We start from the raw sequence: 144,179 nt of genomic DNA, 5'->3' as shown, positions 1-144,179 counted from the left end.
CTAATCAATCCAGAGAATAAGAAAAAAAATCAAATGTGGGGTATGTAGATCAAGTCTACTAGAACAATTTTGTATCAGCCTAAAATTGTTAAAGCTCAATTGTGAAAATCACAAAAGTTCAAATTATAATCGTTAGTTAATTAATATTTACCCCTGTATACTAAAGAATTTCAACATATGTAGGTGACCGTTAAATGTCATGGTTACGGATAGTGTAATATCTGTTGTGTTCGTTTTGTTGATTTTTTTATTACATCATTTTAGGAGATTAAATCTCAGTTTTCAGGATATGGAACGATATATTTGTTGCTTTTGGTTGAGCTGAATAATAATTGCGTTAAATAAAGACTGTATTTATTGAATTTTACCTATTATATCACAAAGATCATTCATAAGGGCAAAATTCAGAACTCCTGTGCATGAAGTTATTGCTTTTCGTTATGATTTGAAAACCTTGCAGGAACTACAGCAGATTGTATGTTTACACACCAGGTAAGCGATATGCGATATTTTGAGACTCCCTTTGAAAATAATTGTAACAAGAACAGATAATAACACAAATCATGCAAATTGTACGGAGACATTCAGGAAGGGTACTTACCTTTAGATGTATATTTGAGTGCAGTCTCTTGATAAGGTTAATGATTCACAGTCAAATTATAATAGCATGATGTTGATAGATAACATCAATCTATACGTGCCTGAAATTAAGAGAAAAAACAACTCAATATACAAAATGAAAAAAATTAAACTATAAAATATTTTGTCAGAAAAAAGTCTTCTTCAATTAATGTAATGTAAAAAACAAATAATTACATAAGACCAATATATCTAATCCATTCTTACATTACATTATATGAATCATATTCCACTCAAACTGTGCTATTAGCAGAAGTATTATACCAGTTGGAATGTATAACAGTTGTTAAAGTTTCACTTTTGAGATAACTTTACATGAAATTTATTAGCTATAATAACATTCAATCACATTTGATCACTAATATTTCAACGGGGTTTTTTAATTAAAATTTTACTAAGGAAAAGAATCTTTCCGTATGATATTTTCCCTCAGACGAGGTTTGTCTTATGCATTCGAAAACATTGTTGTTTAGATATGATAGTATTACATGGAAAGGCAATAAGAAGGAAGTGATAATATGGCTATTTTCAAAAATTGTATTAATTAAAACATCTATATTGTTTTTGTTATGTGAAATAGATATAGTAATTTCCTAATGTCACTTGACCCTTTTGGCGTTAGAAAACAAGTTTAAGTGTTAAATGACTAATATGTGTAAATAATAATTTGAAAACAGCTAAATCGTTCAGTGAACTTTCGGTTATTTTACTTTCAAAATAAGTATTCAAAGTAAAAAGATTGTAACTACTGCAAATTATCCTTATTCTTCCTCTGCTTTAAAATGCTAGACACCAATATAACATATTAATCCACAGACAGTTATCGTTTATGAACAATCTTTTTGGAAAGTTCTTATAGTCACTCAAGTGAAATGAAATCAAGGCAATCACAGTAAGATATACTAGTATTTATTTTTTGGCATATTTCAAAACTTTTCTCCTTTGATAAAAATGTTTTGACACTTTTGTAAAACTCTGGTAGACAATAAATCCCTGTAAGCTGTTTTTGACCTTACTTAGCATGATGAATTCGTACATAAGTCAGTATCCTGCATATATCTGGTTAAACAAAACATGTTCATATATCAAAGACAAAAGGATCGAAAGAAATGAAATTCACACACTTAGAAGAACGCACTATCTAATCTTTGTTGACATTACATTTGTAAAAATTAACATTGTTAAAGCCACGATTTACAGTCAAATCGAACTTACAGTGTTCCTAACATTAAGGGATAACAAATACAAAGACGTTTTACTCTGCACCTTAAATAATGCTGGAACTGATATGGTGAATACATCAAAGTCTAAAATATCAATATTTATCAAAACTATGTTGCTTCTGATTTGAAAGATGAGCTGTTGGGAGTAATTTTCCGAATTGAATGCACAGGAATGTTCAATCTGCCGTTTACATGCACTGGAAGTTTAACATGCTGTTAGACAGGATCTATTACCATTGTTCGTTGAAAAATAATGTTTTATATGTCAAATTTGCGCTAAGCACGTGACAATCAGCTCATCGGGAACGTTGTCATAGGAGAATACAGTGTTTTATTAAGAAATAGCACGTTGCGGAGATGGATGTTTCTTATATTTTTATGTAATTTTGATGAAAATAATCATAACATTTAGCGCCCGATGTCTGACTATTTTATGTTCAATATATAGATAATAGAAACTGAAAAAAATTGATGAGGCTAGGTTGCTTAAAGTTTTGATGACCAACACAAAACACGTTCACGGTTTAATGAAAACGAAACTTTGAATAAATACAAGTCAAAAGTCATCAGTTTTAATAATCCCAGCGAGATCAATAAGCATTGAGAGTTTTTCAAAAACAATGGCATCTTCAGTCTCTCAGTAGTGAACAGATTCCATATACATTTTTGGTTACTCTAGCTTGTGCAAAAAGGTTTAAAATGTTCAGTGTACGAATTGGAGATCTATCATATTACTTTTGCCGAAAAAATACCAGCACAAATTAAAGGGGATTTGTGAATGCTTATGTACAGAAGAAAACACAATGGTTGTAATAATATCTATCAAAATGTTTACACAATGTAAGCACCGAAATCATAAAACGTGAATTTTTAATTACACAGTGTGCTAGTGACATAATGAATATAAGTTGTCAGAGAAGTACACCTTTGTCGAGAACGATCAAGGCACTATTGAAATAACTGTCCCGTATATATTGCATCAGGTCACTAATGTCACGAATTTATTTTACCGAAAATATTTATTTTGGGAGTTTAAACATAATTGTATAAAAAATGATTAAATTGTGTCAGTTTTTATAGTGATCAATACAAATAATTATAGTAAGACTATTCAGTGATCAAGTTGTATTATTCAGAACCTTCATGACCTAAACAATAAAGCCAAAGAAAATATTTGAAATTCATAAAAGAACTTTTAATAATTTACAGTTGGGAATGTCTGCATATCTAAAATATGATGGTAAAATGAAACACACCCTATTGTGCTGACTGTGTAGTTAAAATATAACATGTTAACTTTATAAATATGCACGTTTTTTCATGTTTGCTTTCTACAATGATATTACTGAGTAGTTAACATAATACAGTGTATTTGTCCTTCTCAATTTCTGTTAGTGGTCGCTGTTTAAAGTGGAACTAGCTGTCAAAATCATGTTCATTGATTTGACTCAAATTGTCATATTAGTTTTATTACAATGTAAAACATTCATCCAAATTAGTAAAAGTCTAAATTTAACAATTTACAGGGCATAGGCTCAATTATATATAGGTTCGTTTCGTGTATATTTTAATTTTGACGCCATTTAATTAAATGATGAGCTGATCTCCCGAAAAAGACTGATGCCTATAAAGCGATATAAACATAAATATAGATATAAATAGATATCCAAACTCGTGTAATTGGATTCCTCTAGGTCTATTTATTTCCATTTATAGATAAAAAAAAATATATGTTCATCATCATTTTTACATATATAAGAATGATTTATTTGAGGATTGAATCAGCCAATAAAATGGTTTACCTTTGTTTTACTGTCGATGTTGACATTCCTTTCCTTTAAACAAACAAAACACTGTCAAATTCATGCGTTATCCATCTGTAGCTAAGGGTTGAATTGAAGTTCACATGAATACAGCTGATTAAGGGAGGTCGAATTATTCGCATGCAAGTGTATAACTCATCATCAATGTTTCTTGGCTCATTTTGGCAAAATTGGATCCTGCTGGTTGCTAAAAGCGAATTATTATTTCACTGTTTGAATTTCATTCATGGTTGAACAAAACAAAATCCTACTTTATACTTTTTTATTGATCTCATAGCTAGTTTCCTCTGTTAGTTAAAATACCGTATATGTTAAGGTTTTGGCTGAGTAAAAATAAGTTTAATTATCATTCAGTTAAAGCTTTATTGTCATTATAAAGATAACTCCTTTAATAGGGAAACAATTTTCGTAACAAATTTATATTGAAGTTTGATTTTATGTATAACCAAAAAGAATACGTAATACTAGAAAAGCATGTCCTTCATTTAAATTATAACATCCAAAAAGATGATTCTTCAACAACTAACACCTTAGAACCGACTAATAAACATATTGCGAGGATCACCAAGTTATACACAAAGTGATTCCAAATACTTCTACGACAATGTATGCCGAGAAAAGAAAAATCATACTATTTCAAATACCTCAACATTCGAATATGTTCTACCAACTCATTCGGAGATTGAATATACCAACATCGGAGAATGACACTTGGTTTCCTTCCGTTCTGTTTCAGAATATGGCAGAGTGTCTTGTTTTGTCGCATTATTTATACGAAACATCTACAAGCAGTAAGTACATAGATCTATACGTTAAACAAATTCAAAAGATGAAGAATAGATGTAATAACATTGCAGTTAAAAACTCGCTGGTTCTAGATGTTTAACTCAAATGAATTACTTTTGACTATTGTATACAAAAAGTAATCTGATCAGAATAGATTTTAACAGGTATAGTTACTGTAAAAGAGGGACGAAAGATACCAGAGGGACAGTCAAACTCATAAATCGAAAATAAACAGACAACGCCATGGCTAAAAAAGAAAAAAGACAAACAGACAAACAATAGTACATGACACAACATAGAAAACTAAAGAATAAGCAACACGAACCCCAAAAAACACTAGGGGTGATCTCAGGTGCTCCGGAAGGGTAAGCAGATCCTGCTCCACATGATTGAGTTCACCACACACGTTATTAAAACAACGATTTTTGTTATTCTGGTTTCTACATAGGGCGACTCTTCACATCTCACCGCAACTGTTAAATGTTTTTGTTTCTGACAGAATAAAATTAACGGTACCAATTTTCTTGCACCAGATGCGCATTTCGACAATACATGTCTCTTCAGTGATGCTCGTGGACAAAATATTTGAAATCCAAAGCTTATATAAAAGATGAAGAGCTATAATCCAAAAGGTCCAAAAAGTATAGCCAAATCCGTGAAAGGAATCAGAGCTTTGCATGAGGGAGATACATTCCTTAATTTATAATAATTTTTATCATTTTGTAACAGCAAATTTTAATAACACAAACAATCCGTATTTTCATGCCAGTACCGAAATACTGGCTACTGGGCTGGTGATACCCTCGGGGACTTATAGTCCATCAGCAGAGGCATCGACCCAATGGTAGTAATAAAATTACCGGTACCCATTTTCTTGCACCAGATGCGCATTTCGACAATACATGTCTCTTCAGTGATATTCGTGGCCAAAATATTTGAAATCCAAAGGTTATATAAAAGATGAAGAGCTATAATCCAAAAGGTCCAAAAAGTATAGCCGAATCCGTGAAAGGAATCAGAGCTTTGCATGAGGAAGATACATGATATCTGAATATATTAATATTCATTGATCAATGTTGATGTTTAGACTTTTTCTGCCAATTAAAACGATATAGAAAGATAATTTATTGAATGTCAAATTGTTTTGATTGGTCTATTAAAAACCAAAAGGAGAGTAAAATAATTAACACGTTGTAATTGGTAAAGAACATAACAAGATTCTGCTTAAATCAGAGGCAATGTCGATTGTTCTACCTTCAATCACCCACTTGAATGAACGGGAAGCTGTGAAATGTATTCAACTTGGACAATCAGCAATAATGAACACAGATATTGATAGATGCATGATACACAGTAACGATATGGCAGGACAGTTTGCAGGTGGTAATGATCTTCTATATTCTACCACTGTTGCTGAAACATTTGCGTTCTGAATGAAAGTGTTTTAAATAGTTCCAGAAATGAACATGGAAACTACCATTAACATTTTTACTAGTACATTTTAATCTGGAAGGCAACAAAGTGGACGTACTTTCTGTACTTACTTTGCCATTGAAAAGAATCTGCGAAAATATCAGTATAACATGTCATGGAAAGAAAAATGCATAGAAAACGTGAAAGTGAGAACGAAAAGAGCTAGTTCGTTCTATGCATGACACCACAATTTCTTAAGACAGGGGATAACACTGAAACATTTATTTTTTCATGAAAAAAACATTGCATCTATTTTTTGAGTTATGAGTAACTGTTGTAAATAGTAATATTACACAGTTTAACTGAACTAATGATTTTTTTCTATTTATGTTGAATTTCGACGGCATGATACTACCACTGTATTTGTTACCTTATACTTAATTGTTTTACTTTATTGCTATACGTCTGCTGTCAAAATCTTGTTAAAGAAAAAGGGAGAAGGTTTGGTACCATTAAAATGTTTAATCCCGCTGCAAATGTTTGCAACTGTCCTAAGTCAGGAATCTGATGTACAGTAGTTTTCGTTTGTTTATGTAATTTATACGTGTTTCTCGTTTCTCGTTTTTATATAGATTAGACCGTTGCTTTCCCCGTTTAAATGGTTTTACACGAGTAATTTTGGGGCCAATCTTGTTGTTCAGTGTGAGCTAAGGCTCTGTGTTGAAGGCCGTACATTACATTGACCTATAATGGTTTACTTTTATAAATTGTTATTTGGATTGAGAGTTGTCTCATTGGCACTTATACCAGAATTTTCCTATATCTACTGACATTTTAGGTAAAAAAAAATGTCAAAAATAAGGGTACATCAGTCACTGATCTATATTCTTAATCACTATAAAAACAAACAGATATGTTAACAAAGAAAAACAAAATGGCATATAGGTAAATAGTTATCAAAGGTACCAAGATTATAATTTAGTACGCCAGACGCGCGTTCCGTCTACACAAGACTCATCAGTGACGCTCATATCAAAATATTTATAAAGCCAAACAAGTACAAAGTTGAAGAGCATTTATCGACATTTCCAAAGATTTATGCCAAATACGGCTAAGGTAATCTATGCCTGGGATAAGAAAATCCTTAGTTTTTCGAAAAATTCAAAGTTTAGTAAACAGAAAATTTATAAAAATGACCAAATTATTTATTAAACACATTAGCAAAAAAAAAAAATACAAGCATACAAAAATTTACCATAGCACTATAACACAATGATTGGAAGTACAGAGGAACGTCAAATAAATATTATCGAAAATACACTAAACAGTAAAACCAATAATTTAAAAGACAAAGAAAAGAATATCATAACAAGTTAGTAATATGATAAACAAGGTCAGTATATAAAATTTAAACTCCAAGATCATCATGTATTATTTGTAAAGTTGATACGGATTATTTATCAACAAGGTCTTGGTATCTTCCGGTGAACTTTTCTAGAAAAAAAAACGAGACGCTTTTTTTGGCAGACCCCTGGTTAATCTACTTTCTGCTCAGATACTGGCGACGTTTTAAAAAGTTTGAATAGGTGCTGCAAGCTCTTGGATACAAAATATATTGGGAAATGTAAATTCCATATGCAAGTGAAGATGTTATATTGCTAATAAGAGGAGGGTGGGAATTGATATTTTCAAAATCAAAATCGTCTCTTTCGTCATAGATTTTGGTACTGAGTTGACTGGGTAGGTCAAATTCGAGATAAAAATCTAAAATGAGGCGGATGCAGCCGTGTCTTTTGTTTCTTTAATCTAGTTCTGGAGGATATTTAAATGGAACCCGATCTAAAAATGTCGACTTGTTAATGGAAAGAACATCATCAATATATCTGAATGTGAAATTTAAAAACCTGGCTTCTTTGATCTACTTTTTTGATAAATGTCTAAATGAACTCCAATTCATATGAAAATAAGAACAGGTCGGCAAGAGGTAGGTGTCACTCTCGGAAAGGAAACTTTCAACCACTGTGTGCCTTTTCAGTTTTAAGTGTGGATATTTATAATCAAATTTGCAGTAAAACAAAATGATTCATCTTTCTGTTTTGTATACAAAAAGGAATATGAGCAGACTAGATTATACTTATAGGTGTTCATTTAGTCCATTCTAGTGGCCATTATATAGTCTCTAATTTGTAAGTATTTTGATAATAATTAGTTTATATGACTCTGTTACCTGAACTGACACTTGGTTTGAATATACTCATAATACCGTTGCAACGAATATACATTTATCAGTTTCTCCCTCCACCTTCTTTTTAATGCACGTTTCCTCAAAATAATTGAAAGGCAATAGGAAAATATTTACTTTTGAACGTAACAGTTTAATTTGAGTTCAGAGACTGATCTTGATAATTAAATGTGGTCATTTGTGTATTGTTTTATGGCTATATTTTTATTGGAGAAAAATGTCGATGATTTCTCAAATAAAGAATAACATTTAGAATTAGAACACCTTTTATTGTTCACAATAAATTCATATAAATGTCAAGTTTTTTTAGCATACCTAAAGTCAGTATGATATAAGTGAGAAACAAACAAGTATTGTGGGTCTTCATGCAAATGTTAAAGGTTCACTAATAAATTAATTGTATATGGCACTACACTCGATATTTACAACAATACGTGTGTTGACTCTCTTTTTTTTCTAGATCATAAAAAGTAATTTTTTGAAAACAGATATTTCGTAAAAATAAAACTGAGAAATATTTCTGTCTACGATAAATGTTCAATTTGGTATCATAACTTTCATGTATGTGAATATGTTATAGTGTATAGTCAATGTACTTTTTGTTTAATAATGCATTAATCAATTAATTATCTTATGGTGGACAATCGAAATATTCATGAGTCAAAAGTTTGAACCTTTAGAAGTAAATGTGATAGTGTCGGTAAAATTGAATCGTGTTCGTTTAAATTTATTTGAATTATACATTTTGTATCAAATGGGCAATTTAGTATCACTCTTTGTTTGTTGGTGACATTATACGTCTACTATATCTTTCTTCTCACAGAAGATTACTCTTTTTAATACCCGAGGAACAGTTTAACCATAAATCGATAGCCAAATTCATGGTAACCAAAGGTGATAGTTGTTCACATATGGTATTATGTGGTACATCGATTTAAGATGAGACAAATCAAGGAAATAAACAAAAACCCGCAAACATCGCATTCACGCAACGAGGATTCAGACCTGGATGCATTGAGAAGGTAAGCTTCTATGAACATATCACCCGCTATGTGAATATATACGTAATCAAAACGTCATCATATTCTAAAAATGAACACAATTTGTAGACATATTTTACCAGTAGGAGTGCAGTTTTGTTAATTATAACAGTTGATGCGGCTTCTCCTTTTTGAGACTACTTTATTATTTTGTGCTGTTATAAATGCACAGAAAAAGTTTTCTAATTTCGTGTGTCCGCAGTGATTTTCTAGAATTTCCTGTAAATTATTTAGCACATAAATGTTACGATAGCTTCAGTTCAGTAGGACAAGAGAAGCGTCTGAGTATGGATTCAGTGATACGGTTCACTAGACGACAGTGTCAACATTATGGTGGCCAATGTATGTCGTTGGTATTGGCATTCCACGGTGTAAAGTTGCAATTGTGACACATCTTCTTTTTTGATATGACCTTGTGCAATGCCAATATACAGGAATCGACAGATTATAGATCCATGAATATGCATATGTATATTACAATACTATTTATTTTGCTTTTAATTTACTGATAATCAAAATCAATGACAGTACCAATAAAACAATATTTAAAGATCTATATTATAGTGTTGAATTGGTAACCTTTTAGAATAAGTTTATTCAAAGGATCGCTAAGTTTACCAGGATCGTTTCTAAATTTCTGAGCATGGTAAAAAGTAAAATCACAAAACTACTCAAAGAAAATTCAAAACGGAAAGTCCCTTATCGAATGGCAGAATCAAAAGCTCAAACACATCAAATGAATGGATAACAACTACCATATTCCTGTATTATAGTACACAATATTTCCCTAAATGTGAAGATGTGTTATTCTGTTTGAAATAAGTTTTACAACCAAACTTGAAAACAAAATCTTTATATTTATTGAAGAATTTAGTAAAGGTTTTAAATAATTTGTGTTAACTTAATCCCTGACCTGACTTAATTGGCTACCAGTAACACACAGTTTTAGTTCATATCAATCTAAAACGTCACAACAGACAAGGGCATAGCGATTGAGTTGTGATATTTATTCACCGTAAAGGCTCATTTCAGATATTCAGCTAATGTTTTTCAATCAAGTGAGATCTCTAGAAAGGATTTAAACGGACAAAATAAAGTGTAAAAACATATTTTTCATTATTTCCTTTTCTTTATTGAATCTTCTATTGACACTCAATACTGGTGAATTAGATTCGGATTTTGGTCACTGGTATCCACCCTTGTCTCCAAATATATAATACCCACACGTTGTCAACATCCATTTTTGAAATTGTTTAAAGTATTCTTCACAATATCTCTGAAAAATGTTGACGCTATTAATTGGTGCTCATATAATAGAACATTTTAAACCTCGAATAGTAAACACCGACCAAAATTAATCAAATTTGATTACACAGGTTGCCACGTTCACACACATATTTTGTTGTTATTTTTAACATTGACATAAAAGCACGAGGTTTGGCTAGGTATAAAACCTGGTTCAACCAACCATTGTTTTTCTTTTTTTTATACTGCACGTGCAAGGGCTGTATAGCCAGTCAAGGTCGTTAAAAACTTCCATTGGTTGTTGTATATTTTGCTAAAAATGTCCTGTACCAAGTATAAAGTATCTCTGCAATACACTAGTTATCATTCACGTTGTGTTTTAATCAGACACATAACAAGCTCATTACTAAAGCAAAACAATATCAATTGTTTTACCTCCAATCTTAGACTTGGGTGAACGGGAGGCCGCGACATTTTTTCAACATGATAGATCACGAAGTATGAATAGAGTCGTCGATACATGTTTGAGTCAGTATCAAGAACGACAGGTTGCAGGAGGGTATGATATTTCATTTGCTGAGACTTCTGCATTTGGATTGAAAGTACTTCTTTTGAAGACTGAAAGATGTCTTCTATTTTATCTTATATTTAGATCTCGGCCTCTCTATTTGGCACCTTGTTTCTAGCTAGCATGAATCTATGACAATGGTTCTCATTGCATCAAAAAAAATATTAAGTTATATAAGTATGCTATATTCGCTTTTGAAACGGAATATATTTATTTTTAATATGAAGCTACTGTAAAACGAAGAAGTGGGTAATATTTCTTATAGATATCGTTGCGTCTATAATGAATCTTTTGATATTTTATACAAACATATACATAATTGCAAAAGGTTCGAAAAAAGATGAAATAACACGTTATAAATTGCATGCGTCCGAAGCGCTTTTCTGGATAAACCGTCATTAGGAACACTCAAAGCCGTATATATGAAAGCTAAAATGTATAAGAACCGAAACAGTTAAAAAGCATGTAACAAAAGGAACCTTATAAAATAGCCAAATAAATATAAGGCCGGACGGGGACCTTTAGACTGGAAAAAAACTATATATTATATATAAACGCGAAAATAATTCTACGAATATCAGTTGGCTTTGAGCACTATTAGGTCAAAAGATCCATAATTTGTCCGTTCCCCTTTTTATATTTCAATGCGAAATAATTTATAAGCCAACTTGCTCAACATACTAAGGTTTTCATAACATAACATTAATCATGGTGAAAATATTATACACAATTTGAAGATGTATTGCTTATGTTGTACCAGCATAAACGCTGCATTTTAAATTACAGTTATACATTTTTTTCTTTTAATACACTAAAAACATAATATGTTTACAGTTCTTTTTCATTCGTTCATTTACTTAGTTGATATAGGTTGGGCGCCCGCAAACATGTCTAGCTGGGCCACATTCTGTATGTGCTTGTCTAAGTCAAGGGCCTGCATGTCTATGGATGTCGTATGTTGATGTATATAATATTTATTTTTCGTTCATTGCTCTGTACATGAATCAGGCCATACGTTTTTTCGTTTAATGTTTTTACATTTGTCATTTCGGATGTTTATAGCTGACTATGCGGTATTAGTTTGGCTAATTGCTGATGGCTGTATGGGAACCTTTTGGTGTTAACCTCTACGTCATATAGTTTCAGTTGGAGAGTTGTGTCCCAAATATACCACATCTTACGTGAATTTTAGAAATGCAGTCAAGAAATGTAAGATTTATGTCCTCAGGTCTGATGACTGTTTCGTAAAATATCTGATTAATTTCACATGCAATATACCACAAAATTTGTCAGTTTTTAAGAACTTTCCTTCTTTTGATTTACGATGGAGTTCGTATTTGTTTTACTTTTATGGTGCTGTATGTAATGTATCCCATAATGGTAGTCGCCTATCATTACGTTTATTTTCCTTACACACGTTTTGTCGAAAATAAACCTGAGGAGGTCAAAACATCTTTGTTCGGATATGCCATCACTGCATGGAAATGTCATTTAAAGAAATGATATGGTTTTTGTTAAAATGTTTGTTTAATCAAACTGCAACTTTCTGCAGTTAGATGAGATATTACAGACATTTTGAAATGCCACTATTCAGTTTCAGCTTTTTAAAAACAGGAATAGATGTTTATCGACCTTTTCGTAAACATTTCATTTCGTAATAAAAAAAAAAGAATTAAGTCATTTATCAAAATTGCAAAAAAGCTTAAGATTTCTTATCATTTTTATATCTTGTCTAAAGGTGCAATACCACCATTGTTTTCTCCTATTAGTCTTTAATCAATTGTTTTTTCAAAAACATTGTGTACAACTTATCCTTGTTACAAATAAAAAAGAACATGGCATGAGTAAAGTGTTATCCTGTCTAATACTACAGATAATATGTCCTTGCATATAAGTAAAGGCAACAGTAGTATACCGCTGTTCGAAATTCATAAATCGATTGAGAAAAAAGCAAATACGGGTTACAAACTAAAACTGAGGGGAACGCATCAAATATAAGAGGAGAACTACGACACAACAGAAACACAACATTAAAATGTAACACACACATAAATGAACTATAATATAACAATGACCATTTTTTTGACTTGGTACAGGACATTTAAAGAAAGCATTTAAGATGATAACAATCACTGAATGTTTAGCAGTCAATTTTTCATCCTTTTCCCCCGGTTTTCAAACTTAAGTTACCACGAAACCTCAAGTTTACTTAACAATTTATAGAAACCTAAAATAAAAAAGAATGGTGCACTGAAACACTCAAGACATGTTTATGGTTCAGACATATTTTTTCTTGCAAGTAGATTTATTGCCTACAACTGCCAAATCAAGGCAATTTTTTGTTATATCAATATTCGTATTTAACCGGTTGTGACATACTATTATATGATTTGGTAGTATTACACTACAAAGTTAAATCACAAAAACACCGAAATCTAAGGAAACTTAAAAAAGGAAAGTCCCTAATCAAATGACAAAATGAAAAGTGCAAACACATCAAACGATTGGATAACAATTTTCATATTCCAGACTTGGTACAGACATTATGTTATGTAGAATATGTTGGATTAAACCTGGTTTAACAAATGATATCTGATAGAAATTAATATTTTTAAGAATTTGTTTAATTTAAACTTCCATTTTTAATACGTTTCGTTATTTACATTAGATATAAGAAAAATTGTCAAAGGCCACTTAACACTTTCCTCTTTTAAAAACAGGTACAAGTGTTTGGCGAAAATAGCAATAACATTACTGAAATCAAAGATACCAGGCTTATATTTTGATATTTTGATATAAAATACTTTTTAAACTGCTAAAATATTCATTGTATAGGTCCTTTGTCTGGTATAAAAAGGAGAATGATAGATATTCATATAATATGCAAACCATTTACTGGGTAGTTATTGTGTATAATCGGTGACTCTGGTTCTTTATTTGTTCCATCAAATATTTTGTAATAAAATTTCCTCTTATCATATCTTAGGGTTTGATTTTTTGATTTTTTTTTTTCTAGTTTTCAAGTTCGGTCTAATATTAAATATGAAGATGCTGTAACAATGGAAATACATATTTGAATTAGGATTTTGTGCAAGAGGTAAGATAAACAAACATTCAACATTATTTTGACACAACTTAGAAGCTCAGCTTCTTTTTTGAATTATGATCTTCACAGAGTCAACATTATTTCAGATCCGTCTTGTAGTTGTGGTGCTTAGTGCGAAGATTCACGCCCTTTCTTTTTTCATTGTCCTAATTATGTGAATATAAGAACCTAATTATCTAATAATCTACATTGGTTACCAGATAACTCTCTACTAAATTTGAACATCTTAATCTCCGGCGATACGTCTTTAACTAATATTGAAAATGACAAAATTGTTAAGAATGTATATGAAATTATTAAAGAATCTAAGAGGTTTCTAATTGTGTAATATAGCACATTATAAAGTGCAAATACATGCATATTGTGTATAACCATTCACATCATCACACACCAACTCTTCACAGTTCCAACATTTTTTTTATATATATAATGTATTGTTTGTATGCATGTTTTGTAAATATTTTATTGTTATAATTTACTTGTCTCATCACTTTTGCACATTTAAGCAAATAAAATATGTTTAAACTAAAACGATTACTGATAAAAAAAAATGTAGAATTAGTCTTTCTATCTTCGCCTAAAAGTAAGCTTCAATATTCTTTAACATCAAAAAGTATCTGTAGTCTAAGATTTAGCAGTCTGGTTTAAAAGAAGGACGAAAGATACCAGAGGGACAGTCAAACTCATAAATCGAAAATAAACTGACAACACCTGGCTAAAAATTAAAGAAAACAAACAGACAAACAATAAAACACATGACACAACATAGAAAACTTAAGAATAAGCAACACGAACCCCACCAAAACTTAGGGTGATCTCAGGTGCTCCGGAAGGGTAAGCATATCCTGCTCCACATGTGGCACCCGTCGTGTTGCTTATGTTATAACAAATCCGGTAAATAGTCTAATTCGGTAGGTCACATTCATGAAAGGGGAGGGGATTGTAGTTACGACGTAAGGAACAATTTAAACTATGTGATAATTAATCTATCATGTATGGTAGTGTTTCAAATTTAACAGCAACGCCTGAAAGAAACTCAGAGAAGCTAGGGGAACTATAAAGTGAACAATCAATATTCTGATACTAGTGATTACGAACCCCTTGTTTGACAATATATCAACGTGAATTCTCTGGACATTAAAAAAGAGGTGAAAGATACAAAATAGACATTCATTTTTCGACAACAAACTGACAACGCCATGTTAAATACGAAAAACAACAAAACGACAAACAACAGTATGCAAAACACAACACAGAATACTGACTGATTAGCACAAATCCCATCAAGGACCGTGGCAACAATCATGAAACAATATTAATGTGTACTTAAAGTCATTCTGCAAAACACATGAATGAATGAATACTTTATTCTCTTAAAACAATTGTTACAGAGAACATATACATATTAACAATATACAAACTTAACATGATAACTTAACGATCTTTATGCTAAAATATTTCAATTAATAAAACATAATGTCAACAAAACAATTTATATCGAATCTATGCAAAGCAATATATATTCAGATGGCATTTCTTTTATAAACAATCTAGATTCAATAATGCGTATTGTTATGCGTATTGTAATGCGTTTAATTTTCTGCATTGGCTAGAGTTATAGGGGGAGGGTTGAGCTATCATAAATATGTCTGTGCCTGTCCCTCAGTAGCCTCTGCCTTTGTTAGTCTTGTTAATTTTAGTTTATTGTGTACAATTTGGAGTTTAGTATGACGTTCATTATCACTAGTATATATATATTTGTTTAGGGTCCAGCTGAAGGACGCCTCCGTTTGCGGGAATTTCTCGCTGCATTGAAGACCTGCTGGTGACGTTCTGTTGTTGTCTGCTCTATGGTCGGGTTGTTGTCTCTTTGACACATTCCCCATTTCCATTCTCAATTTAAGATAATTTAGACTTGACTTTATGTTTCTTTTGAAATTTCTTCCTCGTCAACATTAAGCATTTTGTTCTGACAAATTACCCCTCTCGATCCCTTCTTATTTTGATATCTTCATATGGTACAAAAAAAGAAAGACCTCTGTAGTAAAAAAATGCAATGATAATTGTAACAATTTACCCCCTCAATCCCTCCCTATTTTAATATCTTCACATTGAACAGAAAATAGAAAGACCTCTGTAGTAAAAAAATCAATAATAATTGTAACAATTCCCCCCCCCCCTCGATCCTTCCTAATTTTAATATCTTCATATTGAACAGAAAATAGAAAGACCTCTGCAGTAAAAATCAATAATAATTTCCATCGAAATTCAATCAAAATAGAAATAATATAACTTTGACAGTTCTAAAAATGTTTTCAACATTTGCACTTTTGTCAAAGTATATTATTCAAGTAAAGTCACTTAACACTGTAAGCTGTTTCCAAAGTGACATTTCATTATATTAGTTATATAAATTTAAAAAGTCGATCTCAGTTGTTAATTGCAGTTTGAAATGACATTTCTGTAAATAATCATGCTATCGTTTCTTTTAAATGGAATTTTCATGCAATGATGTCATTCCCAAACAAATATACTTTCGACTGCATGAAGCTTGCTTCGCTGCAAAACTTTTGCTATCTTTGCAACATTTATATAACTTTTTGTACTGACATGAATTGTCATTGATATGGTTATATTTATAAATTAATGTTTACAAAATATTGAATTTTTGAAATACTAAGGCTTTTCTACCTCAGGCATAGATTACCTTAGCTGAATTTGGCAAAACTTTTAGGAATTTTGGTCCTCAATGCTCTTCAACTTCGTACTTTATTTGGCCTTTTTTTTTTTTTAACTTTTTTGGACTTGAGCGTCACCGATGAGTCTTTTGTAGACGAAACGCGCGTCTGGTGTATATAGAAAATTTAGTCCTGGTATATATGATGATATAGTTTAATTATGACATCAATAATCCATAAAAAAAAAACGCTACGGACATACGAAATTAATTTAAGGATAGTTTCACTATCATATTAACACAAATATACAATTGATTAAAAATAACTCAATGATAGAATATTTAATGAAATAACGTAATGCCATTCCAAAAAGTGAAAACGGTAACATGTACACATACCGATGATGTGTTGCTTCTTGGAATATATTTCTGTAAATAGCGTAAATTATTCAGAATATGATTATTGTATTAATGTACGAATAATCTAAATATGTTGTTAATGGAATATTGCATTTTTTTTTGCATGTTAAAGTTTTTTCCCCTCTAAATGTCATATTTGAAACTAAATTAATGTTTACATCATGTTATTCAGGTTACTCATGTGTTATCCACCATTTTCTACAGAACGGAATGTCTGTACTAAGGCAGGAACCTCCATATAAAGTGTACCTAATACAAATATCAAGCTTGAGATTGTAACCCCGCGTAAATCCATACAAAAATATTAATTTACTGTACTTATTGCAGTTATATAAATTACAGTCTAAAAAAGTCGGCATTCTAACCTGTTTGCAATGCATTCTTTCATTTGAACCTACCAACAGAAAATGATATAATGTACTTGCCTGATCTTAGCTATAACGTTAATAGTGTAACTTCATCTCAAGGAGAAAATATAAGGATGTGTTTATTTTCTAGAAATAAATAACCATAGCTTTATTGGGCAACAGCTTTCAAACGTTTTGTTCTTTAATGCTCTTCAATTCTGTACTTTATCTGATTCTGTTTTACTATTATTTGTTATGGCGTCATTTACGAGTCTTTGAAAGACGAAACGTGCGTCTAGCGTACACATATGCAATCCTGTTATAAAAGATGTATATATTTACAAAATGTCTTTAATGCTGGTACAAAACGTTTACTAATTATAGTCTCTTCAAATTTATTAATGTATTGTTATGATCACCTTAATATGTTGTACATTTTGCATTATACTCTCTTTTGCATTACAACAAGTGGTCACCAATGGTATAGACCCTGATGGTATTGTAGACCAACTTATTATCGTTTTATCATTTTTGCGTATATAATTTGATTTAGCTAGCTTAGTTTGCAGTTATGTTTGATAGTGTGTCATATCATTGGAGATTCATTTTATACGATAGATAGATATCTCTGAAAATCAACATAAATATACGAAATCAATTTGCTGGTTAAATATTTTATTATTATCATTTACATCAATTATTCATAACTCATTATACACATCATGCTGTTGTTTTTCATGTAAACGTTCTAGTTGTATTATATTTCTAACGTTAGTGCTCATACATCCTAGCAAAACGATTGCTTTGTTTCCGTCCTTTCCTTTCCGTTCACAATGCATTTCTACTTTCCTTTACTAAAGTCATCCAATATTACTTATATTTATCCACTTTCTTATCAATCGAAAAGTCGACTAGTTTTAAACAGTACGTCCAATACTTTGTTTTTTAGATAAATGTTCAAGAGAATAACAATATTTTGCTGTTTCCTGGTAAATTTTCAGAAAAATTCAAAATGCATTCGATCCGAGAGAAAATATCTCCGCAAATAGGATATCAGAGCCACCAGCAAAATGTCCATCCATACACTGACTGTGTGCCACACATATATATATGTGTATTCCTTTTGATTGGTCATATGCAATACATTTCTCAGACTCACGTTCACTCAAGTCGAGGAATGAAGGTAGAACAATCGACATTGCTTCTGCTTTAATAATAAGCTTGTAATGTTCTTGACTCAAAAACAATGTGTTTGATAACTTGTCTACCACAGAGATCTTTTGTACGAAAATCCAAGAAGTGTTAATTATGTGTCTGTCCTTTCTGTTCACAATGAACCAATCGAAACAATTGAAAATAAAGCAAATTTGGTTTCTTCATTGTTTCAATCTTATTGGCCAGAACAGTTATAACAGGAATCCTCTTGAACTTGCATTTAAATGTGATAATTTACTCTCTTTTGAAGGTCAAATTAACTGATATCAATTTACGACATTCGCTGTTTCCAAGATTCTTTGTCATGAAATCGCGTTTTTATTGCAATAATCATGCATGTCATAACCTAGCCTACTCAGATCCTTTTCTATACATAAAAATAAGATATGCATTCTACTTGGGACAGGCGCAAAAATGCGTCGGATTTTTTTTAGATCTCAACTCTCCTCTTCTCAAGTCTTGTACCTCTTGCAGAAACTGTAGAAAAAACAAACACACAATACGCACAGTAAAAGTCAATTCAAAAGAAGTTCGAGTCCGATGTCAGAATAGGTAACAAAGGAAACTAAACAAAATGACAATGATGCATAAACTAACCAAGGACTACTAGCAGTTACTGACAAGCATCCAAGAAATCAAATAAATTGATTGAAAAATTATGTCCTCATCATAGGAATATCAAGTACAATCTCTCCCATTAGAGGTTTTGTATTATACCATCATAAAATATATAGTTTATAGCTACCAATAGAAAAAAGGACTGCTATTGGACGTGTCTTTTTGCACCTACTTGGGAATAAAAACTGATGTTTTGAAATGTAAATCAAATTTCTTTAACGAAAATTCTAACCTCCAACGTAAATTCAAAAGCGAGAGCTCTATAAAATCCGACAAAATCAAACGTTCTACTATATCAATTAACGGAACTAATGAAAACAGCTGTCATATTCCAAACATTGTTATATGAATTTGACGAGCAAAACATTATGAGAAGTCATTTAAACGGTCCTTTCCTGTAAATTAACTGTTGATTTATGTTTTGAGCTATTCGAAAAACTAACATGTTTCAACTCCTGGTATATTGCCTTGGCTGTATTTGGCATAACGTTTTGAAATTTTGATAGAAGTGTTCATTGATCTTTATACCTATTTGGCTTTATAACAGTTTTGATTCGAGTCCTACAGATCAGTGGTACTGATCCGTCTTTGTGTTGACGAAACGCCCAAATACTTGCTTTACCTCAAATGATGATTTTCGTCGGTATTAAGTAAATGGTTATTGATGAATTAAGTTACTTTTAATTGTGTAATTGCTATGAGGCACTTTATGTTCTTGTTTTTGTTATCTGGTCAATCTAGCCAAGTAATTTTTAGTAACTATTGAGTATGTGCTAATGCTTTGTGTTGAAGACCGTACATTGAAAAATATTTTTTTTAATTTTTTATGCATTGTGACTTGGAGAGTTGTCTCATTGTTGCTCATTAAACATCGTCTTATTCCCAATTAGAATGTGTACACTTCTAGATGGTTATTATGACAAAACATTGTTCCACTAGATATTAAAAGAGATACGAAAGATACTAAAGTGACATTAAAACTTAAAAGTCGAAAACAATTTGACAACGTTATGACGACAACAAACGAAAAACATCTTTAACATGATTAAGAAGAACAACAGTTTAGAAACTTTACCATATAACTTTGGCAGTTATAACAACGGTTACAATATTTGCACTTTTAATACCTGTCAAAGTATATTAATTAAGTAATATTAACGAAGAGGACACTTAACACTTTTATCTGTTTTCAAAATGACATTTCAAAATATTAGCTATATAAAGTTAAACTGGCAATATCGGTTTTTGTAATTGCATTTTGAAATAAAAGTTCTACAAATAACCATATTTTCATTTCTTTTAAATGCCATTTTAATGCAATGATGTCATAGCCAACCAAAAAACGTCCTTGGACTGCATGAAACTTATTTCCCTAATAAACTAATCTAGGAAAATATTAATCAACAACAGGTACATCTGAAAAGCGCTTCTGAAGCACAATTATTGATAAAGGGTTATTTTCATCAACAAAATCACCAGACTATAGGTGACCAAATACAATCAAATATTAAACAAAATCCTGTAAATGCATTTCAAAAATAAACTTTACACAACTGTCAATCATAACACTGATACGTTTCTTTATCGAAAATATTTCTTCAAACTGTGTACTTTATTCAGAATATGATTTATGTATTTTAAATGAACTATAATAACCTGAATATGTTCTTCTGATGGATTTTTGTGTTCTTTCGCATAAAAATAATTGATAACCAATTTGATTAACGCAAATAAAAAAGTTTTTTTTTCTTGTCAATATTTATTGCTTCAATTTTTCAATTGATATTTTTCTACAAAATTCAGCAGCCTTCTGAACGGCACTTTATACAAATATAAAGCGTTATGTTGTAACCTCATCTGAATGTTTGCATACAACTTATTTATTTAACTGTCCTTGTTACAGTTATTTCAAACTAGAGGCTAAATAAACGATATATCGGAAACCTGTTTGCTATGCATTCTGTCGATTGAATATGTAGTACTATTTTAAACCATACCAAAAAAAAAGAAATTGCCCAAGAGAAATTAGCTTTGGTTCAATTTAGTTTTATAGATAAAGTGTTTTAACTTAAAAGTACATTATTTTGATTTTGAAAAATTGTAATGATTTTATTCAGCCCCAGAATTAAATGACCTTAGCTGTATTTTGAAACATCTTTCAGAATTTTGTATTCTCCTCATCTTCGTACATTATATTACCTTTTTACTTTTTTGTATGAGCGTAACTGATGAGTCGTTGAAAGACAAAATGCGTGTCTAAGGTACAAAACTAAAACCTGGTATCAATGATGCATTCATTTTAATAATATCCCTATTACAGGTGATGGTCTTTAACATATGAGCTGCGTCGGATAGAAATTGAATGTACGAATGCATAAGACTCTGGTTGATTTTGGAACATTCATCTACAAAATATTTTGAAATAAAAGATTAAGTTTGGTCTGTTTAAGAGCATTTGATAAATAATTCAACTAAAGCACAAAGCCCTATACGTCCTGCTGATTGTTTTTCAAAACCAAATAGGTTAACAATGCATTGTGTTGATTTGCATAAGGTCGATTTATATCCGACGCAGCTCATATATTGAGAATGTAATAAGATTATAGGGGGCATTGCGATGTGGATATTAAGCAAATAAGGATGTCTATAAAAAAAAACCAAGTCAGCTGGAAAACTACAGGAAAATCATAAGACAATTGAGAATAGTAATGGGGAATGTGTCAAAGAGAAAACAACCCGACCATAGAGCAGACGACAGCTGATGTCCGCTAATGGGTCTTTGCTAGCTTATAATTTCAGACGATTTAAAAAAATAGATATCCAATAAATCTGATTCTATTAAAATATATGATAAACAGAATAATACATGGCAAAATTCGTATCGCATGTTGTATCAACACTCGACCAATATCAGCCCTCGGGACCTTCGGTCCTCGGGACTGATATCGGTTTTTCGTGGTGATACAGCATGCGATACGGATTTTGCCATGTATTATTCTATATATATCCAAATCTCTGTGTAACCCGCTAGTTGATCAAATTGAATACATTTCTCAGTTTCTCGTTCACTCAAGTGGAGGGTTGAAGGTAGATCAATCAACATTGTTTTCCTTTAGTTATAAGCTTGTAATGATCTTGACTCCAATACAACATGTATGATAACTGTTGTACTACAGAGATCAGAGAAGTAACGCCAATAAGTTTTACTTTTGTTGCTGATTTTTCTTTCCGTATGAACCAATTAAAACAATTGAAAATACATTTTTTTAAATTAACAAAATATTCCAGTGCAATTTTTGATTTTTCTACTCCTGAATGCATTGCATTACGACTGAACAATACTCATGGAGGCTACTCAACTGTTATGTACACAATCAATAGTATGATGTCATCACTGTCAGTGCGTAGACCTCTTGTTGGATATTTTACAATTATATGCTCCTCTTGACATTAAACGAGAAGATAAAGATACCAAAGAGACATTCAAACTAATAAGTCGGGAAGAAAACGGATAACCATGATAACGTCATGAAAAACGAAAACGAAAAACAACGAAAAGACAAACAACAATTTTCGAAACACAAGATAGAAATTTAAAACTGATCAAAAGAGGGGCGAAAGATACCAGAGGGACAGTCAAACTCATTGGTCGAAAATAAACTAACAACATCATGGCTAAAAATGAAAAAGACAAACAGACAGACAAAACACAACTTAGAAAACCAAAGGACTAAGCAACACGAACCCCACCAAAAACTGGGAGTGATCTCAGGTGCTCCGGAAGGGTAAGCAGATCCTGCTCCACATGTGGCACCCGTTGTGTTGCTCTTGTTATAACAAATCCGGTAAATAGTCTAATTCGGTAGGTCAAGCAGAATAGACACGAAATGTTTAAATGAAACAGCATCACTGAAAGAGCAACCATTTAACTTATGAAGGGGGTATGGTATTTGTCTGAGTTAAAAAAAAGATTTCATTCGAAACGCATATTTTTTTTTAGTTTTTCGACACTTTCAATTAAAATAACTATACTAAGAAATAACACTATTAAGTACTAACAAAAATCTTGGATTCAAAATATATGTTTTGCCTGTCGTTCCCTTAGATTTGACAACCGTAGTTTGCTAGCCTTGTATTTGGTAGATCTTTTAACTTCTGTTTAGGTCAAATAAAAAAAAGTTGATGTGTTTTTAATCTAATTTCAAATATGCCAATTTTTCATTAGCACGCATTAGCACATGCATAAGTATGGGTTCAGAAAATATCGTGTTCAACTTAGCTGAGAATGATAAGTTGGGAAGTACACTTAGGGACCAGTCATGTTAATTCCGATAAGTTTGCGGCATAATTCCGAACACTGTACTACACATTTAAAAAGGCAAAATCCTTTCCGGGATTTGAGTTTTTTTTTACTTTCTTTATCCCTCCCTTTCTTCATTAAGCATGAAACCTTCATTCACAACCCTATGATCCTGCCTCTCGGGGGTCAACTCCCTATATACAAGGTGATCGGACGTACTGCTGGTTTATCACCTTTTCAAGCTTGAGAATATGTGAAAAGGTATACATCTTCAAAAGCTAAATTATATGAAAAGGGTGGGGTAACGGAAATCCAGCGACCACCTATCAATTCAGTATTGTAGTGGGCCCCCGAGTCGCCTTCCAATCCATGTTGTATTTGAAACGTCACAATATTTAAACGTCATGGTAAACCATCGCACCTCAGCGTAGGGACCATCGTACTTCGGCGTGGACCATCGCACTTCGGCGTGACCATCGCACTTTAGCGTCCCCATCGCACCTCCGAGTCTTACATATATATCAGGGGCGGGTCAAGCTATTTTGAAAAACAGGATAAAGGGGGATCCAATCATAGGTCATCATTCAAATGCATTGACATTCCAAAAAAGGAGTTCTAACCCCCGGAACACCCCCCCCCCCCCCCCCTTTTCCCCTGGATCTGCCACTATCTATACTCGGTATAACATGAATCCCGAGAAAAACGGTATTACAATCATTAATCGATGTAAATGTGTGTAGATAATCTTTCTGCATACCGACGTATGAAATTCTAAGATCCCTACATTGAAATATTTCAAGCAGAAAGCACAAAATTAACAGAGAGTCAACAACAAAGGTAGATATAATCTCATAAAGCTTCATATCTTTAGATGCCTTGTTTTTTTATTAACACTAAATGAACATTAGTGTAACTATGATTAGTAAGTGAAATATTGTTTTCATTCGAAATAGCTTCTTCATTTAAAAGTGGACTTGTTTTTATTTTGTGGTCAGCAAAACTTGTACAGTTCTTTTCCACATCGACCCCTCCCAATTTTATTATCTTCAAATTAAACAGAAAATAGAAAGCCCTCTGCCGTAAAAAATAATAATAATTTACACTTAAATAGAAGCAATATTATATAACTTTGGCATTTAAATTTGTTAACAATTGTATTTTTAATACCTGTACGTCTGCGTTTATTACACACATAATCTTACCAAAAAAGACACTTAACACTTTCATCCCTTTTCAAACTGACATTTCAACATATAAGTTACATAAAGTTATAAAGGCGAAATCTCTTTATAATTGCAGTTTTAAATGATATTTCTACATATAACCATATTATCATTTCTTCTAAATGGCATTTCCATGCAATAGAAGGCATAGCCAAACTAAAATGCTTTCGATTGCACGTAGAATATTTTTTTTTACTAAACTTATTTGGGAAACATTACCAATAAACGTAGAACTACTGTGTTTTTGAAAATGTAATGCAAGTAATTATTTACAGGTACAGGAACATCCTAAGATGATGAGAGCTCTACGGATGCAAAAAAAATATTAAAGCGTAATTTACATCAACAACACCAAAATAGTAGTTATAAAATATAATTAAATTTAATAATAGTAAATGATGTGGATTCATTTATTTTCGTAGGTAGAATTTTCGTTGATTGCGGAAAACATGCGTCTGCCAAATATTTCTAGCTTCAGTTGTTCAATTGAAATGTTGAATTTTTTCATCCAAGTTTCAGGCATTGTCAGGCACAAATCGATCATGTAAATTTAATTAGACTATGAATCTTTAAAATTAGCCTTTTTATACACCTATTGACTGGGTGTGAGGGCAATAGCAAGTTTGTTTTCCCTGAGATGCTAACTATTGCTCGAGGTGAAGCAAAAAAAAAATAGAAAATAGCAAAATGCATACATATTTAATAATTTACATTTGCTTTTTATTGCTTTAAAAAAAATTTCCTATTTTCTATTATTTTTTCATTTTTTTTTTTTGCCAAAAAAAAAGAAGTAGAGAATAACAAAATCAATAAAAAACAAATGTAAATTAGTATGCATGATAGAGACAGAAGAATTCGGTCTTCTCAACCTGCCACTAAATTACTACTTTTGGTATTTTGGATGCATAAGGCCGCAACTTGTCGAGGCCGAAACCTCTTAGTTCTACTTTAGAGTTACCGTTCTTGTTTCTACTACTGGTTCCTCGTCCTCGTTGACAATGAACATGATCGTTGATGATGTTCATAACATAATCATTGCAAAATTATTTTCTAAATACTACACAAGAGAGAAAGAACATGTTTGTGTCAAATTATAAAAGAATATACAACGAATTGGTAATTTTTTTTTTCAAATAATTTATTTCTTATAATATGTGACCTGTGCGTATGGCATCAATGATTTATATTTAACAGTTTAAACGTTATAATAGTAAATGATGTGAATTCATTGATTTTCGGAGGTAGCAATTTTTGTGGATTGCTGAAAACTTGTATTTCGTGGATATTTGATTTGATGGTTTTGCTTATCACTGTATACAACACAGGCACTTGTTTCTATCCATTGGAAGACCCACTATCAAGTTCAGCGTATATTTACGAGTAAATATACGTTGATAGTGGGTCTTCCAACGGATAGAAACAAGTGCCTGTGGTATACAAGTACAAAGCCTATTAAAATTATATTATTTGTGGAAGATTTGAATTTGTGGTTCAACTCTAGTATCTACGCATGAAACCCATGAAAATTTGTATCCAACGAATGATAATGAATCCACAATAGTGTAGAGTCATTTCGAAACTTCAATACCTGTCATACATAACACTGATGCGTTCCTCTATGTGGGTCTCATTGGGGTCTAAGCGTGACGCGGGATTGCCGATTTTTTGTAAGCATGATACGTGAAAGTCAAATTATTGTGTTGTGAAAACGGGAAAAGAGGTCTTGCGGGACCCGGGAAATGACAAAGAATGAGAATTGCTTACGTATATAGTGTAAGTGGGATACGGGAATCTGACAAAACAGTAAGCGGGATCCGAGATCGGAACCCCCCAATGAGACCCCCTCTATGGAAAATGTTGCTGCAAATTGTGTTCATTGTTTTGAATATGATTATTGTATTAATGTACCAATAATCTAAATATGTCGCTCTAATGCCTTATAGAATCTTGCATTCTTTAGCATTAACTTATTTGGTCCCTAATTTGATAAATGGGAAAAAATGAGTCTGCCAAATATTTCTAGCTTCAGTTGTTCAATTGAAATGATGATTTTTTTCATCCAAGTTTCAGACACAAATCATGTAAATTAAATTTGACTATGAATCTTTCTCCTTAATATACACCTATTGACTGGGTGTGAGAGTATAGCATGTTGTTTTCCCTGAGAGACTAACTATTGCTCGAGGCGAATCAAAAAAAAAAAAAAAATAGAAAATAGCAAAATGCATATATTTGCTAATTTACATTTGCTTTTTATGCTTTTGCTATTTTCTATTATTTTTTTATTTTTTTTGCCAAAAAAAAAAAAAAAAGAAGTAGAAAATAGCAAAATCAATAAAAAAACAAATGTAAATTAGTAAATATATGCATTATAGAGACAGAAGAATTCGGTCTTCTCAACCTGCCACTGAATAACTACTTTCAGTATTTTGGATGCATAAGGCCGAAACTTGTCGAGGCTGAAACCTCTTAGTTCTTCTTTAGAGTTACCGTTCTTGTTTCTACTACTGGTTCCTCATTCAGACAATAAGATCATGATTATTGATGATGTTCATAACATAATTACAGCAAAATTATTTTCCTAAATACTACACAAGAGAGAAAAAATATGATTGTGTCAAATTATAAAAGAATATACAACGAATTGGTAATTTATTTTTTTTCAAATAATTTATTTCTTATAATATGTAACCTGTGCGTATGGCATCAAGGATTTATATTTACTATACAAAATATTATCCTGGGCTGTACTCAGTCACAGGCACTTGTTATTTATCCATGGCTAAATCTACTATCCCTATATATGACAGGGATAGTAGATATTGCCATGGACAATGATGGATAGAAAACAAGTGCCTGTGGCATCAGTGTATGGACACGATGGAGGTTACATGATACATGTACAATGTAATATAAAAAATTGTTATTTTCATACATGAAAATGTCAGTCTTTGATGTGTCTCCTTTGACTTTAGAAGTACCTATATGGTTACACTAAGTTTTGGATAATGGGTAACAGGTCCATTCCCTTCCTAAACAAACACTTTAACAGTAGACATAGTATTTACCGGCTGACTCGAAAATCCCGAATTATTGACGTCATGTAACAATTTCTTTTTCCATTGTGGTGTCAGTTATTTTGTATTATGAATTCAAAATTTTTCAGGAACATTTGTGATGTCCAGTAATGAAGGACAAATAGCGATAAGGTGTAGAAGTACAACTATGAAGAATCTTGATGTCTTGAAAAGCCATTTTTTTTATTTTTTGCTTTGACGCCCTACTGTAACACATCCTCCAAAGCAAAAATATTAACTTTCAAGACAGCATTTTTATCATGGTTATAAGGACTTGTTTGCACAATATTTTATTTTATACAGAAAAATTGTAAAAAAGTAATTGAAAGACCAACATGACCAAAGAGCTATCGTTCCACAGCTACATATTTTAATTCAAATACAGGTTCATTTTCTTTTCACAGGACTTTGAAAACTTAGCAATAATGGTCTATATAAATGTTTAAATCAACTATCACAATATAGGACAATAGAGCTCAGACTTGGGGTCAATTACATTGGAATGTAATTAATTGAATTACACATTACATTGCAAAAATGGTGAATTACACTAATTACACATTACACAGTTTTTGAAATGTAATTAATTAAATTACAATTACTTTACTAAAGTTATTAATCAAATTACACATTACCATGATATTTTTTAACAATATTTTACAAGTTTATATAATGCATGTGTAAAATATTCATGTAAGCATAGTTTAAGCGTTGCATAAGGTAATCATTTAATATAGTTATTTTAATGTTTTGTCAATTAGTCTGAATCTTCTGGTCTGAAAACAGCATTTGTTAATAGTCTTTCGACAGGAGCTAATGTTGTGCAAGATATTGCTTGATCAGGACATGGAAGTTTTATGATTAGAAGATCATTATATTGATAGGAGAGGGAATTTGTTCCTATTAACATGATTAACTTGCCAATACATCAAAGGGTATTTTGACATCTCAGAAATGAACTCATTTGAATTAAACATAATATGAATAAAGAAATTATAAATGAATTTAAAATATTTTTTTTATTTTACTTTAAATATTTAAAAGTGTGCTTGTCACAATATTGATACGGTCTGGAACATATACAAACAATGTATATGTTCCAGACCGTATGAGTATTTGGACCGTACGCGTACGGTCTGGACCGTATGCGTATATTTTCAAAATACGTATACGGTCGGACCGTACGCGTACGGTCTGACTAATATTAAGAAGTTGGTCACGTTTATCAGATACAAATGTATATAACAGATCATCATAGCTTACATCTCAAATTAATGTAAAAGTTCAATAGTAATTGAAATAAAACAAAATAATATTATAACTATTTTAAAAAATCACGTTTATTTAATCTGTTAATCTCCTATATTTAGCATGTCAGTAATTCATATATTGAAGCCAAGTATGCTAATTAAAATTGAAGTTATCGGAAGTAAACTTAGAGTGGGAGGACAATCGTTTTAGAATATTAAGGAACTTTACAAAAAAAATGCAAAGCAACGTGCATGAACAAATTATGTTACTGTAAAAAAAATATGACATTCTTTGTGGAAGTCAGTGTCACCTTGAGTACCAAAATAGGAATCACGGATATAAAAATAAACACATATTTAATTTCAATTGTTCGCTTAATCATTTCATCCATATACATGTAATAAAATCAATTTGTATAACTAAAAATAATGATTTTGATAAATATTTGTTTAAATTTAACCAATATGATCCCAAAACATCAGCAGGACCGTACGCGTATACTCATACGGTCCGACCGTACGCGTATGGTCGGACCGTACGAGTATACGTATACGGTCCGGACCGTACACGTACGGTCCAAATACTCATATGGTCTGGAACATATATAATGTCTTGTGTATATAATGTATATAACATATTTTGCTAATTAGATAAAATATCTGTAATAGTGGCATTGCCCTTGGACATTTTAATCTGATTAATTGCTGTTTGTTTTTACAGCTGTTAATTTTTATTTCTATAATACTTTTGTGTATACTAATTTGACAAAATGATTGTATGCAGTGATTTTAAATTCTAAATGAACTGTCTCAGAAAGATGTTTCACAGTGACACAATTTATTGTTTTTGTTTAACAAGGTGTTTATTACTTATCAATCTATTTAGTTAAAGCAGAGACATATATACACATATGTATATATGTCTCTGGTTAAAGATCTTTCTTAAAAACTGAACAACCCTTATGCATGTATATGATTATCACATTTTTTAAATTATAAGACTATTAAAAAAAATCTATAGGTCAAAAAAATGATATAAAAACTTCAAAATAAATTGCAGACTTCATATATTAAAAAAGCATTGATATTTGAAAAATATATATAATTTTACAATTTATATTATTAAACACAAATCCTTAACTGTAACACCATAAAAGTACATGTAATTGAAATGTAATTCAAAAGTTGTTGAGCATTACATGCTTTTTTCAATGTAATTAATTAAATTACCATTACATGTAATTAAAAAAATGCCCAATTACACATTACATTCAATTACATGGAAAAGTGTAATGCATTACACTTAATTACCATTACATTTTTAATTACCCCATCCCTGATAGAGCTTCCCTTAAATTTTTATAGACTATTATTTCGTAAATGTATATCAGATTTTAAAGTCTTGACAACTGTTATTTTAGGTGAGATATATATTGGAACATTTATATTTTATTCTTTAAAAAATTTCGATGTTTTCTCAATATTTTTTTGTCACATGTATATAAACATATAGATAATTTTTCATTCTGCAGATTTGGCCCTAGTTGGATTCGATAATGTTTATGTTAATAATGTACTTTTTGGTCATGTTTAGATGACATGTACATACATAAACTCTGCCTTGAAAGTTTTGGTATGATCTTGATGAACATATGATGTCATATGATGAAGGTAAATTTAGAAAAACTTTGGAAGGACTAAAGTTATACAGTGCTATTTTCATTGTATACATTTATAAATACCTTTTTGATATTCTATCAGAATCAAAGATAAATTCAGGATCCATATGACCTATTTAGATAAAGATATATATGTACATGTGCAAATTATAAAATATAAAAACTGATTAAATTTGGCTGTTTTGAATATTTTAAAACATCAATAGACATCTGAGAGACAGAATAAATTAAATGAATTTTATTAAAATAGGCCTAGGCCGAGAATAAAAGATAATCTTTAGCATTTGTTGGATTGGAGACATTATCAATGAAGTTAATAATCAGGACAATTTTCATATTTGAAAAAGAATATATTAACTAAAATTACAAATTGAACATGAACATCACACCTTTATTCACAGTTTATTTTTATCTTAAAATTACAATCAGTATTCTCTATTTGGGACATTAAGTTATAAAATATTCCATCTCTTCAATTTTAACAAATTATACCAGGATTACACGTAATATTTTACCTATAAACATGATAACATTCAGAATATAAGATTAGCCAGAATAAACCGGTTTATTTCTTCAATGCCTACATGCATGACATATACATGTACATTATGTATTGTTATGGAAAATCAGGTTTACAAACATGCTAGGTTTTATGGAATAGTGTATGTCTAAATAAAATTCAGTGTTTTTAAAAAGAAACCAGTAATTTGACTTTTGCAGGTAAGTGGAGGCTTCTAACTCTCCCAAATATTAAGATAATATCATGGGAAAACTATTTTTCTCATAATACATAATGTATTTTTTTCAAGTAATAACTCTGAAGGATGCAAATTATCATGTAATTATAAAAGAATATAGACATAGTTAAAAAAAACAAAAAAAAGAAACACCAAAAACACACAAAAAAACTTACAATGATATATATATAAATGTGTTGGTTTTGTCTTTGTTTACTTGCTAATTTAAGTCCATAACTAAGATGATGAGATGAAGGAGAGATATAAGTGCTATACTACATGTATTAGTAAACTCAATCAGGTTTACCTACATTTATCCTGCAATTGGGTATCCTACTATACAGATACAGCCCTACAGATATCGCTATGCTGTATCTGTATACTATACAGATATCGCTTAAAAACTCCGCCCACTGCCAGACTGATTATTGTTTGAACCTGTGTGACCTCAGAATGTGTATTCCAGTTGCATTCCAATGACGATGACAATTGTCAATTTCAAAACTTGAATGTGTATGATTGTGTTACAAAATCAGCCATGTCAATTTCAGCATGCATGTTTAGTGAATGTCAAGTCTGAAGCGTAGGACAACTCGTACACTTCTGTTTCAAATTTGACGATGTTTTGTTATTTGTGTTAACTGTTGAAATTAGTTGTTATGTTAAAATAGATAATTATCAACCTTGAGCGATGTATTATTGTTGACCATTCAAGATTCTTTTTTGCGAACCCGTCTTCAGCGTAATGTTTGATTTTGATATTACTATGCGGGCCTCAAGGGATTACAAATAGAAAATAAATTCTTAATATGTTAGTTTTTGTGTCTTTCAAAACACAAACAATATACAGAATTAATGACTGTTTAGTGTCTTTAAATATCAGCTGTATTTGTGCTCAGCTCGAAACAGGTGTAGTAGCTCGCTAAAAGCTCGCATTCACCTTGTTTCCTAGCCTCGGACAAATACAGCTGATATTTAAAGACACTAAACAGTTATTGTCTATGTGTATGATGTAGCTATATATTGTAAAACCCATTATTTATATTACATTGTAAGAATTAAAAGTACAAATTACACCATGTACATGTAGTCACAACATTAAGAAAGGTATAAGTGTGTTATCCTGTTATATCATTTACATTATAATTACTTAATCATGTTAATTATGTCCTGTTTTTTTTATTTTCTTTTTTAGATACATTTACAATATGCAATTGTTTCTGTTCTGGTATGGATTTAGATAACAGACGCTTATACTAGGAAAGATTCATAAACCTACATGCTTTTATTTGAAATCAACTACCTTACAAAGTCAACATGCAGATGTCTGTAACTTTTAAGGTGACATTTTGTGTGCGAGCTGACACACATCCAGGAGAAACAGTATGTATCATAGGAGATTGTGACATGCTAGGAAATTGGAATCCACACCGGGCTGTAAAACTAACTAGAGTTTCAAGTCCTAGACCATCTAGGAAAGCTGATAGCAACGATAAAAGTAACACAAATGGAATGTAAATATATGAGAGGAGATTTAGCTGTAAAAATGTACATGTACATGCAATGTATGGCTGGAAATCTTCTAGTTTTTAGTGTATTTCAACTATATTGTATGTAGATTTACATAAATGTACTACAATTTCTTTCTTATGTACTGATTCACTTCCTGTTGAGGCATTTCCACTGGCTGTATTGATAAGTGAGCAAAATCATCCATGATATCATAAAGCGTGAAAGAATTCAAACAAGAAAACCGAAGGCCTGATTTAATATGTATATATATTTATTCACTTCCTGTTTAAAAGCCGTTTCCAGTCTCAATGTGGATATGTGAGCAAAATAATTTCTTATATATCATGAACATGATGAAGTGTTAAAAAATATAAACAAGAAAACCAACAGGACCAAAGGCCTGATTTGATATGTATATATCATAATAATTACATTAGATGTATGTTTCATTATAATACGTTATTCTGATTGGCTACACTGCAATCTCACGCTATTCCTTAAACAATTGCAGTACACATTCATTCAAGGTGAAACGAGGTCCAACAATAAAGTGCATAGGTAAATTAAATAAAAACTGGATAAAAATCATGTTTTCATGATCCTAAATAAAAAAAATGTAATTACAAGTATTGAATGTTTCTTTTTGTAACTTCATCATGTTCATAGGGTAGTAAAAGCGTTGACCGTACGCACATTTTTAGAATGAAGCACTTCAATGCTTTATACAAAATGTACTTCGGTCAACGCTTTTACACCCCAATACAGTTACAAAAAGAAGCATTCAATTCTTAAATAACCTTGTTTGAAACTTAGACAAACAATGTTAGATCTCCAAATTTGCACCAGCAAATGTTTGTCCTTCTCTCAGCTGGATTTCAATCTCTGCTTCTGTGACTCTGTCATGCTTGTGGCAGAGATCTACACTAATAGGCGATCATAAATTGATTGCTGCATAAATACATGTACCATGCATATTCATAACTGTTATCATGTTTATCTAGGCCCCTAGGGTAGCATATACATGATATATAAATACATGTAAGCCCTAAGCAGTAAATTTTGCTGGTTTCTGGCTTTTATTTGAAAACTTTTGCCATCTGACGTTTATCTTATTTTATAAATATGCATTTTTATGTGTACAATTGCAGGAATATATGGAAAAGAAAAATTAGATTGACAAATGGGATGCATGATTATAAATACCGTTACTTTATTGCAAGAATTGTTGAGATAGTGAGGACTGTGAAACAACAGTAGAAACTAATATAAGACAAAGAGTTTTCTCTCCAAGAGGTGCATACTATATAGTATATGTTTATGCTGTGTTGTGTAATAATGTACATGTCATTATATTACCATGTCTATTTAAAAACATTTTAAATGTTGAGGGGAAAAAATGAAATTTTTATCATCTTAAGGTGGTACCTAACACTAAAGGGAGATAACTCTGTAAAATCAGCAGAACGTTTTAATGACGTTGTGTTCTTAAGGGAATATTAAGCTTCTCAATGATCAAAATGAGTGTTTGTCAAACTGCTATATAACCAGTGTATTTTTTCTGATTAAACGGTTGGTTCAATTTTTTTGATTTTTTTTTATATTTTTGTCAAAGGGTCAAAGTAAATACTTTGTCAAAATTTTAAGAAAATTAAACGAGCCAAATTAATTATAGTTCAGGTGTTAGGTACCACCTTAAGCATTTTCTGGATGAACCTTTATCAGAAACACATGTACAGAAAGCCATATTTTGAAAGACAAGGATGTAAAAATAGTAGAAGAGGGGAAAGGTGTAAGACCAAAAGGGACATGAAAATAAGTTTGTAGCAGTAAAAATATATTTGACCACTCAACTAATTAAAAGTAAAAAAGAAAAGTAAACATCTGGTTTCTGTCACCTACCATTATAAAATATGGTTGGTTAGTTGATCAGGATTTTATTCTAATTTTGCATATGAACGAAACTGAAAAAAATACATGTTTTCTCATGTGTGATCCCATTTTACACTTTTGCACAACATAATTTTTGCAAGTGTGTGGATAGGCTAACAATATTATGAGTTTTGACAGGTTCTATATTTGATATGCATGGATCTTATCTCAAATTTGAGTAAATAATAAATTGTCCTGTCAATGGCAAATAATGTTTTAGTTCTTGCACCCTCAAAGATTTCTACTATGTACACTTTGTAACATTCATTTGGTATCTGCATGTCAATCATATGACTACAGACTCAGGGACTGACCACACTTAATAATGTTATAAAATGTCTTCCTATTTATGTCTCTGATAAATTTTATTACTATTGTACATTTTAGTTGACACAAAATGCTGACTTTGATTTCTTTATATTTCAGCATATATGGATGAACCTGTAAAGTATGAAAATACAATTGATACCTTTGGAGAATACGGTATTTATAATTGAAATATTATAAAGAACATGTGTAGCTTTAAGGGACAACGTAAATCAATCATATGTGTTAAGAAAAGTCTTTCCTTCTTTTGCATCTCTGTCCAACAACTTTGTTCTGATCTGCAACTTGAAAACTTTGTTTAAGAAAGCTAAACTGACTGACACATTTTCGGTAACATTATTCATCATCATAGGCCTCATTTAGAGTCAGTACCTGATGCTTGACCATTCTAAGCTACTAATGTGTATCAAGGAAATAAAATATATTCAATTAGGTTATATACAATGTATAGAACAACATACATATTTCATAGAAAATTGGGAAATTAACAAATAAAAAAAGAAACCCCTGGTAAAATTGGAATCTGCCAAAGAGACAACAACTCGACCAAAGAGAAGAAAACTGCCGATAGTTCATTTTAGTTGCATTAGAAGGCAACCATTGTCTCCGTGTGTTTTATCTTATTTTATTTTTACTTGTAGGACAGAACAAGTATGTGACAAATGGCTGGCTGATTGACAAGACAGAAATACACATACGACTTCACAGCAACCCAATATATATGTGGAAAGCTCGTCACAGAACACAGACCTACAGTATCAAATGTACTCCTTTAGATCATCGATTTAGTGATGTATGTTAAACTAAAATGAAAAGTGTTGTGATGTTTATATTTTATATTTTGTCTCTACAAAGGGGGTAGGTCCGGTAAGGGCAGATTTTGGCCTCAAATTTCAGGTTCATCTAACGAAAGATTTTGGACATTTTTTAAACACCTAAGTGTCTATTTCAATTGATTCAATTAGTTTATGTAAAAGATTTTAACTGATTTAGTCATTAAAAACGCTCCGATTCAAGCTTAAATATAAAAAATCTATCAAATATGCCAAAAAATGTTACTTTTCAGATGTTTTTTGTCAAAATTGAAAGTGGCCGCATCCATGTTCATCCTAAACCTTTATATATGTTATGTAATATCATCAAATACAACTTACATTTCAATATTATGAATGAACACGAATGCAAAACTACTATATTTTGGGGCCAAAAAGGGGTCTTACTGAACCTACTCCTTCATATGATTTTTGCAAAGTTTCATAACCATGATTACCAGAATACATTTTTCCAGTAAAGTTGTGTACACTTTTAATGATTCTGATGACCAGGAGTCAGTTTCACAAAAAAAAGTTGACTAAGATTGATCGAAAGTAATGGAAAATTCAGTATACTTCATGTACTTACGATCAAATTTAGTCATAAGCTTTTTTGTGAAATCGACTCCAGGCATTCAGGAATTGAAATATAAAGATGATCTATAGGGTGCCAATTTTATTTGTAGACAATAGATGAAGACGAAGAAGATGATTACCAGCCGCACACTATGCCTCCACAGACTTTTACTAAAGTGTTGGTTTCTGTAAGTATGCAGGCATATGAGTTCACTATATTTCAGGGATTTATTAATCATATATTTACAGTATTTACCATTATGTACAAAAACCCACTCAAATACATTTATTTTCTATAAAAAAGCTACATCAATGTACATACTAAAGCAGCTTTTATTTGTGTGCCTACAAGAAACAAGCCGCCTTTATGTGTACAAAAAAAACAGGCTACTAATAAACAAGCTACATTGATTATCATACAAAAACAGGCTACATTCATTTGCATACAAAAACAGGCTACATTCATATGCATACAAAAACAGGCTACATTCATGTGCATACAAAAGCAAGCTACATTGGCATGCATACAAAAACATGCTCCTAGGTGTCAAATCAACTTCAGAAGTTACATCTCATTACAGCACATCACCTAATTGGATTGATCAGGCTCTTCCTTCCTTGAATTCATGTTTAGGGAGAGTGTGACCTTAATGATAAATAATATGTATACTAACAAAATTCTAAATATATACCTGAAGATACCCTGGTATTAAGGTACTAATATACAACGATCTTTACTGACATAGATAAGTAAGTAAGTAAAAAAATCAGTGAACAGCATTTGGCAAAATTGTTGATATATAAAAAAAAAAACTACACAGTAGAGTGATACAAACATGTTTTTGGATTTTTATGATTAAATAGGATACTTTTAGACTTAAAGGTGCACATCCTGCTAGCTGTTGCTTGAGCATGAATATCTAATGCAAGATGACTTAATTGCTTTCCTAATGAAAGAAATAAACAAGCTATTCAAGTATAGTGTATATTATTTTTTTTATCATAGATATAGGAAGATGTGGTGTGAGTTCCAATGAGACAACTCTCCAGCCAAATAACAATTTATAAAAGTAATCCATTATAGGTCAATGTACTGCCATCAACACGGAGCCTTGGCTCACACCGAACAATACTCATACTAATTTTGGGTTTTTTCATTGTTTATTTTTTAGACTTTGAAAAATGAAAAGGAAAAACCTCGTGCACAAGAGTCTCATGGAGAAATATACTGTCACAGTGACTTCATGATATTTTCAGCCAGAACAATAGACCCAGAATACTTGGTATGTTATATCTTGGGTTAGAACAAGGTTTATTAATAATTCATATTTAAAATACTTAAGGAACATTATACAACATTAGTTATACTTGTTAAGAAAATTAAAGAACTTTTGAAAGGTGTAGGAATCTGTTCTAAAAATATCAATATATACTAGAACACACCCGCGAAATCGTGGGCATACAGCTTCTGAACTGTTGTAGGATGATTTTTTGTAAAAGATATTATGTTTAAAAGGTACCAAAAGCCCTCTCCCTTTTTCCAAAGTCCGGTATTTGTTTCCTTTCTGTTAAATTCATTTCATTTTCGTGTTTCTGGCCTCATACCACAATTGTTCTTCTCCTTTGCTACAATGCTTTGTTAAATCAAATTAAAATTTGCACCGTTTCAAACATGTAATAAATGTAACTGCTTATATATAGACCATTGTGAGTCTAACAAAATATGCTTCTAGGACAACCCATCAGTGCTTTTTCTTTTAAGAGCCTTATTAACATGCCATTGGTAGGATATGAATCATGTATAAATGACTAAGACTGACTAAGGCTAATTTGAGGGGTGGTGGGAGGGGTCCTGATTCAAAATCCCGGGCATATAACCATAAAATCCTGAGATGCAGAATTTAAAGAAATTCATATCCCGAAATCGAAAAATATATTCCCTGATCTCGTAAGGATCAATTCCCAAATCCAGAGTTTAAAAACACCCGATCCGGACGCCCCGAAAAAGGTCCTGCCTTCCTCTAATCTCTACTTTACTTTCATTTTTGCCAAATCACTATTTTCCCTTTCAATAATATTTTTTTTTGCCCCATTTATGGGCATTATGTTTTCAAGTCTGTGCATCAGTGCGTTCGGTCGTCCGTTCGTCCGTCTGTCCCGCTTCAGGTTAAAGATTTTGGTCAAGGTGGTTTTAGATGAAGTTGAGCATGTTTTACTTATTTTAATATATATGCAAGTGGTATGACCCCTTAAATAGTAAACATTTCAAAGAAAACAGTAGACAAAATCAGGACTTTCTATACTTACATAGAAAGTCTCTGACAGAATACAGAGTCTCTATATATTAAAGTAGTATAATCGTAGTTTACATGTAGATAAACGCGAAAAATAATTGTCCTCTCTAAGAAGGTATAATAGTTGTGGTTCTTGCGATTCAAACACCATGATATATATGAAACGCGAAAAATAATTGTCCTCTCTAAGGAGATAGAATAGTTGTGATCCTTGCGATCTAAACACCATGATATAGAGAACGCTCTAAATGGCTTATTTATTTTTCATTTTTGTTATCTATCATACGATTGGTTGTACTTGTGTCACATGTTTTACTTATTTTAATATATATGCAACTGGTATCACCCCTTAAATAGTAAACATTTCAAAGAAAACAGTAGACAGAATACAGAGAGTATCTATATATTAAAGTAGTATAATCGTGGTTTACATGTAGATAAAAGCGTGCATGTTTCAAACCGGAAATCATATTCATGACTAAAAATCAGTCTGATGACGGAATCATATCCGGACTCTTTTTTTTGTCGTTTTTCTCCCAAAATAATTCAATCTGAATAATCATAAGAATGGATGACAAATGTGACTATGCATGTTACCTATAGGACACAAAGCATGATGATTGATTTATTGTGGAAGGAAGAGAAGCGACACACAAAATGAGGTCTTCTTGTTTAATAGTATAGATTAATGATATCATGATAATATATTGGTAAATCATCTTTCCAAAATTGTGTTATCTTCCTTTGTCTTCCTTTGTCCAGAAATGTAGTTGAATCAACTACAACCAATGTTTTATACAATGCAATATTTAATTCTACTTCTTACTGATAAATCAAAGCAATCGTTACCCTTAGGGCTTACAACCACTTTGATTAATAATTTATAAACCTTTCCCTAATAATAAAAACATTGCATAAGTTTTTGAATTTACAATATCCACTTTTAAATAAAGTATCACAGATATAATTAATGTGAGTTTGATTATTTCGATTTCAAAAACATCTTCATACAGATCTTATTTCCTTCAACTTGAATTTTTCAATGTGTTATAATTTTTTTTAAGAATTTCAACCATAAACTGATAAATGATATTTTTAGCCATAACTATTTATATTTTTATGCAAAATGTGGTAGTCAGCAGAAAATCCTGGCATGATATTTTGACTTCTATTTTAATTTCAGGGATTTCAGTTTGATTTCTATGTACAATTCCCTGACAAGGAACCAAAGCATGTTGGTTACAGTTATTTGTTACCAATGGAAATGAAACACTCCAATGATATTAAAAACTTACCAATCACAGGTCTTAAGCATAAACCCATTGGCCAGATTTAAGGTATTATAATAAGCAAATTAAGTAAATATTGCTATGGAAAATAACATATCACCAAAGCCATAAATACAGAAAACCTTCCATCATTATTAATTGACTAAATTTTGAATAAGAACTTTTGATATTGTCTCTATCAGTACTAACATGATTCAATAACTCAGGACACACATGAGTAACTATACATTTATTGCTATCCAGTTTAATGAAACATTTTGTCCTTTATCCTGATGCTAACTTTATATATTTTTTCTCTGATGGCTGAAATCATCTTTATATTAAAGGGGCACTAGCTGTCAAATTCATTGTCACCGATTTGACTCAAATTCTCATATTTGATTTATAGCAATGTAAAACATTTATCCAAACTATCAAAAGTCTAAAATAAACACGTTACAGAGCATGGGGTAGATAATATATAGGTTAGTTTCGTGTGTATTTAGTCAAGTCTAATTACCTATCGATTTGACCTCAGATGACCATATAAGCGATGTAAACATAAATAAAGGTATGAATAGATTAAACCAACATGTGCAATTGGATTTTTATAGGTCTGTTTGAATTTATTTTATAGTTTAAAAATAAATGTTTCTCATTATTTTTAACCGTATAAGAATGATTTTATGTGCATTGAATTAGTAATCAAATGATTTACCGTAGTTTCACTTTAATTGTTGACATTCTTTTTCTTTAAATAACCAGTACACTTTCAATGCATGTGTTGTCAATCTCTAGCTAGGGGTTAAATTGAAGTTCACATGAATACGGATTTAAAGAGGTCGACTCATTCACTTGCAAGTGAATTACTAATTATTAATGTTTCTTAGCGTAATTTGACAAAATTGAACCTTTTTGGCTGCAAAAAACAAATTGTTATTTCACTATTTTACTTTCATTATTGATTGAACAGGAAAAAATCAAACTTTAGATTTTTTATATATCTCGTAGCTAGTGCCCCTTTAAAGATGAGTACTGATTGACATTTTTGTCTAGGAAAATATGGTTAATTTATATTATATAGTTGAAATAGGACTTTAAAATAAATTTCAGTATTTTTGAGAACTATTTTAAGTTTGTTACTCTTGTGTCTTAGTTGTTTAAGTCCCTACTTCTGATTGGATAAACAAGTGCTGATTTTAATATTATCATTAACACTTCCTCATTTACCTGTCCTAAGCCAGGAGTGTTTAGTCTGGTTGTTGTGATCAATTGCTATATGCCATAATTGTTTTCACTTGATATTACTTCCTTAATTATAAAAAGAAGATGTGGTATTATTGCCAATGAGACAACTCTCCACAAGATATCAAAATGACACAGAAATTAACAACTATAGGTCACTGTACGGCTTAAACAATGAGCAAAGCTCATACCGCATAGTAAGCAAAATATTGACTGTTTTATCCCCAACTTATTTTACCTTATTGGTTTTGCTCATTGTTGATGTTGTTGGCATCCTTGTCCTGTGATAGTTGTTTCAAGGACAATCTTGTCGAAACTCATATTACAAAGTCCAAATTTATGGACTAAATTTTGGCATTTCTGGCCCTACTCTTTTAAATTCAAGAAATTTAACCAAATGAAATAAATGTTTCTTAAAATTTTAATAGTATTGTGTAACTTATGTTCAATTTTAATGACTACTGTGTACAAATTTGGTTTTTGTTGGTATAATTTTTAGCTGATTGAGGAAAAAAGAATTTTTATGAATATCTATGTATATATTTCACAATTCCTACAAATTGTACATAAAACTGATTGAAGATGCTTTTTTTCCATTTTCTTAAACATTTAAAGTCATGCATATATATATGGGATACTTCAATTAAGAATAAAAGAGTTGAATATTTTTCCTTTAATACTAGAATGGCTAAGTTTTACTAGAGAAGACATGTACAAGGACTTTCTTTTGAGATAAAATACTTTATATCATCCAAATCTTCAAAAGTGAATGATTTTGAATTTTTGTCTTTCGATACTGTACTGGTATACAGCTTTTCTGTATGCAGTGACTAGAAGTTTGTGAACTGCACAGTTCAGTTGTGCGGGGAAAATCGTGATGAAAGAAAACAGAGCTTAGATTGTTGGTTCAATTTATGTCATATAATTACGTAAAACTTGTTTCATATGACTATTGATAAGTGGTTCACATAAATCCATAGAAAAAGTCCACCAAATTGTGCACCATATGAAAAAATAATACATCCACTTTATTTTTATATTTTGTATAATCTTTTTTGCATGTTTTATTATTTCTAGTGGATTACTTATTTATTTAACCCCTGGTTGGTCTACCTATGACAATGGAAGTATCATACCAGAATTACTGGAAGTTTGAAAGAGCTGCACTAGATATAGGACATAAGGGAATGGGATCATCATATAAACATAAAAAGTAATTATATTACAGTAAATTCAGACATTAATTAGATGTTTTATCAAGTTGAAAAATATACTTTAAACACTATTATTTTATCTTATCTTGCAAATATCCATGATCTCCATGTAGGAACCTCACACTGGACAAAAGCAATTGTGTTGTGATAGAAATTGTTTTATTTTTCCATTGCATTCTAAAGAATGGTGAATAGACTGATATTGTTTAGTTTATCTAATTTCATTATATAAAAAAAAAACAATATTTTCATTAATTTTCATTTGTAACAATTTCAATATCAAGCCTGACTCATATAAGTCGAAGATACTTATAATTCAGCTTTCCTGTTATCATGAGAATATTTTGGTGGTACTATACTGAAAACCATCTTGGAAAAAAATTACAGCAAAATGATCAGGCAACAGAACTATGAACTCAGAAATGGTAGTGCATTTTCAAATGTATATAGAACATTTAGAATCTGTCTTAATTGTCATAAAAATATCCCTGTATGAGCTAACATGCCTGTTTGTGGACTGTCACCTTGTTTTAAAACATAGCACATTAAAAAATCAGACATGATATTTCAGTCTAGCATAAGCAGGTATCATTATTTTAAATATTGTTCTTATCTAGAATATATTTGATAGTTTGTCCATTCAACATGTTCAATGGAATTGTATAATTTATTTGAATACCAAAATGTTTATTTTTTTATGAGACTATATTGAAAACCTTAGATTGCATGTTTTTTTTCTTTTATGAGACTATATTGGAAACCATAGATGACTTGTTCATTTTTACAGGTCAGATGCCATCAGAGAAAATAATATTACATCCTTACAATCAGCAGGCAGTCATGTAAGTTTACTATATGCATGATATGTGTCAGTATACTTTAGTCTTGTATGCACATTTTCTGTAGTTTGTTATTTACAATGAAATAAAATTTAACAATAATATTTTTTAAACTAAAACAAATTCTGAAGCTTCACAGCCATTGTTAATTGTGCAGTAGACTTCATAGTCTCTGGTGTGAAGAGGTTTTAAATTACGATTGAAAATGAACTTAATTATTTGTTTCCTTTTCCTTATTATAATGGCTGCTACTGGCAGTTAAGTTCTCTTACATTTCTATTGCAGAAGATATCAATCTTTTCCATTCTTTTTTTCCAAAAAAAATGTCCCCTGTCTCAGTCATTACAAAGGAGCCTCTTTATTCCTATCTTTTCTGAAAATTAAATCTATTATTTGCACATTTTGATTGCCAACCTTTTATGCTTGCCGAACACATTTATTGTTTGCTAAAATATTTTTCTGTGTATTTTTCACTGGTAATTTTTGTTTGCTTAAAACACTAAAAAATGTTCTTCATGGTTCTAATTTGGCAAGATGTCAAACTACTGAACAAATATTAGTTTTAAAGGTACAGCTTTCAAAAAATGCTTTGGGTTAGGGTAGTGATTAAAGAGAACCTAGAACCTACTGTGTTATCACTAGCTAGTCAATACTGAGGTTGTGAGTTCGAACCCCGCTTGTGCGGATGCACTCCACTCCAATCTTAACTGACTAAATTGTCAGTTTTCCTATCGAAGGTTGGTGGTTTTCGTAGGGCACTCTGGCTTCCTCCACCAATGAAAACTGGCCACCACGAAATAGCCGAAATAAACCTAGAAGACATGTAGATTTATATTTTGATTTATGTTGTAGAGTGCTGACTTTGTTGAGTTTGATGTTATGTTAAGCAAAGATCTGATACCAGTTGTTTATCATGACTTCCATGTTCTTATTACATATAGAAAGGTAGGATATTTATTATATACTCAGTGCTAATAGAAATATATCATCTATGTGTGTATTTTTCAGATTGTAATATTTGAAAAATTCTTAGTCAGTCAAGGATTGGTGCAATCCATAGGCTTATTACCTCTTAAGTCAGTATTTGTACTAAGGGTCATTTTGATCTACCTGCAAAGGTCACCACTTAACACCTTTCAAATTAGTTGTAACCTAAAAATCTTGTAACAATTTACCTTAAAATACAAAGTGTTTAAAGACCATTATAACATATAAATCATATTAAATTTTATCAATATCCAGTTTTGAGACTGTATATTTGTCAGAAGAACAGAAAAAAAACACAAATAAAATATACATGTGTATGTAATGCCAGCTAAACCTTTGTCTTATTGATATATAATTTTTTTTAATTTTTTTTAGAAAAAGAGAAATGAACTGGAAAACTTTAAGATATCTGTAAAATATTTGTCTTTAGCTGACCTACAATCTATGCAGGTTCGTATTTAACTTTACAGAAAAAACATACAACTATTCTATTCTTGGTCTCAAAATCCTATCTTTATTCCTGACTGAGGTCAAAATCTCCATAGCATAATCTGATGCTTTAAAAGACTTATTTGGTACAAAGTTAGAACATCATACATGACAATATTTGTTCATGATAAAGTGCATGTATTTATAACATTAGATTTTCTAAAAAAATAATACATTTTTTGACAAAAAGCCTAAGATCATTAATAGTCTTAAAGTTGTATATTTTAATACCCTGAACATTGTTGAAGAAAAGGAAACCATTATAAGCAGGAACATTAGTAAAATCTTGTTTGGTGTTGAGTTTCCATGGTTATAACTGTCAAGGACAACAGTTGGCCTGCCAATTAGAATGATGGAAATACTGGATAGTACAATTATATTTTTATGTAGAATCATTACAAATTATATGTGTCTGTCAGACAAAATTCACTTGACCTCACCCTCATTTCATGTGTTAGTTATCAACATTAGGTTGTGTGGTAAGGTCTATACCTCAGATATTCTAAGCATAGGCGATAGGTCCACCATTTGTTGTGTATTGGATGATGATAAGTTGTAGATGTCAGACAGGATTCACTTGACTTTGGACCTTGTTTTTATGAAGATTCATTGATAGTGTTTAGTATATGTAGTACTGAGACCTTGATTTAAAAGACTTTCATCATAACTTTCAGTCATATATACAGCAGGCAAGAGATTTTAGAATATGCACTCTTAAATAGCCATAATCAAGTTCACAGTAGAATATATATTGTTTTTTTATATTAACAAAGGAGTAGGTACGGTAAGGGCAGATTTTGGCCTCAAATTTCAGATTCATCTCACGAAAGATTTTGAACACTTAAGTGTCTATTTCAGTTGATTCAATTAGTTTATGTGAAAGATTTTAACTGATTCAGTCATTAAAACACTTCGATTCAAGCTTAAATATGAAAAATCTATCAAATATGCCACAAAATGTCACTTTTCAGATGTGTTTTGTCAAAAATGAAAGTGGCCGCATCCGTGTTCATCCTCAACCTTTATATATGTTATTTATTATCAAATACAACTTACATTTCCATATTAAGAATGAACACGAATGTGGCCACTTTTATTTAAGACAGAAACCGTCTAAAATTAAACTAAAATGCTAAAATTGTGAAGATTTTAGTAATTTCGCACGACTTAATGATGCTAGTACCTGATATATGTGCACTGTATTGTCAAAAACAGCCCATATTTATGTAGCAGAAGCATTCTACTTTCCAATAAATAACTGAAGGTTTACATTTTAACAATTTTGCAAAACTGCTATATTTTGGGCGAAAAATGGGTCTTACTGACCTACTCCTTTGTATGTAAAATTATGAACATTACCACATTCATATTAAAAAGTCTGCATCTACGTCACACGTTTTCTCACACTTTTTGACATGTCATGTTAGTCATGACATGATTTCCCATTGCCAGAGGTTGGCAAGTATGTGCTTGTATAATGTTATATGCATAATGCATAATGCATAATAGTAAATTTGCTTCCCTAAACTACTAGGTAAACTAACATGAGGGATACTAAGTTACAAGCTGTAAACTTAGTAAATTGTTACAGCAAATATGCAATAAAGATATTATTACGTTAAAAAAAAAAAGTAAATTTGCTTCATCTCACAAATTTAACGCAATGATATTACTCCTTCAAACAATATGTTTTCATCTCACAAATTAAACACAATTATCTAACTCCTTCCAACAATGTGATATCTTTAAGTAAGTTTAGTGAAAAAGGGGGAGTTTAATGTGAAGATGCTATTCCCAGTTCTCTTTTTTAGTTGTCGTCTGCAGAGCATAAGAAGGAAGACCATGATGCTGGTGAGTGGTGCACATTTGTTGACATTCTGATTTGGATGTCGACATATATTACATTTGATAAAATGTCAGTGTATATAAATCAAGATCACACATTCCTCTTTCATCCTGGAACTCTGTTCATGAAAGCCAGTTTGATCACATCTCATTTGTTTGCTTTTAAGTGTATATTTTGTAATAAGTTCACCCTAAAATAATCATGTATGTACATTCAAGGTTTATCCAACTATCTATAGATGTATGTCTATATAACCTTAAGTGATTGTTTTGGTATATTAAAAAATAAATCTGAATATTCAATCTTTCCAGATATATGTAAAAACAAATTTGGATAAACAAAACTTTTAACAAGTTTTGGTCTATTTTTTCTAATACTAAATGCAAAAGGTCAACTATATTTGGTGTATGGAAATATTTTATGATCTATATGTCAGTCGTGCAGGTTTTATTTTCATGGTTCATTGCACAGTGTTAAGTATTTGTGTTTTGGTCTGTTTTTCTTAATTTATAAACATATATAGGTCAACTATATTTGTTGTATGGAAGAATTGTTAGCTATACATGTCTACCTGGCATGGTTCATCTGACCTTGACCTCATTTTCATGGTTCATTGATCAATGTTTAGTTTTCTTGGTTAATGTTGAGTTTATGTGACAGTTGTGATAAAGCTTTATATTAAGGACTATCAACATAATATCAATTATTGGTAAAAAAGGCGAGACATTTCAGCGTGTGCACTCTTGTGTTAAAATACACTGAAATTATCAGCTAATTTATATGGGTCATATAAGGAAAACTTGATTTTTCCATATTGAAGAAGCATTAATCAATTGCATCTGTTAAAATGCAATTAGAAAATGAGTTTTCATAATGCTTTTAAAATATCAAATAAAAATAGGGAGTCAAATGCCTTATTTTAGGGGGGTGGGGAACACAAATTGTCCATGTTATTGTATTAAAAAGAAAAGATAATTATCTCCCCTTCATGTTAAAAAGATTTTTCCTGAAAACTTTTTTTTTTTACACTTGAGGAACTGGTTTTTATTTCCCTATGTATGCAATTTTAAAATGTGCTCATGCTTGCAACATAATTATCTTTGTCAATTCTTTCCAAATCCTACGGTGCATGTCAAACTTGTCATATCCTTTAATGTATATCCTAATGTAAAGGATTATAAACAGATCTGCAAACACTTTTTATTCCTCATCAATTTTTATCACTCATATCAGGGGGCCTCAGTGGCCGCGTGGTCTAAGTAGATACTGCTGTAATCACTAGCCAGTCAACACTGAGGTTGTGAGTTCGAACCCCGCTCCAACCTTAATTGACTAGGATTGTCAGTTTTTTTATCGAAGGTCGTGGTTTTCTCCAGGCACTCCGGCTTCCTCCACCAATAAAAACTGGCCGCCACAAAATAGCCTAAATGCAGTGCTTAAAAGTGGTGTTAAAACACCAAAATTCAACAAATTCAAATCACTCATACAATTCAGAAAGGATACTTTAAACTTAGTTTTTGTAAAGATCTGAATTTCCACTTTAAATACATTGAGCAACATAATGGGGCAAAACTTTCTTTGATATCTTTAAAAAGTAAGTAGCATGCTTTTGACAGTTATTTAAAAGTAATGTAAATACTTTTGATATTAGTCCATTAATTACACACTATAATCTGATTAATTTCAAGTAAAACTAGAGGCTCTCAAGAGCCTGTGTCGCTCACCTTGGTCTATGTGCATATTAAACAATGGACACAGATAAATGCATGGCAAAATTGTGTTTTGGTGATCATGATGTGTTTGTAGATCTTACTTTACTGGACATTCTTCTTGCTACAGGTATCTCTATCTATAATGAACTTGGCCCAGTAATTACAGTGGAAAATATATTCTACAAATTTACAAAAATTTACAAAAATTTATGAAAATTGTTAAAAAATTACTATAAAGGGCAATAACTCCTTAAGGGGTAACTTGACAATTTTGATCATGTTAACTTATTTGTAGATCTTACTTTGCTGAACATTATTGCTGTTTACAGTTTATCTCTATCTATTATAATATTCAAGATAATAACCAAAAACTGCAAAATTTCCTTAAAATTACTAATTCTGGGGCAGCAACCCAACAACAGGGTGTCTGTTTTGTCTGAAAATTTCAGGGCAGATAGATCTTGACTTGATAAACAATTTATCAGATTTGCTCTAAATACTTTGGTTTCAGAGATATAAGCCAAAATCTACATTTTACCCCTGTGTTCTATTTTTAGCCATGGTGCCCATTTTGGTTGGTTGGCAGGGTCACGCGACACATTTTTTTAACTAGATACCCCAATGATGATTTTGGCCAAGTTTGGATTAATTTGGCCCCGTAGTTTCAGAGAAGAAGATTTTTGTAAAAGATAACTAAGATTTACGAAAAATGGTTAAAAATTGACTATAAAGGGCAATAATTCCTAATGGGGTCAACTGACCATTTCGGAAATGTTGACCTTTTTCATGTTTTTGTAAATCTTACTTTGCTGAACATTATTGCTGTTTACAGTTTATCTCTATCTATAATAATATTCAAGATAATAACCAAAACAGTAAAATTTCCTTTAAATTGTCAATTTAGGGGCAGCAACCCAACAACGGGTTGTCCGATTCATCTGAAAATTTCAAGGCAGATAGATCTTGACCTGTCAGATTTGCTCTAAATGCTTTGGTTTTTGAGTTATAAGCCAAAAACTGCATTTTATCCCTATGTTCTATTTTTAGCCATGGTGGCCAATTTGGTTGGTTGGCAGGGTCACCGGACACATTTTTTAAACTAGATACCCCAATGATGATTGTGGCCAAGTTTGGTTTGATTTGGCCCTGTAGTTTCAGAGGAGAAGATTTTTGTAAAAGTTAACGATGACGGACGACGACGCTGGACGCCGGAAGCCAAGTGATGAGAAAAGCTCACTTGGCCTTTTAGGCCAGGTGAGCTAAAAAGTGAAAAAAAGAAATGGTTTACAATCATGCCCATCCTTGTCTGAGGTTCAGATTAATATGTTGACAACTATAATCATGATAATGAGGATATTTTGTTACTTTGTAAGTATTGGAACAAAATACTACAGGAATTTTCTTGTCTCATTGCAGATGATGAATATGAAGACCAACTTGAGCACTTTGATTTACAGCCATTCCCTACTCTAGAACGATGTTTTGATGAATGAATGAATGAATGAATGAATCTTTATTGCAAAGCATAGACATGCTATGGCAAAATTAACAACATATATTACATAATATTAAACATGAATAGACAACAGAGAACAATAGTAAAATACAAATGATGCTGTGGACGAGCATGTGGGATTTAACGTGGAAGTAAAATACCCAATGGAACAGCTGGTTAGATATTTTAAACAAAAGTCATGTGACAGTCATGTGAAAATAGTATACAATGATATTATAGGGTTATTGATAGGTCAAATGATATTAGATTCAATGACAAGTGAAACAGATGGAAGGTAAGTCAGGTAAATGGAGGAATATCTTGAATATGTCCTTAAGAAAACAGTAAAATAACAAAAATACCAAACTTTGAGGAAAATTCTAAACTAAAATTTTGTTATCAAATAGCAAAACTATAAGCTCAAACACTTCAAACAAATGGAGAACAAGTGTCAGGTACTGTGGCTTCTTTTTCATTCATAGGGTATCTGTTTTCATTAATTTCATGTGTATAGTGGAAACCTGAATTTAAATGTTCAATGAAGTGTAAGTTTTCTTAAGTTTTACATACAAACTTTTGAAAAACCAGGTAAATAAATTATCCATGAAATTATTTTTTTTTCTCAATCCATGAATTTTGATACACATGAAAAATAGATGATTCCACAGTATTTTAAATATATTGGTAATGTGTTGACTTTAAGCATTGGCTAGATCAAATCAGAAATCTCGAAATTGTCAGATGCAGAGTCTATTCTAAACTCACAGGATTTTGAAGAAAGAGCAAAGACTAACTGCCCAGGTGTCAAAATGATGTGTCCAGGTAGTGCAACATTTCTATCTGTAAATTGCTGCCTCTTGTGCTAGCAAACAAAAATCATCCTCAGTGCATCAGTCTTATGGGGGCCCTTTATAGCTTGCTGTTCAGTGTGAGCCATGGACCTGTGTTGAAGACCATACTTTGACTACAATAGTTTACTTTTACAATTCGTGACTTGGATGAGAGAGTTGTCTTATTTGTATATGTTGTAGCAAGCTAAGATAAGCATCAAAGAGTATCAATCCCAAGGGAAGCTGGATTATAGAAATATGGTCACCTTGGTATTCCTCTCATGCTCTCTGCACTTTAAAGAATCCTTGAAACAAGCCTTTGAGGGGTAGAAGGTGGATGTTGTGATCCAAAATTTCTGCACCTATCAAACATACATTGTTTTCCAGTACAAGCCAAAATTTCTGGCTTTTCATCACTGCTGTCCCCCCTTTCAGAACCTACGTATTGTATTCATTGTTAAAACTAACTGGTCTTGGATATGCATATAAATTGAAATAACAATTTGACATTAAGCATGCAACAATCAATCAATCAAGGAATATGTTGTATTTTAAAGTTTAATATTTTTTATTTTCCAGGATGGAACTTTTGAGGAGATCAACTTCTTTGACAGAAACAAATACGTGGACACAATCTTGAGATGTGTGTTTCAAAATGCTCAGTCTCGAAGGATTGTTTTCTCAAGTTTTGATCCAGACACATGTGTTTTGTAAGTATTTCAGACTAGATAAGATTTATAGTCACTAAAGACAGAGGAGGGTGTCTGTTCCATTGAAACAATCATGTAACGCAGTGAAGGCACTTTAAGGGAGTTGGCTTCTCAGTTTCAAAATAATTAACTTTCCAAAACACTAGCATATACTGATAGGGGATAAATAGAGGAATCAAAAGACAAAAAAAATATATAGGTCACCGTGCTTGTTTCAAGATACATGTATTAGCCATAGAAATTTTGACGGGAAAATGTTCTCTCTTGACTTTTCATAGCTTTGTCATTGACAAATTTAAGTCCTCAAAATCTATTAAAAAATAATTAAAATTTTATTAGACTTTAACAGACAGCTTATGATTATACATGTAAAAGAATTATAAAAAGAAAAATGGGGGTCACCTGGCAAAATTTGGTAAGGTATTCAACTGGATACAACCAGAGGATTCCGAAAATCTGACCAAAATTCGAAAACCTGACAAGAGAGCTTCCTTAAAATCTTAACTAAGGATGGTTGAAGACAGAAACAAACGTCATGGCAAAAAAAACCACCAAAAGACTAACAGTGTACAAAAAAACAGCAGAAAACTAAAGACTGAACAACACAAATCCCGCAAAAAACTTTTGGTGTTCTCAAGTGCTCTGTAACTTGGGTAATATCGTCCTGCTCCATATATGGCATAACATATTAATTGAATTTCAAACTTTCAGAACAATATTTCATTGGTGTTACTGTATAAAAGACTATATATTTAATCAGCCACTTGGTAGTGATTAGTTTCTTATAAAGTGTAGTTGCTTTTTATACAACCGCAAAATTATACGTGCTTTTTATACAACCGCCAACATCATACCAATTTGGCTGTGGCAGCGTCCGAAGACATTTGGTTTTCGCACTATAACATTAGTATAATTTAAACACAAGGTTTATGACAACAAAAGGAAGGTTGGGATTGATTTTGGGTGTTTTGGTCCCAACAGTTTTAGAATTAGGGGCCAAAAAAGGGTCCAATAAGCATTTTTCTTGGTTTTAGCACAATAACTCTAGTATAAGTAAATAGAAATCTATGAAATTTTAACACAAGGTTTATGACCACGAAAGGAAGGTTGTGATTGATTCGGGGAGTTTTGGTATCAATAGTTTAGAAATTATGGGCTAAAAAAGGGCCCATATAAGCATTTTGTTTTGGTTTTTGCACAATAACTGTAGTATAAGTAAATAGAAATCTATGAAATTTAAACTCAAGGTTTATGACGACAAAAGGAAGGTTGGGATTGATTTTGGGTGTTTTAGTTCCAAGTTCCAACAGTTTAGGAATTAGGGGCCAAAAGGGTCCAAAATTAAACTTTGTTTGATTTCATCAAAAATTCACCTATGAAGATTTTTGATATGCCGAATTTAACTATTATTAGTTCTGTATTTAGAATCTTAATTTTTGGTCCCGTTTTCAAATTGGTCTACATTAAGGTCCAAAGGGTCCAAAATTAAACTTAGTTTGATTTTATCAAAAATTGAATTCTTGGGGTTATTTGATATGCTGAATCTAAACATGTTCTTAGTTTTTTGATAATGGGCCCAGTTTTCAAGTTGGTTCGAAAATTAAAGTTTGTTTGATTTCAACAAAAATTGAATATATGGGGTTCTTCAATATGCTGAATCTAACCATGTATTTAGATTTATGATATTTGGGCCCAGTTATCAAATTGGTCCACAGTGAGGTCTAAAGGGTCCTAAATTGAACTTTATTATATTATATTTACTATATTGAAATACCACAAAGGGATGGTTAGAATTGTCTTTGGGAGTTATGGCTCAAACCTTTAAGGAATAAGGTGCAAAAAAGGGGGAAAGGGTTTCCAGGTAAATGGACAATTACTTAAGTACAAAACATAATTTAAAAGCAGTGTAAGGTTGGTAATTGAAACTCATTTGAATCTCTCACCTAAACTGATTTTAAAGAATGTATATTGGATATTTGCCAAAAACTTTTATTAATAAATTCCATTGGAAATTTGCCAATAACTTTAGTTTAATGAATTTCATTGAAAATTTGCCAATATAAAATGTTGCTGATGAAGCTTTTGTATTTATCTCACCTAAACTGCTTTTAAATTATGTACATTGGAAATTTGCCAATAACTTTAGTTTAATAAACTTCATTGGAAATTTGCCAATATAAAATGTTGCTGATGAAGCTTTTTTGTTTATTTTTAGCCATGATTATTATTCTTTTAAAATTGGAATTATCTTTCTTTGTCCAGACTAGTAGTTGAATCAATGCTATATAGAACATATGAAGCAATATTCACTTTTACTACCAACTGATAAATTAAAACAACCTTTGCCATTCAGTGATTACAAGCACTTTGATTACCATTCTAGGCTAGGGTTATGCCTTTTTACAAGTGGGAAAATTGAAGATTTTTTTTCGTTTCTGTTCTCTAAACTTAATTTTGTCTCAACTAAATTTAATGAAATGTTTATATAGTTCTTGGTACCTCTAAACTCAGTTCAAGTTCAATTTTTGGCAGGTTCACTTTTAAAGTCCTTGAGTTATGTCCCTTTTTAACGTTATATGCTAGTGGGGGCATCTTCTGTGTCCCTTTGGATACATTCCCAAATTATATTTTTAGAAGTTACTATTACTAAGTAATTAAAATTAATTTTAACCATGATATTTTAATATTTTATGATGTATTTAAATGAGTAGTTATAGTTGCAAATTTCAATAGAAATTTGAATTGAGATCAACTTGGAATAAGGGAAAGGGGGAGATGAAAAAAAAATTGGGGGAGGGGTGTCAATTTTTCAGATTTCAGAAATAAAAAGAAAATATTTTCAAACATTTATTTTTTGAGAGGATTAATATTTAACAGCAAAGTGAATTGCTCAAAAGCAAAAAAAAATGTTTAAATTTCATTAGACCACATTCATTCTGTGTTAGAAACCTATGCTGTGTCAACTATTTAATCACAATCCAAATTCAGAGCTGAATCCAGCTTGAATGTTGTGTCCATACTTGCCCAAGCATTCAGGGTTCAACCTCTGCAGTCGTATAAAGCTGCACCCTGAGGAACATCTGGTTCAAAAATATGTCAAGGCACCTACTTAATGTGGTCTCTTTCCACAGTTTGACTTATGAGTTAGGGTATGCTTAGAATGAGAATGACTGCATTGTTGGTTCTTTTAAAATTTTAATATAATTAAAATTTCGAAATTTTAGAAATGTTGATAATGTAAACAGTATTTATTGCATTTCAAGAAAAAGAAAATGGTAAAATTTGCATTGATTCATTTTAATATTTATTTTATTTCTAGGTTGAGATTAAAACAGAATAAATATCCAGTTTTATTCCTGACAACAGGAGAATCCTTACTTCTAAATGATTACTCAGATCCTAGGGCAAGCAAAGCCTCAATGGGCATCAGCTTTGTGAACTTTGCAGATTTATTGGTGAGCTATATGTCAAGTTTTAGTTGCCTGTTTTTGGTGAATCGAATAATCCATGATGTATAATCCAAATCATATGATTTGTTGGTTCTGTAAAAAAAATGAGTTTTAGTTAATTTTCTTTAAAATGAATTAACACACTTAAAAAATGACGATCTAAATCGGATGAAAAATAAAAGCTAAAACACTTCCTCAGGAATCAACCCATCTTGTATCTCAGAAACCATTGATGCTTCTCCAAATTTGTTGTCATACTCAAGTTGCAGAATCTTATAAGAAATGATAATAAACTCAATTAAAATACATTGATAATAAACAATCTGTATATGTTAATATGTGAAGAACACAAAAACTGGCCATTTTGCTTTTTGGAGGAGCATGCGCGAAAGTGTATATAACACTGATAAAATATACTCTAAATTTGGGTATTTTTTCTGGAATAAGAGTGTTTTATGTGGGTAAAAAAGATTGTTTTCAAGCCATATTCAGGAAGTACAAAACACTACATTTATATGTCATTTCACAAATCTTTCTGACTTTGTAATTTCAGAGGAGTTGTGACTCAATTTTTCATCTTTATTCTATTGTCTCTTGTAGATATTTGACTCATTTGCAGTTAAACCACATCTTATATTTAGACAAATTAGATTTTTTTGAATTTAATTATACATGGTATAGGTATTGATGCAAAGTTTATATTACAACATCCTGAATTAATAAAAGATATCAAGAAATCTGGCCAAGTGTTGTTTTGCTGGGGTGAAGATAATAATGATTCTAATGTAATCAATCAACTGAGACCATCTGGAGTCGATGGAATTATTTATGACAGGTAAGATTCATTCAGGAAAGATACAACAAAATTGGATTCACTTTATGGCATGTTTATTTAGTTTCTATGTAATTGTATATTATGATGACATGTGCTTTTGTGGTAAATCTTAAGGTGTTTTTTTCCTTGGGGACGGGATAATCTTTATTGTGCAGATAATAGTTGTTTTGTGGGTTTTTTTTAATGCCCATCTTAGCATGCATCATTTCATAGTGAGCAAAGAACAGTTTGATGAAAGTCCAGATAAATTTGTCAAAGTTTTAGTATTGAGTGTATCATTGTGATCCAGCACAGTGGCGGATCCAGAAATTTTCATAAGTGGGGGCCCACTAACTGACCTAAGAGGGGGCCCGCTCCGGTCATGCTTCAGTGATTCCCTATATAAGCAACCAAATTGTTCCCCAAAAAGGGGGGGGCCGGGCCCCCTGGGCCCCCCCTAAATCCGCCTCTGCAGCATGATAAAAAGCTTACTCAGCATATCAGTAAAGTACAAAACAGGGTATTTTTCCTGTGTTATTACATAAGTTGCAATGAAATACGGTGATTTCCCAGTTAAATAAAAATGTCACTCCTCTGAAGTCTGTCAACAATAGGTGTTGGCAAGACATTGTTGACGATTTTGAAAAAAGAAGTTTTCCTTGTATTTTCTACCTTATTTTCACTAAAATGCCTACTGTCAATGTAATTTAAAAGATAAATAAGCAAAGAACTCAATTATTGAAAAATAATCAACTTGTTATCCAACTTCACTGATGTTTAACTGCAATGGTTAATTAATGTGTTGTTTGGTCGCTTGTTGAATAGTTTTGTTTATTTGAATTCTTCAATTAGTTATTTTATAAATATTAACATATTCACATCATTATTATCTTGAAAATGCATGTATAGTCTATGAACCAATTAGTTAAACAATATGAGGAGGATTAAACAATTGTATACTCATTCATGTACCTTTGTTTATTGTTTATCATTAATATATAAATTCTCTTTATGCTCACAATGTTCATTAGCTTGAACACTTTAAATGCTGCTGTGAAATGCTCAAAGTAATTGGTCAGAATCAGTATTCAGATTTATTTCTTGAATTAGCCTTTATAACTTTATTAAAAATAAAAAAACAATACTAGCTAGTAACAATTAATTTGTTCTAGCAAAATTTGTGTGTCAGATGTGATTTATACTGATATAATCAGGGCTTCCAAAACTGTCATATATTCCGGACATTTGTATAATTTCCGGTAAAAGTCCGGCTGGGCAAAGCATAAAACGGTCATATACATTTTAGTTTTCAAGGCTTTTTCTGTCATTTTAATATAATTCACAAACTTTTGGAGGACCCAACCTTTTGCCTTTAACATCCACACATTTCCGGTCATAAAAGTGACATGATGATTAATTACTATCAAAACAACCCCTACTTCAATACTTTCTAATTTTAATCAAGGCTAATTAGTTGTTGGACAGGTGAAATCTACCTGTTCAGGTAACAGGTAAACTATGTTCAGTACCGGACATCGTATAAATTGATTGGTCGATTCACAATTATTTTCTTACATTTCAGCGGTTTGTAGCTCATTGATTTAGTCCAAAAGATTAAAATTATAAGAATTTAGTTTATCTACATGATTTAATGAAAAATTTTAAAAGGTTTAAATGAAAAATCGTCAGAACTACGTTGAATGAACTAGAACATGTGTGCGCATGTGCAAAGGTGGGAAATTTAATTATGCATCCTTTATTTCTTCAAAATGCTAAAATTATCATTGATACCTGTATCTAAACGTTCATTTCAAGTATTTTGTTGAAAAAATAATGTGGAAAGAGCTTCTTCACTCAGTCATGCTTTGTAAAAGTGTCACACCACCAATTACTCCCTCAAATTTAGAACGTATGTGAAAGAAGGCCTCTTCGGACTTAGAAATAGGGCATTTGATGTCATTGTTTACTTAAACTAACTAACAAATTGGCAGAAATGAAACTGATACATGTACGATTCAGGATATACCTGGTTTCTATGAAGTTAAACTTAAGGTAAAATATTTAAAAAGCTGTGAAATTTGCAAAATTTGGTTGAACAGATAGGGACTTTTAATTGGTGGTATGACACCTAAACGTACACAGATTTTACGTATCCGTTTATGGTCAATGTTTTACCATTGTCAAGTCAACATCCGGTTTTAGAAAAAAACGTGATTTTGAAACGAAAATAAAGTTTTTGACATGTCATTTTGCACAAATAAAGAGTCAAAGGCAGATATGAGCACGTTGATGTGCACACACTGAATGATGCACTGCCAATTTAAAAGTTTACATCCAAACATCAAATTCATATCAAAGTAAAGTTTAAAATCGTTTTTTAATCTAATGTCATTATCATTGGAATGGCCATCTGATTACCATAATTGCCTTTTGTGGCTAAGTCTTTAGGGATTAAAATCGGGATCAGATATAAAATGTCTGGCTGGCTCAAATATTTTTTTGAAGCCCTGGGTATAATATATATTCTTGACTTCCCAAACTATATGGAGTGTTCCTAAAAGTTACAGTACTAATTGCATATTTTTATGATATAAACTTATGAAAATATATGTCAAGTTAGGGTTTTTGACCAGAGTTCATAGTTCACTGAACATGGAAATGTGAAAGAGTGAGCATGGCATGGTGTCCTCAAGACACATATTCTTGTTGTAATTAAAAATAAATCATGTCCAAAAACTGGCAAAAAAGAAGTGAAAGATACCAAAGGGATATTCAAACACATAAAGTTAAAAACAAACTGGTATTGCCATGGCTAGATAAGAACAAGATTAACAGGCATTGCTATTGTCCGACTAGCCGGACGAATAGTACCAGGACTATTTGTACGACCAATGCAATGTGCATGTCACTATTTGTGCGTGCATGATATATTATCTTCAGCAGCACCAGGGGGTAGCAAATTATGTATATGGACATTTGTAATCTTTATTGTAGGGGCTTGATCTTGTTTGTTACTGGTAATTGAAATTGTTGTGTTCTTCATACTATCATATATAGTTCAATAGGGGTAATGAATAATTAGAACAGATCATATATATTCCATAATTATTACTTCATCCAAGGAATTGTATATTTAAATATGTAATTCCTTGCTTCATCTATGGATTTACATTGTAAGACGAGAGAAGAAATAACTTGTAAAACAAACTCGGGTCGTGTTTGACTCGTGCATTTTTAACTCCCCCCCCCCCTTTCCATCCCACTTTGAGGGCTACCTGCAAGATTCTGGCATAATCAGAATATAATTAAGTTTGATTAACTTAGACATGTTATTGTAAAGGCCATTCTCAACTACTCTTGTTTTGAAAATCTTTTCCACCATGTATACATCTGAAGGGAGTCGAATAATTTGATCAAACCAGGAAGGTTATATCTCATTATAACCACTATAGTTCTCTGATCAATAAGCTTTTATTTCCCATTTTCCATGTGATTTCAATTATTTTTTTTAGTCCATTTTATAAGATTATATCATTCATTGAAGTCCATACTATCGTATTCCATTGTCAAATCCTGAAAACAGGAAAATTTATCGCAAATATTAATATATCGCCGTTTTCAGTCATGATCTTAATATTGAAAATCAGTGATCGGATTACACGCACCCCCCTGGTGCTACTGAAGATGCACTTCTGTTGGCACATAAAATGGCATGGGCATTGCAATGGCCAGACAAATAGCCACTCCGTAATTACTAATGACAAAACTGTGAGTGGTCTCAGGTGCAGACCTTGCTCCACATGTTGTAAATTTTACCTCGTTCTGCCTCAGTAAGGTTAGGCTTTATTAGGGTCCCGCCAAAGGCGGTCCCCTATAGTGATCAGTCTGTCCATCCGTCCGTCCGTCCGTCCGTCCGTAACACTTTGTGTCCGCTCCATATCTAGAGAACCATTATGATTTCATACTTTATACTTTACATGTTTATTAAACACCACCAGAGGGCGTGTCATGATGTATGTACAACTTCCTAGGTCAAAGGTCAAGGTAAAAAAACTTTGGTTTCAGTTGACAACCCTGTGTCCTGTGGTGAAGATCGTGTCCGCTCTATATCTTGAGAACCGTTATGATTTCAAAGTTTATTCTTGACATGTATATGAACCAACACCAGAGGGTGTGTCATAATTTATGAACGACTGCCTAGGGCATAGTTCAAGGTCAAAAACTTTGGTTTCAGTTGACAACCCCATGCCCTATGGTAAAGATTGTGTCCGCTCTATATCTTGAGAACCGTTATCATTTCAAAGTTTATACTTGACATGTATATAAACCAACACCAAAGGGTGTGTCATAATTTATGTGCAACTTCCTAGGTCAAAGGTCAAGGTCAAAAACTTTGGTTTCAGTTGACAACCCCATGTCCTATGGTAAAGATCGTGTCCGCTCTATATCTTGAGAACCTTTATCATTTCAGTTTATACTTGACATGTTTATAAACCAACACCAAAGGGTGTGTCATAATTTATCTACAACTTCATAGGTCATAGGTCAAGGTCAAAAACTTTGATTTCAGTTGACAAAACCATGTCCTATGGTAAAGATACAATTTTTTAATGCACATTATTCACAGCGGGGCCAACAGAGATGGCTCCCATCTCAATGATAGCTAGTTCTTTTAATAAAGACACTTAAATTGCAGATGGATGGTGCATGAGGACGTATCAGAATTGTGGATCATTAGTGATGATAAGCAAATAATTGGGTAACTTGTGTGCACATTGCTGTAGATTTATATGATTTTACTCATTTATTAGCTTTTTATTGCATATTTGGTTTATGCATAATATATAATATCAGAATATAGTGACGGATTTGCACTTTTTTTAAGCCAGCTTGTACATGTTGTATTAATACTTGTAAAATCCCTTTTTGGCTCACCTGGCTCAAAGGTTTAGCTCACCTTGCCCAGATTGCTGGTGATTATTGCATTTACATCATTCATTGTCTTTTTAAAATCGTTTTCTTTGAAACCATTATTAAACTCAAAATCAATTTTTGGGTTGTTCATCCTGAATTTATTGCTAATGTTTTGTTTACCAAACAATATGGCCACCATTTATATAAAAAAAAAACATTTATGAGTCCAAAAATCATATAAATGAAGGTTTGATACATGCAAAACTTCTGTGCTTTTATTTGTCTTTTGGTACACACACACCAAGCATCAAAGATGTTTACTAGAAGAAACTAAATAATTTTGATGATTTCTATCAATTTAACAAATGTGCACTAGGGATAAAATTGACACTTTTAATCTCATTTACAAAATGTTTTTTTTTTTTTTTTTTTTTTTGATTTGTGGGGGCTACATTTTAAGAAATATAAATAGAAATTCAAAAGATTATAGTAATTGATATTGCAATGTCTAAATTTTATGCTATTTTAATGATATTTTTTTTACCATTATTCATAGAATTACATTTGCTTGCATGCTTGCCATAACACCATTTCTTTGAATCATATAACTTGGCCTGGATTAAGTTTCAGATCAAATTCGGAATAAAGAATAATTAATGTGATGCAGGAAAAGTCAAAATATATTCAAACAAATAAAAATGTTAGGCTAGCTTTAAACCTGCAATCCAACTTTTGTAAAAATCAACATGCATTTTTTTGTCAAAAATTTCAGTTCAATTTATCTGACCAAGCACAAAGTCTAGTTCCATTTCAATGACTGCTTTCAAAACCCTGATCCAGGTCCTGGTAGTAATGATCCTCAGGTTGTTAAACATTTCAGTTCAATTATTCTGACCTAAGCACTAAGTCTGATTTCAATTACTTCCTTATGAACCCAGATCCTGGTCCTGGTAGTAAAGATACTAAAGGTATACTATTGCCAAAATGTCTTGATTTCTGAAATGGCCATCACAATTGCACATTATTTTACTTTTAAACATGGCAAATAGTTAGTTGTGTGAAAATGTTGAACCAAACTAGTTCAGAATGAATATAATGATTAAGCAATGCAAGCCTTTAGTTCATGAAATAGATGTATAATATATAATCATATATAACAGCATCTGCAATACAATTACAAGTTCATTATCTTATTTGTGTTGTGAAATTCCCCCCCCCCCCCCCCAGTAATTCCCAGATATGATAAACAAAGTTTCTAGTGTGTTCAATTGAATAACAGGTGTTGTAATACCCTGCCAACAAAAGTATAGCAGCATTATATTTATTTATTTATTGGTTTTATGGGGATATTTTCAAAAAACAATTTAAGGTTCACTAGTAGCACGATTTCAGTCTGAAACGGTTATTTTGGTCTGATCGCATCTTGATTGACAGGATTTACCGCTAGAGAAATTCGTCAAGATATTTAAGATCGTTCAGTCGTCGTTCAGATCGATAGCCTCACCAGGTAAATCAGTTCGTTAAGGCATGTCAAGACGGAAAAGACTGAATCGTCTAGCGGCTTGTTTAGATCCGTTAAGAGCGTGTCAGACCAAAACAGACCATGGATACAAAATTACGTTCAAAATTTTCAGACCCTGTTTTGATCCGTTCAGTATACCGGTTTGATACCACGAGTTGCGCCCCTTCTACTCGATAATTAATTTTAGATTAATATGTATATATGTATTTTAATATTAGAATTTGAAGTATATTTTGCCGGATTATTTAATAAAAAAGATTAAATCTTCTGTTGATTCTTTATTTCTTTTCTTGTTCTGTTGAGGAACAAATAAATTATTCGTCTATACATGTTGTTTATTTTTTAATAAATGTTAGTTTATATAAATATATATTGAAAATAAATTAAATGCAAGGGCGTATGTTAATTGTATACTCTCCAATATGTATGTCATAAATTTAACCTTAAAATGTTGTGAACACCGGTGAAATAGTTTTTCGTATTTGAATATTAGTAACGGAAAATCCTTAACGTAACCTAAAAAAAGTTACTTCAGGAGATGTGGTATGATTGCCAATGAGACAATCCACAGAAATGCAGCGGAGGCAAATTAACACATGCATATTTTTGTTTTATGTATATGACAGTTGCTTTAATTCGTTGTCTGTTGATTAATCCTAGTTTATCGTATGTTTATTTTTTTTCGTGCGAGTTACTCTATTAAACTTGGAAAAAAATATTCCCGACATCCGGAAATTCGAAAAAAGACTTTCCGGATTCCGAAAGCTGATCATAATACTGCAGTCAGTCTCTGTCGGGACGGTGTTAAAGTATCACCGTATATAAATTTTCATTCGAACAATGTTTCCTTCTAATATTTATTTTCTAATCTATATAATATATATACAGTACTTAGTATAAATATAAATATATATATATATATATATATATATATATATATATATTTTACAAACAAGTCTAAGCAAGTGACAAACCATACAATATACATGTCCACTGGATCTAAGAGTGATATAGATACAAGGTTAATGCAAATATTTATAAAAGTCTGAAAATTACACCAAACAGTGTTAGAGTTAGATTTTATACTGACAAATTTTTGTCCGTCCCTCAAAAAAAAGAATAATTAAGTTTTGAAATATCGAAACATAAATAAAGGAGGCAAGCTAAAAAGCGCATGGATAACCCGCACTTATCAGTTCTTTTCTCTTTTTGTCTAAAAAAAAAATGTTTTTTGTTCGATTCTTTTTTATATGTTTATATAATTTACGATAACTGTGGTGTATACGTGCTGTCAGACGAAAGATAAATATGTGCCTTCTAAAAGTCTTCTTTAATGGATTGTTTGCTTTCGCATTGACGTTTAACACACAACTTTCATTACTTTCTGTGATGTATGTAGAAATTCAAACGTACTGGAGAATGAAGGATTCAAATCCAAGCTTTGAATTAAAATGGTAATTAAATAGCCCGGCACTCAAGTAAAAGAACAAGTGTAAGTGTTGGAATGACCTATACAATATATATATCAACATGTGCATTGCCGGAGAATTAAAGTTTGATTTTACTTTAGTAACTAGACAAAATTGCAGAGAGGCAGCCCAATCTTTTCTCCTTTTTGTTACGAGTACAAATAAACTGATCTTAGTTATTTCGTACAGCATTTCCTTAAAGCTTTAAATAATAAAATCGCGCGTGATTATCTAACAAATACTCACAGTGCAGTGTACTGCTTTCGAGACAAATTACGTCAAATTATAGAGCAGTTTAATGGCTCCAACTCAAAATTTTAACCATTCTATGTTGGGGGTCGGGTCTACCATTTAGTTTGAAAGCCCTTTTTATTGTGATGATTGGGAATTTGCATTAAGCCGTTGGTCACGTGCCGAGTGGCACACGCTGATTAAAAAGTCATTTTACTTCACAATTACTATATCTATTGATACCATTAATATGAGTTATATACTAATATTCTCTTTTATCCTGGCATGTTCTTTGGGGCCTTAAAAGGTCGTTTTTTTTTTAGAGTCCTGAGTGCTTAAACTTTCTTCTTAGTGCACTAAGAAATCCTTTGCGGTATATACACAACGGACGCGTTGGTCTTAGTCACTACTTTACCTTAGATTTGTCACCTTAATTTTCACATGTATAATACTACTTTTTATTTGATGCATGACATATAAAGGAAGAAATTTGAAAGATTACAGCCTGCATTATACACTAGTATGTCATCGAATCATTTCAGACACTCATACACAAAATATTCACACTGTCGTTTGTTTTATTTATTATTATTACTTTTACTGTTAAATCTGGTTTTTGTTATATCTACTTTACGTGAGTCTGCATTTATGTATGCCGTCATACGACAAAATTATTTTTATGTCTACCTGTGCGAATTTCAAACGCGCAATTTTACACCAGTAATGAAAACCTTCTATCATTTATGGGTAGACTTTACATAGATAAATTCAGCCGTATTTGACGTGAAACTGTACTTAAGTATCCCGTCATACTTTGAACCACACCATTATTTTATTTATTATTTTTACTGTAAGTTTGTTTTTTGTTATATCTACTTTACATGAGTCTGCATTTATGTATGCCGTCATACGACAAAATTATTTGTATGTCTACCTGTGCGAATTTCAATCGCGCAATTTTACACCAGTAATGAAAACCTTCTTTCATTTATGGGTAGATTCAGCCGTATAGGAAAAGCAAAATGATAATGTTGAATTTGATGTATGCCTTTTTGTGCTACTTTGTTACATTTGTTGTTTATGTAGTGATATTAAGATGATAACACAATATTGACTGTTGTACCCCTATTTTTGACATTTTTACTCTTTGAGTATGTTTGTTTTGTTCATGCATCGTTGACAATGTAATGGAATTTGATGCGACTGTCATACAAGTGAGAGGTTTAGCTAGCTATAAAACCAGGTTCAATCCACCATTTTCTACATTAGAAAATGCCTGTACCAAGTCAGGAATATGACAGTTGTTATCAATTCGTTTGATGTGCTTGGACTTTTGATTTTGCCTTTTGATTTTTGATTTTCCTTTTTGAATTTTCCTCGGAGTTCAGTATTTTTGTGTTTTTACTTTTTGCTAAATATGGACTATGATATATAGAAGCGACGTATTCGTAAAGATAGATTAAGAAGATGTGCATTGTGGTATGAGAGCCAAAGAGTCAAAAATAGTATTTAGTTGTACAATAATTGTCTGATTGGCAATAACATAGTTCCATGTTTTTAAATTCAAAGGCTCCTGGTGTAAAACAATCCCTGACTAGTCTCTCGAGCCCTGACTATACCGAACGTTGACTTATTATACGAACTAACCACTATCACACAGTTTTTACAAGCATGGCCCGTGTTATTACTTATAATGTCATACAGCCAGTTTTGTATTATCTACAATTATGTATCATATATTCGTTAATTTTTTTTTTATCTATTTAGTTATTAAAAATAAATCAACCTCACAACACACGTGTCAAGAAATATAAAAGGTGAATCTGGTTACAGTAAATCTAAGTATTATATATATGTTCCTGCTTGGGTGATTTATACAGTTATACATATATAGATTTGGTGCCACAGATTTAATGGTTATACAAAATGCATTCATGTACACGTAATAAACGAATTTGGTAATTGTCATTGTTTGTCGGGAATACACGTACTTGTCATAATTATCCCTACATTAATTTTGAATGTTTTTCCCCGAGGGCTAATCATAACCTACGCCATACGGCATGGATAAATTACTAGAATAGTTTGAAAGGTTTTAAGCTATTATTTCGTACCAAACTGCATTTGACACAAAATCGGTTATATTGTATTCATTCTTTACACAAAAAAATAGAAATAGTCTTAGAGAACGAAGTCGACCTATGCACAAATGACACTAATTTTCAAAGAAAAGTTTGTCATGATCAAGTGTTTATTTTATCTTGAATTAAATCAAAATACCCAAAAAAGTTTTTATTTCGTAGGGTTACGTATTTTGTCACGTATTTGACAATTACATTTGAAATTTTTAATGGAAAATCGCCGTTTTTAGCGTCGTAAGAATATATATGCATCAACTGATGCAGACATTATTTCTCGCTGCATTGAAGACCTGTTGGTGACCTTCTGCTGTTGTCTTCTCTATGGTCAGGTTGTTGTCTCTTTGACACATTCTCCATTTCCATTCTCAATTTTATTATAATGACTTTTGTGTGTATGAATAATATTCTTAAAAATTGTTAGATATTTCAATGATTTCTAACGAAATGTTAACAAAACGTTTGCCTTGAATTTTTATATAAATAAAAAAAAACTGATCTCTGACAAACATAACATATATACAAAAATATACAGTACAATATTAAAATACAAAATGTAGCAGTTGAAATTATTGTTTTGGGTCTCCCGTCCTCAGTTCTAAAGACTCATATTAAGGAAACTGTATTTTTAATTTGACTGCGAGATGTGGCGTTTAGTAATATCCTAAGTTTAAGTGTATCATCTTTTGCAGTGTTTTTCCACTCCGAATTGATTTTCGTTGAGTCAAATTTTTTTTTTTATAAAAATTATATTTAGAGCATTAGAGACAGAAGTGTTTTTCGTCCTCAATCTCATTACAGAATTTGCATATCTCTGATATCTAGGAATGTTTGACCTTTTCTATTAAAAGAGTGAGTTCGCTAATAATGAATTTTGTTCATAGTTTTCTGGAGTCAGAATGGTTATGTTTTAGGTAAAATTCTTGTTTCAAGTTAATCTTAATATTTTTGTATAGGAGAATTTTATTACTTTCATTTAAGTCCTTAATTTATCTTTTTTTCTAATATATTATTGAAAAAGACATTGCAATTAGATTTAATTTGCTTTATAGACATCGAATAGAATTCAGGTCATAACATTACGGAATATGATCTTCATAATATATAATTTTATACCAAAAACATGTAACAAATACATTGTTTTTTTATATATATATATCAAAGTAATTTTTCGGTCATCAGTGAAAGCAGTAGCGTTTATTTGATTTTAAAACACGAATCGATCTATACTATTCAAAATTACAATACGCAAGCTGAAACCGTACCAAGTAATTATTATTTTTGCACACGACATCTAGGCTGTCGTCCCTCTTCTAACAGTAGACGGTTTTCTTGGTGGGGATATTGTGCATTCAACCGTGGATATGATAAAATATCTGTAATAATAACTTAATAAACGAAATTGTAATGTTTTGTTCGTGTAATGTCCTAATTTTAAGGTTACGCGGGTTCGGTATTAAGCGGGACAATTGGTATGAACACATTTCGATATACGTGTAAAATATATTAAAAGAGCTTTCAAACGCAAAGATATTTTCGAGGATATTTAAATATACAAATAAAGATCCTTTTTATGTTTTGAATAAGCATTTTAATTTCCATTCCTAATTATTATATATCATTGTAGAAAATATGTATTTTATACATTTAAAGTACATGTAATTCTTTATGCTAGCTAGCCCATCAATAAGGTCTCAAAACGAAGATTGCCAAACCAAATCTATTATACTATTTTGTTCGCCATTCGATTTTTCATCATTTAATTTATAAGTTCACTTGAATTGTTTAGGTTTTATGTGGTTTGCAATTGAAGGATGGAAGAGTTATCATTGATATGTTCATAATTATAAATTGAAAGTTAACAATTTTTTTTTATTTTTGAACAAGAGGCTTTTCTATCTTAGGAATAGATGACCTTACGGTGGATGTAATTGGGAATACGTATGTTGGTCCTCAATCCTCTTCAACTTCGAACTTTATTTTGCCTTTTTAAATTTTTTATTCGAGCGCACTAATGAGTCTTATTTTTTTTAGACGAAACGCACGTCTTCCGTCAATATAAAATGTCAATCATGGTATATATGATGAGTTTATATACCATAGTGTCAATAGAGAGAACATTCTTCGATTAAAACACATCCGGAAATAGCAAGAAAGTTTACAAAAAGAGTAGTGGGAACTTTGCTAATTTTTTTTATCATACTATATTTCTGATAGTTTTCCCGACCTATTCACATATTTTCAAACTTGAAAGGAGACCTCTTTCAGCGACACGAGCCTGGAACATGTACACATAACATGCAGTTGTAAGAAATATAGCTATATAAATATAAAAGAGAAGATGTGGTATGAATGCGAATTAGACCACTGTCTACAAGAGACCAAAATGAAACAGATATTAACAACTACATGTCACCGTACGGCCGTCAACAATGGGCAAATCCCAAACCGCATAGTCAGCTATAAAATGCATTTCAAAGATACTAGAATAAGAATAAAAGGTTAACGTACTTACAAAATATGTCATCTTGTAGAATGTGATTTCACAAATATATGATCTTCAAATTCGCAGTCCAAGTCAATGTACAATCGGTTACACACATTTTTCATGCTATAAATCCATTCCAACAATATCATTTTAAACACAAACTAGCTTGCCTTTTCATTAATTGAATAATGCAAATTCAGCTAAATTTTGTTATTTCCATCAACAGAGATTTCTCACACTCATCCCAGACGTTAATAATACTCATGCACTTCAATTTTGATATGAAACAATTTATTGATACGGATGAACGCTTTAAAAGTACGGTTATGCATCAGGGTGTAAACAATGTGAATTTGTTTTAAATTGAGTTCAAAGATAGATTAAACGGTAGCTTTAATAGTGAAATGAACTAATTTTTTTTGAAATCTCGCCTAAATGTATGTTGCATATATGTATTTGACAACAACAATTTATTTAGATCAAGCTGTTTTAAAATTATATTGATAAAACCATTTATTGGTAAATACCGCATATATCTGCTCACTGCTTGAATATAGAAACTTGTCGATTTCATAATATTGAGAGATGTCCGAGATTTTGTAATATGTGTGATAAACGAGTAATTGAAGATGATTATCATTTTATTTTAGTATGTGAAAAGTATAATGAACTTCGAAAGAAATTTATCAAACCATATTGTTGAAGAAAACCGTCGAATCTTAAACTGTTTAGACGATAATGTATTTGAATGGGGACATATAGTTGGAACTCGCCCCTTTTTTGTGCTGGGATGGGACCCCCTTTTAAAGTGGCTGGGTGCTCACCAGTATCTGTTCATAATATAAAGCAACTTAACAATTCAAGGGAGGTTATTATTTCTGACTGAGAAGGCACGAAATTAAATTCATTTAAAAATGTGTTATATTTGATCATACTCTGCTATTACACAAATGTAGTTTCATCACAAGTAATTACTGGATATCATTTGATAGATCATGGTATTTAATTTCAATATAATAATGACACTATCAATACTGTGATACAGGAAATATCTCTTCATGCAAGATTTAACAACCTCACATACCCCACATCCACACATTGTCTTAGGAGAAATTAAGTAAGTGTAAGAAAAATATAAAAAAAAATCCTGTCTTTATGCACATCTACGTAGTATGTCCTTATTATCTTCAAAAAGCTTCATTAAATTCTGTTACAGTGTAGTTTCAGAGGAGTTGCTATGACAAGAAACAGGACTGACGGATGGACGGGTCAAAAACATTATACTCTCTGTGTCTTCTTTCCATGGGGTATAAAAATGATAACAGGCCAGCCCCAGGACCATAAAAAAATACAGTTGTACGAATTATGCACAATTAACATTTTTAATTATTTGTATATTGTACTTATCACATATATCAAAATAACCAGAAAAATCCATATTCATCTAAGGTAATGTAACCATCACTTTGTACACGTATTAACCCAAATGAGACAAAAGTTAGGAATTAATTTTACATATATTTAGACAAATTTCTTTTTATGTTGTTATTCAACATAATGTTATGATCTACAAATATCCCCCCTAACCCCCTATCATATTACAAGAGTTTATGTGAGTTAATTTAACATACAAAAATAGATATTTAACCCCTCTTTTGTGGTTATAAACATTGTGTTAAAATTTTTTGATTTCTTTTTACTTATATAAATACAAAAGTTATAATTCGAAAACAATCCGTCTTCGGACGATGTGATACCAATATACAACCATATTTTATTTTTATTTTTGCGGCCGTATAAAAAAGAATGAAGTCAGTGGGATTAAGAAAAGCATGAAATGTCCATAGACTCGAACTGGTCTTACCTTTTTAGCTTGCCAATATTTCATTATGTTTTAAATCATTGTCTTATTGGTCAATGTTTACAAACTCCTGATGTACAAAATTCCAATTAGGATGTGTATTCGAAAGTTGACTTTGCGCATGTGTGTACATGGTGAAAATAGAAGAAAACTTACAGAGGCTTGAAATGGGGAAAATGGTCCTGATTTTATGTTTGGTGATGAAATAAAGTTTATTTGAGACTTAATTTACTGATTTACTACACCTACATGTACATTTGTATCTCCAATACAGCCCGGTTTTATCAGACTCTAAATAAATCTTAATTTAAGGTCTTACAATGACAATGTTTGTCTCTCATGTTCCATAACTAAATGGCCAGCTATTTTTAATATATTAATTACGTGGTACGTGTACATGTAAAAAAATGTATATGTATGATTACTATTGATACAAGTCTCCACTAGATCAAATATTGTAGCAGTTAGCAAATGTAGGTGAACATGGTAAACAGCCTTCAATAATGAGCATTTATACACCTTTTTTTCTTGGTTGAAATTTCAGGTATAAATTGCTGTTGTATATTAGTGAAATCCTTCATATAACAACAAAATTATTGGCCTAAATTATGTACAAAAAATAACAAACAAATATACACATGATACATGGCACATACACCATACAGTAATTGAGAATGTGGCGGGGTTAAACATCTAAGCCGGATCCTAACCATTCCTCTAACCATAGGTCAATGTAATACATAGAAACCACTTAAAATTTAAATCTGAGAAAATCTTGCTACTAAATTATCAATGCATGTACAAATATATATAAACAATATTTTCTCAACTGAGTGATGGTCCTAATCTGTAACATTTTAATTTGCATAAGGACAGTACTGGTCTATATGAAGCTGGGTGTGATTTAGATGTTAGTTACAAAAATGTAACTTGTTATAATTATCATTACTGATATCTATACATGTAAATCAACTATCAGTCATGTAAGTGTCAACAAATAAATATTACATGTAGAAGAAAGCTGAGATGAATAAAATAGTTTAAAATTGAACACAATTGAGTAATAGCTAAGTATTTAAGACTCTGCTATTAAATTCCCCATTTTTCCTTTCTTAAATTAAAGAAAATAATGATTTTCATATACATATATGACGATATTTTACAGCTTTCTGAAAGGGATTTTTTTATTTAGGCAAGCACTTTCTACTGCTTTTTATGCCTCTTATAATGTAATATAAAGGGTAGAAAAAAGTTAATAATCAAACTTCAGAACTAGAGACCCTTGACCACCATACTGTGAAAAGTCAAGCTCCACCAATGAAACTTCAGGAAAAATTGAAAGTCTGTGTTAATACATGTACTTTTAAGAATACATTTTTCATGTTTTTCAAAATACATTAAGTTTTAAGTAGAAGTACAGATTAGTTATTTTTCAAATAATTCATTCATATTCATTGCCTTGTCATGCATATGTTCTGAATTACACTTGCACCTTAAGAAAGTTTCTTATTCAAATATTGTAAAAAATTATCAATGACAGTGGACAATACTTCTTTTCATTCTTTTAATGTCAACAAGGCTCCCAGTTGAATGCCATAATTTGACCTTCTTAGGCCCGAGAACACAGTTATTTTGTAGTGCATTTCTTTTAGACAATAAATTCAAATTAAAAAAATCTGCACCTGCTCTTTCTCAAAATGATTTTACAGTGTAGTGTACTACCAGTGAGACAAATAATATCAAATTTATAGAAACTTCTACTAGCTCTAACTCAAAATATTGACAATTCTGTGTTAAGGGGGTGTAAAATTCAGTTTGACAGCTTAAGACGTGCTAAAATTTGACCTTTTAGAACTGGACTAATTTACTTCTTAACATAAAGATTCAGCACCCAATTTTTTTTAACATGTAATTACATCCCCCTACTTAATATTGCATGCATTTAATATCAAGAAATAAATTGGGAAAGTGTATCAAATAAAACATGCAAGTTATACACTGTTTCCACTAGGGACTATATTCGTAGACAACGAAAACCAAAGGACGATAACTGTGTCCTTGGACCACATGTATAATGGTTTACTTTTATAAATTGTTATTTGGACGGATAGTTGTCTCATTGGCAAACACACCACATCTTCCTATATATCTATGTATAACAGTGTGTAGAAAAATATTCAATACACTACTTTGTGAATTCTGTCAGTGAATATTTCATCAGGGGGGGGGGGAGGGGCAATAGGGGTCTGTTAACAGGTTAACAACACCTAGATTTTGGCAAAAACAGGTCACAAAAAATGCCAAAATGCTGATAACATTTAACGAACAACTTGATCTCAAATAACAGTTACCAGCACCTTGAAAAGGGCCATAACAGGTTAACACAAAAAGGTATATTTCCCCCACCCCATCCCCACCCCCTCATTTCATATATATTTTTTTTAAAATAGAAAGTTCAGAAATATACTTTTGTGTGAATACAAGGGATTTTCAAGTCAGACTAAGGTGGTGATGTTTCAAACATTTATTAGCACGGAATTCACTGCCAAGTTATCAATTTTAATTTGTTATGATGGAGTGCGGAAACTGAAAGAAGCCTCTAGGCTCTTACTCTGCAAATTGCAATATATCTATACATTTTTACATTTATAAATGATATTATAAGGCCGGTGGCAATATAAGATAGTTTTCTATTAGAAAAATCTACTTACGGGTGTCTACTATTTCCGATGTAATTTACAGGTTGTAGTTTGTTCGGCTTCAGCATCTAAAATGGCGCCAACGATAGCGTGCCTCAATCGATACTCCTCTGGGGTAACCTTAAACTACATAGAGTATTGCAAAAGTCTTCCGAATAATTTGTGCACTGCGAGATTGATTGGCAACTTTCGTTATTTAATAGATTTTTCCTGCCTCAAATTTACCCAAAATGAAATTTATATGGAAAACATAAAGAAAATAAGTGATAATGTGTTTTTTTCATTTCCAGTATTAAAAAAAAAAATACATCAAAATTTAATTAAACATGATTACGCGTTTTCAAGTCACTATGATCATCCCGACATCCCGTATTTTTTTAAGAACATCTGTAATTCTTTAATTTATAACTGATAAGTCTAGTTGACAAATTTTTCACCACGGCACCAGTCAGTAATTGCACAAATGTATTTGCAATCACTTATAAAGTTTCAGTTGCTTTAATATTCAATAAATAAATAATACTTCGGCAATCTGTTGATTTTTAACTCAAGTCGCAGCGGTTTGTGCAGCAGTTTGACTTTGAGCTACTTATTTTTTTTAATATCAAAAATATTAATTAATTAAATAGAAAGAAGCAAGAATTAAAGTTGATTATTTTTTCTATTTAATTAAGGGGACATGGTACACTTTCAGTTAACATAAACCGTCTTCTTTCTAATTTTTATTTTATTCTTAAAAGGGGAGCAACCCCTGATAATCACTGTGAAAGTTTCACCCGTTTTTTATCCAAATTTTTAAAATCTGAACATGCCTTGACACGGTCTGACAACATCTTAACGTAATTTCCCATCCGTGGTCTGTTTTGGTCTGACACAGTCGTAACGGATCTTAACAGCCCGCTAGACGATTCAGTCTTTTCCGTCTTGACATGCCTTAACGAACTGATTTACCTGATGAGGCTATCGATCTGAACGACGACTTAACTATCTTAAATATCTTGACGAATTTCTCTAGCGGTAAATCCAGTCAATCAAGATGTGATCAGACCAAAATGACCGTTTCAGACTGAAATCGTGCTACTAGTGGTTGTACTAAGGTGAAATTAAAAACATCTTATTTTAAATTGATAGTATAAGTCCGAAGAGCATTAGTTGAGGAACAAAATAAGCTCAAAATATTGATAGGTTATGGAGCTCCTTATGGAAATATTTGGATGTTGAAAAATGTCTGGAAGAGTCTGACTCAAACTTTTACCTTATATTTGCATTGGTATAACATGTATCTTGGTCTCAAATTCAGGGGTGGATACAGGCATTTAAAAAGGGGGGTCCCAACCCAGGATAAAGAGGAGGTTCCAGTTATATGTCCCTATTCAAATGCATTTATCGGCCAAAAAAAGGGGGGTTCCAACCCCCGGAACCCCCCTTGGATCTGCCAATGAATATTGATCTAAAAGAAATATAGAATCTGCTTAAATTTCGATAAATAACCTTTTATTAGCTATTGAAGACTTTAATAAAAAGAAAAAGGGGTGTTATGGGGCAAAATATTTTTACTATGATGTTAGATGGTGTATCTAATGAAACATGCATGGTATAATTGGTTTTTATTGCGACATAAGATATTACTATAATGTTTGATGGTCTATCTAATGAAACATGCTTGGTATAATTGGTTTTTATTGTGTAGAAAGATAGTACTTAATGTTAGATGGTCTATCTAATGAAACATGCTTGGTATAATTGGTTTTTATTGTGTAGTAAGATAGTACTATGATGTTAGTTGGTCTATCTAATGAAACATGCTTGGTATAATTGGTTTTTATTGCGTAGTAAGACAGTACTATGATGTTAGTTGGTCTATCTTTTGAAACATGCTTGGTATAATTGGTTTTTATTGTGTAGAAAGACAGTACTATGATGTTAGATGGTCTATCTACTGAAACATGCTTGGTATAATTGGTTTTTATTGTGTAGTAAGATAGTCCGATGATGTTAGATGGTCTATCTAATGAAACATGCTTGGTATAATTGGTTTTTATTGTGTAGTAAGATAGTAGTATGATGTTAGTTGGTCTATCTTTTAAAACATGCTTGGTATAATTGGTTTTTATTGTGTAGAAAGATAGTACTATGATGTTAGATGGTGTATCTAATAAAACTTGCTTGGTTTAATTGGTTTTTATTGCGTAGTAAGATAGTACTATGATCTTAGATGGTCTATCTAATGAAACATGCTTGGTATAATTGGTTTTTATTGTGTAGAAAGATAGTAGACAAAGCCTGTCGAAAGTTTTCATGGGAATACACATCATTATTCATAAGATTTGGATGTATGTAAGTTGCATTGGTCTGTACTTTAGGTGCAGTAGATGTGTTCCTGGTGTAGACAAAGCCTGTATAAAGTTTGGATACAAGTATATATTAATATTCATTAGAGCTGGACGTATGTAGATTAAATGGGTCTAGACAAAAGGTACAATTGATTTGTTTCTCCAGTAAACAAAGCCTGTCGAAAGTTGTCATGGGAATACACACAATATTCGGATTTGGATGTATGTAAGTTGCAAAGGTCTGAACTTCAGGTACAGTAGATGTGTCCCGTGTACCTGAAGTAGACAAAGCCTGTCCAAAGTTTAAATGATTATCGATATATGCTTTTATCCTGGAATTGGGTGTTCAACTATACAGATACAGTGTATTACAGCGTCATATGTAACATTCACCAGAGACCTGTATTATATAAGGTTTACTGCATGTACACTGTCATATGTTAGATCCACCAGAGACCTGTATTATATAAGGTGTACTACACCGTCATATGTAACATCTACCAGAGACCTGTATTATATAAGGTGTACTACACTGTCATATGTAACATCTACCAGAGACCTGCATTATATAAGGTGTACTACACTGTCATATGTAACATCTAACAGAGACCTGTATAATATAAGGTAAACTTCACCGTCATATGTAAAATCCACCAGAGACCTGTATTATATAAGGTATACCCTGGCTGTTTTTGGCACAACTTTTTTGAACTTTTGGTCCTCGATGCTGTTCAACTTTGTACTTGTTTCGGCTTTCAAACTTTTGTATCTTGGCGTCCCTAGTAAGTCTTGTGTGGACAAAATGCATTTCTGTCGTATTATGAATTTAAACTTTTTGCCTTTTTTTAGCTATTATTCGTGTGTTTCTCAATTGTGTTCTCCTATTTATTTATATTGTAGTCCTGTAATGTTGTGTTGTCATTTTATTGTTATATTTCACATAGTTTTTAAACAAATCAATTGATCAGTGTTTGATTCAAAAGGAAAAACTATTGCTACGCTCAACATAATAGGAACGTTTTTGGCTATTTACCCAGTTAAACAACGGGATCCAAAGCTTTTCGTGAATGGCTGAGAAGTCGATTTTGCTATTCTCTCATGCACCGCTTGCTTGGATGCATTTATTCTTCTCGAGTGATTTTGCGACTAAAACAGCAACCATTTGATTTTTTTTGGGGGGAGGGAGGTAAAGGGTATTGATTTTTCTTCCGGACAGAGTTTTTTTTTAACAATCTATTATTTTGGCGACAAGACGAAAGCAATTTTTCTCTCAATTTTAGCATATGCTGAGGACGAAACAAATATTTTTTTCTCATCTTAAAAACATTTTTTTTCCAAAAGCTGGAATGAAAAAGATCCATAGCTCCCCCCCCCCCTCCCACTCACCCCCGCCAGAAAATCAAATGGTTGCTGTCTTATTCGAATTTAGCATACTTTTGTAAATGTTCTTTTTTCATGTTTTTGGAGATTTTCTTTAGTCACTATGTTTTATTTGATTTTGGTAAATTGTGACTTTGAAATCTGAAATTAATATACAGATGGTCGAAACACGATGGGGTGGGTCGAAGTCCCCGGAGATGCGGCACAGCATGACCCCTCCAGAATTAGCAAAAGTTAAGTACTATCAAACACTGAACTACTCAAAAGCTACAAATGGGATTGTGCTGCAAATAAAAATTGACCTGTATTTCTGATAGTGCTAAATCATTGAACAAGATTGAAAAACATCATTTGTTCCAATCTCAACTTGTCATCGATTTTAATGTATATATATTGTATTCGACCTGTTAACACCACACAGTAGTGAAGTTTTCAATCGGCAACAAATGTACACATTGTATATCTATAGCATCGTTAAGGGTTAAAAGGTCGAAAACAATGTAGACACAATTACACATAGAAATTATATTTGAACAACAAACACGTGTCAAGAATTTGAAAATTTTCCAACATGTGAGACCAAAATTTTTATACAAAATCGGCTTAATTGGTAGAAAAGACTGATTAAGTGGGATGACAGAGGGCCATAGTCCCCACTTTTTATATATGTATTTACATTAAGAAAAACATTTATTAATTTGAGAAAAGTATAAAAGTAGTTAAGAAAACGAGATTTTGATTGGATAAAAAAAATGATTAAGCATAAGCTGAATTCATTTCAGCATAATCTAAATTCATTTTAGCATAAGCTAAATTCATTTTAGCAGAAGCTAAATTCATTTTAGCATAATCTGAATTCATTTTAGCATAAGCTAAAATCATTTTAGCATAAGCTAAATTCATTTAAGCATAAGCTAAAATCATAAAGTATATGCTAAAATAAACTTTAATCTTAATAATTATGACCTTGATTCCGCTCCAACATTTATGTATAAGCTAAACAATTCAGCTTATGCAAAAATGAATTCAGCTTATGCTTAAATGAATTTAGCTTAAGCTTAAATGAATAAAGCTTATGCTAAAATCATTTTAGCATATGCTGAATTATAATATAGCATATGCTAAAATTATTTAGGCTTATGCTAAATTCGATGTTTATGACCCTAATTCCGCGTCATATTAATATGTAAGTGTCGGTTTGTTTCATCAACTAAACTTAGATTTTTTTTTATTCTTAATACTGTATTATTTACAATATAATTTATAATAGTAAAGCTTCTTCGTCCAAATCTATTTTTCCTCATATACTTACAACGAGATTTCAATCATACGTTAACATTTTGAGGTAAATGCACTTGCACCTTAGCTCCAAGCATATATTGTAGAAGCCAAATTTTCCTGGTTCAAATACTGCATGCTATATAAATTTAGTAAGTGAACAGGCAAAGTTGTAATGTCATCATGTTAATATTGAAGTTCTTTTCTGAATCTCTTATTTACTTGTTTCCAATGTCGTATGTACGTAATGTAAAAGATACACAAAATATCTATGAACTCTATCGATGCATATATTTTGTTTTTATTTGCAGGACAAGTTTTTATTAAATGTACCTGATAGAAAATCATATTTGGAATGATTCCAAAAAAAGAAAAAGAAATCTTGCTGATAAAGAATCAAAAGAACATTTTTTCCGTTCAAATACAACATGATACAACTGACTGTAATTTGATCAACCCGTAATTGAAATTGTTTCTTTTATTTCTAAAGTTCTTGTGTTATTAATTTTAGATCCGAAAGAGGTAAACGTTAAAGAAAATAAAAATTCATATGTTCTGACTTTTTTCCTAAAAATATCATACCAAAAATGAATCTAAACAACAAAATTGGCTTTCAAATAATACGTATGATAACAGACAAATACATTGTTTCGTTAAACAACGCTACATTAAATCAAATTAAATATTATGTATTTAAAATATTTTCACAACAGTCATCTAGTATAAATTATCCTTATTAAACTTAAAAGGTTTAAATCGTTTTATCGACATTTATTTAGTGTATCATTATGTTTTAAAATTTGAGTGTATATAAGTAACAAATGAAAGCAACACGTTCATAAATTTCATGCGTCCGAATTGCTTTTCTGGAATGACCTTAATCAAATATTTAAAAGCCATGGACGTATGACATAGAAACAGTTGAAAAGAGATATAAGAATTATCTTAAATAATAGCCTTATACTTCTATGGCCAATCTTGCCTGCGGGCATTAAAACCTTAGTTTAAGGTAACAGGTAATATGCATACACTACTCGTATCGGTATCGGATTCGAACCGTAACTGGTTAATTATTGGTAATATAAATTACGTGCAAAACAAAAAGGCCTACAATGTTGTAATTTTTAGTTATATATAAAGTTGAATTCGTCAGCAAACAAATTAGACCTCGTGTTTTTTAGAAGTATAGATATTTTACCCGCTTCAATATAGACTTACCATATTTGTATTTATATGAATAATGTAAATTATATTGCTTCAATATATTCATAATAATATACCGTTTATAAAAAAGAAAAAGATGGGGAAATATTTACACAAAAAAAAAGCATAAAGATATTTTTTTATCAAGTGAATAAAAATAAGAGAAATTCAAATACTGTGCAAAAACTTCATCAAAGCTTAGTTTAATAATTTTCTAACATGAATTGGATCATTACTTTGATAAGGAAAACTTTGCAAATCATAAAACGAAGAGAGCGAAAAAAAAAGTGGTTGTGATTGTCAATCAAACATAAATACAGTATGTTTTCAATATATCAGCCAAGTAAAGCGACTGCATATGCCGTCAAAGCATGGTTTTGACATACTTCTTCAATTTTATACACATTTTCCCTGCACTACATCTCACAAACCAGTATGAAGATGTAAAAAAGCCCACAGTGGTATACCGCTGATCAAAAAACAAACAAAAATAATGTCCATGGTATACCTAGTCTGCCCCGGCCCGATCCCCATTTCAAAAAATGGAGTTCAATACATGCACAAGTTCGTGTTCTTTATCAATCAATTATGGACCGTAAGTAGGGCACACTGAATAAACAATAGCACATACAACACTATAGTTATTCACATACAGAGCACACAAACTAGTCATTAGTGTGATCTTATCAATACAGATCACGACAATTGATTGAAATACGCATGCCCAGTGCGAGCAGTTGTAGACGTTCATCTCTTCTTCTGAAATCCGCTTCAAACAAGTCTTTCGAATTTTTTAGAAACTTTTGTTTGAAGGACTGCCTGAATAATATCAGTCGCTGATCAACTTTAAATTATTATTAATTACAATTCTAAATTATGTATTGTTTCATCGACGAAAACAATAGCCAATATGTAAAGATGTTTTCGTCAAGATGACCATTGTTTTTTTCTCTGAAGTCATAATCGAATTTACCGTTAAGTGGTCGAAAATTGCCGACATTACCCTATATGGATTTTTGAGAATCGAAATTTAAGACGAAATATAAGTCGTAGACACAGAACCATTCTATTCATCTAAATGTAGATAATTATAAAACATCGCATTTTCACGTGCAATAAGTAACACCATTGGTCATGTTGGTATCATAATAATATATGGGACTGAGGATTTCCCGAGGACACAAATTCAAGAACGGTGTCTAATGAGGCAGTGTTGCTTAACTTTTTAGTTTTCACTGTAGTTTTGTATGGATGTTTTTATTTATCTTTTAGGTAATTTTGTTTTTCGTTACTGTCTATTTGTCTTGAACTTATGGAATTCGACTGTGTCTTGGTTTTTTCCTTGTTTATCAGTAATGGATTTACTGCCATGTTTATATCTTCAAAACATTATTATTGTTGTATTCCATGTTAAAATCTTGAAATCACTGAACATTGTTATCGTTATATTCTAATTATCATAAAATCAACAAAGTCAAATCCGACGAAAGTTCATTTACTAGGGTTTTGCACTAATCTTGAAATAGGACCTAGCATGAACATGAACTATTAGAATTAGTAATCGACTTATAAGAGGCGACAGTATACCCTTTATAGCAGAAAAACGTATATGATACGTTTTATCATCGACATATGCAAGGGCTTGTTTCAATTCTGTTGAATGTCAGCCAGGAAATATGTGTATGACAATAAGAAATCCGATAACCACAGGTTTGAAGTGATTCATTATTAAAAATGCGTATCAATATATTAACAAACAGATTTGAAAGTCTTACACAAAAGACAATATAACAGAAACACTGAAGATTGCAGGGAAATATGTTACATTGAACAAGAGCACTTGTTTACACATACAGACACTAAATTTCGACATTTTTTTTTACGCAAGTACTGTGAAAAATCATATTTAAAATCATAATTGTCTTTGAATTTTGATTGGATAAGCATAGTAAGTGTTCGCGTACACATATTTTGTTTGTCCTACCCTCTTGCAAAGAGACCAACATTGGTCATAAATGTGCGTAAATTACAAATTGGGTAACTAAAACACCGAAATTATACTGCTGAAAAGAAAAATCTTGAAATTGAAAGAAAGCTTTATTTCCCTCAAATAAACGTTTTAAGGACATTTTTACCACATGGTAGATTGTGGTTTGTCATTATGTCGTCTAATCATTTAATTACCAAACGTGACTTATTCCCGATTGTGACTGTTTTGATGAGTGTGAATTTGCATTACTATAAGACGTGTTACGGTACTTGTCTATCCCAATTTCATGTATTTAGTTTAAATGTTTAATGTTATATTTGTAATTCTCATCGGATTTTGTCAAATGTGTTGACGTCTTTTCTATTATACTTATGTGTTATGGAAAGAAAAATTAATAACCGCCTTCATTTATTAGATTTAATTTTGTTCAACGTAATCTGTACGATAATTTACGTTTGAAGTTGGATTCATAACAAACTGGACATACATGTATATATAATATAGTTAATTGCTATGAATAAGTATTGCAATATGTATTGTGTTTAAATATAATATAAGTATTTAGTTCTATTATAATCTTAAATCAATCCTAATTCTATCTTACTTTTGAGTTATAGTTTTTCATATGTGACGTCATTTTAGTGCTGTTTCAGAAATATCATAAATTAAAATATTACGTAATTTTTGTGCCTTTTCACCATCGTATGTGACGTCATTTTTATCATTTATTGCGTTGGGGCCTGGACTGAGTCGGGTGTGTCTATTCTGTGTTGGCCTTTGCATTATGTATTCGTGTTTGTTTTCTGTAATTAGTTAATACTTCAGTTCCATTATGTATATCTTTTATATTCATTTGATAAAAATTACTGTTTGCAATAGCATTAATTGTTCTAAATAATAAGGATGTTCTTATCCCAAGCATAAAAACATAGCCGTATTTGACACAACCTTTTTCAACTTTTGATCTTCAGTGCTGTACAACTTTGAACTTGTTTTCACTTTCGATCTTTTATATCTGGGCGTCACTGATGAGTCTTGTGTGGACGAGACGCGTTTTTGGCGTATTGAATTTTAAACCGGATGCTTTTTGTTATCCATTAATCATGTGTTTCTTTGTCTAATACGTCCTCCTATTTATTTGTATTGTAGTCCTGTAATATTATGTTGTCATTTCAATGTTATATTTAACATTGCCATTAAAGTGCGAGGTTTGGCATGCCACAAAACCAGGTTCAATCCACCATTTTTCTTTTAAAAATGTCCTGTACCAAGTCAGGAATATGGCTATTGTTATATTATTGTTCGTTTCTGTTTGTGTTACATTTTAACGTTGCGTCGTTTGTTTTCTCTTATTTTTGAGTGTAATTTCACATTACGATAAGACGTGTCCGGTACTTGTCTATCCAAAATTCATGTATTTGGTTTTGATGTTATATTTGTTATTCTCGTGGGGTTTTGTCTGATGCTTGGTCCTTTTCTGTGTGTGTTACATTTAAGTGGTGTGTCGTTGTTCTCCTCTTATATTTAATGCGTTTCCCTCGATTTTGTTTTTTGTCCATGAATTTATGAGTTTTGAACAGTGTTATACTACTGTTGCCTTTATTTATCCTCATTCAATTTTCATAGTTCATGTAGATCAGTTGTACCATGGTGTTTTTTCTTGTAAAAAAAACCTGTGAACATTGTGTTGAATTTCAGCTGATTTTTATATCGTCATGAAGGCCTATTAACAGTGACTGGAGACGACAATGACAAGACTAACGATACAAATTATACCGGTCCCAATTGAACAATTCCATGACATATTTCATATTTTGTTTATTATATAATGATAACATCTCAAGATTCGTACAAACCAAATTACCATTCTAACTATTTACAGATACAATAAAGGCGTGTAGTTTAATTCATTTAATTCAATTTTATATCTGTTGTCGTATGGTGAGGTGTTTTTACTTAAAATTCAATGAGACTGCTAGCTATGTCAGCCACGGCAATTCAATGGATCCTTTTGGACCTGAAAAGATAAATTAAGAAGAATCTATTTCAATGTCTTATCAATATATTTTAATATTATCTAACATTTTCAAATGAAAAAAGTATCTCGTGTTCTGAACCATTCTTTGGTTTTAGATGAAACGTTGTACACGTATACTACGACGAAACATTATACTTGAACAATTAAAAACGAAATTTGAAAGTATTATCGACCCCAAATTCATGTATAGACATAGGATACACATATATATACATATATATATATATATATATATATATATATATATATTACATGCAACGATCTTCCATTTTTGGACACTGCATTACGTATCATTTTTAAAGTAATAGTATGAACACTTTGTTTGTGTCATGTACACAAATAAATAGTTGTAAGAAAATTAGTCCTGAACAAGCAAACACTTAAAAAGTACCAGTACCAGCTGATATGTATTGTTAATACTGAATATGTTAATAAATCAAGTATGAATAATCATAACAAACTCTCAGGTAATTTCAGGAGTCTCAGAAAGAAATCTATCAAACTAGACAAAACCAAACATAAGTCAACATCAACCAACAGAAACTAACTGTTTTATTGTTTACTTTGAACAGGCATTGTCAAAAGAACACGATGGGTTGAAAAAGTCTAAACAACACAATCTAATCCCAAGGTCAATTCAAAAAAGGGGGGAGTATAAACCTTATACTGCATTTTTTCATATATTTGAGAAACTTTACATATCATGTATTTCATTTTGAAAATAAAAATGAAAAAAACATCGACTTATATTTTACGCACATTTAAGCAAATATAAAATGAAAAGTTAAAATTCACCAGTCTTGTTATCGTTCCAATTTAACCCAAACGAACAAATGAACAAAGTGAGTAAATGCGGTCGATATACGACAAATCGGCCTCTTGTTGCACATACAAAGTTAATAAGTTCGATTGAAGGAATGCTTTACATGGCGTTAATTAAAAATACACGAGTAAACATTTTTATGTACACATGTGTTTATCTAAATATCTTCTTACGATTAAGGCAACTATTCGGACTTTCATCCTCTCTGTTTTCGCAATCTGGTTGGTTGTTGCAGAACCAACTATCATATATGCAATTTGGGTCATTTGCGGAACATCTAGACATTCCAGTAGGGCAAGCTCTGTCTGTAAAAATAGCGTAAAGATTTTAACATACAATACACATACGTCATGAAATTGCAGTAGTTCCGAGTACAGTTATGGCCCCTGTTCCAATGTATAACAGGAGACCTTAACATCGTCCATGACCGAGAGCTGAAAGCATTCCTCAGTTAAGGACCTAAATATCGTCCCCAATAAATTATCGATTGGAATGAGTGTCGTAACATCATCCACGATTCATTCTTCACTTACTGCACGAAATATATAAAACAAGAAAAAGCTGACGTAAAGTCCTTAGATTCGTTTTCTTTAATTCAGTAATGAACGTAGTCGTATTCAACATGAAGAACATATTACTCCTTACATCAACCATAATAGCCCCATTCCTGGTATCAAATATAAGCTAAAAGACGTCGTCAAGGAATTAGTTGTTGCCCTGGCTGATAAGGCTGCCAATAATATCATTATTGTTTGACGTTAATTATTCATTGAGGTTCAGCAAAAGAAAATCATATATTAACCAACATTCCATCTGACTCCATTTTCAAAAAATGACATCTGTAACAAACATAAACATTTAGCTACCTCTTTTCAAGCAGAACGGAATAATATGAAAGTTTCAACTACGTACAGGCTTCAAAAAGAGAGCAGAAAGATACCAGAGGGAGATTCAAACTCATATGTCGAAAATAAAATGACAATGACTTAAAACGCTGCACAAAACACCTTACAAATATAGATTTATTTCGTCTTCAAGACATTGTGCCACTACTAAACTGTTTATTTTACTTACATTTGGTACAAACAAAAAACCTGGTAATAGATTGTTCAGAGCAGAGCCCATAGATTTGAACACCAATCCATATACAGGTATTTACTCTGACAACAATTTGCGGATGGTTTAAAAGAAGATGTCACCGAATATCCGGAAGAGGGACAAAATCTTATGTACAGGCCGAATTCCAAGATGACTAAGGCCACCTTCAGTACTGGATATTTTAGAAAAGGAGTTATAGTAAATATTTTAGCGTCTACGGCTTGCAAAGATTATCAAGTGAAAGATATGATTTGATTTCAATATTTATTAAAAAAAATAGAGATGAATTTATAATAACGATGAAAGAAATATTAAATGAGAAGCCAAACTGTTATGGTTTTTATATATATTAAAACTGCTTTCTTGTTTGTTAAGGGAATTACTTGTTGGTTTAACGAACGGGTTAAACAGGTTACACATATTAGACAATTCTTATTTTTACGGGGCACATTATTTTAGATTATTTCACAAATGTTTGTAGACATCCTATCGTCGTCGTTCATAATGTAGTGCATTGTTTTTCATTTGCACAACATTTGCCATAGATTTGGAACCCACCATAGATTTGAGTCCTACATAACTCTTTTAGTAATTTTTAGTAACAACAATCGAAAGAACTAGGTTAATTTGACCTGCTTTGATACGTAAACTGCATTTGAATTTTTAATAGATACCATTTTTGTTCGTTATGGATATTCCGTATATCGTATATCGAGAAGTTGCAATGGGGACTTACTGTGCATCACTTATTGCGGACATGTGTCCGTATTGTTACGATATACAATGTAGAGCTAAAATCAGTATAGAACCATCGAAACAGAATTCAATAATACTTTTAGATATTTGGATGCTATTTTAGTTCGCATTAATGTTGACTTCAGTATGTACACTTGAGATATTTATCCTGCTGAACTGATATTAAATAAAGCTAATACTAGTCATGAACACTGCCTTTTCCTAGATTTCTATATCTGTTTCTTTAGCAGGACGGTTAATACCAACATTTATGATAAAATAGATGATTTTTACTTAATGTACAAGGACATCATTCGTATGTATAAATTAACGTGCAGACATCCTATGGCCGAGTGGTCTAAGTAGTAACTACTGTAATCTCTGGCCAGTCAACACCGAGGTTGTGAGTTCGAACCCCGCTCGTGCGGCTGCACTCGACCCCAACTCTAATGAAAAATCGAAACGGAAAATCCTTTATCAAACGGCAAAATCAAAAGTTAAAACAAATCAACCAAATGGAAAGTGGTGGTAATTTACCTAACCTGCGTTTAATTGGCAATGGCATAATGATAGTTGAATATAATTATATTATATTGACTACGATGTGTTAGCAAAAAAAACAGAAATAATGGATAAAAGTGTCAAAATTTGAGGCACAGCAGTCAATTATTGTATTTCAATCTTAATCACAATAGAATAAAATAACTAGTTTAACAAAGAAAAGCTAAACGGTATATAGACAATAATAGTGCATTGACTTGACATATCAACGATATAAGGATGAGGCTTAGAAACGGGGAAATGCGAGGCTGTGCCGAGCTATTTCCCCATTTCGGGCAGAATCCTTATATCGTTGATATGTCAGGTCAATGCACTCTTATAATTATTGTCTTTATACTACAATCTAAAAAAACACACTTTCAATTGTTGTTTAGGTTGCAGTCTTGTAATTGACTCTCCATAGGCTTACATGCAAAACAGCTGATCTTTGAAAATAAAAAAATAAAAAATGATACATAGAAAAAAAATTTCATGTTCATAACATGTATGTACTAATGTGAAATTGTGATTTAATCGGAAAAAAGGGGGTCTTGCCACGAAGAATAAAAAGTTACGCAATCCTGAAGTCAAAACATTTTTTTTTTCTACTTTCTGTTTGCTATTTTTACTAGGCCGCACCACTTCCAGTAAACATGATATCCTTCCACTTTCCTGGATTGATATCCCCAAAAGATGCATGATTTTTTTTTAAAGTTTATATATATGTTTCAATTCAGCATAAACCTATAATCAAACAGAAAAAATTGAGTTCAGAAAAAAATTCAGAAAAAAATGCACTATTTTGTTTCCCTCCATGTTTTGACATGCGCCGGAAACTGGAGTCGTACTACAAGACTGGTACCTTTAATGCGTTAAGGTTATTTATTTGATTTAAGTATTGGGGGAAATACCCTTTAAAAAGGCCTCACATCATGCTCGCGGAGAAATATACAACACAATGAAATTTACATTTAAATGTTGAAACCAACACTCGATGGTGAACGAAATCGTTTGAGAATGGACTTAAATATCAACCATAAGCATAAAACATATGATTTATAGGTTGCAAACAAAAAATATTAACAAATTAAATATGTTTTTCCAATAATTTCAAAAGAAACAATGTTGAGTCGTTTCACGCTACGTTATATGCATTTGAAACAAGAACAGGTTGAAGAGGTCGTATGCATAATTCAATATTATTTCGGCAATTTCTATTTAAATATTCATGAGGAAAAGTGATATCGGGTCAGTGACTGTATATGACATAGAAATATACAGTCAACGTATTTTGACTGCTCAAATAGAACGAGTGCAGTATAAATATATATATATACACTTAGTAGACAGAGTACCTTAGTATAAATAAAACACAACTATATAAAAATGTCCACATCACAATAACACAAAGGCTTGATGTTTAAATACAAAGCCAAGACAACAGTATATTATATTGGACTATATTAGAATGTATACAAAGATAAATAAAAAGTTCACTACAACACGTTTTCCAGATGATAAACAACGTCAGTACCTATAATCTATATTTCAAGACCATCATATATTATTGGTGAATTTGATACAAAATATGTATCAACTAGGTTTTTGAATCCATCGATTATTTTGTTTGTTTAACAAGGACTCAACGTTCTTTAACATTACCTTGGTTCATCAACTTTTTGCTTAGACACTAATGACGTTTTACAAAGTCTGACTAACAGCTGTAAACTCTTGAATACGGAATGGGTTGGGAAAGTATATCCCATATAAAGGTGAAGTTGGTATATTGATTCTACGTACATAAAATTTCTAAACCAAGAGGACAAACAATAGCATGAGCGTATCTGATATATGTGTACAGTTTCTTTGGTCAATATCTATTTCTGTAATTCTTCCGACATGGACGTAATAATGTGTATTGCTATCATCTTGTCAAAATATAAATCATGACATAGACAGCTAAAAATAACCATTAAAATTTGTAAAAATTATTAGTACTGCGTACTAAAACTAGCATTTTTTTTTCAAATAATGAATGATATGTTATTACCTTTTGTACAAATCTCAGGGTTTTCATCCGATTTATCCTTGCAGTCAGGATATTTACTACAAAACTGTATTTCATAAATACACTGAACCTTATCTTCACATTTCACCATTCCAACTGGACAAATACGATCTTTAAAAAAGATGTAAAGAAATTAGAATATACTTATGCATCTAAAACCCTTTGACTGATGTCCCATTACAATTCAACATGTATTGTATGCCTGGTTAAGCTATATTTGGGTATGCACCAATGACAGCAAAGAACACACGTAAGTTAAGTAGGTTTCAGTACTAACAATATTTTTTACCGAAACACCAATACATCATTTCAAAAACATTTTTGGTAATAGTGGCTCGGCACTAGAAACAATATTCGTATTCCATTTGTCGATAAAGCTGATTTAAATGTTAAGTTTGAAATGTGGCAACCAACAAGTTGAAAGAATAAAAGTTTGTATGCTGTTCTTGTACTTCAAATGTGACTGATACATAACTAAATGTTCCTTGGATCTGAAAGGTTAAGTGGGTTTTCTGATTTTCACACTAATATAGAAAACATTGGTTTCGTCACATGTATTGTGTTAGTACATTTTGTTTGTGGTAGTTTACTTGAAGCAAAGAAATGATCTCATAGAAACATGTTTATAAATTAATTTCTATTCCCTAAATGTCTAAATATGCTTGAATCGAAGACAACCTAAATATATGCTGGGCAAACACAACACACACTATATTATAAAAAAATATGTTATTGGAACTTATCTTTGAATTGTTTGATATATGAAAAAAAAAACTATCCTAGGCTTTTTTGAACCTCGAAAATCTTTTTCATTACTTAAACCTTTCGGCTCTTATTTGTTTTATTGATGTAATGTCAATCATTGATTCAGTCGATTCAAATAAACTTACTCTCTACACATAAGTCTGGATTTTCGTCTGAACTATCTGCACAATCTGCAACACCATCACATGTCTTGAAATTGAGCACACATTGGTATCCATTATCACATTTCGACATTATGTCACCACAGCTGCGTGCTGCAATTGTACAACGACATGAATATTCAATGTACTCATTTTCAATTCGTCAATGTGCAGTTATCATAAGATAAGGATGAAGATTTTCTGTTTCATCGTTAGATATATGTTTCAGACAAACAAAAAAAGACATATCCAGAAGATGCGGAACGAGAAAAAGGGGTATTTAAACCTATAAGTCGAAGACAAACTGAAAAAGCAATAAAAAAAAAGGAACAATTACCAAATACAAACAACAGTCTACAAAACAAAACACGGAAAACTTAATTTTCAGAAATCGCACTGAAAACTAAGATAGGTGCCGCGAAATGATAAGCCGATGTGTAGAAAACAAATAATTGTAATTCAGACGCTATGTTTACAACAGAATCATTCATGCAACTTTAATAATAAAAAAACAGGCCGTAGATGACCAACCATTACGCTTGTCTTTTCCAAAATACACCTAACATACTCTATTTTATTAGGTTATCTTAAACCTCTTACATTTTCGATTTTAATGACTCTGAACAACACTGTTTCATTTCCAAATGTAAAACCAAACACTGTAATACCTATCAAAACTTAATAGCAGATGCTCAATTTAATAGCAAATTAACTGAGCTCCAATGATTTGAATTGTAAATCAACAAATCTCGTCTACGGATCAGAGTGTTTGTTACCTTTACGGATGGGTATATGTTTGGCAAACGAAAGGAAGGCTGGGGTTCGTGTTGTTTATTCTTTAGTTTTCTATGTTGTGTCGTGTGTGCTGTTGTTTGTTTGTCTTTCATTTTTAGCCATGGCGTTGTCAGTTTGTTTTAGATTTATGAGTTTGACTGTCCCTTTGGTATCTTTCGTCCCTGTTTTTTAACAAACGTACGGGCGGCCACTGATCAGAAATAAACAAAAATGCAAAACAACTAATGGTTTACCAACATTTCAATCAGCCTAATCATTCAATCCTTGCTATGCAAGGTCGCATCATCGAATAAATATACCACATCACTGACAATCCTCATTTTGCAACTCCTCTCCGTAGACAAAAAGAAGACTACAGGATTCGACAACTGGAAACTGTGGTATATGTATTTTATCTAGTGATTTCTGTAACTCAATGAATGTGAAGATTATTTTCAACTTTACTCCTCAACGTAGATGCAGTCATGGTCATCGCCATTATGCATCATCTACTCTCAATGATGTCTCTATTAATGACCTTCTGTCATTTATACAAAAGCCGTTTGGTATTCATCACATTCGCACGAAGCTTTAATCATTACCCCTTTCAAAACTTCAGTCTCGATGCCATCCTCTTTCACCATAAATCGATAATATAATTAATATCAGTCTTTACCTATTATTTTGTATACCAAACCAATTGCAACTAAAACTTTCAATTACAAACAAGTGTGTGGCATTAAGATGTGGAATACAATAACGTCATTTTTTTTAATAGATATTTACAATGAGAGAAACACAACAAATGTGTTAATCTTAAAAAGTTATTATATTCGAGTTGCTTCGAAGAGCCTGTGTCGCTAGCCTGGGTCTATGTGCAGCGTCAACAGTGGACACTTTTCAACATTAAATACTAGAAAAACAAGATCATCTCAAAAATTGATCTTGTATTGCTGAATAAAAAAAAAAAGAATTAAACACTTGTCAATTAGGGACAATCAATCCTATGAGTCTACCTAATAGGTAGATCCGGATTTTTTCCTGTTGGTCGTTTTTGCTATATGAAAAGTCTAAATATCTTTTTAAAATTTGTAAGACAATAGTCAAAACCTTACAGTTTTAATCAACCTAGTCATTAACAAACAATAATTTCAATAATGAGTGGACTATCGATTTTGGCTTTGTTGATTTATTTGTAGACATATAAAAAATACGAAGATGTGGTATGACTGCCAATGAGACAATAGTCTTGTTGATCACGTTTGCTATCTAAAGTGGCTATCTTTCTATAATAGTTTTCAAGATAAGAGACCGAAGACAAAACATAGGTGGAAATGGTGATTTAATAGAAATTAAATAGTTGTTAAAAATATATGATACAATGAAATTTAAGTGCAGAAAAAATTAATATAGCAAGATTGATTCTGTTTTAAATGTACATGTACAACCATTATTCGGGTCCGATTATATATTATTGTAGTTTTGATATCAAATTGAAGCTCTCAGAAGTACATGTTTCTATACTATCCAACTTCCGGAAGTCACTGCGCTTTTCGAAGCAAGTCAGGATAAGGTTTGTTTTATTATGAAATGACTGCCACTTCATTTGAACATCAGTCAAAATAGCAATTGGGCTATGCATTAGTTATTATATTCCAGACAGGAAATACATACATTCGTACTCACTTCATATGGGTTTCTTATTAAACTGTTTTATTATCTATAGTGAGAATAAGTGAATGTCTAGTAATTGGAATAGCTCGTTTCTGTCAACAGTGAAATGTGAAGAAGTCTCTGCATTTTGCCTTTTTACTTGTAACGATAGAACATACGTATCTTAATAAAAAAAGTTAATTAATGAATTACTTTTACAAAATTGTTGTTCATCTTCTGATTCGCCATCACACATCTGTTCCCCTGAACAAATCATTGACTGATGTACACACTGATGACCATTAGGACACTTTTCAGAAAACACGGGACATTCGTAAGCTACAATATCAAATCAAGAAATAAATACCTGTTTGACAAATTACTAATTTGGGACATAAAAACAGGTTCAGAAGAGTCATGCATTTCAGATTCGCATTAAGTGACAGGTAACAGAATCATTTTATACACTTTAGTGTGAATAAAACAAATATATTCAATTAATGAAATTCGATCCATAATACCGATTATGTGTATACTACCTTTGAATATGTCTAGCAAATGAATTAATACAAAATGAGGGCCTGGCGATGCAACACCAAATTGCATCCACTGTATGAATTATTTAAACAATTCTTACAACGTGTATTACCAATACAAACTAATGTTTGAGATTCTTCAAATAGTAAACGACTCATTTGAATGCACAGTTAACAAAGCGTTATATATCACTCTTTTAAAAATAAATGCTAACATTGTTTTATTCCAGATTTGAAAATCCAGGAGTCTTGACACCAAAATGGGGCAGCACAACAAACCAGACAAAATACAGTTACAATGAGTCAGTACAAACTATAGTTGAACTCGGATATTAAAGATAGCATAAATGTTATTATACCTTAAACTGCTTATAATTTCTTTTTCTCCAAATTAGAAAAAAATGAGTAAGATAAAATTCAATAGAAAGGATATATTCTAAAAGCTTGAATTCAGCGACAATATTCATTTTTCTTTTCATTCCGTGAAATATTTACATGCACACTGTCACATCATATACAGCTAACATTGCGTTTGTTTTTTTGTTTTTGGAATTTTAAAGATGCAAATTGTCCCAGTTTATTTTATCGAGACTTTTGTTGACAAAGGATACTTTTTCGAAAGAACATTTTCTCCTTTTCATCTTTTTCAAAGAGAACCAGTCTGAAACGTTTTATACCATATAACGTTTGATTTCTAAGTTGAATCATTTTAAATAATTCACAAATTTATACCTGAGCAATGATCTGTATCATTATCGGAACCATCTTTACACTCTGAACCCAAATCAAAAATATCTCCAGAACACATGGAAAAAGCACGAATACACTGCAGTCCGTCTTTACATTTTACAAATCCGGCAGGACACTCATAATCTAGAAAGAAAAGCAGATTTCATGTTACAAATATATCACAGATTATGGCATTACTATGTGTTATATGGTTTGCTACTGACCCCTAACGGATCAATAGAGGGTTAGTAAATGTCATAGGGATGAGGCCGAAGTGTTCTAAACACACTTTCTTTATCTTAAGACGTAATATGAAATTAGGCAACTAAATGAAATTTTTCGTCCATTTTTGTCAAGTGATCTTGCGTCCAGAGCCATTTACCTACATCAGGAACGTTTAATAGAAACCAGGATGTTTCAATTCAAAGAAACAGGAGAACTATATGACTAATGAAGACCTTAAGTAAAAACCTGTTTATGTAGAGTCAAATTTATCTAAGAGAGTAAGGACTTTACTTCCTAGGTAGTTTCTTTATTTATCACCAGGAAATGGTAGGAAAATATATCATACTCATTTCGATATCGAAACATTTGACTTCTAATCAGGAATCTGTTGTTCAACTTGTTGTTAGTACGACCATTTCTTAAACATTCGATTTAATATAATCATATGATTAGAGTGTTGTTCAACCTGTCTTTAAATAAAATGCGTTGCTACAAATGCTAAATAAAGGCAACAGTAGTATACCGCTGTTCAAACTCATAAATCCATGGACAAAAAACAAAATCGGGGTAACAAACTAAAACTGAGGGAAACGCATAAATACAAGAGAACAACGACACAACACCACAATGCAACACACACAGAAACGGACCAAGCATCAGACAAAATCCCACGAGAATAACAAATATAACATCAAAACCAAATACTAGAATTTGGGATAGACAAGTACCGTGACACGTCTTATCGCAATGTCAATTTACACTAAAAAATAAGAGAAAACAAACGACGCAACGTTAAATTGTAACACACACAGCAACGAACTATAATAAACCTATTGTTAGATGTAATCCATATGACGGTGTATTAAATTTTAATTATATGAATGAAACATCCAATATGGCTGCTGTAGTAATTACAAAAAATGATTTAGGCTTGGAAAATGCGACGTTTTAGAGGTATTCATCTCTATGTGATTTTAACAAAGATCACCTCTGAAATTGTCTTAGATTTAAAAAAGACACACAAAACTGTTAGGATTTGAGTTGACAAACAATTGGAAAGGGATTAGACAAGACAAGGCGAATGATCGGTGGGCTACATACAATGGTAATCTGATAACAGAAAGAAATTGGTATGTTGTATGTTATCACTTTCTGAGTAGTTCTGATTGTAAACACGGACTCGTTATTGTGCGGTATCCTTCAACAAATTATGGCAAACCAGTATTTGTTTTAATATGAAATCTTACCACAGCATAAATGTACAGGCCATAAGTTATTGCCGAAGCAAGTCTTAACTAATTTTACTGTTTTTCGAAGTTCAAATACATTTTGTATTAGCACATTTTATATACCCATAAGCAGTTATAGGCTTTCAGACCGATAGGTCATGCTTTCGGAGAATCAACCCGGACGATACCATGTTTCAATGAAATATGCTTCAAGGCATACAATAATGATCTGTGTGAGGTCACTATTTTCCTTGATAAAAATTTACTCCAACATTTAATTCGTTTAATACTACATTGCTAGTAGTTTGTTGTTCCCAATTGGGGAATTTTTAAAGTTCCATTTTTGACAGGTTTAACAAAAATTAATCATTGACGCGCATTTTAACTTTAGAAACAAATAATGTAAGGCCAACTAAAATTAATTAGTAGATTTTCATCCAAATTTTTGTAAATAATGGGGCGGGTGGGAGGATTTTATTTTTTAAATTTTATTTCATTTGAAACCCTTTTGTGACGAGTTCTTCATATATACAAGTGTAATAATAAGCTTATGAGGAATCTTACATAATATTTCAAATCCTTAAATAAATATATCTAATTGCGGCTTTAAAAACTTAACTACAAAAACGTGTGAGAAATACTCTCTTCAGTTAGACTACATGTACCTACACAAAATGTATTTTGGTTTCTAAACAATGGTTTGTATTACCATAAAATGAAGCAAATGCATTGGTATATGCAACACAATTATTATGAGTACAGAATAAAATGAAAACTCAGAGAGTGTTGAAAATAATAGGGTTGGTACTTTATATGCAAGATGAAAATATAATTATCATGTAAAACATGAACTTAATAATAAAAAAAAAGTTGTTGTTTTAATGAGTCTTTTTGGGTGTATTGGACATTTGCTGTTTGTCAACATAAAAAGACAGCCATGGGTAAAATCAAAGGTCTTGCATAAATAAAATGCGTATGTTAGTCGACTTTTTAAGTTCAATAAACGGTCATACATCTGACAAGTTCGTGCTTGTGTTTCAATATCTATAATTCAATCATGTTTTCTGTATCAATGGTTTCCACAAATCTTGTGCTTTGGGTATCATTTACAGTTTAAATTTCCTGAGACAAAGTCATTGCATAAATAAAAAAGTCCGCAGTTTTCTAATCACAGAAATTTGTGACATACCGCGATTTGCAGTATTGGAAACAGCGTTTTTCTCGTAACACCAATATTTCATGTCATTCTCGTTATCAATCTTTACTCTCGGAAGATGATGTTATCATCATAGAGCAGCGGAAAGGTCGACTTAATCATTTTGGTTAGATTTACTCGAGGTACAAAACCGAAATTTGAAACAGAAAGCATTGAATGAAACGAAATTTTAACGGTTACCGGTAACGGGAATGAACAAAATCCGGAAATCGTAAATTTTATAAAATAAAAAAATTCGGGGCGGGGCGATTTCAGAAGGGCGGGCGGGGATGAAAATCTATCAATTAATTTTAATTGGCCTAATGTTTTGTCTATTTTTCGATCCATTATCATATATGTGAGATGAATTTTAATGTAAAACTTTTCATAGCACTTTTAAAACAAGCAAGATTTAACTCATTCGTGTGTAGGATTTTAAAATCTTATTGTTTCACACTGAATACGAAATCATGACCTGCATGTATTGATATTCATTTTTGTGTTACGTGTACATGTACATGTATCTCGATTTCGTGATACATTCGTGTCAGTTCTTAACTTTTTACATCTATACATACCTTTTACTCTATCAAATGATCAACTGATAAAATATTTTTATATTCTATTGAATAACAGCCGTGTACCGCACAATGGAATCGCGGGAGTATAGAAATAAATCTTAATTCTCTGTTTTAAAAAAAAAATGTATTGCCATTCAAAAGAAAATTATTCGGAATAGTTCATTTGTTATAAATCGTTGAAAAATAATCACTTTTCCGCGATAAAAATGCCATTACAAACAGAAACAAAAAAAGCATAGCATCCCCTTCCATAAACTAAGTAGGTACATTAAATTACTTACAATGTGACTTGTATTTTTCATACACCGTTATCGGGTGGTAACAATTCATTTGTGGCTTTCTTCATGCAGTTACAGTAATATTTTATTGTGTTTGGTTAATGATTTCCAACGTTTATATCTAGATTAATTAGTGACTTTTATTTCACATTCTAAATGAGCCGTATGGCGATTTAAAACCTGAACGCATCAGAAAGGAATATCGCACTTCAGTGTGGTCGGTGAAAAAGGATGCTAATTCTGCAAATCTTTGCAGATAATAATATTTTTTTACGGTATACAAGTCAGAAAAATGCATATTTTAAGGTTTTTCTTGTCGTAGAACACATCTCGGGGTGTAAGGATTACCCAAAGAAAGACCTCCCTACGGTCGGTCTTTCATTTGATCAATCCTGCCACCCTTCGATGTGTTCTACGACAAGAAAACCCGTAAAATATGCATTATCTATAACTTATAACGCCCTTTATCCTACTGCTAACACAGGTACATTTTAATTCTGCCCACAGATACTTCGCACCGTACGATAATAATATTTTTCGAAGTTTTATGCTATCATAAATTTATTTTCTTTAGTAAAAACTATGAGTCAAAGAAGGATACAATGAGACAACTCGATCATATCTATACCAACAGGCTACACATATGTATAATGAAAATTGACTTTAGTAAGTGTTTTATGTCAGTGATTAAGTATAATTTATAGTGAATAAAAGGTCTCATATTTCTCAACTGAAACGATATACAAAGGCAAGCACCTGTTACTCAGAATTTGTGAAACTTAAGTCAGATAGACAGGGATTTTTTTAACAAAAGTCGTATACCCCTGTGTAGTTAGGGAATTGGGACTTTTTATTAGGGAAAGCAGTGTTCAGTGTTAAAAAATCAAAGATATATTGATGAAATCAATGATTGGAAAGTTTTGTGCTTCCTGAAGATACTTCCGGTAAAGCATCCAAGGTCTAAGTAAGACATGATATATATAAAATGCACCAAGAGTATGCAGCATCCCCATAGTATTTACATGTAGGTTTTAACATATACATTTCACCATGTAATGTTCTAACGTTATGCAAGTAATGATCGTCACAGATAAAACTTAAAAGACACTAAAAAAAACCGTCATTTTTATTTGACCCAGCCGGGTCAAACCAAAGACTTTTAAATTGGTATTTGGTGCGATTCCGCTAATCACTCGACATTAATGGATGAAAGGATAGGCTAGTCAGCTCATTGGCATAATAACGGGTCTGAGAAGGTGTGATATGTCGTTCTGAGCACTGTTACCTTGTGTACAAACATGTCAAAAATCAGGCCCAGGCTGTCAGTCTGGTACAAAGTAGGGTTAATATTCATATATCATTAACATGTTCTAGTCTTCAAAAGTATCTCATGTCCCGCGCTGAACATTAAGCATTCATCCATCATCATCATCATTAGACAAACAACCCATGCCAATACACGATGTTTTCCTTTGCTATTTTTTTTTTTTTATTATTGAAAGCTGAAGGCAGGGTATGCATCTTTTAATCGTTAAAGTTCAATTTTTAAGTTTTAGTAGTCACCAATGTATGTTATTGTTACAGTTCTAAATTTATTTCATCAACCGTAATAATTATCTAAAACTTGGCATGCCATATTTGATAGAAATGCAGACGTCAAAGAAAGCACCCATCAGCAAAGCGATTTCACGAATGTTAAAATGCGACGATTTCATCAATTATCAAAAACAAAATACGTGGAATTTGTATCGAGTTGTACTAAATTAACAACAGAAAATACATGTTTTTGAAGGACCCATTATAATGTTGATGTACTTAGGAGATAACTGTATTGTATTTTAAGCTCCGACGGCATCAATTGGGGATTTGATGGTCGCAAATTAAGTTTACTGGCGACGCGTTAGCGGAGACAGTAAACGGGTATTTGCGACCATCAAATCCCAAATTGATGCCGTCGGAGCTTAAAATACAATATTGTTATCTCCATTCTAATGAAACTGACAGAAAATAACGTTAAAACATGTATTTAAAATCTGTCATATGCCGTCTGCGCTTGCGCGTACGTCCCATAGCATCAATTGTCAATTGATGCCATGTAAGAAAGTGACGTTATCCAATCAAAATGAACGTTACAAACGTTGTTGCATTAGAATTATATATATACGTCTAAACATCAACCCAACAATGTTAGATCTGTAAATTTGCTTTCGCAAATTTTTGGTTCTTCCCTCGCCGGGATTCGAACCCATGCTTCTGTGATATCGTGACACCAAATCGCCTGCACTGCAGCCGTCCCGCTAGACCACACGACCACCTGGGCTCTCAAAAAAAGAGCTTTCGCTGGCCATGTGTTACCTTTCCACGTCAGTTTTAATCTAGCGGCGTACTACAGTACATGATATATAAGGCATGAAGATGTTATTGTTACAGATCAGCTAAATTATCTATAGTAAAGGATCCTACAAATTAATGTAAGATACAGTCACAGAAAATAATTGTATTCATAAGTACGTCTGAGTCAGTGACAACCCTACAACAGATGTATCCATTGGATCGCCATCAATGATGGTGATACATGGCTGTGTACATAATGTATATACAACTCGTCTAAACATCAACCCAACAATGTTAGATCTGTAAATTTGCTTTCGCAAATTTTTGGTTCTTCCCTCGCTGGGATTCGAACCCATGCTACTGTGATATCGTGACACCAAATCGCCTGCACTGCAGCCGTCCCGCTAGACCACACGACCACCTGGGCTCTCAAAAAAAGAGCTTTCGCTGGCCATGTGTTACCTTTCCACGTCAGTTTTAATCTAGCGGCGTACTACAGTACATGATATATAAGGCATGAAGATGTTATTGTTACAGATCAGCTAAATTATCTATAGTAAAGGATCCTACAAATTAATGTAAGATACAGTCACAGAAAATAATTATATTCATAAATACGTCTGAGTCAGTGACAACCCTACAACAGATGTATCCATTGGATCGCCATCAATGATGGTGATACATGGCTGTGTACATAATGTATATACAACTCGTCTAAACATCAACCCAACAATGTTAGATCTGTAAATTTGCTTTCGCAAATTTTTGGTTCTTCCCTCGCCGGGATTCGAACCCATGCTACTGTGATATCGTGACACCAAATCGCCTGCACTGCAGCCGTCCCGCTAGACCACACGACCACCTGGGCTCTCAAAAAAAGAGCTTTCGCTGGCCATGTGTTACCTTTCCACGTCAGTTTTAATCTAGCGGCGTACTACAGTACATGATATATAAGGCATGAAGATGTTATTGTTACAGATCAGCTAAATTATCTATAGTAAAGGATCCTACAAATTAATGTAAGATACAGTCACAGTAATATATATATATATTAAACAAAGACTTCTTATTATCGGCTATCAAATTCAAAACACTCAAATTCCATGAAAGATAAAATGTTTGCAAAGGAGAGTCGAAGGATACCAAAAAATGGGCAATATTTGCCAATGGACGTTTGACAATCATCGTACAATAAGCATGATAAGCTTATGTCTGTCAACATATATATATTACAGGAAAATACTTTTTCATACAACATTAAACTTTAGTGGAAAGTATTTTGTAAAAACAATTAAAAAAGAGCTCAACACATATCATATTAGTAAGATTATGGCAAACAATATTCAAGAAGATGAAAAGTTATGTCTCGATCATTGGAGTTAAGTCAATGTTTGCTTACTGGATATATAGTTGGGATAAGATTGCTTCCCAATGCTACATCATATTACTAAAAAGAACTACCGATTCTAGTGTTCGTGTGTCTATTCATTTATATTTTGTAAGAAGAGTTTCTCAACCTATGTTTAAATGTCTGTTATAGCTGTTCACTTTAGCAGCCAATGCGTTTGCCAGTTTCCTTTCTTTGAGCGGGGAATCTGTTCACCCTTTATTGTTGCTATGGGCTCACTAAGTCTTATATGGTGTCCGGACCATATGAGTATTTGGACCATACGCGTATATGGTCATCTGCTGTTGTCTACTCTTTGGACGGGTTGTTTGTCACTGTGACATATTCCCCATTTCAATTCTCAATTTTAGCAAGACCATATGCGTATACCTCATATGTTCCGAGAATTTACGTATGGTCGGACCAGATGAATATTACACTTGTTTGATTATTAACGGACTGGACTATATGAGTATATAGACTCTGTAGCTTGTTGTTCGGTGTGAGCCAAGGCTCCGTGTTGAAGGCCGTACTTAGACCTATAATGGTTTACTTTTTTAAAATTGTTATTTGGATGGAGAGTTGTCTCATTGGCACTCACACCACATCTTCCTATATCTATTTAGGTATTTTGGGTGCAGGCACACACAACAAAAATCATTGTCAGACTGTTATTGTATCTGTTATTTATTATTATAAGTCACTAAAAAAAATCGTCTTTATACTGCCGATTTTCGCCCTTGAATGACATCTCATGCAGAAGGGACATGTTTTGTTTTCTATTTTCTTAGTTTTTCAATTTTAATTTTACTTTTTTCTTGAAACTGATGTATTCTTGCTCCTATTAATATTAACTAACTGTCATTGTAAGATGGGATTAATTAGTTGGTTTTCCCGTTTTAATGATTGTACACTTGATTTTTAGCCCCTGTATAGTTTGTTGTTCGGTGTTTGGCCAAAGTTCCGTATTGAAGACCGTTACGGTACTTATGGTTTACTTTTAAAAATTGTGACTTGGATGGAGAGTTGTCTCATTGGCACTCATACCACATCTTCTTATATCTATTAGGTTTACTTCTGTAATTATAATTACAGACACATCCCTAAAATATAGAATAAAATATGTTTACTCTTATCAGATAGTGAAGGTATATCCTATTTTGAAACACTTTGCTTTTGCTTACAGACCCCACTCCCCCTCACTTCAATTTGTTGGTGATGTTCCGGAGTATTTCCGTCATATTATCGTGGCTCATCATAGATAGTAAAAACAAACTTCCGATACAAAAATATCTTAATGCTGTGCTTTTTGTATTTCCCCATTCGACTTCTGTTCTCTGATATTAAAAAAAATGTTCATATGTAAAAAGGACAAATTTGCTTTTAAACTTCACACTTTCAGGAAATGTATTCAATTTGAAAATGAACCTGCCCCACACCTCTCTTTTTCTTTCGTCAATTCCCCTCTATTAAGGTCTGGGGTTTATGTGGTTTGAGGGTAAAAAGCTTTATTTTGAGGGGAAGAGCTGCCCAAATTTTTTATGAAGCTGGACTAAGTAACTTTTCTGGAATTTTGCCCCTGGAAGTTATTTATCATTTTTTGCAATGAACACAAAGACATCTATACATAAGGGGCTTTTTAGTTTTGCATCCAAAAAGGGAGGATTATGTTGCAACTACTTATTTGGTAGCAATTAACCATCAATGAAATTAGAATTGAAAAAGTAAACAAATACAGTCACAATGATTCATTTACAAAAATAATGTTTTACAAACTCAAAATATTAGTTTTCTTTATTTTATAATCAGAATTTTCTTATTAAGTCATCTGTTGCATGTGATCAGAGACCAAGCGGTCTGATACCTGACATATTTAGTTATTTAAAAACACCTAGAATGATGTGTAAAATGCAGGATATTGCATAAAGGCAAAAAAGAAAATTCAGAAGGGACGCCCACCCTCATTCCACATTATTAGAAATTAATTGAGTCTGTGATCTATAACAATAAAGGTAAACATGAATTCACAATCATATTATATAAATATAAATTGAATAAATCAATTGTATATTCCAAATAAAATTATGAACTCAAGTCTAAATAGTTTATAGTTTATCGAAATTAACCAATACATGTGCAGACTGACATTTCATAACATATTTTTTCAGGAATGATACATACAGGAATATGTGCCACACATTTCAATAATTTCCTTAATGGATTGAATGTACTTTCTGTGAATTCATCAACCATACTTAAAGTAAAAGGAGAATGAAACTGGATAGAAAATATAAGAATCCGGTAAATAAATTTAAAAGAAGAAACAGTATTAAACATGGTTAATTTAATGAGTTATTGGATGGTCATTAAACCTTTAGTTATATAATTTCAAAGTATTTTTTTGATAATTTTCCAAAGTAGATATTAACTATAATGAGGACCATAGTTATATTCATATTTGCCCTCAAGCAGTCATAAAAATGAATGAACAGATCTTGGTAATAATTTCAAGTTTAGGGTCAATATTTCAAATCATTTTGTGGTAAAGCATTGTGATATATACTTGAAGACTTTCATGTATAGAACATGACAGAATTTGCTTTAACAAAAATATTGAACTAGAATTAGTTACATTTGTATTTATTAAATGAAATCTATATTAATGGATAATTTCAACAAATTTAATGAAACCTATTTGGTTTTGAAAGCCTTTATACATTATTATTTCAAATTTCATTGTTAACAGCCTGAGTTTCCAGTTAATTTTAAATGTAATATGTTTTAGCTATACATGCTATAGTATTTGAACACTGCATGCACTTTTATTTATATATATTTGTTACTACTTTTTTTCCTTAGGTTGAAGCTAGTTTTGTTGCAGAATGGCAAATGTTTGGTACTGGTTAAACTATGAAAGTAATACAGGTAAATTTAAAGAATTTAGGCTTTAACTTTATTAATAGAAAAGATATTCCCAAATGTCAAGGTGAAAGTGGACATTGTAGATTCTAAACACCCATGTGAAAGCAACAGTCTTCTATGGTGATAAGATGCCATACTTAGCAATGCTCTTGTTATTATATGGAATATGATTTTTTTTCTCAGTTTCAATGTGAGTGGAATTATAGTTATTTTATTAAAAGAAATGGATTTTTTTATCATTATTTTCATTATTTTGATATTGAACAACCAAAATTGATAACAAGTTATATAAAAGTATCACTTATTAAATCCTATATTATATAAATTTACTTAATATTTAATTTTTGTTATATTTCTCATCAATTGTAGGTCTCATGGTCATCCTTTAACAGCAGGTTATTAGCAGCAGTTTTTCAGAAAAATGAAGGATGGCCGTCAAAGGTAAATACATACATTTTAGGATAATTACATGTAGTTACCTTTGAGAAAAAAAAACTTGTGGTTTTATTTAAGACTTTTTAATCTGATAATGGTGAGTTGCAGGCTTAAACATTTTTTTTTTGGACAATATATTTAGTAGACTCAACTATAAAATGTAGGATCATGTAAACTTGTACACAGTTGTCACTGACCTACATATTCCACTTCACTGATTTTGATTACGTTAAACATCCAATTTCATATACAACAACACTACACGAAATCCCGGATTTGAAGAGGTATGCAAATGTTATGTAAATGTATTCAGAGACCGACATTTACATATATTTCTAAACCGCTGCATTTGTGTTTACATGTTGTAAATATTAATATTTCTTGTGCTATACCCTCCTATGGGCGGTTATGAGAGACCGCAGTTTATAAAATATATTAACACCTAATCAAACCATTTTGCAGTTAAGAATTTATATATATTTATGACCGTCGCAAAACTTTTGCAAACTTATGTATTTGTATACCTCTGCAAATGGAAACCTTTGTCATGCATTTTTCTATGATGTAAATTTATCCGCAAATGTGTTTCTTTGTCTAGGTAGCAAAGCATCATCATTCAAATGATTTTACATGGGTTATAAAGTGTAAGGTGCATCTACATTTTCCTGGTATGTAAACCAATTCAAAACGAGAACTTTATAGGGGGGGTGTAAAGCATCATTTCCTTTAATCTACAGAGACCTGTCAAATGTATTGTAAAGGAATAATGTTGTTAGTCTTTATTGTCGGCTGAAATGTATGTCAAATCAGAACATATCAAAAGCCTTTGAACATATTTCGAAATGTATGGTAAATACATGGATTTGCAGACAATTTGTTTAACTGCGAAATGTGGTCAAATGATAATATCAATGACATGTGTAAATATATTGGGCATATGTAACTTTAAATACATATGCAAAGAAATGATAAAGAAAGATATTTCAGACAGCTAGAAATGTATGTGTAAATATATTGGGCATATGTAACTTTAAATACATATGCAAAGAAATGATAAAGAAAGATATTTCAGACAGCTAGAAATGTATGTGTAAATATATTGGGCATATGTAACTTTGAATACATATGCAAAGAAATGATAAAGAAAGATATTTCAGACAGCTAGAAATGTATGGTAAATAGATATATTTGCTTTTAATTTGCTACTATATTTGAAAGGTGCAGAATATATTGACAAATATTTCCATAGCTTTAGTGGTCAAGCTATGATATGACAAATATAGCTGCTTTGGGATTGGTTTTGGCATATTGGTAATATCATTTATTATACATGTATTTTAATAATTTCGTTTTAATAAAAAAATTTCGGTTCTACATAATCGGTTATTGATCTCTTCTCGAGCTCTGTTTGGTGTACTGCGTAAATTTCTTTATCCATCAAAATCTTGTTTCTCGGTAAGTTATGATGGTTCATTGGCATAAAACGATCGTTTCCTTCGACTATCGCTTTGAAACTTCTGGAATTGCACGAGTCATAATTCACTCTGTTTATAAAACATATAATTTTTTTTAAAGAGACATATACTACAATATGTATTATATATGTTACTGCAGAGACATATATACTATATATATATAAGTACGTCTGAAATTGCGAAAGCAAATTTACAGATCTGACATTGTTGGGTTGATGTTTAAGACGAGTTGTACTAAAATATATATATATCTCTGGTTACTGGTAGTTATAATACATATATACAAATTAAGCCTGAACAATTTTAGATGTGCGGCCTCATTTTAAATTTAAATCGGTACCATTCAGAAGGTTATCGATCGATTTATCAAGTTTTTATAAAAAGTCCAAGTTTCTGAAATAGAAATTTTCCTTCATCGGTAGATTAGTTGTCACATAATATTTGACACAAAACACATCTTGAGAGAATGTTTTTTGAGAATCGGCTAGTTTGCACACATACTTAAACGTTAAATCTATTGACGAATATTTCAGTTTTTGTAATATTAGTTGTCCTTATCCGTTAAGTCCAGTCACGAGATGTTGAACTCCGTGTGCTTCATGAAGCTCTCTCTGCAAAAACTTTCTTGTGTGTGAGAATGAAAGTTAAACACTACAAGCAAAGAAACAGTGAGTCACGTGTCATGATTGACACACAATTTACCAATGAAATCAAACAAAATCGATAGATAATATCATTCCATCGACGAGATGTCGCCCTTCCTCCGATCAACGGGGTTTATCAGCAGTTAAATGTGACAATTATCACCTTTTACAGAAAGATCTGGTCCGAAAAGATCAATAGAAGACCACCGCTAGTATCAATATCCATCAATATAAGGCACAAACAATTATCAATTCTTTATGATTAATAACATCATACATTGTCTTAAAACAATGCTCCCGTTGTCATTTGATTGTGTTGTTTTTAAATACGCAAAACTAAAATAAGTTATCGAACTATCAGTCATTCGATATCTCATTTATCGCCTATTCCATCCTAAAATTTTACAGCTCCCATATGTACTTTGACACGAATCGTATTTTTTCTGTCATGATCAAATAAGTTTTTATTTTTTTTATTTTTTATTTTTTCTGCAATAATTACATTTAACATACTTTGCATACTTTTTAATTGAAATAACATTGAAACAAGAATCGATGTGACAAAGTCATTTTGTTTTAACATAATTCAAGAAGATTTGTAAACGACAAATACATATTACAATTACTCTTCAATCTTTTGAATCTCTCTCTGGCAAATTTCAATCAAAATAAAAGTATATAAAACATCTTTTAGGCTTGGATCAGCATCTCAAAAACTTAAAGGTCTACAGAACATAAACTGTACACACAACACAAAAAAACAAATGACAGTCATAATACAAGTACATGTAACTTACTCAAACAAAAGGTACAAAAACCTATCTTACAAAAAAAACATGGAAAACATATCTTTCAAAGATAAAAGGCAATCGTACCCTGTACAACAAGACGAAGTCTAGACTTATAGTTTTAGCGGAAATGTATATGATTCGTGTTTGAACAAAGCAATATCTTGCACTTCTTTCTTAGACATATTTTACGCAAAGTCTTAAAATAACTACATGTCTTATTTGTCCTTTAACAGTGGAAACATATATCATTGTACTTGCTTTCCATACAGGCGGGAAAAAAGGAAAGAGGGGCAAAATACATAAACTATCGTTATAGTTAAATCGCATTGATAAATGTTTAAAACTTTAAATAAGTTGATATATTAAAGAATATTTTCCAATAAAAAGATAAAACAAAAAAAATGACAAGCCTCTGTGTCTATGAATATATCAAGGCACATTTCTGATTTTCAATCTTTAACTTGCATCATGCTTTGGTACAAAAAATGTACCTGGCGGATATAAGTATTCGTCCCATTGGCTATCATACAACATCTTTTTTTTTACGTACAACTCTTCCGTTCACGATGTTGTAATACCTAGTATGCTGGTTGAACTTCAATTTAGAGGTTTATCTATTGAAGCTGTAGTTCTTTGGGTACCAAGCGTGACCTTTAGAATTTAATTACTATAATTTTTAATAAGTTAATTATGCAAGTTGCAAATCTGGCAGAATCTATCGATGCCAATGCCTATATATATTCAAATAACTATTCAAAGTGTTCATAAATTAAAAGTCACTGTAAAGAATGCTACCAAAATATAGTGTGTTCAATTGTAAAAAGAAATGTTAAAGTGAATTGCTTTTGGCAAAAGACGCACACTCATTTCACGATTGTATCTACTTATAATCAATGCACATAAGTTATGGACTAGTACTGCACCCGTGTTAACTAGCATTGGGGGTCGCATGTCATTGTCCAGATACATTTGTACTAGCAATAGTGTTTTTTTTATTGTAATTTTGTGTGTGTGTGTGTTTTGTTTTTCTTTGGGGGGGGGGGGGGTGCATGTGATGCATCAGCTTGTTAAGTTTGGTGAACTTATGGTCTAGTTTGGTAGGACAACAGTTGTGCGCTCGAAAAAAAAATGCAGTTGCTATTTTCATCAACTAAGATAAATATTGGGATGCCCCTGACCACTATTACATTTTTTCAGTAAAAAAAACAATGTTGACACACATCATATGCTATGAGAATTCAAAGACGATTCAAGTAGATCAAATAAAAATTAACCGAGCGTTCCGAGAAGGATAAAGAGTACTCTAAGGGTTGCAAGCGCAACATGAGTTTAAGGGCTGTCAATCCTTCTAAGATTGCTACTAGATACACTCTTAGCAGATAAGAATAATCTTTAGCACTAAGATTGTGCCAAAACTAATTTATGACAGACTGAGTGCTTCGTTTTTATCAACCAAGTTTCATTAACCATTTACACAAAAAAAATAAGTTTGAATGTTAACAACACAAAGACAAAAGTACAGAAATGAAAAATGCTAGAGAAAATAATATATTCCAAATCTATTTGTTCCTATGAATTACGGCGCTTCTTTCTTTAAAGAGTCATAGGATAAAAGAGGGTCTAGAAAAGGAGGGAGGTGGGTGTTCTTTAATTCTTAATATTATTTACGCCATGTTTTCTTTATTCTATACAAATTTTGCACGTTATTCTCTATTCTTTATATTCTAGAAGCCCACTATTCTTTATTCTTAAATTGTTAGCCTATCTTTTTCTTTTCTATTCTTTATTTTTTTCATTTTCAATGCAGTTTCTTGTTCCCCTGCAAGTGGTCAATTTTTCTTTGTATTCCACAGCTGTGTACTAATATCAAGATAACACGATACTGAATGGCATATCTCCCGATTTCTAATTTTTTTAACACACTTTTACTTTGAATCGAGTTACATCGGAATGAAACAGATATTTTGTCTAGTGCTGTAGACTACATGTATATATTTATAGTTGGGATCCCGCTAACATTTTAACCCCGCCACATTATTTATGTATGTGCCTGTCCCAAGTTAGGAGCCCGTAATTCAGTGGTTGTCTTTTGTTGATGTGTTACATATTTGTTTTTCATTCATTTTAAAATAAATACGGCTCTTAGTTTTCCCGTTTGTTTTACATTGTCTTTGCAGGGCCTTTTATAGCTGACTATGCGGTATGGGCTTTACTCATTGTTGAAGGCCGTACGGTGACCTATATAGTTGTTAATTTCTGTGTTATGTTGGTCTCTTGTGGAGAGTTAATTGTCTCATCGACAATCATACCACATCTTCTGCGGGACCCCAATTGCGGCTTCAGTTTTTCCCGACAACTGTGGGTATGGTTGCCTTATACTTCAAATGGAATTATTTATGCAGTCTTTGTAAGAACCAGCCAAATAGTTTTCACAAGAATAACATGACAGGTACTTAATTGTCAATTAAGCATCGTCCAAAGATGAAAATAACTTGATACTAGAGACTTTTAATATTAGGAACGATTTTAAAGATATTGTGTCACGATCTATACTCTCATCATATCTAAATATTTGGCGCTTACAATACAGTAACTTAGTGTCGTTCAAATGTTTCCCGCAATATTTAAAAAGATCTGCCGCAGATTGTATTATTTCGTTCCCCCGAAAAAAAAATCTATGTCTACTTGATTCTTTAAAAAGCCCCCGGCTGCGTCCTAAGGTTCCATTCACGAAAATTTCATATCCGCGTTTGAAACAAATGTCGGTTTACTAACATTCAAAAACAATTTCGTGACTTATACTGAACCGATAACATAAAGTGATAATACATGAAATATCCGGCAAACTTTCTACTCCGTCTACCTCTATGTCGAAAAATAACGGACACAAAAATACCTCGTTGCGCTGAACATAAGTTTGTTGAAGTTCAATCTTTTCTTTACAAGTTTTTTTTGTAGTTTTCACAGTAATATATTCGTTCATTAGTGAATTGGCACCATCATCCGAAACATATTTTGTCCGTAAATTTTAAAGAAGCCTCTTTAGTGATATAAGATGGAAAAGCAAAAGAAAGGCTGGTACAATTACGCTCCCAAGTTTTACTCGTTTTAAAACCTTTGCAAGTTCTGCACTTAATTTAAAATTTGCGAGTAGAAATAAAACATGCAATCTGTTCCGGGTTGAGAGCAATACTTATCAATATCACGGAATAACAAAAAGAATCCAAAAAAATCAGTAACATATATATATATATATATAGATAAATCGTAGTTTAAAAAGTCTCTCTATATATATGTAGTTGACAAATACATGCACCGACAATCGACTAGTTGTGCATCCAATTTCATATTCAACAAATGTATATCTCAGCAACTATAAGGTGTCATATCATGCACACTTATGTATACACTCTCATAGTCTCAGTCAGTAACGCAGCTTCCAGGCCAGAGACGGTCACAGTGATCCACATTTTACACTATTGATTTGTACTTTATTTTATAATTTAAATATAAAGTATATTATCAAGACTACCACTAGTTCTTATGTGCCACAATTATGACAATGAAGCTAACTATGTGATGTAGATTACTAAATTAATGTTTATCACAAACTTGGTCACATGCTGTATATGTAAATTTATACCAAAAAGAAGAGTTCAACTGTATTGATTTAAGGTAAATGGTAAAGGTCACAACTATTAAATATACATGTATACCTTTAATTTGCATTGGACAATATAATGCTCCCTTTATCATATATATTGTCAATTATTGCATTCCAAATTGCCATTGTACACCACTAAAAAGGATGTACATCATATGCAGAAGCAATATAAAATGCATACCCATCAGGTGACCTAATTATTGCAATCACTTCAAAAACCTGGCCATATATCATATTATAAAACGCTTAATGAGTGCCTTTGTTAGTCAGGTATAATATAATCTTTTTAAATTGATGTTATAATACATGATTGGATTAATTTTGAACTCACTGAAATATTATATAGATTTATTAGTTTATTAGTATATATTACACCTTTTCATTACAAATAAATAAATTAAACTTTCATCTAAATGCAGCATCAGAACGTTCCCCAGGAAAATTTACGCCGAAAGTTTGGGAAAGTATGAATAAGAAGTTGGAGAGGCAAACAGATAACAGAAAACAAAGATTTTAAAAGAAAAGAATTGAAATAAAAAGAATAGAAAGATGCCCCACGTAGTTCAAATGTTAAAGAAGGAACAACATATGAAATAGAAATTGAAGTAAATGACAATGCTTTAGTGCTTTTGACATTTAGCAAATTCCTTCTCATATGCTTTATAATATATCTTGTGATCAGTTTTATTTGGCAATCACCAGTGGCAGTCAGCAGGGTTAAAGAACATCAGTTGTTCGACCTGTTAGTCAAATGCGTTTTGTTTAAATATACTTCTTCACTTTTTTGGTTTTTTGGAAAATGTTGTATGTGTTGTATTTAGCATGTTTAGACCCTTCTACAACGAAATTTGTTTTACATGCACACGTATAAAAATTGCGGTTTTTATCCAACGCAATCATAGGTTTGAACGTAGTTTTCAATTTAGACTCGTATACATATATATAAATAGATCAATGTTTAATATTTTGATTTTCAAACAAGATGTCCTTCAAATTTTGTAACATCACTCAGGTAGCAGCTGTTAGTGGATCAAATCTATTCCAGGGATGTAATATGTAAAGATGTGGCATTTTAAATAAAGCGAGTAAAATAACTGGTATTTTCTTTCCGTAATGCCACTATTAGTAATATGATATATCTGACTGGGAGCAACATGTATTCAATATGGAAGGATTCAAAATTTTGACTGAAAACAAAGTGAACTCTAATAATACTTTGACTTTCAATCAGTACTTCATTCTTTTTTTACATAAATAAGACCGTTAGTTTTCTCGTTTGAATTGTTTTACATTTTCTTATCGGGGCCTTTTATAGCTGACTATGCGGTATGGGCTTTGCTCATTGTTGAAGGCAACATATGTCACACTTTTTTCGCCGATCATGAAAGATATACAAAAAACTGCTGTTGATCACTATTTCGTTAAGGGTCACAAACACTTTTTTCGGGCAAAAAATAGTCTGGTAACCCATATTTTTTTTTAAAGCTCATTGTTTTGACCATCTTATGTCAAATTTAAAAAAAATATTCGTTGGAAAATTTTTTTTTGGAAATTTAAGAAAAATAGAAATTTTTAACAAAATCTATGTGTTTTGTGTAGAGCAGTGTTGATGAAGTTGGAGAAGAAAATAAAACTGCCATTATTTGTGTTTTATTTACATTTTAAATAATAATTTTGTAATAAATGAAGAACAAACCTTTCAAAATATTTTCAAAGGCTTCAAAAAAATTTATACATACACGTGATGTACCAACTTTGGTAACCGTTACCACGGAAACGAGTCTGGTGACATTAACCCAAATTTTTATAGAGGCCATTCCATAGTATATGTATGCAAATTTTAAGAAAAATTCAATGGTAAAAAAAAATGCTATATCTTAAAACACAATGTTGCCTGCTTTATTCCAATTTTCGACATTTTTATCAATTATGTGTGATTGATCTCCGTACATTGTTGTCAATATAATAGAATTTGAATTGACTGTCATAAAAGAGAGAGGTTCAGCTAGCTATAAAACAAGTTTTCATCCACTATTTTCTACATAAGGAAAAACCTGTACCAAATCCGGAATATGACATTTGTTTTCTATTCGTTTGATGTATTTGAGCTTTTGCTATTGCCATTTCATAAGTGACTTTCCGTTTTGAGTTTTCCTTGGAGCTCGGTATTTTTGTTATTTTATTTTTTTATAAGTTTTATATGTTTAAGTTTTCCCACTAAGTAGTTAATGTTGAGTAATTTAGTTTTTGTAGCACATTTTACAAGCACAGTCTCTAATAATTATGAAAACCGAGATGCATATTTACCTAAGCACATATGTGGATCTTCGTCTTCTCCTGTTGAACACTCATTGCGTCCATCACACCACTGTTCTTCATTAATACAACGGTAGTCATCATTACACTTTCTATAACCATAGGGACATTCTCTTGCTGAAAGAAATAATTCGATCAGGGTAAGTAATTAAGAATATAGAGCTACATATTTCAGTGGTATATGGATTTTTATTTAAAGACACATAGAAACAAGGTATCGTAAATTTACTAACTGAGAAAATAACTTCATTTAATTATTTATACTTGATTATAGCGAACTGCAATGGCAATGGTCTCACATTCTGAATGTTGGTTATAGCGCTAGATTAAGTCTGCGAACGGACTTCGTACATTTTGTCATTGTTTGCAATCATTAACATGATCTATTAATCCCCTGTGAACAATGACCATGCCCATAACACTCCCTATGACAAGCGACGGTTGATACAATAATTTCATAACTTCAACTGGTCTATATTCATTAATGGAAAACATTATTAATCATCATTAATCACTACTGGAATGCATACTTAGGAGATAAATACATCTAACAGAGAATTAAAGAGGTATGGCGAGCAAAGTATTGAAACAGTTATTAAAATTGGGGAAAAAAAACAACCTACGCTTGACATGAATATTTTGAATGAGATAGAATTTTTGCGTGTAGTCTTTCTATAGAAAATTAAAACCTTCTTGTAATGGTTCTTTAACAAGCACTGAGTAACTTATTACCGGCAGAAAATTTAACCTTTATAATCCGATCGAACGAACCTTGTATTTCTCAACCTCAAAAACGACCCATATCAATGTTGATGTGTAAAATATTTTGCGGTAAGGATCTTTCTTATATTGAAATAAGATCAAGAAAAATCTGCATTTTTCTTAGTGTGATATGTCTGAGAGTATAAGAATATGAACATAAGGTAAAAGGATCAATCGTCAAATACAGATACGATCACACATTACCTCTTTATGTCTGAAACATTAATGCTTTTACATATTTAACTTGTTATAAGAATCCTATATTAACCAACCACCTGCAACTTTTTACAGAAACAATTTTTAACACACGCCTTTTATATTTTATCAAGAATTATATTGCACTTCGCGTAGAGGGATTTTCATTGTTGCATACAAAATAAAGTATGTAACAAAATTTCCAACGACTGTTTGTGCAAATATGACATAAATTGACAAACCGAAACACAACCATGAAAATAGGGGTATTGACGACTAACTAATTGTTTCGAATGATAGGGGATAAACTCCTAGTTGAATATACTTCTTTTATTGTTTCCTCCTATGTTGTGATGAATGTTTACCTTTGCATTTTACTTTATCTTCGTCACTACCATCACGACAATCTTCACGGCCATCACAGATACTGTCTATACGCACACATTTTATTTCATCTGCACATTTCACTCTACCACTTGGACATTGGTATTCTAGAAAACAGAAAACCAGAACAGTCCTTCAGAATAATAAACGGTTTGCCTTGTCGAATGTTTAGAATTATTTGTCTTTGACATTTATTAGAATTACGTTTACGACATTGATAACTTAAATAAAATTGAGAATGGATATGAGGAATGTGCCAAAGAGACAACAACCCTGGTTCTAATTCAATCTTCTGTCCAGTTTGAATGTGATTGAGAATACTCTTACAATGTTTAACTTACCAAGTAAATACGTTTATTATCTAATGCAATATACCTTTCATTATCATATGTTCAACGTTTTCAACAGTGGTGCGTGGCGATCTTCCTGAAATCTTTATGGTGTAATAATTGATTATAAATACCAATTCAATAGTTTTTAGGATAAAATTCTTTTGCTTATTACTCAAATTATATACGTGGGAAATCAAATTTTATAATTAAAAACATATTTGTTTTAAAAACTGAACCCCAAAGTCAAAAGCATGAAGTGCTTTACAAAAAATTAAATTGATGAAATATATCTGTACATAAGCAGTAAGTTAAATGTAAAAGAAAATACCTTTACAGGCAACTGCATCTTCATCAGACTCATCATTACAGTTCGTATATCCATTACAAAATTTATCTATGTTTAAACATTGATAATTGTCAGCACACTTTGTCTCATCAGGTTCACAAATTCTAGCTGTAATTGACGTATGCATTCATCATATTAAAACACCTCATTACAATAGCCTGATAATTCAACCAACCCTCATAATACTCCTCTATATAGAATAATGATAAAAACAAATGTCGCAATATTTACCATGCAAGTGTCTCAATCCTAGTTTAAATACATCGCGTCTATAATAGGAGTCACGGGATGATATCGGGGCCGATATAGAAAAGGACTTGTTATAATCTATTATTGTTTACTTTTGCATATTCAGAATTGTGATCTGAATCATTATTGCAAAACAAGTAGTAATAACATTCATCGTTATCCAGAAGACAAATTAAACTATGTAACCACTTTTTTTCCCAAAATGATATCTATGTCGTCGGGTTGCATTCTGGCAGATATATAACCAAAGCCTCTTTCTATTCATGTTAAAAGAAAATAAGTTTAAAAATTGATTCTACTCCTACTGTTTAATAACGAAAACATCGCAATGAAATATAAACATGCCACACTTTTAATTATTTTTTGACAACAAATCACCATACAGATACATATCAAAATTCCAAATTCTCAAAAACAGATACCTGACTCACAATATCTCACCTTTACACATATTTTCATCCTCATCAGATTTGTCATTACAATGTGTGTATTTGTTACATACATTTGATTTATAAATACATTGTATGCCATCATCACATTTCACTTTGTCGCTGTCGCATTCCCTTGCTGCAAAAAAATTGCATACATGTTTAAGCAGATGTGTTTATTTTTGAGTTGTATATGTTCAGCATGAAAACATAATAATAAGAGCGATGCTATTTATTCTCTAGTTTTATCAAGCTCACATTAATTCCAAATAGCGTTTTAGTATGTCTTGAGTGACGGAGGAAAATTGTTCAATTTTGAATACCTTTCATCTTCACTATTGATTTTGAATGTGTGATAACCATGAACATTTGTATTTATTTATGAAATTAAAATGATGATTTAACGGGTATGAATAAACTCATCATAGATACCAGGATTACAAAAAATGTATTTTCGCCAGATGCACGTTTCGTCTACAAAAGACTCATCAGTGACGCTCGAATAAAAAAAAAGATAAAAAGGTCAAAAAAGGTAGGAAGCATTGAGAACCAAAAATCCCTAAAAAATTGGCAGAGATAAAAACTAAATCAAACATATCAGAAAGAAAATTTGCAAAACGTCAAGACGTTCACTGGTGGTCATGCTATAACTAGAGGTGTGTTCATAAAATTGGCATATAGGACTGCAGAGTTAATAGATATCAGTAGCTTAAACGTATTTGTTTTTACCGTAATTAGTGAACGAGTGTATGGGCTTCATTTTATTTGATTGCATGTCATTTCTCGTACGCTTTGCTGGTCAACTAGCTGTGATTTACAAGTGGAGCTTTATCATAAAAAAACAACATGTTAACCCTTATTGATTTCATTATCATACCCTACTCACATTTAAAAAAAAAAGACTAGGTGTCTGAAACCGATAGCAATACGTAATAACAATCTAGATTTCTTAATTTCTAGAAATCTTTTAAAGCAGATGAAAATAAATCTATCTTTTATATACTGCATATAACCATTTGTTGTATTATTTAAAAAAAAAAATTAGCCTTTTGATGAACTATACAGCATTTAAATAGTGTGCATTTTCCAATGAAACGCGTATAAGTATGGTTTACCTTCTGCTTCCATTTTAGAACAGTAGTCGTTGCCGACTATTTAAAGTTCTGTTAATGGTGTAATAAAATGGGAATTTCCCCCAATATGTAACAGTGTGGTTTTTTTAATGTTGCAATTAGTGTAGGAGAACGAATAAAAGGTGTATAGTGTAATGATATTTGGTGTATTATATGTATGTATGTGTGAGGTTTACACCAGTTATGTCATGCAAAAGAAAAGAGCACCAATGAAATGGTGCAAATAAACAAGAAAAAAATGTTCTCGTGCAGGCTGTGTGTTTCTGCGTATAAAAATATTGTATAAACGTTATATGTGTTAAACGTCACATTTTATTTCGCAAAACAATAAGAATGTTGAGAAAAAAAGACAGCCGGTTCCAAATATACCTCTACAAATAAAGGCAACAGTAGTATACCGCTGTTCAAAACTCATAAATCCCTGAATAAAAAAACAAAATCGGGGTAACAAACTAAAACCGAGGGAAACGCATTAAATATAAGAGGAGAACAACGACATAACACCGAAACGTAACACACACAGAAACGGACCAAGCATCAGACAAAACACCACGAGAATAACAAATATAACATGAAAACCAAATACATGAATTTGGGATAGACAAGTACCGTGCCACGTCTTATCTCAATTTCTCAAAAATAAGAGAAAACACAAACGACTCAACGTTAAAATGCAACACACACAGAAACGAACAATAATATAACAATGGCCATCTTCCTGACTTGGTACAGGACACTTTTAAAGGGGGGATAAAAGTGGTGGGTTGAACCTGGTTTTGTGGCATGCCAAACCTCGCACTTTAATGGCAAAGTTAAATATAACATTGAAATGACAACATAATATTACAGGACTACAATACAAATTAATAGAACATATTAGACAAAGAAAAACATGATTAATAGATAACAAAAAGCATCAGGTTTAAAATTCAATACGCCAAAAACGCGTCTTGTCCATACAAGACTTACAAGTGACGCCCAGATATAAAGGTCGAAAGTGAAAAAAGTACAAAGTTGTACAACACTGAAGATCAAAAGTTGAAAAGGTTTCGCCAAATACGGCATTGTTTTTATTCCCGGGATAAGAACATTCTTATTATATAGAACAATTCATGCTATTGCAAACAGTAAATTTTATCAAATGAATATGAAAGAGATATACATAAAGAAACTGAAGTATTAACTAATTACAGAAAACTAAACCCGAATACATAACGCCCAGATATAAAAGATCGAAAGTGAAAAAGGTACAAAGTTGTACAGCACTGAAGATAAAAAGTTGAAAAGGTTTTGCCAAAAACGGCATTGTTTTTATGCCCAGGATAAGAACATCCTTATTATATAGAACAATTCATGCTATTGCAAACAGTAAATTTTAACAAATGAATATGAAAGAGATATACATAATGAAACTGAAGTATTAACTAATTACAGAAAACTAAACCCGAATACATAATGCTATTAAAGTTAAACACAGAATAGACACACCCGAATCAGTCCAGGCGTCAACGTAATTAAAAAAATGTGACGTCACATACGATGGCGAAAAGGCACAAACGTTATGCCACATTTGAATTTATGAAATTTAGAAACAGTATGACGTCACAAATGAAAAACTATCAAAGTGAGATAGAATTAGGATTGATTTAAGATTATATTAGAACTAAATATTGATAATTCATTTAAACAAAATGCATATTGTAATACTTATTAATAACAATTACCTGTAATATATATATGTCCAGTTTGTTATGAATCCAACTTCAAACGTAAATAATCGTACAAAATTTAATATAATTAATAAAGGCGGTGATTAATTTTTCTATCCGTAACACCTAAATATAATAAAAAGACGTCAACACATTTGACAAAATCCGATGAGAATTACAAATATAACATTAAACATGTAAACTAAATACATGAATTTGGGATCAACAAGTACAGAAACACGTCTTATAGTAATGCGAATTCACAATTCAGCAAAACAGTCACAATCGGGAATAAGTCACTTTGGTAATTAAAATATTAGACGACATAATGACAAACCACAATCTACCATGTGATAAAAATGTCCTTAGCTAGTTTGGTTAAAGAGACATCATATGGATCCACCAATTCGTGATGGTGTCCATAAAATTTACGGAGTGTCAATTTTAACCTCCTCATAACTTTGTTGGAGCAGTTTCTGCGTAAGGAGCACACTCCTGTATATGGAGTCCGTATAGTGTGAACAAGCACGTGAATAACGTATCAATTGTGATATGTAAACACCATACGAAGGGGCAGAGGGTATGTTACTGCTGAGAAATGGGAAATTGATAATTGGGAAGTTGAAATCGTCCCGTTTATCATAGATTTTCGTGTGAAGTCGTCCATCTACGTCAATATTGAGGAAAATATCAAGGTATGAAGCAGTCCTTCTAGTATCAGTAGTATCCTTAATTTCAAGTTCACTGGGATATATGAGATGTAAGTGTTGGCTGAAGTATGGGTTGTTCAATGATAAAACATCATCAATATATCGGAAAGTAAAATTAAAGAATTTCGCAAGGTGCTTTTTCTTTTTGTCTTTTAGAAGGTTCTGAATAAATTCTGCTTCATACGAATACAAAAACAAATCAGCCAGCAGGGGTGCACAATTAGTACCCATTGGAATACCGACTGTCTGTTGAAATATAAATCCTCCAAACTCAACAAATATATTGTCGATCAAAAAGTCCAGCATTTTAATAATATCATCTTCAGTATATTTTTTGGAAGATTCAGTGTGATTCTTAACAAAATATGAATTATTGTATCCCAAAACAAGAAATTTGTATCTACGATTCCCATTTTTATAGAAAAAGCTCTGTTTTATGAGATGGTGAAGTCGATCTTTCAACTGAGCATGGGGAATAGTAGTATATAGCGTAGAAAAATCAAAAGTTTTTATGTTGCTGCAAAATTGCAAAGATTGTGATCGAAGGTTAAGCAGTAGATCTTTCGAATTTTTGAGAATCCACATCTGGTTAACACCACTGGTAGAATATATCTCCTCACAATATTTTTGAAGCCCATCTTTAACTGTAGAAAGAATAGTAGTCAATACTTTAGAAAGATGTTTAGTCGAACATTTTGAAGACCCAGCTATGTATCGTTCTTTATATGGAGTTTTGTGTAATTTAGGTATCCAGTATAATGAGGGCGAGTTTTCTTCGTTTTCTTTGATGTTGATACCAAAAGAAAGAAGGACAGATTTATGATTTTGTAAAATTTCATCCTTGGTAAATGATGTTAAAGAATATGTAGGATTACCAGTAGTTTTATCAATTCCAAGCTCTGTAGTGAGACATTGCAAATAATGTTTTTTACATATGAAGACAATATTATTGGAGGCTTTATCTGCCGGAACAACGCCATATTTGTCATGCAAAGAGGATAAAGCATCCACAACCTCCGGATTCTTGAAAGGGTTAGAAACTCTAGTACTCATATTACATCTTAGTTTTTGTATGCGCCTCTGAATGCATGATCGAATAGCTTTGATCCATTCAGACAGAGTGTCCAGGTCTGGTTCGTCTGGTTCGCGCTTTATCCATTTTCTTGCATAGTCCTCAACTGCATCCATCAGTAACTTGAAATTCTTTTTCCAGTTGATGGGCTGGGGGATTCTATACTTTGGTCCCTTGGCTAGTAACTCTCTTAGTTGTTCATTGGTAACAATACCAAGGTCACCAGTAATAATATGACCAGCTGGGCTATAATTGTATTGAGAAGATGTACATGAGCAATCCGGAGGCTTGCTCATGTACATCAAAAGTGTGGATCTTCGTCTGATTTATCTGTACAATCTTCGTGGCCGTCACATACACAGTATTGACTGATACATTGTAATTCGTTTGAGCACTTTTGATTGTAATCACTGCAGCTATAATCTAGATTTATGTATGTAATGTAAAATATAATAAAATGATAAGTTCAGACATGAAAAGAGTTGCTACACCAATCATATACCATTTTTCGCCGCTATAAATAAGTAAATGTGTTTCAGTTGATATTCTTCTAATTTTATTTTCGTATTGTGAAACTGAGTTTGTTCCCAATTATGCCTCTGTGTACGCATCGGACACATTATTGTATCAAGTTACAACATCATTATTACTGGTATAACTAAAGGCTCCCAAGAGCCTGTACCTACTGTGGTTTTGGGAATCATGAAAAATAAGGTGAAAGTCATAATAAATAGTATTAGATAGGCTCATAATGATTGAAGCCAAGTTTAGTTTAATTTAGACAGTAATTAAATTAAATACAGGTCATCCCATTGTAGTCTTACAATAGTTACTGAAGATCTAGACCCCTTATCATTATCTACATAAGTTGTGACCATTTTAATTTTTTTTTCATTTTCCCATATACTTCTTCAGTAAACTCCTAAGTTCTATTTTTAGCCATGTCGGCCATGTTGGTTAGATGGCAGGGTCATTTCAATGCTTTAGTTTCAGAGATATAAGCCAAAACTGCATTTTACCCCTTTGATCTATTTTTAGCCATGTTGGCCAGGTTGGTTGGCAGGCGGGGTCATCGGACACATTTTTTAAACTAGTTATCATAATGATAATTGCGGTCAAGTTTGGATAAATTTGGCCTAGTAGTTTTAGAGGAGAAGAATTTTGTAAAAGTAAACGACGGACGACGACAGACGACGATGGACAACGAACGCCAAGTGATAAGATAAGCTGACTTGGTCATTTGGGCCAGGTGAGCTAAAAGCGGAATATATTACCATGTCAAATGTTATTTTCTTTAAATTGCTGTGCTTTTTTAAACTTGCAAAAACACGGTTTTTTGTTGATTTTGATGATTACCAAAGTATTATGGTATATTGAATATGATAATTAATTTGGACGATATTCTGAGTATATAGATTTAACAGCAAATCTCCTCAACGATATTAAGAAATAAAATCCTTGTTCAAGAAAAATAGTAAGCAGTTCATTATTAAAGTACCTCGACAAAAGCCTGGATCTTCATCTGACTTATCCTTACAATCTACATTCCCATCACACCAACTATTTTGTTCGTCAACACATTGTTGTCCATCAGCACATTTCCTCTTCCACTCAGGGCAAACATATGCTAAACATACAATTTAAAAACATGTTTAAATCACATTATCTGAGCATTTTATATGGTTTAAAAACATGTCATTAAATCTGCCAGAATCTGTCAGGAGAACTGTTCTAGGACAGTATGTAGAACTGTCAGCCTGACACCTTTTAGACAGTTCAAGCTAGTACAGTTCTAACCTAGATCTGATTTGGTCAGTTCTACCTAAAACTGATTTGGACATTTCTACCTAGAACTGATCCTGACAGTTCTACCCTAGAACAGTTTTAGACAGTTCTACCTAGAACTGACAAAATCTTTGGTCAGTTATACTTCTAGAACAGTTCTCAACTAGAACAGTTCTGCGGTTAGATTGATTTATGAATTCTACGACTAGAATTGATTTATAAATTCTACGACTAGAATTGATTTATAAATTCTACGGCTTGAATGAATGCTACGGCTAGAATTGATTTATAAATTCTACGGCTGGAATTGATTTATAAATTCTATGGCTAGAATGGATTTATAAGTTTGAATAACTCTGTCTTAAATATAAGGCTTCGTCAATATAGCGATTTATATAGAGTTTTGCTATTTTGCCGGTCTTATTTCAGATTTTCTAATCAAGACAACATGTTTAATCCCGCCATATTCTGCATGAATGTGCCTGTTCCGAGTCAGGAGCCTGCAATTTAGTGATTTTCTTTTGTTGATGTGTTAAATAAATTATTTGTTTTTTGGTTCATTTTTTGTACATAAATTAAGCCGTTAGTTTGATCATTTGAATTGTTTTACATTTGTCATTCGGAGAGTCATGGTGACTCGTGTAACACAATTATTTGACCTCATTAACCAAATGCAATAACTTGTTTCCCAATCCACTATTATAAATAAATATGTTTTTAAATTAAACTTTAACTGACCGTATTTGCATATTTGTAAATCTATATACATGTAGCCGCACATTGCAGCAATATAGTTATATTTTTAGGCAAGGATGGATTGTACAAATGACAGCAATTATATTGGAAAACAATGACTTCAAAATTTTGTTTGCATAAATTTATGGTACCAGCATGTCCTCTTTTTATTCAAAATATTGAATTGTAAACAAATATGATATCTATTTACGAGTAGTTTTCATACCTCGAACGGACCCGTTTAAACAAAAATCTGTTGACTGCATCAACCTAAACTGACAATATTTGCAATTTTTTCTGCAAATCTATATAGCTGCACAGTAATTCAGTTATAATTTTAGGTCAAGAGGGACTGTAATATACAAGTTACAGCAATATTAAAAAACAATGACCACACAATTTTGTTCGCATAAATTTATAGTGCCAGTATGTTCTCTTTTTATTCAAAATATTGCATCAGAAACAAATATCAGTAGTTTTCATACATCAGACTGACTCGTGTAACAAAATTATTAGTCCGCATCAACCAAAACTGACCATATTTGATTTATGTTATGTAAATCTATATAGCTGCACAGTAATTCAGTTATAATTTTAGGTCAAGAGGGACTGTAGTATACAAATGACCGCAATATTGGAAATCAATGACCACAATTTTTTTTCGCATCAATTGAGAGTGCCAGCATTTCCTCTTTTTATTCAAAATATTGCATCGGAAACAAATATCAGTAGTTTTCATACCTCAGACTGACTCGTGTTACAAAAGTATTTGTCCGCAAAAACCAAAACTGACCATATTTGACAGCATCAACGAAAACTGACCATATTTAACCGCATCAACCAAATCTGACCATATTTGCTCTTTTTTATGTGATATTTTTATGTAAGGATGGATTGTATAATACAATTGACAGCAATATTGGAACACAATGACTACCAAATTTTGGTTGCATTGATTTAGAGTGCCAGCATGTCCTCTTTTTATTCAAAATATTGCACCATAAACAAATATCAGTAGTTTTCATACAGACTGGTATAACAAAATTATTTGTCCGCATCAACCAAAACTGACCGTATTTGCACTTTATTATATAAATCTTAAAACCGCAAAGTAAATCACCTACTTTTTTTTATATATCAGGATGGATTGAATAATACAAATGCCAGCAATATTGGAAAACAATGACTACAAAATTATGTGCGCATCAGTTTATAGTGCCAGCATATCCTCTTTTTATTCAAAATTTTGAATCGTAAACTATTTTCTGTAGTTTTGATATCTCCGACTGACTCATATAACAAAATTAATTGTCCGCATCAACCAAAACTGACCATATTTGACAACATCAACCAAAACTATCCATATGTGACAGCATCAACCAAAACTGACCATATATGCACTTCATTATGTAAATCTTAATATATATTTATATAGCCGCATAGAAAATCACTCATAGTTACATCTCACGATGGATTGTATAATTCAAATGGCACCAATATTGGAACACATTGACTACAAAAAAATTTCCACATCAATTTAGAGTACCAGCATGTCCTCTTTTTATTCAAAATATTGAATCGTAAACAAATTTCAGTAGTTTCGATATATCAGACTGAGTCGTTTTAACAAAATTATTTGACCGCATCAACCAAAACTGAATATGTTTACACTTTATCATGTAAATATATATGGCCTTATTGTACATGTTGTAAACCAATAAGATTTCTATGTCAGGACGGATCGTCTGATAAAGATGACACCAACTTTGAAACACAATGATTACCATGACTACAAAAGTTTGTCCACATCAATTTAGAGTGCCATTATTTCCTCTCTGTACATGCTGTGTCCATAATAATGAACCGTCACTAAAGTTAGTGGTTCGTGATTGCTTTTTTTTTTAAACAAAACTATTTAACGGCATCATCTAACACTCACATGACTGATTCATATACTTTAAAATGAAAAGTACATGTATGAGAAGTATTCCTCTTGAAATAGTATACTATTAATATATTTTGAAGAAGGCAAAGAAGAATGATGAATATTGTGTGCAGCCTAACGTCCAGGGGCAAATGTTTCATTCATGTTCAGATCGGATATATTTTTCTGACGTCCAAGACTCCAGATATCATTTATAATCGTTATGGATAAGTCTGTCTAAATTGACGAGATGGTGCAAATGTACATACTTATACAACACGTATTTCATTAAGATCCTTTAATTCATCCACTGTTCAGTTTTCGTTTGAACATTTGTCAATAAAGAATCTTAAATCATGAATGTAAATTCGAGGCAAAAAAGGTTAATTACGATTAAAATTCCATGAATTAAAAGCAGAGTTAAATATTAGAAGAGACTGTTAAAAACGGGGAACGAAGTAAGGTAAACCATGATCTTCATATTCAATCATATAAAAATATTTCTCCGATGAGTTGGATAACCTTTCTATCCGCTTCGATATTTGTTACGTTACATGTAACGTTTGATCAGTAAAAATATAGAAAATCTGCTACTATACAGTTAAGTAATTGGAACTGATTTGTTTTTCTAAATTCTAAGATGCCCTTACTGTAGTGACGTCATTTAGAACTGTTATACAGTCCTGTCTGATTTAATCAGTTCTGCGGACAGTTCTACGTTTAGAATTGATTTGGACAGTTCTACCTAGAAAAGTTTTAGACAGTTCTACCCTAGAACTGATCCTGACCGTTTTACCTAGAACTGATTTAGTCAGTTCTACCTAGAACTGATTCTGACAGTTCTAGGGTAGAACTGTTCTGGGAAGAACTCATCTAGGACAGTTAAAAACAGTTATATGACAGATTCTTCAGACAGTTCTAATGAGAGGTTAGAAGTGATCTCCACTGTATATAGATATTATACAAATAGTAACATTAGATCAAAAGGTTTAAATGTAGGACTTAATGTCACTGCTCGGTTTCATAAATGAGTAAACCCATATCTTATTGTAAGCATATTGTCGATATATAATCTGTAATTGTTTTGAAAAACACTTGCACTAAGAAGCAGCGCGAACTGAAACGATATAAATTATATATGCTGACTGGGTTACACACAACAATTAAAGCGTTTATTTGTCATGTATTGCTGAATCATAATATTGTTTTGCTAAACAAAAGACCCGCCATTTTTCTTCCTAGTTGAAACAAACTTTTCCTACAATGGTTAATTATCGTTTGCATTTCTGTGAAGTGTTTTGTGCACTCTTTGTATTTTCTTTTTATCTTGTCGTTTACCTTTGATCATGGTAAAATCTTATTTTTTTTTTCGACTAACGTTGATTGACTCTCGCTTTATGAGGCCTTCACTGCGGACAAGCCACTTATGTTTTCAACAGTTTAAAAAGAAATTATTTAAAAAATCATTCCCGTTTGTCTAAAAAATAATTGAGAATTAGAATAGAATATTATATAATTTTATCTAACATAATGTCTTTTTTTAAGCGATAAATTAACAAAACTTCAAATTATTTGTATCGACAGTTAAACTGTGCATTAAGGACGTTTGGTTCTAGTATTTCAATGAAATTTATGGAGGAAATAACCGGTTTATCTCAAACCTTAAAAGAAAAGTTAAGATTGTTAATTGAACAGAAAACTCGAAATTGGAAGCAAAACAAGACTACTACTAAGTGAATTAAATAATTTTACAAACTGTAGTTTGCATTTTCGTTTGTGTTAATCATAACATTACAACGTGTAGCCTTTGAAACACATTTGATTGACAGATGGGCGCAGTCTTAACATATACACAAATTGACTTGGAGTCGATTTTTTGACTGCTGTCCAAGTTAACTCCAACAAAAAAAGAAGGCAGACAAGCCAGGTAACTTCGTCGTTGGTAAACAAGACCTAAATCTGCTTTTTCAGGACTGCTACATGCTTACTGACATGTCTTTTTCAGACCAGACCTGTGAATATGAATGCTTTTGAACGGTTCTTATGTATGATCAGCTCCTGAACTTACATAAGGATAGGTATGCTTAATATAAGTCATTGTCAACTCAGAAATAATGCTAGCAACCTAAAATCTCATTTGCTTAATCAGTTCTTATCCGAGAACACTTTTTGTGCAAACTGTAATCACCCTTTTGAGTATAACCAACATTTCTTTTTTATTTGCCCTTAGTACAATGATGCAAGACAGATCCTACTTGATTCCATTTACTCCATTGCTGATAGTGTTGACAAAAATATTGAATTATTACTTTTTGGAAACAGATTATTTTCATATGATATGAATATTGCTATTTTTAAATCTGTTCAGAAATATATCAGTGACACTGAACGTTTTGTTTGAAATTTACTTAATTTTTGTTTTATTTAGTTTTTTTTTTTTTAGTTTTTTTCTCCTCCACTTCAACATTAAGTCATTTATCCCACTTAACAAGCTTACTGTCTCTTTCAAGCCATATACATATATTTCTAATGACTTATAAAGGATATTTGCATGTTTCAATGTACTTGAATAAATGATGAGTACTTGCCTATATACTTAAATATACTTTACATTTAGTAAGTAGCACTGTAAACATATATTTGCTCGTGTGTGCTCATAAGTAGCATGCATGTTCCACTATATTATATTACTTTGAATACAGTTGTTAATAATTGAATTATACCTTGTACATGTAATATGGAGAGAGCTTTTATAGGTTGTGTCTGTTGCTCAATCCTGTTCATATCTTAAAAAATAAAAATATGTTTATAATCAAGTCTGCTTATGAAGACATGGGCTAGTAATTGTTAACACTTTCAATATCAGACATGACCTTTGATTATATAAACATTAATCGTATTGTTCTATTTTACAATACATCGAAGTACTATTCTAGTTACCCTGTGACTCATTTTGTTTTCTCAGGTATGAATATATAGGCGTTTGTACAGTGTTCTGAATCATTTACGAACCTTCTAGCCAATTTCGGCATATTTACCTATTTATCATACAGCTATAACATTTTTATTATAAATTACGAATATGATAACTTTTGATCGAAACGAACACACCGGTTTGTTATACAAACTATCCCGATATATCTGAACTATTTTATTTTAGTTACGGTTTAGTTTTTTTTACCAAAAAGAAGCAGCGCTTGAAACTCGAAATTAACGCGGACAAAACTGTGTAGTTAGCGTGTACCAATATCGCTTTCATTTGTATTTTACAATCATCTTTAGTTAACAAATTTTACTGATTTATGAAACCGCCATATCATTTATATTACGAAGTATAAATATTGTAATCTTTGAATGATGCAGACAAAATGATTCTACAAACCATCTTGAGATATCAAAACTACTGATTTTTAATGACGGTCCAGTACTTTGACATAAAAGAGGAAATTTTGGCCACTCTAAACTGATGCAGACAAGTTTTTGGTTTGAATGTGTACCAATATTGCTGTCATTTGTATTATGCAATCCATCATGAGTTAACAAATTTACTAATTTATGATACCGCTATTTGGTTTCTTTAACTGCAAATATGGTCAGTTTTTGTTGATGCAATCCAATATTGGTCTTATACAATCTATTCTGAGATATGAAAAATACTAATTTTCAGTGTCGGTTCAGTAATTTGAAAAACAGAGGAAGTGCCGGCATTCTAATTAAAATTAATGCAGACAAAAGTCATAAGTCGAAATTAAATGTTTAGAATTTGGGATCTTAGTTTTAAAGGAAAGGTAATCTTCAAAGGGCAAAGTGTAACCAAGGAAAAGATAATTCGGCATTTGTAAAACTCTTTTCAATGGTATTTGATTTGTTTTTGTGCTTGTTTATCTTTGTATAGTTTAAGTTTAACAATTTTGTACAATTATTTTTGAAACATTTCATAACATTGATTGGATTCATGTTTTTGGAAAGTATTTTATGACAGAATATGAATATTTGTATATATGACAGTTGTGTTCTATTTGTTTGATGTATTTGAGCTTTTGCTATTGCCATTTGATAAGTGACTTTCCGTTTTGAATTTTCCTTGGAGCTCGGTATTTTTGTTATTTTATTTTTTTATAAGTTTTATATGTTTAAGTTTTCCCCCTTATTAGTTAATGATGAGTAATTTAGTTTTTGTAGCACATTTTACAAGCACAGTCCCTAATAATTATGAAAACCGAGATGCATATTTACCTAAGCACATATGTGGATCTTCGTCTTCTCCTGTTGAACACTCATTGCGTCCATCACACCACAGGTCTTCACTAATACAACGGTAGTCATCATTACACCTTCTAGAACCATAGGGACATTCTCCTGCTGAAAGAAATAATTAGATCAGGGTAAGTAATTAAGAATATACAGCTACATATTTCAGTGGTATATTGATTTTTATTTAAAGACACATAGAAACAAGGTAGCGTAAGTTTACTAACTGAGAAAATAACTTCATTTAATTATTTATACTTGATTATAGCGAACTGCAATGACAATGGTCTCACATTCTGAATGTTGGTTATAGCGCTAGATTTAGTTTGCGAACGGACTTCGTACATTTTGTCATTGTTTGCAATCATTTACATGATCTATTAATCCCCTGTGAACAATGATCATGCCCATAACACTCCCTATGACAGGCGACGGTTGATACAATACTTTCATAACTTCAACTGGTCTATATTCATTAATGGAAAACATTATTAATCATCATTAATCACTACTGGAATGCATACTTAGGAGATAAATACATTTAACAGAGAATTAAAGAGGTATGGCGAGCAAAGTATTGAAACAGTTGTTAAAATTGGGGAAAAAAACAACCTACGCTTGACATGAATATTTTGAATGAGATAGAAATTTTGCGTGTAGTCTTTCTATAGAAAATTAAAACCTTCTTGTAATGGTTCTTTAACAAGCACTGAGTAACTTATTACCGGCAGAAAATTTAACCTTTATAATCCGATCGAACGAACCTTGTATTTCTCAACCTCAAAAACGACCCATATCAATGTTGATGTGTAAAATATTTTGCGGTAAGGATCTTTCTTATATTGAAATAAGATCAAGAAAAAGCTGCATATTTCTTAGTGTGATATTTCTGAGAGTATTAGAATATGGACATAAGCTAAAAGGATCAATCGTCAAATACAGATACGATCACAAATTACCTCTTTATGTCTGAAACATTAATGCTTTTACATATTTAACTTGTTAAAAGAATCCTATATTAACCGACCACCTGCAACTTTTTACAGAAACATTTTTTAACACACGCCTTTTATCTTTTATCAAGAATTATATTGCACTTCGCGTAGAGGGATTTTCATTGTTGCATACAAAATATAGTATGTCACAACATTTCCAACGACTGTTTGCGCAAATATGACATAAATTGACAAACCGAAACACAACCATGAAAATAGGGGTATTGACGACCAACTAATTGTTTCGAATGATAGGGGATAAACTCCTAGTTGAATATACTTCTTTTATTGTTTCCTCCTATGTTGTGATGAATGTTTACCTTTGCATTTTACTTTATCTTCGTCACTACCATCATGACAATCTTCACGGTCATCACAGATACTGTCTATAGGCACACATTGTATTTCATCTGCACATTTAACTCTACCACTTGGACATTGGTATTCTAGAAAACAGAAAACCAGAACAGTCGTTCAGAATAATAATCTGTTTGCCTTATCGAATGTTCAGAATTATTTGTCTTTGACATTTATTTGAACTACGTTTACGACATTGATTACTTGAATAAAATTGAGAATGGAAATGAGGAATGTGCCAAAGAGACAACAACCCTGGTTCTAATTCAATCTTCTGTCCAGTTTGGATGTGATTGAGAATACTCTTACAATGTTTAACTTACCAAGTAAATACGTTTATTATCTAATGCAATATACCTTTCATTATCATATGTTCAACGTTTTCAACAGTGGTGCGTGGCGATCTTCCTGAAATCTTTATGGTGTAATAATTGATTATAAATACCAATTCAATAGTTTTTAGGAAAACAAATGTCGCAATATTTACCATGCAAGTGTCTCAATCCTAGTTTAAATACATTAGTTTAATATCGTTAAAAAGTACTTAATTGAAAACCTTAATACTGTTTAACAAAAGGAGTTCTTATCCGTAATGAACTAAGTGTAAGAAATAGTATCCGAATAACATTATGAAAAATGGACTCCAGGAAAAATAATAGCAATATTTAGGTGCGTGTCAAAAATAGAGATCGGAACACATTTGATTTTCTACAATGTAGTCAATTCTCAGTAGGCAATTTTTTAATCAGAAAATACTTTTTACGAACCGAGTCATCATAAAAAATATTTAAACAAAACTGAAAAGTATGACTTGTTTACAAAACTAAAAAAAATGTATGTCTTTTTTTAGTTTTACAATCACTGGGCCGAGCCGTCTATTTCTAGATGTTTCCTCTCTGAGGGTAACAATCGTTCGGTGGTCAGTACTTATGCGTTGACCATGTTGACATGAAATATCCTTTGCTAAAAGGTCATTTTTCGATAATACATTAATCCTTAACTTACAAATGATTTAAAATACGATTTGTTTGAAATAGAGGCATAGATGACCTTAGAGAAGTTCGAGAAATCCTTTTGGAATTTCCTTCTCTTCATCATATGTGTTTGTATGTGTGTGTGGCTTTGTTTTTTACAACACATATATTGAAAAACCCAACCTTATAAGTTTGGCATACGTGATGTAATAATTTGTTATAACACATTTAACATTAAATTTAAGTATTAAAAGTGTAAATTAATATGTTTACGTATGGTCTTAATGAGCAAAACCAAAACTGTATAGAGGGTTTTAAATGTCCCTATTTGACTAATCTAAATGAATTCAAGCTATCAACCTGATGACCTTATGTATAAACAAAACATGACGAAAACGAACGAAATACAGCAGAAATCGACAACCGTTGAGTACAGCATATTTGGACAACATCAACCACCTCCTCTCCCTTATCTGGTTAACTAGAAGTGTTACATGCCAGCAAAAGCACGGACTTTGAAACAGTTGAAAAGTGCTCTATGTATCAGATCACTAAAAGACAGAAAACATCTTGCGAGAACAATGACGGACTTGGCATTTATTCATTCGCTATCAAAATCGACAATAAGTATATATCTAGTAGTTCAGCATTTTATCAAAATATTTTTACACGTTATTTACTGTTAATTTGAACATTGTTTGTTGTTTTGGAGCAAAACTCAGTGTTTAAGGCTGTACTATGACTTATAATGGTTACGTTTTTACAATTGTGATTTCGATGGTGATTCGCATGGGCACCCATGCCTCATCTTCTAAATTTGTTTGAACAATAGCTTTCAAAGGTACCAGGATAATTATTTAGTACGCCAGACGCGCGTTTCGTCTAACTTAGTCTCATCAGTGACGTTCATATCAAAATACTTATAAAGTCAAGCAAGTCCGAAGCTAAAGAGCATTAAGGATTCAAATTTCAAAAATCAATGGTTGTAATATACATAATATGGGCACAGGGGAGGAGGTACTGTACACGCACCTTTTTATCCCTATTTGCTGTCACGTGTTTAAAACATCTCTTGTTTTTTAGGTGAAATTTTACAAAAAATGAAATATTCTGTGTTGATTGAGTTTGCAAAACACCTTTTTCGAAATAGGACTCAATGATTATAAGTTGACAGAACAAGCCATACTTATTATTTTGGGGATATTCGTTTCCTTATTTTGGATATTCTGCTATAATAGAATATGTTTCCTAAGAAAAATATTGTTCTAAATATATCATTATAGGTAAGTGAAATAGTATTCAAAGCAGTAAAAACTAATTATTCACTAGTAAAAGAGCTGTGTATGTCCCTCTCGGGCACACGGCATACATTTATAAGTTTGCCGTAAGGACTTATTGAAACATCCTTGTAGGCTGTAAACTTTATATTGCTAGTTCATTCAGCTCAAATACTGTATCTATTTGTTCTAACATTTCTATCCTAAATGGGTGAAACGTCCCCCCCCCCCCCCCAAATATTTATTAGCCTAAAACATTGATATTATGAAGAAAGTTTTTGATCAAAACAGACCTTATGAGGGAGACACAGAGATAATTTAGTGGTAGTATCATCATAAAGTCATCTTTTGTATAATATACAACTGTTTAAAGGTAGATGAATGCTTCAAAAAACAGTATTTAAAAGTAAAAGAAGTCACATTCAGTTTATTCAACAGAAAGTCTTCTTTAGGTGTAATACCACCAAATTATAATACGTCACATCCGGATGCATTCGAAAGTAGGTAAAACTAAATAATCCCTTGTGTAAAAATATACTGAACGTTATTATGGCAATATTAAGCTTCTCAATGATGAAAATTGACAAACTGTTATATGCCCAATAAAATTTTACTATAAAGTGTGTGATTCAACATGTTCAAGTGTTTTTAAATTTGTGTATTTCAGGATACACATTTTGTCACAAATTTCATGACCATTAAACGAGTCAAGTTAAATATTATAAATGTGTCACCTACCATCTTAACTTGTATATTATAAGTGTGAATGTTAAAAAACTATATTGTTTGAACCTGTGATTGCCAAAAACTACAAGACACAATACAAAATTAATATTCACATTTTGTAATTAAGAACAAACCTTTGCACATTTCTATATCTTCATCATCACCAGTTTTGCACAAAGCGTTACCATTACAGCGATCGTCTTGTGAAAAGCATTCAATACCATCACTGCACTTCGTTGTATCAGTCGGACACGTTCGATCTATTGGAAAGGTAGAGGCAATAAGGCGATTTGATAATAACAGTAATGGATTTACGTATCAAAATAACATTAATAATAAAATACTATACACTGCGATAGTATTTCAATGTTTCTAACAGCGGTATACTACTGTTGCCTTTATCAATGACTTTATAAACATGTTACCATACATGTTACCATATGTAGTTTTACGAGGACTTTACAGAATGACACAGTTTCCCGTCCTTAATATAACACTTGGCATGTCAACTATGCGTACATATTTTAGTAAAACAGTTTAAAAGTACGTTCCTGTTGCAGTTACGTTGCTGACTCTGTTCTTGGTGGAAATCACTTTCCAAAAACAACGCTTGGTTTTTATCATTTCTTGATATATCAAGACTTTAGACTGTTGATGTTCCCGTTTGAATTGTTTTACACTAGTAATTGTGGGGCCTTTTAATTATAGCTTATTGTTCGGTGTGAGCCAATGCTAAGTGTTGAAGGCCGAACATTGACCTATAATGATTTAATTTTATAAATTGTATTTAGATGGAAAATTGTCGCATTGGCACTCACACCACATCTTCCTATATCTATAAACAAAAATGTTAAAGAAACCTTTACTATTCCTTGATATATGAAGACTTTAGACCCTAGATTTTCCCGTTTGAATGGTTTTACACTAGTAATTTTGGGTCCCTGTATAGCTTGTTGTTCGATGTGAGCCTAGACTCCGTGTTGAAGGCCGTACATTGACCTATAATGGTTTACTTTTATAAATTAGTATTTGAATGGAGAGTTGTCTCATTGGAACTCATGCCACATCTTCATATATGTATTCAGAAGAATTCGTCATTTTTTAAATTATGTTATCCAGTAAAAGCAGCCTGCAGAAAGTGTACGTACTTTTGCACATTTCCGGATCGTCATCAGAATCATCTTTACAGTAGCCGCGGTAATCACATAAAGTATACTCAGGAAAACAATCTATCCCGTCTGCACATTTCATTTCACCTTTTTCACAATCCAATTCTAAAACAAAAACAATAAAATAAATGAGTAACTTGATTTAAATAGTCTATAACATAAATTTTTGGTAAAGACATTCGATGTCACATCAATAGCCGGGTAATCAGTTTCAATGAGCATGATACATCGTGTATGTAACTTTCTAAAACGAAACAAAAGATTGTCGTTTTTTTAATGAAATGTTGTATTGCTGAAATCCCTGAACAATATATAAATTTCTTAATATAATTAAGAAATAATTGATGCTAGCTATACTTTATTGTAGTTTTAACATGGGTAGGCAATATCTTCTTGATTATTTTTGCCCGAGCGATAGAGAGAACTAACATAACACGAATATAATGCCTACCCATGTTAAAACTACAATAAAGTATAGCTTGCATCAATTATTTGGATTCTGAATAGAACAATAAAGGTAATTTCTATGTCCGATAAGTATAAGTTTAAAAGCGGTTGTGTAGGCTCTTCCATGCACCTCCCTTGTTTCTTTGTAAAGAAGCAAAAGGCTTGCACTGTGATATTTAAGAGGGAGTTTGAACAGCCAGGAAGAACAGTTTTCGTATGTAGGTCATAAAATTGAGAAAGGAAATGAAGAATGTGTCAAAGCGACAACAACCCGACCATAGAGGAGACAACAGCCGAAGGCCACCAATGGGTCTTCAATCTAGCAAGAAACTCCCGCACCCGAGGGCGTTCTTCAGTTTGCCCCTTAAAAAATATGTATACTAGTACAGTGAGAATAGACGTCATACTAAACTCCGAATTATACACAAGAAACTAAAATACAAAATCATGCAAAACTAACAAAGGCCAGGGCTCTTGATTTGGGACCAGCGCAAAATTGCGGCGGGGTTTAACATGTTTATAGGATCTCAATCCTCCCCTATTCCTCTAGCCAATGTAGAAAAGTAAACGAAGTCCGAGTCCGATTCCAGAAGATTTAACAAACAAAAAATAGAATGACAATAATACATAAATAACAACAGACAACTTATAGTTAACTGACATGCCAGCTCCAGACCTCAATTAAACTAATTGAAAGATTATGCCGTCATCATATGTAGTTCATGCACAATCCCTCCGGTTAGGGGTTTAGTATCATACTATCATAAAATATATGAGAAGAACATAACCCGTGTCATGCCAACAATTGCTTTTTTTTTAATAAATGTGATTAGTTCCGATGCAAAGACCCTATAAGTGAATCAATATTAAACCAACATATGCAATCTTTAATGACCTGACAACAGTATCGTAACTATATCCCTTCTTAATAAGTCTGTTTAAAGGTTTTGTTAGCTTCTGAGGTGAATACTGACATTTTTGTGCTTTATAAAGAATATTTCCATAAAATATTGAATGTGAAATACCTGAACGTATAAGAAGTCTGCATGTTGAGCTATATTTACAAATGATGTCCTTATACATGTTATACCCATGATAAAATTTAGTAAATGTTTTGACTAGTTTGTGATATCGAAAACCCTGGTGTAATAATTTTTCAGTAATACATAAATTTCTCTCGCTAAAATCTAATACGTTGTTACATCCACAAGCGAATCGTACAAGTTGAGATATATAAACACCATAAGATGGTGACAAGGGAACGTCACCATCTCAAAATTGCATAATTTACGATAGGAAATGAAAAATCATCTCTTTTATCATAAATTTTTGTATTAAGCTTCCCTTTAATGATATAGCTATCAAGATCGAGGAAAGAGCAGTGGTCATTGTTAGTATAAGCTTTATTTGAAGTAAGTTCATCAAGATAAATTTCTTGAGTATACATACTGAAGACGTCATTATTTAGAGTTAATATATCATTAAAATATCGGAAGTAGCAGCCGGTTCGTAATTCGATATTTAATATCTTACCGGCTGAAAACAGTCGGTTCGATATTCAAAATTAAGTTGAAAATCATAAGAAAAATAAATACTTGATAACATTAAAAACATGATTTTCAGAGTTTAGAGGACTGATTAGGTATGTAGGAAATCGTTTAATGACATTTCAAGCTGTCATAATTTCTCTTTGTCCTCGAATACAAACCCTTTAAGCTGGATATGTGCTTCGTGTTATATAGATATCTATTATAACAAAAAGAAAAACTGTAGAAATATTTATAGAAAAAACATAAATTTATGGAAAGCACAAAAAACAAATATCTAGCGGAAACCTACCTGAAACCCTCGTCTTAAAACTTCAGTAACACGTATACTCTGTATATATAGATGTTCTATAAGAACAATGTTATCTTCGATATCTATGGAGGGCATAGATTGTCACTTTTCAGCAACAGATTATCAAAATTTTAGGACAAAGGGCACAGGTCAATGTTGAGAACCCCCTGATCTCCTAATCTTTCTAATACTCTGAAGAAATTTGATTAGTAGGTAGTTACAAACGTTACTTAAGGAATTTGGGTACACTTCCGGTATTCTATGTTTACGGAGGGCCCAAAGTGTCAGTTGAATATTCCAAATATATATTGAAAAACTACCTGAGACCGGTTTAAAGACGATGATACCCCCTGTTCTTCTAATGTCCATGAAATTCGACAAATTGTTAGACTCTGTATATATAAAGATTGTATTAAAAGGATTTCTCAGAATATTGTGATTTTCGATATCTACGGAAGGCTTAGATTGCCACTTTTCAGCTAGAAATTGTCAAAAAATATTCCAGGACAAAGGGCACTGGGCTATGGTGAGAGCCCTTGATATCTCAATCCGTCTAATATTAATTCATCGAATTTCATGGACATTGAAAGAACAGGGGGTCTTTAAGTCATTTAAGCGGTCTCAAGTAAATTTCTGCTATATATTTCAACTTAAGGGGCTTTCCATATGTTCCTTTTTATATTTCTAAATGTTTCTAGAGTAGTCGGTTCTGTTTTTGTTTTAAGAAATGTTAGATATAAATTACACTTTTGATGTCATTTTATTGATAAAAATCTAAATTACATGGAGACAAATATGCAGCTTACACAAAGCATTGAGAAGGGTTTATATTCGAGGAAAACGAGTGTTTAAGACATCTTGCAGGCCTAGGGGTAATTAAACGATTTCTTACGTATTGTGTCACTAAATTTGAATATCGAATCGCCAGTTGGATATGGACCATCGAATATCGAATAACGAATGGCCGGCTGCTAACTTCACATCCATGTTAAAAAAATATATTACGTGCATGATGATTTGATAAGATTCATTATTCTGAAGAAGTCAATATACGCATGTGCAAACAATTTGTACTGGATTTATAGCACGGGTTTGTTAACAAAGCGAACGAAGAAAGTCATATTAGAATTAAAAGCGATGTGCACATGAATTATAATTTATTCCAAATTCATTATTCCATTTATATGAATTATCATTTTTTTATACGTCATATAAATTCGTTTGTTCAATGAAAAGATCAATATAAACAGCACAAGAAACCTAGAAAAAGATGAAATGGAATTTACAAATATACAATTATTTTATAAACACATTACAGATTATCTTTACAGATAAACATTAAACCTTCTTACCTCTACATATATCTTCGTTTTCATCCTCCCCATTGTCACATTTAATCCAGCCATTACAGAATTGATATCTATATACACAGCCAGAACCGTCTGAACATTCTCTACATTCTCCTGGAGGAATACTGTCCGTCGACCCATCTGTTAAGTTATCACAATTATCAATTGCATCATATCTTAATACGCGTCATTTTTGGTATAGAGAATAAATGTCAATGAGAATAGATAATGTTTTACTTTGTTATACTTTTTTTTTCGGGATAGGGGACTGTGAATTTTTTTTCTTTTTTTATTTGGAGGGGGGCTTCATTTGAGTTTTAGGATCTTACTGTCATTTATTTGTTAGGTTATCAACAGTCTGAGTATATGAAGATCGAGTCTTAAAGGTAATATGAAATCAATACTATTTTTTACTCAGAACAGACTTCACGTTCTCCGAGCCAAAATTTGCCCAAGTTTATTGAAGGAAATCCTTTTTCTTCAACGTATTTTCGGAATCATGGTTAATCTGTCGTTAATAGGTGAAACCACAAGTACACGTATATTTGTAGGATTGAATTTTCTGAGCAGCTAGCACCGGTGTGTTTTTTTTATCAAGTAGTCTGCTAATGATTATCTATGTGTGATTAAAAACGAGAGACGTATGGATATGAACACTCGAACATTTTATAACTAAAAATACTTCGATTTGACTCAAATTAAAAATATTGAATTTATCGAGAAAAAAAAAAACCCACAAATCGTGATGCGTAAGAAGAAAGTGGATACACAAATTGGTAAGATTTGCAAATTATAGTTATAGTGCAATGTTCCCTTAGCGGATGGTTAAGATGTGATAGAAAGTCAATGAAGCTTCCAGAAGGCGATCTAGATTTGGAAGACTTTTTGCACATGACTACGATGGCATCGTAATGTAGTATTAAATCAGCTCATTACACAAATAAAGGCAACAGTAGTATATCGCTGTTCAAAACTCATACATCTATGGACAAAAAACAAAATCTGGGTAACAAACTAAAACTGAGGGAAACGCATCAAATATTAGAGGAGAACTACGACACAACATTAAAATGTAACACATACAGCAACGAACTAAGCATTAGACACAATCCGATGAGAATAACGAATATAACATCAAAACCAAATACATGAATTTGGGATAGAAAAGTACCGTGACACGTCTTATAGTAATGTGAATTCACAATCAAAAATAGGAGAAAACAAAAGACACAATGGAAACACAACGTAAAAATGTTACACACACAGAAACGAACTATGATATAACAATGGCCATTTTCCTGAATTGGTACAGGACATTTTTAAAGAAAAAAATGGTGGGTTGAACATGGTTTTGTGGCATGTCAAACATCACACTTTGATGGCATATTTTTTTTTAAATATAACATTAAAATGACAACATAATAATACAGGACTACAATACAAATAAATAGTAGAACGTATTTGGCAAAGAAACACATAAATAATAGATAACAAAAGGCATCAGTATTAACACGGTAACCATGGGAGATAGTTTTATTGGTGAATAAAAGGATTTCGTAGGCTATAATTATGAGACAATCCTTGCATTTAAATGAGAGTTGTCACAAGGGTATACATTATTGATCCTGGTATGAATGAGTCTTCTTAAAGTCGTTTCGTTTATCAGTTAGCTTACTTCGACCAAATACGATTGTACTTGCAATTGAACATGATACAGTTATAATATGAAAACAATGATTTAAGTTTAGCTTCGCAAAAATATACGTTACCTCTTATTGCAGTCAAAAACAACACAAAAAAGAAAGGATATATTTCCATTGCCCTGTGAAAAATAATTGTATAAATGTAACATGATAAAAAACTACAGAATTCACTGTTATTTCTTTTCAAGTCTGTTTCATACATTGTATAATAATGTTTATATCGATTTGATTAACATTGAAAAAGTTATCAAGTCGTGATACAACTGATACATTGTGATCATGTAAATGATACAAAGTAAAACTAAATTTCAAACTATTCGAAAACATGACATGATAAAAATTTTAATATGCAAACAGCAATATTTTGTAATAAGTCTGCTTTTGACTTTCTGTTATAATATCACATGTTTTTCCTATGAGCTCATGATATTTATCACAATATAACTAAGGTTTCTGATATAAGAGAAAATATACTTAGGATATGTTAACCACAAAAAAAAATCAGTTATATATTTTGTCAATGAGACAACTCTACATCCAAGTCACAATTTTTAAAGAAAACCAGTATAGGTCAAAGTACGGTCTTTAACACGGAGCCTTAGTTCACCCTGAACAGGAAACTATAACGGGCTCTTTTAATGACTAGTGTAAAACCATTCAAACGGGATAACCAACGTACTAATATAAATAAAAAAAACAAAAAAACTGAGAAACACTTATGAACCACATTAACAAACGACAACTACCGAACATTATAATCCTGACATAGGACAGGTGAAAATAAATCCAGTGGATTTAAATGTTTAAAAAAATACAAACCTTCCTCCTTATACGAAACAATAGAATAACATCACAACCTTAAATTAAACGCATTGGATAATAATCTATACAGAATAATTACATTTATATTATGTAATACACACGGTTCCATATAAGGCAAAACTGTGTAAAACCTTTTTTTTTTACATACGAGAGGTGAATACTCAAGTAAATTAGAAGTGAGTAGGAGACGTATTTAAATGTTAACAACCAGGTACTGACATTTCAAAATCCGCCGATTATCCTGGTTTGAAATACTTATCTCTTTAAATACTAATTACCTTCATTATCCGCCTTTTCAGATATAAATTTATTTAAATAATAAACTTTCAAATGTCACCTATGGTGACCATTTTAAAAATGGTATTAGTTTAATTGACAATTATGAATAAAAAATGTAACCAATAGATTGAAATCGAAATAACCTGGAATTAATGTAAAAAACCTAATAATTATAACCGTTAATTGATCACGTTGATTTGACTAATCATTATATACAACTGCAGTATAAATCTGTAAAAATACTGTAATCGTGTGTGTGATATTTCTTTTTTAATATCTTTAATTGTAAACTATATTCTATCAGGATGATGTATATAAATAAAGGCAACAGTAGTATACCGCTGCTCAAAACTCATAAATCTATGGACAAAAAACAAAATCGGGGTAACAATCAAAACTGAGGGAAACGCATTACATATAAGAGGAGAACAACGACACAACATCAAAATATAACACACACAGCAACGGACTAACCCTTATGACTTTTGATTAACATTTGAATAGTTATCATAGGTACCAGGATTATAAGTTAGTACACCAGATGCGCGTTTCGTCTACATAAGACTCAGAAGTCAAAATGGTTAAAAAGGTAAAATTTTTATTTTGGATGAACAAAATTATCCCCCAAAAAAAGAACTCAAAACAATTAAATGAATTCTATAATATCCATTACGTATACAATAAACCCTAGGGAATAAGCAGTTTTAATTTGGAATTAGTTTGACCAGTGTGTACCAAACATCATAATCCTGACATAGGACAGGTGAAAATAAATCCAGTGGGTTTTAATGTTTCGAAAAATTCCAAACTGCCTCCTTGTACGAAACAATAGAATAACATCACAACAGAGAAAGATACACTATGAAATATCAATTGAAATGGCTTAACTCAAACAAAAGACATATTCACACAAGTGAACATACTAGTACACTGAACGAATACATTTGATCTTTGACATAGTAAAAATACAATATCAATTAATAATTAGGTAAACTTGTTTATCTACTTTTCACCTTAATTATGTATCCATTATAATATTTTATTAACTATGTATTTGCCTTCAGATATCACATATCAAATTTATTCGTCAAGTGTGTGTTAATTTGCGTTTTTGATTGAGTTAAGCCTTCCAATTGATATTTGATAGTGTGTCTTTCTATGTGGTGATGTTATACTATTGTTTTCAAAACAGGGAGAAAGTTTGGTACCATTTATACGTTTGATACCGCTGCAAATGTTTGCACGTGTCCTAAGTAATGGATCTGATGTGCAGTTGTTGTTCTCTATATATGTAGTTCATACGTGTTTCTCGTTTCTGGTTTTTATATAGATTAGACCGTTCGTTTCTCCATTTTAATAGTATTAAAACATTTGGCTTTTCTCCACTAACACGAGTATTCCTTCTTCCAAACTAAAAGACAAATTGAAAGAGTTGGTATTACTTTGTTTTATAAAAAAATAGCCAACGTAGATCAAAAGTATCTTAGGGAAGGATACGTCCTACTTTGTTAAGGATCAATCTGATTCAAACGAAAAATTCTCTGAAACTGACGTTATCAAGATGCTTAATTTCTTGATTGACAATATATTTGTTACGTTCGGAGGACGTTTTTCCCACAGACTGTCGGCATTATAATTTGAACCAATTGTGCCCCTCTTGTCCCCGACTTGTTTCTTTATTATTATGAGGCTGACTTCATACAGGAACTTCTTTGGAAGTGAAATAAGAAGTTAGCAATATCCTCTGAATTTTACTTTCCGCTATATTGATGATGTTCTTTCACTAAATAATTCAAAATTTGGTGACTATGTTGAACGCATTCATCCCATCGAACGAGAGATAAAGGATACAACATGTACAGTTGAGTCGTTCTCATATTTTGACTAACATCTAGAAATTGATAATGAGGGTCGGTTGAAAACAAAATTTTACGACAAAAGAGATGATTTTAGCTTTCCAATTGTGAACTTTCCATTTTTTAGTAGCGACATTCCAGAAGCCCTTGCATACGGGATTTATATCTCCCAATAGATACGATATTCCCATGCTTACATTTTCTATCATGATTTTCTTGTTGGGGGGTAGCTGCTCACAAGGAAGCTATTAAGGATGTTCGCTGATCAGTTTCAGAATAAATAACTTTTCATAAAACTAGTATGTATTGATAGGGAATAAATTGATGAATCAAAAAAGCAAAAAAAATATAGGGGTCAATGTGCTTGTTTTCGATATATTAGCCATTGGAATTTTGGCGGGAAAATGTTCTCTCTTGATTTTTCATAGCTTTATCATTGACCAGTTAAAGTTCTTAAATACTATAAAAAAATAAAGACTTTAACAAATGATTTATAATTATACATGTAAAAGATTTATAAAAAGAAAAATGGGGGTTCATGGGGAATTTTTTTTAAGGCATTCAAATCGATAAAACTAGAGGATTCCAAAAATCTGACAAAAATTCCAAAACATGACAAGCAGACATCCTTAAACCAAGAGTTCCAAATGGTGAAGTTGAAATCATCCCTACGTAAATTTAACGGACGTTATCACGAAGTGGTTGATCGTTATGTAATAACCGTTTCACAAATGATATCGGATATGTTAATTACGTCGTAGCTACAACCCCCTTCCGTTTCATGAATGTGACCTATCGAATAAGACTATTAACAGGATTTGTTGATAAATTTATGGAAAGAAAAGTAGAAATGATCAAGCAAAATTAAAATTGCAATTGATCATTTAAGTTATAGGAGACAAAATATCTGACAAAAGTCACTAACAAGAACAGCGAACATCCTTAATTTAAACGCATTGGACAATAATCTATACAGAATAATTACATTTATATTATGTAATACAAACGGTTCCATATAAGGCAAAACTGTATAAAACTTTTAAAAACAAGTAGGAGTAAGTCAATTGATTTTTATAAATGTTTCGCTCAGATTATATTTAGATATTTAGATATTAATTAAAGTTTGCTTAACATCCTGCAGACTTAAAAACAATTTTAAAAAATGGTTTGACTTAAAAATGATAAAGTATACTCACACTATGTAGAATAGAAGCTTACATACGAGAGGTGAATACTCTTGTAAATTAGAAAGTGAGTAGAAGACGTATTTAAATGTTAACAACCAGGTACTGACATTTCAAAAACCGTCGATTATCCTGGTTTGAAATACTTATCTCTTTAAATACCAATTACCTTCATTATCCGCCTTTTCAGATATAATTTTATATTAATAATAAACATTCAAATGTCATCTACGATGACTTTTAAAAAATGGTATTAGTTTAATTGACAATTATGAATAAAAAATGTAAAACATAGATTGATATCGAAATAACCTGGGATTATTGTAAAAC

General features: G+C 31.7%; 3 protein-coding genes and 2 long non-coding RNA genes across 5 annotated transcripts; 4 read left to right on the top strand and 1 right to left on the bottom strand.

The window, feature by feature from the left end:
* Nucleotides 1-25,888: 25,888 nt before the first annotated feature.
* LOC143044362 (uncharacterized) lies at nucleotides 25,889-34,368 on the top strand. Its single transcript, XR_012968663.1, has 3 exons — nucleotides 25,889-26,001; nucleotides 32,824-33,142; nucleotides 34,289-34,368. It is a non-coding gene; the product is annotated as an uncharacterized LOC143044362 (long non-coding RNA).
* A 2,550-nt stretch (nucleotides 34,369-36,918) lies between these two features.
* On the top strand, nucleotides 36,919-40,414 carry LOC143046477 (putative glycerophosphocholine phosphodiesterase GPCPD1 homolog 1). The gene is made up of 3 exons (XM_076219635.1): nucleotides 36,919-36,972; nucleotides 37,957-38,067; nucleotides 40,262-40,414. The coding sequence occupies exons 1-3, from the start codon at nucleotides 36,937-36,939 to the stop codon at nucleotides 40,412-40,414; spliced, it is 300 nt and encodes a 99-aa protein (XP_076075750.1). The 5' UTR covers nucleotides 36,919-36,936.
* Nucleotides 40,415-44,497: 4,083 nt separating this feature from the next.
* Nucleotides 44,498-47,105, top strand: LOC143044363 (uncharacterized). The gene is made up of 3 exons (XR_012968664.1): nucleotides 44,498-44,589; nucleotides 45,007-45,081; nucleotides 46,932-47,105. It is a non-coding gene; the product is annotated as an uncharacterized LOC143044363 (long non-coding RNA).
* A 3,189-nt stretch (nucleotides 47,106-50,294) lies between these two features.
* On the top strand, nucleotides 50,295-55,464 carry LOC143046476 (glycerophosphocholine phosphodiesterase GPCPD1-like). The gene is made up of 4 exons (XM_076219634.1): nucleotides 50,295-50,349; nucleotides 51,583-51,713; nucleotides 55,033-55,168; nucleotides 55,426-55,464. Exons 1-4 carry the CDS (start codon nucleotides 50,338-50,340, stop codon nucleotides 55,462-55,464), a joined length of 318 nt encoding a protein of 105 aa, XP_076075749.1. The 5' UTR covers nucleotides 50,295-50,337.
* A 27,914-nt stretch (nucleotides 55,465-83,378) lies between these two features.
* LOC143044368 (uncharacterized) lies at nucleotides 83,379-143,930 on the bottom strand. The gene is made up of 19 exons (XM_076216324.1): nucleotides 143,862-143,930; nucleotides 139,775-139,827; nucleotides 138,009-138,146; nucleotides 134,350-134,475; nucleotides 133,336-133,461; nucleotides 130,188-130,313; nucleotides 128,858-128,983; nucleotides 127,345-127,407; nucleotides 121,676-121,804; nucleotides 115,567-115,692; nucleotides 114,859-114,984; nucleotides 114,180-114,305; nucleotides 112,849-112,974; nucleotides 93,385-93,525; nucleotides 92,330-92,455; nucleotides 89,675-89,803; nucleotides 88,767-88,895; nucleotides 84,517-84,648; nucleotides 83,379-83,499 (listed from the first exon to the last, which is right to left on the bottom strand). Exons 2-19 carry the CDS (start codon nucleotides 139,821-139,823, stop codon nucleotides 83,462-83,464), a joined length of 2,082 nt encoding a protein of 693 aa, XP_076072439.1. The 5' UTR covers nucleotides 139,824-139,827; nucleotides 143,862-143,930; the 3' UTR covers nucleotides 83,379-83,461.
* Nucleotides 143,931-144,179: the final 249 nt, after the last annotated feature.

This window comes from Mytilus galloprovincialis, chromosome 9 (genome assembly GCF_965363235.1).
Source record: "Mytilus galloprovincialis chromosome 9, xbMytGall1.hap1.1, whole genome shotgun sequence".
NCBI lineage: Eukaryota > Metazoa > Mollusca > Bivalvia > Mytilida > Mytilidae > Mytilus > Mytilus galloprovincialis.
The sequence above is the reverse complement of the archived record's forward strand: the minus strand, read 5'-3'. Positions and strand labels throughout refer to the sequence as shown.

Excerpts from the sequence above, each read along its gene's own strand:
- LOC143046477 (XM_076219635.1), top strand. The coding sequence starts at position 36,937 with ATGCCTCCACAGACTTTTACTAAAGTGTTGGTTTCT. Across the intron at positions 36,973-37,956 it reads TTACTAAAGTGTTGGTTTCT|ACTTTGAAAAATGAAAAGGA; the intron begins GTAAGTATGCAG and ends TTTATTTTTTAG. Across the intron at positions 38,068-40,261 it reads CAATAGACCCAGAATACTTG|GGATTTCAGTTTGATTTCTA; the intron begins GTATGTTATATC and ends TTTTAATTTCAG.
- LOC143046476 (XM_076219634.1), top strand. Across the intron at positions 51,714-55,032 it reads GATCCAGACACATGTGTTTT|GTTGAGATTAAAACAGAATA; the intron begins GTAAGTATTTCA and ends TTTTATTTCTAG. Across the intron at positions 55,169-55,425 it reads TGAACTTTGCAGATTTATTG|TTGCAGAATCTTATAAGAAA; the intron begins GTGAGCTATATG and ends GTCATACTCAAG.
- LOC143044368 (XM_076216324.1), bottom strand. The coding sequence starts at position 139,823 with ATGGAAATATATCCTTTCTTTTTTGTGTTGTTTTTGACTGCAATAAGA. Across the intron at positions 128,984-130,187 it reads AGATAAAGTAAAATGCAAAG|CAGGAGAATGTCCCTATGGT; the intron begins GTAAACATTCAT and ends TATTTCTTTCAG. Across the intron at positions 92,456-93,384 it reads TGATACAGATCATTGCTCAG|CTTACGAATGTCCCGTGTTT; the intron begins GTATAAATTTGT and ends TTGATATTGTAG.